This window comes from Choloepus didactylus, chromosome 16 (genome assembly GCF_015220235.1).
Source record: "Choloepus didactylus isolate mChoDid1 chromosome 16, mChoDid1.pri, whole genome shotgun sequence".
Lineage (NCBI taxonomy): Eukaryota > Metazoa > Chordata > Mammalia > Pilosa > Megalonychidae > Choloepus > Choloepus didactylus.
The window spans coordinates 21,208,017-21,352,195 of NC_051322.1; the positions used below are offsets into that span (position 1 = coordinate 21,208,017).

At 40.6% G+C, this 144,179-nt stretch overlaps 1 protein-coding gene, 1 non-coding gene and 2 pseudogenes across 2 annotated transcripts; 1 reads left to right on the top strand and 3 right to left on the bottom strand.

The window, feature by feature from the left end:
- Positions 1–27,037: 27,037 nt before the first annotated feature.
- LOC119511246 lies at positions 27,038–27,692 on the bottom strand (annotated as a pseudogene).
- A 3,661-nt stretch (positions 27,693–31,353) lies between these two features.
- Positions 31,354–38,526, bottom strand: LOC119511700 (annotated as a pseudogene).
- Positions 38,527–39,900: 1,374 nt separating this feature from the next.
- Positions 39,901–101,610, bottom strand: SEC11C (SEC11 homolog C, signal peptidase complex subunit). The gene is made up of 6 exons (XM_037806101.1): positions 101,395–101,610; positions 63,196–63,305; positions 60,015–60,164; positions 57,716–57,835; positions 40,448–40,505; positions 39,901–40,090 (listed from the first exon to the last, which is right to left on the bottom strand). Exons 1-6 carry the CDS (start codon positions 101,479–101,481, stop codon positions 40,037–40,039), a joined length of 579 nt encoding a protein of 192 aa, XP_037662029.1. The 5' UTR covers positions 101,482–101,610; the 3' UTR covers positions 39,901–40,036.
- LOC119511915 lies at positions 68,480–68,586 on the top strand. The gene has a single exon (XR_005212262.1). It is a non-coding gene; the product is annotated as a U6 spliceosomal RNA (small nuclear RNA).
- Positions 101,611–144,179: the final 42,569 nt, after the last annotated feature.

Sequence of the window (144,179 nt, forward strand, 5' to 3'; positions counted from 1 at the left end):
TTAGCATTAGTTGTTTAAATTCCTGTATCTCAGTTGAAGTGTACGTTTGTTCCTTTGACTGGGCCATAACTTTGTTTTTCTTAGTGTAGGTTGTAATTTTCTGTTGTCTAGGCATGGTTTCTTTGGTTATCCAAATCAGGTTTTCCCAGACCAGAACAGGCTCAGGTCCCAGAGGGAAGAAATATTCAGTATCTGGTTTCCCTGCGCGTGTGTCTTAGAAAATTGCTCCACCCTGTGATGCCTCAGGTCACTGTGCTTTTCTGCCCAGCAGGTGACGCCTGTTAGCTTATAATTCTTGACTGGTGTGAGGAGGTATGGCTGTGTTCCCCCGGGCTCTGGGGTCTGGTTGTGAATGGAAAGGGCCCCACCCCTTTCCTCCTAGAGAAGACAGACCCCCCAGGTGGAGGTCATTAGCATTTCAATGGTCTCCCTCTCTGCTTGTGCTGTCTCCACCCTTCTCCGCTTCACAGCCCTGGAAATTGAAAATGACTGGGGCTTTCTCCACCGAGCCAAAAAAGAAACAGATAGTCCCCTTCAGACCCAGTCCAAGGCTACCCTCCGGCTCTCCCAGGTCAGTCGTCACCCAAAGCCTCTGTCTGTTTTTTGGGGATTCATACCTGTAGTGAGCAGTTCACACTCGCTACTTAAAACCCCAGTTGGAGGTCAGCTGAGCTATATTCGTGTGCTGGGAGAAAGCTTCTCTCTGGCACCACAAGGCTTTGCAGCTAGGGCTATGGGGGAGGGGGTCCCGCGACTTGGTTCTGCAGGTTTTACTTACAGATTTTATGCTGTGTTCTCGGGCATTCCTCCCAATTCAGGTTGGTGTATGATGAGTGGATGGTCTCGTTTGTCCCCCTGCAGTTATTCTGGATTATTTACTAGTTGTTTCTGGTTTTTTGTAGTTGTTCCAGGGGGACTACTTAGCTTCCACTCTTCTCTATGACGCCATTTTGCCCCTCCCCCGCTTTGTTCCTGCTGTTCTCCTCCTGGGACGTGCTTTCCCTTCGCTCTGGTTATACAGACCGAACTCTTCGAGGCTCAGCCTGGAGTCCCTCTCCCCTCTGGGGGTCTCTCTGTCCCAGCCCCCAATGCACAGCTAGTGCACTACCTCTTCCCAGTTCCTCTAACAGGCACAGTCTCCCCATCCAGATTGCATATGGCTTGAGGGCAGACACTACCTCTCAACCTGGAATATATTTAATTAGCAATTGACCTGGGAATGAGGTTCTTTTGCCCAAGTCAAACATCCCCAGAAATGACTTGGAGCCGAGACACCTACTTTCAACCTGGCAGCCGGAGAACCTCCCTGTGTGCAAAGTCTCTGAGCTGCTCCCCGGACCAGCAGCAGCTCAGAGCAGCTTCTAGTGAGCTTTGTCTTCATTTGTCAGCCTTCCTTGCCTTTGCACCTTTCCTCTCCTATTCCCCCTTCCTCCTCCTGCATCGTTAAGCCCCTCAGTGTCTTCTGAGTTCTCTCAGCTTGCTGCCTTATATAAATGAAAATCCTGTCGTTCTTTGTTGACAATGAACCCTTCATACTTTAAGTAAGACACATTTGCATGGATGGCTAATAATAGCTACTATTTGTTTGCAGTTTACAAACATGACTGCACAACAAAAAGCCTTGGCTCATTCTGTCCCTACAAGGAAGGTGTACATTTTATTCCCCAATTTACAGATTAAGAAAACGAGGCTCAGAAAATGTAAGTAAATCACCAAAGAAGCAAGTGGCAGAGCTGGGGTGGTTACCAGGTGTCTTGTAAATTCCAAATCTATGCTGTAACCCCATGGGGTATGGTTACCCTCCATCAGGCCTGGTCTCAAATTATGGTGTAAAAGTATTTCCCTTTGCTCTAGGCATCTCAGGCATTGGCTAGAAGAGAAATGATCTTTTTTATGGGGAAGAAAAGAGGGTCCAGAGAGGTCTCTGCAATTGTTATGGCTAAGGTTGGGGATTGCCTCCAAATCCCATCTGTGCCTGACCCTGTTACGGAAAAGCCCCTACCCCACCCGGGGAGGCTGGCTATGAATAGTGAAGCCCTGGTCCTATGGGATTATGGGGCAGTGCTGCAACCTGTGTCCTTTTTCGTGTTTTCTCTGAGCACCTGGGACCCCCAAGCACCCCATAACCCCTGCCCACTGTTGGACCCTTCCATTCTGACCCTTCCAGCAGCTGGTTCAGGAACCGGGCCCTTTTCTCACCTTAAACCCAAACCTCCCTTCCATCTCCTTCAGGATTCCTGAGTATCAAGTTGTGTGTGTGTGTGTGTGTGTGTGTGTGTGTGTGTGTGTGTGTGTGCTACATTTAATGATCGTTCCTGTAGTTCCCAATATACAAACACATATTCATTCTTCCCCTCGTTCCCATTCTGTCTCTGGTCTTATTTCTACCTCAGCCGAGAAGCCTTGGCATTCCCCTTGGGTCCCCCACAGCAACAGGGAGAGAGGAGAGTACAAGCTGGAGCAGGAGCTCAATCGATACTTCTTAACAGTCTGGTTAACTGCTTGCTCAGGGAAAAGGTCTGTCTGCCACCGGCTGCATGGATGTAAAAACTTCCACACACACAGCCCTGGAAGTTCAAAGGGAAGCAGAGAGCGTGTGTGTTTATCTCATTTGCCCGGCTGCAAGGACGACAGGCCCTTGTCCCTCAGACCCAGCTCAGGTCAGCTTGTCCGTCTCTGCCCCAGGCTGTGGGAGCCGCCCCATCCACGAGAGCCCCTCTGACTGGCGCCTTCAGAGGGCAGGTGTCTGGGTATTATTACCAGCCCAGCAGCTGAATCACTTCCATTTCTTTTCTGTTTATAAACACCATCTGGGAGAAAACAGAAACAGGAAAAAGAGAGGGTGCTAAGCAATTAGAGAAGGGCAAGATGTGAATGAGGGGATGGGGGTGGTCCTACTTTAGTTATGAGGAAGCTTCAAAGTGAGGAAGCCAGGATGGGCTTTTTCTAAGCAACTTGCCATCCACTGAGGCAATGAGCAAAGGCAGTTTTGGAAAAGCCATAACATCGAATAACCTTTATTATGGCCTCAAGCAAGGTCTGCAATGATTCAGGAGAGGGATGCTGTGCCGGTTTGAATGTATTATATCCCCCAAAATGCCATTATCTTTGATGTAATCTTGTGTGGGCAGATGTATCAGTGTTGATTAGATTGTAATTCTTTGAGTGTTTCCATGGAGATGTGCCCCACCCAACTGTGGGTGATGACTCTGACTGGATAATTTCCATGGAGGTGTTACCCCACCCATTCAGGGTGGGTCCAAATTAAATCACTAGAGCCATGTAAATGAGCTGACAAACAGAAGGAACTGAGTGCAGCTGAGAGTGACATTTTGAAGAGGAGCCACAGCCAAGAGGGACACTTTGAAGAATGCACAGAAGTGGAGAGAGTAGCTGCAGATGAGAGACAGTTTGAAGACGGCCGTTGAAAGAAGACTTTGCTCTGGAGAAGCTAAGAGAGGACAAACACCCCAAGAGCAACTAAGAGTGACATTTTTGAGGAACTGCAGCCTAGAGAGGAATGTCCTGTGAGAAAGCCATTTTGAACCCAGGACTTTGGAGCAGACACCAGCCACGTGCCTTTCCAGCTAACAGAGGTTTTCCGGACACCAATGGTCATCCTCCAGTGAAGGTACCCTTTGTTGATGGACACTTTATGGCCTTAGGCCTGTACCTATGTAACTAAATAAACCCCCTTTATAAAAGCCAATCCATTTCTGGTGTTTTGCATTCTGGCAGCATTAGCAAACTAGAACAGGTGCTAAGGCAAGAGGATGTGGGGTTCTCTCTCCATGTGCTTGTTCCTTTCAGATCCATCACTTCCACCTGCTATGTGGGGAGCTTCTCGTCCATGGGGGCTGGCGCCCACGCTGCCCCCAGCCCACACCCATGGTTGTTGCAGTCATGGTGCCATGGTGCCATCTCAATGTGACGATATTTCCCTCATCTGCAATTGTGCTTGGAGCCCATGTCTGGGGACTCTGTCCTCAGCAAAGTTTTCAGCAGCTCCATGACAGGAAAGAACACATGCTTGTCAAGGGCACTGGGGCCCAGTTCTAACAGGCTGACACAGTGGCAGTTCAAACTGCCCTCTCAGGCTGGAGCTGGGGGATTGAATACACTGGAACAGAAGAAGATAGAGTTTTACAAGGATCAGTGCAAACTCAATTGCCTAACGCGAGGATGGGATGTCAGCAGTTTACGTAAAAGAGAAAAAGAGACTTCAGAGTTGAGTTGTACACAGAATCCCTAGAAGGTGATAGTGTCATGTGACTGCCGAGAAAGCTAAGGCTGTTTTAGGCTGTGTTCAATGATAGGTGAGGTCCAGATCAGTTAGGGTGGGGATAGATCTTAATGCTGACGGTGCAATGGAAAGGGCTGGTGCTGAGTCTGAAGACTTGTGTTTGCATCCTGATTCTTCCAGTTAGTGCTTGTGTGCTTGCTTTAGGCAGTCCATCTTGCTGAGTTCACTTTCCTCGTCTGTAATATGGTAGTTCTGATGCCTTTCTGGCCTATCTCATAGGGCTGGAGTGAGGATCAAATAAGCTACTATTTTACAAAGGACTGTTATAAGTCATGGTATCACATCCAGTGCTTGGCACGACATTTTAGGAGGTGTGTATTAAAATGCATAGGGAATAGAAGGCAAAGAGGCTTTTGGTGTCTGAGTTTTCTGGAGCTGCTGTAAAAAAGCACCACACACCAGGTGGCCTAAGACAACAGGAATTGATGGTTTCTCAGTTCTGGAGGTGACATGTCTGATGTCAAGGTGTCGGCAGGGCCACACTTCTCCTCTGACATCTGTAGAAAAGAATCTGTTCCTTGCTCCTCTCTGGTCTTTTTGCAGTGCTCTGCAGTCCGTGGCGTTCTCAGGCTCAGTTGTCACGTGGCCCTCTCCCCTGCGTCCAAGTCTCCCCTTCTTATAGGACCAGTCCTATTGGATCAGAGCCTATCCGAACCAGTTTGGCCTCATCTTAACTAATCACATCTTCAAAGCTGTATTTCCAAAGTTCATGTTCCCAGGACCGGGATTAGGACTTGAACTTGTTTTTGGGGGGACACAATTCAACCCATAGCAGTGTCCTCCGAGGACTGCGTGTCCCACAAGCCACAGGGAACAGCAGAAAGCTCGTGGACTCACGGCCAGTCAGACTTGACCAGCTTTGCTGTTTTATTAGCCATGCAATCTTCGGCTAAACTACAAGGTACTCAAATCCCCTGAGCCTCGGTTTCCCACCTGTGATGTGGATGATCACGGGACATGTGACGATTGTGTGAAATCCTGTATGAAAAGTATCTGGCATATATAACAGGCATTCGAGGTTTGCTAGTTTCTTCTCTTTCTGAAGGAACTGGGGATGTGTTACCAGGAGGAAGGGAGTCTGAAGAGGAGCCAGATTGTTGTTTTCAAACATTGGAAGGGCTGTCATGTCAAAGCAAGTAAACTTTGTATGTGTTGATTTAGAAGCAAAAAGCAGTGGGTGAAGTCGGGGAATTGCACTCAGCAGGAATCAGGCCCGTCCTGCACTGCTCCACAGAACACGCCGCTGCACGGAGCGGGGAGCCGGGAGGGCCTGTTGCCGTCAGGTGTTAAAGCAGGGTTTGACTAACCACCTGTCGGGAAAATTATAACTGCGTCCCTGCCGGGGGAGAGGGGGTGGACAGGCATTCCCTTTCCACTTCAAAATGTATGATCCATAGCATCACGTTTCTTTAATTCCCTCGCATATGTTGCCACTCACAAAGATAAAACCGATAAAAGCAATTCCCTTGGAGGATTACTAAGAGCCGCCTCAGCCTACCTGTGGCTATAGACAAAACCTCCATCAGCTCCACTTCTAAAAAGATTACTGACGCAATTTGGGGACATTCTTCTGCCACATCCTCTATAACAAGAATAGCGACCCTGATGTCTCTCACTTGAAAAGCTGAAGCCCTGACAGGTTAAGTAAAGTGTTGGTGACTAATGTCAGACTCAGAACTTTGAGTGAAGTTAACCTTAGGCAAGATTGTGATCCAGGCAATTTTTAAAAAAGAAAAAGTATTTAAAGCCCTCTCTCTCCCAGCGTTTTAATTTAGTTTTTAAACATACAGAAAAGTACGGAATAATATAATATATATTCCATGTATATACTGGGCAGATTTAAGAAATCTTAATTTGTGTTATATTTGTTTTAGATCTTTTTTTTTTAAGAACTATTACTGATACTGCTGAAGCTTACTTTCAATTCCCATACAATCCCATCCCCTTTATCTATCCCTATAAGTAACAACTATCCTGAAATAGAAACAACATCCCTGCATGTTGTTTTCTATTTTTACTACACATGCAGTAGCAATGTCTACTAATAGTTAGCTTTTGCTGTCACTAAAACATAGTGACTTAAAAATAACAATAATCATTAATTATCTCATAATGTCTGTGGGTCAGGAATTCAAGAGCAGCGCAGGAAGATCCTGACCTGTATTCTCCTGTGAGGCTGTGATCAGGTGTTGTCTGAGGCTGCAGTTTTTTGAAGACTTGTCTGGGGTTGCAGGATCCTCTTGCGAGGGGCTCCCTCCCGAGGCCAGCAAGCTGGTGCTAGCTGTTGGCAGGAATTCAGATCCCATCACATGGACCCCTCAACAGAGCTACTTGAGTGTGCTCATGGCAGGTAAGATGGCTTCCCCCAGAGGAACCGACCCAAGAGAGAGATTGAGGGTGAGAAAGAGAAGCTATACTCTTTGAATGACTTAGGTAGATGGTACATATTTTTTTTTTTTTTTATCATTTATCCTTAGAAGTCATATAAAGACTTCCACTGTAGTCCATTGGTCAGAGTAGTTCCAAGCCACCACCCAGATTCAAGAGGAGGAAACACAGACTTCAGCTCTTGGTGGGATGACTGTCAGTCACACTGTAGTTAGGTAGGAATGCTGCAGTACATTTATCATGTGCAACCTGCACCCCACCCCAAAATATACTCCAGAAGTAGGCTCAGAAGTTATTCCCTCAACTAAGGTATTGAGAAATAAGTAAGTGAGAGGAACATCTGCAACCTTGAAAACATTTGTGGTGGTTCTCCTTTGTAGAACAGGTATACCTGTAGTGGATGCCACCACTGAAGTGGGTTCCCTGATTTCAGTGGGGATAATGGGATCCCAGAACAGCAGAAGTCAACTGACAACATTTAACCATCAAAGAATAGGTGGGCACATATACTGAAAATGGCAGCTGAGCTCTCAAAGATCTCTGATAGTGGTTAATTGACCATGGTGTCCCTAGGAACAAAATAGTGATATAGTCTACTAGAGTATTGCTTGATTTATGTAATAAGAAAAACTCTAGGTCTGGCAGCCCCAAACCTGATGTTGTCACCATAGTAGAGAGCCATGGCCACTCAGTCAGTTTCCAGGCATGAGTCAATTCACAGACCCAGAGCCCTTGGATTATAGGGATTCTGGGAATCCTTGAGGAAAGGCTCTGAACCATTGTTGGATGTACATATTACAAATTTTCTTCCTAGCTTTCCCAGTGAAACCTGTGACCATTTACTAGAAAGACTGTGTACTTGGGAAAAGGAAATAACCAGACTTTTGGGGGATTACTAGACACTGGCTCTAAAGTGACTCTAATTCTAAAGGATCCAAAATACCACCATGGTCTACTAATCAAAATGTGGGGCCTTTGGTGGTCAAGAAATAGATGGAGTCTTAGATCAAGTCTTACTCACAGTGGGCCCAGTTGGTCTGCAGATCCACCCTATAGTTATTTCCCAAGTTCCTGGAAGTAAAATTGAAATAAACATACTTGGCAACTGGGAGAATCCTCACATTGGCTTTCTGACTTATGAGGTGAGGGTTTCTGTGGTAGGAAAGGAACCCTTAGTAACTCCCCTCCTTCGAAGGTAGTAGACCAGAAGCAATATCACATACTTGGGGGAATTGCAAAGATTAATGCCACCATCAAAGACTTAAAAGATACCTAGATGGTAATACCCATCACATCCCCATTTAATTCACCTGTTTGGCCCGTGCAGAAGTTGGATGGATCTTGGAGAATGATTGTAGACTATCATAAATTTAATTAGGTGATAACTAATTGCAGTTTCTGTCTCAGAGGTAGTATCTTTACTTGAGCAAATCAGCATAGTCTCTGGCACTTGTTATGCAACTGTTGACCTAGATAAAACATTTTTCTCTCTACCAATTTGCAAGGACCACCAGAAGCCATTTGCTTTTACCTGATACTGCCAACAATACACCCTCATTGTCTTGCCACAGGACTATGTCAATCCCCTGCCCTCTGCTATAATGCAGTCCCTAGACAATTTGATCATCTTGATAGTCCAGAACACATCACATTGTTAGACTACTCTGACAGCATTATGCTGATTGAATCTGATGAGCAGGAAATAGAAAGTTAATTTAAATGCCATAGTAAGGCATATACAAACTATGGTAGAAGGTGAGGAAACAAACCCCACAGAATTTAGGGGTCCACCATCTCATTGATGGTCCAATGGTCTGGAGCATGTCAAGCAATTCCCTCCAAGGGGAATGATAAATTGCTACACCTTGCACCATCAACCATGAGAAAAGAGGCACAATCCTTGATTAGCCTTTTTGAATTCTGGAAGCAACGTACACCACATTTGAGTGTGCTACTTTGGTCTATCTACAGAGTCTCCCACAAGGCTGCCAGTTTTGAGTAGGTAGCAGGGAAAATTAAGGCTTTGCAGCATGTTCAGATGGAACTGCAAGCTGTCCTACCATTTGTCTTATGATTCTGTAGATTTAATGCTGCTATAAGTATCCATGGCAAATAGGAATATTGTATAGAGCATCTAATGAGCACAAATAGGAGAATGACAGGGCAGAATTCCTAGGATTTTGGAGCAAATCTATGCTGCCTTCTGTAGATAAATATTTTCCTCTTGAAAAACAGGTTCTGGCTTGTTACTGGCCTTGATAGAGACTGAATGCCTGACCATGGCATATCTGGTGACCATGTAGGCCGAGCTTTCCATAGTGAAGTAGGCACTCGGACCCACCTTGGCTTAAGGTTGCACAAGTGCAGCATTAACCCATCATCTAGTGGAAATGGTATATAAGAAAGCGAGCTCAGGCAGGTCCAGAAGATACAAGTAAGGTGCATAAGGAGAGAGCTCAGACTCCTTCAACAATGGCTTTTGATGCATTTCCTCCTCTCTCTCAACCCAGGCCTGTTGACTCCTGGGGTGTTTCTCATGATGATCTGAATGAGGTAAAAAAAAAAAAAAGAAACTCAAGCCTGGTTTACAGATGAGTCTGCAAAATATTGCTATCACCCCAAAGTAGACAAATTAAGCACCCTAGGTCCCACTCAGGGGTAGCTGAAGGACAGTGGTGAAGGAAAATCTTCCCAGTGGGGAAAACTTTTTGCAGTAAATTTAGTTGTCCACTAGGTCTGGAAAGAGAGATGGCCAGGCCTATCCTAATTTATAGTTTATTGCTAATAATTTACCTGGATGGGTAGGGACTTTGAAATAGGATTAGAATATTGGTGATAAGAAAGTCTGGGGAACAGGGACGTGGATGGATCTGTCAGAGCAGACATGAAGGGTGAAGCTGTTTGTGTCCCATGTGAATGCTGAGCAAAGGGCACCCCGTTCAGCGTAGACTCTTGATAATCGGATGAACAGAATGATGGGCTCTGAGGGTCACACTCGGCCTCTTTCCCGAGCCTCCCCAATGCTCAGCCAATGGGCCCATGAACAAAGTGGCCACGTTGGCAGGCATGGAGGCCACACCTGGGCTCAACAACGTGGTCTCTCCCTTACCAAGGCTGACTGGGCTGGTGCCACTGGTGAGTGCCTAAATCTTCAACAGCAGAGACTAACACCAAGCCCTCAGTATAGAACCACTGATTCCACTGAACCTCTTCTGTTACTGAAAGGGCAGAGATTTGTCTAGCTTGAATATCCAAGTGTTCTGCTTAAAGATTTGCCTTGTCTGTCTGTAAGGTTTCTGCCAGCACCACCATCTGTGGACTCACAGAATGTCTTGGTCACCAATAGACAACAGCCTTACATCTGAGCAAGGACCTCAGTTCACGGCAAATGAAATGCAGCAAAGGGCTCATGCCCAGGAAACCAGCTAGTCTTGCCACATTTCCATCATTCAGAGACCACTGGCCTGATGGAAAGATCAAATGTCTTATTGAAGACTAAGTTACAGTTACAGTACCAACTGGAAAATAACTCCTGAAAGTCTAGTGCTCTGTCTTACAGATGTGGGACGTGTTTTGAATCAGAGACTGTTACGTGGGTCTGTCTCTCCCATAGCCAGAACACAGGGTCTGGAAACCAAGGGGTGGAAATTGAGGAGGCTTTTCTCCCTGACATGCCTTATAACCCATTCTCTTTTTCTCTTCTCTGGTACCTGCTAGTGACTTTTTAAATCTCTACTGCATCTGTTTTCTTTCCTTATATTGTTTATTTTTTGTTCCATCTGATATTTTATTATTCTTGTTCAGTCTGGTCAGTGATTTCTATTTTACTAGCCTTTGTAAAGAACCGTCTTTGCTCTTGCTGACCATCTCTATTGTTTCTTTGCTTTTTATTTATTGATTTCATCTCTTGATTTTATTAAGTTTCTCCTCTGTTCTTTGGATTTCCTCTTCTCCTGTCCTTTTTCAAGATTCTTAAATTTAACACAATTCTTTTACTTTCTGTCTTCTTTATTTGTTAAATAAACATAAAGCTATAAATTTAGCACCAAGTACCACTTAGGTATTTATCACAAGTTATGGTGCACAATATGTGGCTCTTTTATTGCCTACAGTTCAGCTGTTTTAAAATTTGAGTTTTTATTCTCATCTCTGGTGGGAGGTTTCACTCTGTCTGGTGGTTTTGCTGTTGTCTCCACCCTGACTCCATTTCCCCATCACATGGCAGTCAATCCCTGTGGCTCCCCAGGACCTGCACCCTGAGCCAGCTCCACCTGCAAATGGACAAGAGCCCAGCAGGCCAGCACCAGTTGGTGTTTGGTGCAGAGGTGGTGGAAATGAGGAGGTTTGTCTTCAGAGTATGAGCCACCGGTATCTCCGAGTCGAATCATTCCCTAGATTTGGCTCTGCCGGGACCCTCAGCAGGGCACTGCAACAGCTCCAAGTAGCACCTCCACCAGGTCATCCCTTCGCTCCATTAAGATGTGCTCTTCCCACACATCATTCACCAGGAACCCCGATCTCTCTGCATGGCTTAACCGGAACTCCCTAATTCTACCCACACTGCAGCTGTGAAACATAATACGTAAGGGAAGGAGTAATCCCAAGTATGATTTTGTGTGTGCTGGCTCTGGGGTCCCAAGGAGGAGGAAAGCATTCATAAGGACCAATATTGATGAGACAGAGTCACAGATACATGAGTTTCCATTTTATTTCATTGCAGAGTTTAATGATATATTTGATCTCAGCTACTAAAATATGCTGTGTCTAAACCCATTAGCCTTTGTCTAAAACTGGAAAGTTAAAGGATGCTATCCATTAATTAATGTTTTATTTGGACATTTTGGTAAGGATATTTGTCTTGAGCAAGAGATTTGGAGTATGTTGAAGTCATTGCTCTCCCCTCCACAAGTGAAAATGTACTTAAATTCCCAGTTAGTGGATTTACTTTCACATATTACACACTTCGTTACAGGGACCAAGATGAGGGCCTATTGAGGGCTGCCCCTAAATGAATTCACAAGCTCACAGTAAAACCATCAGCAGGCCCTTTGTATTTGGAGATAAAAAGAGGATATGATGGATAGATTTATTTTTTAGTTAAAAAATGATATTTATTATTATTGTATTCATGGGCTGCCTTTAGCTTTAGCAAACTAACATCATATGTGTGTGTCACAGATTGTCACCCGTCAGTGGGCACAGAAGTTATGGGTCCACCACGCAGAAGCCTCGAGTTGGCTGGCAGTAGACAGTAAGCTCAGCATTCTCTGCCATCCATGTATTTTCTGCAAGAACTGTTAATAAATAAGTTTAAAAGGTTTTGATTTGAGTTTCATCTCCCTTCATTTTTCCTCTTTTGCGTACATCAGTCAGAAGCAGGAGGCAGAAAAATTCAAATATCTGGACCATTTGTAAACTGGGTAATCATCCTAAATACAATACTTACCCGTCTTTACAGGATCTAAAAATGGAGATGGAGTCAGTATTTCTGAAGGACAAAAATGTAAGGAAATAAGAAGTGTAATATGTAGAGCTATCATAGTCAAAGAAATCCAAAACAGCCAGTTGAAACCTAACACATTTTTGCAAATTCCAAGGGACCGAGGCAATTGACTTTCATGCAGACTTTAAATATGTATTTGTAATCTACGATTTGCCGTTATGCTCTGGCCTCGAACTCTTTTTATTAACATTCTGTTTTTCTTCAGGTGCAGGAACGTCACTCCATCACTGTTAATTTTTCTGCTTCACTTTGGGCTGTCAGAGGTAATTTCCTTGAAGTTAGAGATGCAAATTGCCTCAGCCTTTGTCAGAGCGTCACCAAGGCCCTGCCGAATCCCTCTTCCGGGAAAGAGGCTTCATGCAGAGAAGCTGGGAAAGCGACAGGAGACTGGGAACTCAGAAGCTAAGAAAGGTGGTGCTTGGAGAAGAAATGACATCGAAGACACCTCTGAGTGCTGGCTGTCACGGGGACAGCTGCAGCGTAGGGCTCAGCTTTCCCATCAAGTGACACCACAACACCCTTTGGTAACGTTCCTTAGAAACATCGAGTGGAATGTTCAGGTAAATTATTTTATTCACACACTCTGAGCTAGAGACTTTGACGTGCCCTGCCTCCTAGGGTCTCTCCGGGAGCTCTGAGGAAACAAACAGGGTGGGACTGGTTTGGGGAGATGTGGTGGGGAGACTATAGCAGGTGACACCAGTATAATCAGGTTCTCATGAGCAAAGAGGGCAGCCTGAATGGGGACTAGAAGGCACAAACGCGCAGTCACAGAAGAGGAACTACCCTCCCATGTTGCCTGGAGGTGGTGGCTGGTTTTCCAGGGATAAGTGTCATACCTGTTACCTGGCCAGCCGAGAAAGCATCTTCTCACCTGTGCCCTAGTCGGTGCAGAGTCAAGCCTGGCAGCCTTGTCTGAGCCAAATCAATATAATTACACCCTACCCCAAGCAAGGACCCCAAGTTCCATTCATTCCTATTACTCGCAAGGCAATTCTGATGAAGCCACCTAACCCAGTAAGTTCAAATTTAAACCTCAAAACTTGCAGAGGGAGAGGGAGAGGGACAAGCATCCTAGGACCTTGTTACCTGAACTGGAACCACCCACCAGCAGCACCAAGCCTCACCTGGGAGCTTGTTAAAAATGCAGACTTCAGCCCAGGATCTACTGTGATGGTGAAGTTCATGTGTCACCTTGGCTGGGTTATGTCCAGTTGTTTGGTCAAGCAAACCCTGGCCTGATTGTTACTGTGGGTACTTCATGGATTTAAGTGATTACCAGTTGATTGCATCTATGGCTGATTACATTTGCAATCAACAAAGCAGATGGCCTTCAGCAATGAGAGAAATCTCATCCGATCAGGCCTTAAAGGGTAACTGATGATTTCAGCAGACAGAAGGGAGAATGTCTGTGCCTACTTCAGCTAGGCAGCTCCTCCTGGGAAATTCATCAAAATCTTTTTTGGAGTTCTCAGCTTGTGACCTGTCCTATGGAATTTGAACTTGGCAATTACCACAGTTGCATGAGTTAATCCCTATGAAAAACTTGATAATATTTATACACACACATACATATATATCCCGTTGATTCTGTTGGAAGAGAACAGAACCCCTGGAAGAGGAATTCCTGATTTGCTTTATGGAGACCTCTTTCCCCCGCCCCAGAGATAATGAAAGCTTCTCTTTCCTCAGGGATGCACAACACTGGCTGCCCTTTAGAGTCACCTGAGAGCTTTAAAACCCTGCACTGCCTGGCCCCACCTGTAGAGATCTCTTTGAAATCTCAGCATGGGTGCCTGTGGTGGTTCAAAGCTGTATACACTCCAGAAAATCATGTCCTTAAATGTAATCCATTCCTGTGGGTGTGAACCCATTGTAATAGGACGTTTTGAGAGGGTACTTCAGTTGAGGTGTAACCTACCTCGTTCAGGATGGGTCTTAATCCTATTACTGGAGTCGTTTATAAACAGAATGAATACAGAGAGAAAACCATGAAAGTAAGAAGCTGAAAGCAGTGAAACCTGGAAGAGAAGGGAGAGACCAGCAGACGCCCCCATGTGCCTGGCCATGTGGTAGAGGAGCCCAGGATCACCGGCAGCCCGTCTTCAGGAAGAAAGCAGCACCTTGAAAGTGCTTTGATTTGGACATTTTCCTGGCCTCCAACTGTAAGTTAATAAATTCCCACTGTTCAAGCCAACCCATGTCATGGTGTCTGCATTGAGCAGAGCCTAGAAACTAGGTTTTTTTAAAAGTGCCGCAGGGGGCAAGATGGCGGCATAGAGAGGAGTGGAAGCTAAGTAGTCCCCCTGGAACAACTACAAAAAACCAGAAACAACTAGTAAATAATCCAGAATAACTGCGGGGGGACAAACGAGACCATCCTCTCATCATACACCAACCTGAATTGGGAGGAATGCCTGAGAACACAGCATAAAATCTGTAAGTAAAACCTGCAGATCCAAGTCGCGAGACCCCCTCCCCCATAGCCCGAGCTGCAAAGCCTCGTGGTGCCAGAGAGAAGCTCTCTCCCAGCACACGAATATAGCTCAGCTGAGCTCCAACTGGGGTTTTAAGTAGCGAGTGTGAACTGCTCACTACAGGTACACATCCCCAAAAAACAGACAGAGGCTTTGGGTGATGACTGACCTTGGAGAGCCAGAGGGTCACCTTGGACTGGGTCTGAAGGGGACTATCTGTTTCTTTTTTGGATCAGTGGAGAAAGCCCCAGTCATTTTCAGTTTCCAGGGCTGTGACTCTGGGAAGGGTGGAGACACCACAAGCAGAGAGCGAGACCATTGAAATGCTAATGACCTTCACCTGGGGTTTCTGTCTTCTCTAGGAGGAAAGGGGTGGGGCCCTTTCCATTCAGAACCAGACCCCAGAGCCTGGGGGAACACGGCCACACCTCCTCACACCAGTCAAGAACTATAGGCTAACAGGCATCACCTGCTGGGCAGAAAAGCACAGTGACCCGAGGCGTCAAAGGGTGGAGCAATTTTCTAAGACACACCCTCAGGGAAGCCAGATACTGAATATTTCTTCCCTCTGGGACCTGAGCCTGTTCTGGTCTGGGAAAACCTGATTTGGATAACCAAGGAAACCATGCCTAGACAACAGAAAATTACAACCTACACTAAGAAAAACAAAGTTATGGCCCAGTCAAAGGAACAAACGTACACTTCAACTGAGATACAGGAATTTAAACAACTAATGCTAAATCAGTTCAAAAAGTTTAGAGACGATATTGCAAAAGAGATAGAGGCTGTAAAGGAAACACTGGGCATATATACGGCAGAAATCAAAAGTTCAAAAAACCTACTAGTAGAATCTATGGAAATGAAAGGCACAACACAAGAGATGAAAGACACAATGGAAACATACAACAGCAGATCTCAAGAGGCAGAAGAAAACACTCAGGAACTGGAGAACAAAACACCTGAAAGCCTACACGCAAAGCAGCAGATGGAGAAAAGAATGAAAAAATATGAGCAATGTCTCCGGGAACTCAAGGATGAAACAAAGTACAATAATGTACGTATCATTGGTGTCCCAGAAGGAGAAGAGAAGGGAAAGGGGGCAGAAGCAATAATAGAGGAAATAATTAATGAAAATTTCCCATCTCTTATGAAAGACATAAAATTACACATCCAAGAAGCGCAGCGTACTCCAAACAGAAGAGAGATGAATAGGCCTACACCAAGACACTTAATAATCAGATTATCAAACGTCAGAGACAAAGAGAGAATCCTGAAAGCAGCTAGAGAAAAGCGATCCATTACATACAAAGGAAGCCTAATAAGACTATGTGCAGATCTCTCAGCAGAAACCATGGAGGCAAGAAGGAAGTGGTGTGATATATTTAAGATACTGAAAGAGAAAAACCACCAACCAAGAATCCTGTATCCAGCAAAGCTGTCCTTCAAATATGAGGGAGAGCTCAAAATATTTTCTGACAAACAGACAAAGAGAGACTTTGTGAACAAGACACCTGCCCTACAGGAAATACGAAAGGGAGCACTACAGGGTGATAGAAGACAGGAGTGCGTGGTTTGGAACACAATTTGGGGAGATGGGAGCACAACAATGTAAGTACACTGAACAAAGGTAACTATGAATACGGTTGAGAGAGGAAGGTGGGGAGCATGTGAGACACCACAAGAAAGGAGGAAAGATAAAGACTGGGACTGTGTAACTTGGTGAAATCTAGAGTATTCAACAGTTGTGATAAAATGTACAAATATGTTCTTTTACGAGGGAGAACAAGCAAATGTCAACCTTGCAAGGTGTTAAAAATGGGGAGGCATTGGGGGAGGGATGCAATCAGCATAAACTAGAGACTGTAACTAATAGAATCACTGTATTATGCTTCCTTTAATGTAACAAAGGTGATATACCAAGGTGAATGCAGATAAGAGGGGGGGATAGGGGAGGCATGTTAGACACTTGACATTGGTGGTATTGTCTGATTCTTTATTCTACTTTGATTTAAGGTTATTTTTCCTTTTGCTGCTTCCTAGCTGTCATTTTTTTTTTTCCTCTTTCTTTTGCCTCTCTACCTTCTTTGACTCCCTCCTGCCTTGTGGAAGAAATGTAGATGCCCTTATATAGATAGTGGTGAAGGTGGTGAACACATAAATATATGACCATGCAGAGAACCATCGATTATTTACTTGGGATGGAATGTATGGTGAGTGAACAAAACCATATTTAAAAAAAAAAAATGGGTTGATGACAAAACCTCAAGGGCAATATACTGAGTGAAATAAGCCAGACACATAAGGACAATTATTGCAGGGTCTCACTGTTAGGAACTAATTACAATATGTAAACTCATAGACATGAAATATAAGGTACCAAGACACAGGACGAGGCTTAAGAATGGGGAGTGGTTGTTTAGTATGAGCAGAATGTTCAATTAGGATGAACTTAAATGTTTGGAAGTGAACAGGGGTGTTGGTAGCAAGATGTGAGAATAACTAACAGCGCCGAATGGTGTGTGAATGAGGTGGAAAGGGGAAGCTCAGAGTCATATATGTCACCAGAAGGAAAGTTGGAGGTCAAGAGATGGGAATGTATAAAACTGAATCCTGTGGTGGGCAATGTCCATGATCAACTGTACAAATACTAGAAATCACTTCATGAACCAGAACAAATGTATGACAATACAATTAGAAGTTAATAATAGAGGGGCATATAGGGAAGAACTATATACCTATTACAAACTATATACTACAGTTAGTAGCATTTCAACATTTTTTCATAAACAGTAACAAATGTACTATATCAATACTAGGAGTCAACAATTGAGGGGGGTTGGTTAGGGATAGGGGAGGATTAGAGTTTCCTTTTCTTTTTTTCTTTTTTCCTCTTTCACTTTATTTCTTGTCTAGAGTAATGAAAAGTTTCTAAAAATTGAACAAAAATTAAGTGAGATGGATGCACAGCTGTATGAGGGTACCCACGGGCAAGTGATTGTACACTTTGGATCTTTGGATAATTGTATGGTATCTGAACAATCTCAATAAAAATGAAAAAAAAAAAAAAAAAGTGCCCCAGGTGATTCTAATGGGCAGCCAAAGGCTGAAAACTGATTATGGGAAACGGAAAATTAAGCAGCTGTTAGAAAATCCTAGTCCTACTCTAGCTGCTTCCTTCCCACTCTGGCCTTTCCTTCCCCCGTGGCAAAAGCTGGAACTGGAGTGAGATGGAGGGAGGGAGGCCCAGGCCTCCAGCTGCAGGGCTCGGGTGGCCCTCCCCAGGGTGAGAACCACTGCAGATGGGAAAGGCCAGCCTGGCTCCTCTGGACACAGCGTGGTTCCTGCCAGGGCCAGGCCAGGTGCCCGACCCAGAGGCTGTCTGGGACACCACTCCCAGACAGTTTGTCATTTTTCTTGTCGTCTTCAGTTCTTTGTTTCCAAATTTCCTCTTAAACCCTTTAATCTCCATTTTACATCTTACCGTCGTCATAGTTCCTACCAGAATTTCTCATTTTGTAAATTCCCTTCAGTTGCTAGAATGATACAAATTTGTTATTTAGATTTTTTCATGTAACCAATTTGGACATAAATTTTAAACTAACTAATCCATCAAAGACCACTTATGACATGCACGTATGTGGGGTGGGGGGCAGGGGAACGGGGTGGGGTGGGACTGGTGGGTGAGGGGCACTCTGTATAAGTCGATTTCCAGCAGGGGTAGGAAGTGGTGTGTGTTACCGTGCAAGGCACTGTACAAATTCAGCCTTCTAGACACAATCCTGTTTTTCACTCGAGGCAACTGTGTGATTTGATAGACTGAGGGATTTACATCCATCTGTATGACATCCCCATCGAAGGCCTCCCTCAATTTTACAGGTCCACTGCTAGCATGTAAATACCTCTGAGAGGTAGACCTTAAACGGCAGTTAGTTCCTTCCTTTCTGGATGTGAGTTTAGGAGCTAAGCCTTCCGAGCATGAGACCATTGACGGGTGCGGGAAACAAGGTGGCAAACAGTTGTTTGGTTTTGTTTTGCTTGGGCTTTTTTCATGACTGACAATGGATAAAAGATTAGTCTTCCACCTGAGAAATACTCTGTCAAGCTGAGAACTTGCTCCAGGAAACGGTCTTGGATTTCTTTGATTCCCCATGGCCTTAGAAGGTTCGTGAATGGTTGTTAGCAGATGGGCAGTTATACATGGGGCGGACATGGAGTGGGAGTGGTGTGTGTTGCAGCCTTTGAAGGTTCTGGTTACGAACCAAACCCCAGTGCCTCTAGCTGTCCCCCACCCTGGCCTGGGTCCCCACCCTGTAATGCAGAGAACCCCATAGAAAGGCTCCCTGCCACTGACCCATCTCTTTCCACTACAGGCTTATCACTCGAGGCTTGAAGAGGTGAGGATTGAATTGAGGCCTTGTGGCCCTGTGGTTTATTCATTGGGACTGAAACTGCGGCGGCCTGGGTCGCCATGGCGTAACTATTTGTTCCAGGAAATTCTTCTAGCTCTGGGAAGAGTAGGGGCAGAGGCAGCTGAAAATAAGAGGATATTTTTCTTTCAGGTCCCCTGCTACTTACTCAAAATTGACAAAAGGAACTCTTAGGAACTTTCTTTATTTTGATGGGGGGGAGGGCAGTTTTGGTCACACACCATACAGTCCATCCAACATGTACAATCAGTGGCTTTCTGTATAATCACAGAGTTGTGCATTCATCACCACAGTCAATTTTAGAACGTTTTCATTTTGGCTCCAAAAAGAAACACCCCATACCCCTTATAACTCCCTGTTATGGACACTGAGCATTGGTGTGGTACATTTGTTACAATTGATGGAAGAATATTATAATATTGCTATTACCTATAGTCCATAGTTTGCATTAGGTGTATTTTTCCCCATATACCACCCTATTACTAACACCTTGTAATAGTGACATATATTTTTTGTAATTTATCAAAAAAACTTCTTATACTTGAACTAGTAAGCACCTTCATCGTCCACAATAACGTTCAATATGCTGTACAGACCCATGTTTTATCCCCTGACTTTCCTTATAGTGACGTACGCAACCCTGGACATCCCCTTTCAACCATACCACACCCAGCACTGTTAATTACACTTACAGTACTGTGCTACCATCACTTCTATCCATTTCCAAAAATTTACAATGAATCTTATGAAAAATTCTGTATACCTTAAGCATCATCTGCCCATTCTCTACCCTCTTTCTATCTCCTGGTAACCTATACTCTAGATTTGACTCCCCGAGTTTGCTCATTATATTCGTTCATATTAGTGAGACCATACAATATTTGTCCTTTTCTGTCTGGCCTGTTTTGTTCAACCTAATCTCCTCAAAGTTCATTCATGTTGTTGCATGAAAACTCATTCCTTCTTATAGTTGCATAATATTCCATCATATGTAGATACCACACTTTGTTTATCTGCTCATCAGGTGATGGACACTTAGGCTGTTTCCATCTTTCGATAATCATGAATAATGCCACTATGAGCATCGATGTGCAAATGTCTATTGCATTCCTGGTTTCAATTCTTCTGTGTACATACATAGCTAGTAGTGGGACTACCGGATCCTATGGTAGTTCTATACTTAGCTTCCTGAGGAACCACCAAACTGCCTTCCGAAGCAGCTACACCATTCTACATTCCTACCAACAGTGAATAAGTGTGCCTATTTCTCCAAATCCTCTCCAGCACTTGTAGTTTTCTGGTTTTTTGATAATGGCCATTTTAATAGGTGTGAGATGATATCTCACTGGGGTTTTGACTTATATTTCCCTAATAGCTAGTGATGTTGAACATCTTTTCATGTGCCTTTTAGCCATTTGTATTTCCTTTTTGGAAAAGTGTCTATTCAATCTTTTGCCCATTTTTTAAATGTAATTTTATTGAGATATATTCACACACTATACAAACCTTCTGTAGTATACAATCACTGACTCACAGTATCATCACATAGTTGTGCATACAACCCCATGATCAATTTTAGACCATTTTCATTATTCTAGAGAAGAAATGAAAATAAAAAAGAACACTCATATCCTCCCATAGCCTTTATCCCCCTTCTCCCCAATTATTGACTGATAGGATTTGTGTAGTTTAAGTTCAACCTAGTTAAACATTCTGCACATATTAAGCAACTGCTCCCCATTCCTAGCTTCATTCTATATCCTGGTAACATATATTCTATATTTTATGTCTATGAGTGTACAAATAATTAGTTCATATTAGAAATCATACAATATTTGTCCTTTTGTGTCTGACTTATTTCACTTAATGTAATGTCCTCAGGGTTTGTCTATGTTGTCACATGCTTCAGGATTTCATTCCTTCTTACCATCATATGTATATAACACATTTTTTATCCTTCATCTGTTGATGGACATTTGAGTTGTTTCCAACTTTTGGCAATTGTGAATAATGCTGTTATGAACATTGGTAGGCAGATGTCTGTTCACGTTCCTGCTTCCAGATCTTCTGGTTATATCATGGGTAGTGGGATTGCTGGGTTGTAAGGCAACTCTATACTTAGCTTTCTGAACTGCCAAACCATCCTCTACAGCAGCTGTACCATTTTGCATTCCCACCAGCAGGGAATGAGTGTTCCTATTTCCCCATACCCTCTCTAACACTTGTAGTTTGCTGTTTGTTTAATAGCAGCCATTCTAATAGGTGTGAGATGATATTTCATTCTGTTTTTGATTTGCATTTCCATAATAGCTAGTGAAACTGAGCATCTTTTCATGTGCTTTTTAGCCATCTGTATTTCCTCTTCAGAAAAATGTCTATTCATGTCTTTTGCCCATTTTGTAAATTGGGTTATTTGTCTTTTCATTGTTGAGTTGTAGGATTTATTTATATATTCTGGATACCAAGCCATTATCAGATATGTGATTTCCCAATATTTTCTCCCATTGAGTCAGCTGCTGTGCCAGTTGGTATATATTATATCCCCCAGAAAAAGCCATATTCTTTAATACATTCTTGTGGGGGCAGGCATATTAGCGTGGATTGGGTTGGAACCTATTGGTTCACTATCCATGGAGATGTGACCCACCCAACTGTAGGTGATATCTGATTGGATAATTTCTATGGAGGCGTGGCCCTGCCCATTCAGAATGGGCCTTGTTTAGTTTACTGGAGTACTGTATAAGCTCAGACAGAAGCTGCTCATAGCTAGCTGGAGCTGAGACCAACTTTTTGAAGACGGCTGTTGGAAGCTCGTGCAGACATTTTGGAGAACACCATCTTGAAATGCCACCTGGGAGCAGGCAGATGCCAGCCACGTGCCTTCCCAGCTAACAGAGGTTTTCCAGATGCCAATGGCCTTTCTCCAGTGAAGGTACTCCTTATTGAAGGACACTCTATGGCCTTCAGATTGTAACTGTGTAACCAAATAACCCCCCTTTTATAAAAGCCAATCCATCTCTGGTGTTTTGCTTTCCGGCAGCGCTAGCAAACTACAACAGCCGCCTTTTCACTTTCTTGACAAAGTCCTTTGAAGCAAAAACATATTCAATTCTGAGGAGATCGCATTTATCTATTCTTTCATTGCTTGTGCTTTGGGTGTAAGGACTAAGAAACCACCTACTACCATTAGATCTTAAAGATGCTTCCCTATACTTTCTTCTAGGAGTTTTATGGTTCTATCTCTAATGTTTAGCTCTTTGATCAGTTTTAAGTTAATTTTTGCATAAAGTGTGAGATAGGGGTCCTCTTGCATTCTTTTGGATATGGATATTCCAACCTTGCAGCATCATTTGTTGAAGAGACAAACTGTCCCAGTTAAGTGAACTTGGCGACCTTGTCAAAAATCAATTGACCATGGATGTGAGGGTCTACTTCTGAACCTTCAATTTGATTCCATTGGTTGATAATATCCATCCTTATGCCAGTATGGATGTTTTGACGACTGTAGCTTTGTAATATGTTTTAAAATCAGGAAGTGAGTCAGCCAACTTTGTTTAACTTTCTCAAGATGTTTTTGATGATTGGTTTTTGATTTCGTTCTCTCTTGTTTTCTTTATTCTCAATTTCATTTATTTCTTCTCTAATCTTTGTAACTTCTTTCCTTCTACTTGCTTTGGGATTAGTTTTAGCTGTTCTCTTTCTAGTTCCTCCAGGTGTGCAGTTAGGTCTTTAATTTTAGCTCGCTTTCCTCTTTTAACATAGGGATTTAGGGGTAAAAGTTTCCCTCTCAGCACTGCCTTCACTACATCCCATAAGTTTTGATATGTTGTGTTCTTTTTTTCATTCATCTTGAGATATTTACTGATTTCTCTTGCAATTTCTTTTGTGACCCGCTGGTTGTTTAAGAGCATATATTTGTAAATTTTCGAGTTCTCTGGCTGCTATTGATTTCCAAGTTCATTGCATTATGATCAGAGAAAGTGCTTTGTATAATTTCAGTCTTTTAAAATTTATTGAGACCTGTTTTGTGCACTAGCATGTGGTCTATTCTGAAGTTCCATGTGTACTTGAGAAGAATATATATTTTGCTGTTGTGGCATGCAATGTTCTGTACATGTCTGTTAGATCTGGTTTATTTATCACAGTATTCATGTTCTCTGTTTCCTTACTGATCCTCTGTCTAGATGGTCTATCTATTGATAAAAGTGGTGTATTGAAGTCTCCAACTATTCTTGTAGAGCCATCTGTTTCTCTCTTCAGTTCTGCCAGTGGTTGCCTCATGTATTTCGGAGCACCTTGGTTAGGTGTATAAATACTTATGATTGTTATTTCTTCCTGGTGGATTGCCCCTTTCATTAATACATAGACTTTCATTGTCTCTTTTAACATGTTTACATTTAAAGTCTATTTTGTCCCAATATTAGTATAGCTATCCAAGCTCTTTATGGTTACTGTTTGCATGGAATATCTTTTTCCAGCCTTTTACTTTCAATCTCTTTGTATCCTTGTGTCTAAGTCTTTGTAGACAGCATATAGATGGATCATATTTTTTTTTTTTTATCCATTCCACCATTCTATGTCATTTGTTGGGAAGTTTAATTTATTAACATTCAATGTTATTACTGTAAGGCAGTACTTTCTTCAACCTTCTCATCCTTTGCCTTTTATATGTCATATCATATTTTTGTCTCTCTTTTTATCCTTTAATTACACTTACCGATATTCTTCACTTCGACACTCTCCTCCAAACGTCTTTCTCCTGTCTTTCCTTTCAGTCTGTAGCACTCCCTTTAGTTTATCTTGTAGGGCGTGTCTCCTGTTAATGAACTCTCAGTTTCTGTTTATCTATGAATATTTTAAATTCTCCCTCATTTTTGAATGACAGAATTGCCAGATAAAGAATTCTTGGCTGTCAGTTTTTCTCTTTCTGTATATTCTTCTTGCTTCTGTGGTTTCTGATGACAAATCAGAACTTTAGTCTTATCAAGCTTCCTTGTATGTGTTGAATCACTTTTCTCTTAACTGCTTTCAGAATTCTCCCTTTGTCTTTGGCATTTGACATTCTGATTAGTAAGTATCTAGGAGCAGGTCTATTTGGATTTATTCTTTTTAGGGTATGTTGCACTTCTTGGACCTTTATATTGAGGCATTTCGTAAGAGTTGAGACATTTTTAACCCTTATTTACTCAAATATTCTCTCTGCCCCTTTCCTCTCTCCTTCTTCTGGTACATCCATGATGCATGGATTTGTGTACTTCATGCTGCCATTCAATTTTCTAAGACTCTGCTCATATTTTTCCAATTTTTTCCCTATCCTTTTTTATGTAAGATTTGGGGTGTCCTATCCTCTAGTTCAAATCTACTATTTTTCTCCATTGTATTTTTTCTCTCTTCTATTGTGCTTTTCATTCCCATAAGTTCTATTATTTTTTCTGCATGCTTTTGAATTCTTCATGCTCACCCAGTGTCTTCTTCATATCCTTTATCTCTTTTGTTACGTTTTTCTTCGTCTCCTTGAATTGATTTAGAAGATTTATTTGAACACCCTTAATTAGCTGTTTCAACTTCTATATCTTATCTGAAGTTTTAGTTTCCATTAATTGGACCATATCTTTCTGTTTCTTAGAATGGCTTATGATTTTTTGCTGCTGTCTAGGCATCTGATTTTTTTATACTGGAGGTCAATTTCTCTCTTGCGTAGGGTTTTTTTGGTTGATTGGCTTTGCGCTATAGCCTTGTATGACACTTGGTTCAACTTATTCTAGACCTTTAGAATACCTCGTATTTAACTGATTGGAATTTTTTTGGCTGTTATTCATCTGATTCTTGCCCTGAATATATGGCACAATTTTTGAGATTGCACTATTTGTGCAGTTGTTTCACCCCTAAGAAAAAGCTCACTTTTACCTCTTCCTCCTTTAGGAATGTTGATCTGTTCTGTTTATTATTTGACTCTATATTTTTTTTGTTGACTCTATATTTTGAACACTCCTTTTGTTATCTCTAGCTACTTTTACCTGGAGAGCTAATTCTGGGAAGAGGACCCCCCAGAGAGGACCTACCCAAGTCAATTTTTCCCAGTTGAAACAGGTCCAGGGCCCACAAAGGGAGATTAGATCAGTTCCAAAGTGCCCTGGTGAAGAGGTCCAGAAAGATGCCAGTCTTCTCTGTGATGTCTCCCTGATTCTGTGCTTTCCTGTCCTACCCAGCAGATGGCACTCTTCAGCCCACTGTTCCCCACAGTCCTAAGGTGGCACTGGGCCTTTAATTCTCAGCCGACTCCACCCCTGCTAGGTGGGTGGTTGAGACAGAGGTTGCCAGCTAAGTTTGGTTGAAACTGTTACTCAGATCTCAGACCCTGGAATCTGAAGTTTCAAATCAACAGCCACAAACTGCTGGGTCTTGTCATGCCCCCTTCTCTTGGGGGTGAACTGCCCTTCTGCACTCTGTTCCCCAGCCCCAAGAAGTTACAGTGTATTTCAATCAGCCCCACTCCCACCCGACAGGTGCTGGTTGAGAAAGAAGCTGTTAGCCGCTTTTGGCTGGAGCAGCTTGAAACTGTTGCTTGGATCCTAGAGCCTGGAATCTGAATTCTCTTCAACAACAGCCGCAAACTGCGCTTGGCCTTGCCCTCCCCTTTTCTTGGGGGAGAGTTACCCCTCAGCAACCTGTCCCCTGCCACCCTGAGAAGTTATTGTGTCTCTCAGTCAGTCCGGCTTCCTCCCCATCAAGGGAAGTCCTGAAATGGAGGCCACCAGCTACTTCCTGTCCTCGTGTATTCTAGCCATTTGTATTTCCTCATTGGAAAAGCGTGTATTTTAATTGGGTTGTTTGTCTTTTATTGTTGAGTTGTCAGGATTCTGGATATTAAACCCTTATCGGATTATGTGGTTTCCAAATATTTTCTCCCATTGAGTAGGCTGCCTTTTCAGTTTTTTGACAAAGTCCTTTGGAGCACAAAAGTCCTCAGGCTTTTTTTTTTTTTTTTTTTTGACAATTCACTGTATGTCTTATTTACAGTTTGTGCACTGTCTTAATGTGAATGGGACTACTTCTCTACTTGAGCCATTGTTAACCAAAGCAAAATAACCTAAGTAATACAGAGTATTAACATACAGCATAAAGATACAAAAACAGATATTCTGATTCTAGTTAGAAATGTAATTATGATGTTACATTTTTAAAAGTCCACAATTATGTTTAGGAAAACATACAAATATAGATCACTGATTTGAATGAAATGCATAAATTTGTAGCAAAGCTTTGTTGTTTAAAAAAAAAAAACAAAAAATTACCAAAGAATGTACAAATTTAACATTTATTCCACCTTTGTGTCATATTCCTGTATCCTTTACCAATGATACATGAAGGAAGAAACAAAATCAAAGCAAAATGAATAACTGAAATCAGAATCACTAATGTCATCAAGTAGGGAAACAAAATCTAGCAGCCATCAGCAAAAGTACAGCAAAGACAATGCTGTCAAAAGAAACAAAATTGCGAGAAAACTGTATGCATCATATTCTTTCAAACCAGCCAAATATGCTCCTGCACACAATGGAACATAAACAGAATTTTTTGTTTTCGCTTTAAGGGACAGAAATACCAGTTCTTTTTTGAATGTTGTGATGGGTAAATGTATTTGTAATGGTAATTCTACTAAGCTATTACAGAGTGAGCCAGGAATACATTTATGGATTCTGGGGACGACGTGTACTGTAATTCTTTGATTGGGATAGTGGATACACTGGCCAAAATAAAAAATAATAATATATGAACACAGAAGTATAGGACAAAGGCGAATGAGACTTCTTTTATATCACAGTAACATTTAGATGGAAATTAATCACAGTCCACTCTGCTTTTGAAGAGGCTTTGGTTCAGCTCCCAAATCTTGACTGCTTGATGCAGTCTCCTGTGAGAATACTAAGAAGGGGTCTTAAAAAACAAACCTATTTTTAGTGGTGGAGCTGCTCTTAGTAGCTGTGTCTGCATGGGACTGATAACCGGTCGCCATCTATGGAGGAAGTCCTAATATTTCCTTGTATACCCTCCCTATATGTGTAACAGCATCTTTGTTCTCACATGCAGTAGTCCAAATTGCTATCTTATCACCTATGTTAACAATGGCTCCACATACATCATCACTGTAGTCATCAAAAGATTCTCCAATAAGGCACAGCAGGGTCTCTAGCCAAAAGTGATTGAGGTCACTTCATCTCTGCTGTTTGTTTAATGTAAGTAGCCATCCTCCTCCTCATTTGTTTTTTTTGTTTTGTTTTGTTTTTTCTCCTCCTCACGTAGGCTCAATACCATCCTTGAAGAGTGAGTAGTCACAACCAAGCATTAAATTACTAGACAACTGGATACGGTTGTACAGAACCCAAAAATCTTCAACAGTATCAAATTTAGACATCAGTCAAAGGTTTGCTTGCCCAGTTTTTGTCATTTTTAAAAACCCAGAGTGCCCATGTGTTCTGTAGTGGATGTTGAATATAGTGTTCTGGGTTTGCAACTTCCTGATTAGATTCTGTTTTCTCTTCTGTAGGTGGGGGATTAGGAGTAGAAGTGGTTTCTGGTTCCACAGTTGCCATCTTAGACTGATCTGAAAAGTCTTCAATTTTAACGAAGTCCATTTATCGATTTTTTTCTTTCATTGCTTGTGCTTTGGGTATAAAGTCTAAGAAATCCCTGCCTACCACAAGATATTGAAGATGCTTCTCTACATTTTCTTCTAGGAGTTTTATGGTCCTGGCTCTTACATTTAGGTTTCTTTGATCCATTTTGAGTTAATTTTTGTATAAGGTGTGAGATAGGGGTTCCCTTTCTTTCTTTTTAATAGGAATATCCAGTTCTCCCAGAACCATTTGTTAAAGAGACTATTCTGTCCTAGTTGAGTAGACTTGGCAGCCTTGTCAAAAATCAATTCCCCACAGATGTGAGGGCCTATTTTTGAACTTTCAATTCAATTCCATTGATCAATATGTACCTATCTTTATGCCAGTACCATGCTGTTTTGACCATTGGACCTTTGTAGTATGCTTTAATATCAGGAAATGCAAGTCCTCCAACTTTGTTCTTCTTTTTCAGGATGGTTTTCGATGTTTGGGGCCCCTTCCAAAAAAGTCTTAATTTATTAAAATTATATTTTATATATAATTGGCTTTTTCATTTCTTAAAAGAAGTCAGTTGGAATCTTGATTGGGATTGTGTTGATTCTTTAAATCAATTTGGACAGAACTGACATCTTAAAGATATTTAGTCTTCCAATCCATGAACATGGACTGGCCTCCCATTTATTTAAGTCTTCATTGATTTCTTTTAGCAGTGTTTTGTAATTTTCTGAATATAGGTCCTTTATATCCTTGGTTAAGTTTGTTCCTAGAAATTTGATTCTTTTAGTTGCTATTGTATATGAAATTTTTTTCTTGATTTATCCTCAGATGGCTCATTACTAGTGTACAGAAACATTAATGATTTTTTGCGTGTTGATCATGTAATCTGCCACTTTGCTGAACATGTTTATTAGCTGTAGTAGCTTTGTTGTAGATTTTTGGGGGATTTATTAATATAGTGTAAATAATTAAAGTTTTACTTTTTCCTCTCCGATTTGGATGCCTTTTATTTCTTTTTCTTGTCTACTTGCTGTACCTAGAACTTCTAGCACATTGTTCAATAACAATGGTGACAGTGGTTATCCTTTTCTTGTTCCCAATCTTGGAAAACCTTCATCTTTCACCATTGAGTATAATGTTAGCTATGGGCTTTTCATATATGCCCTCTATCATGTTGAGGAAGTTTTCTTATATTCCTAGCTTTTGAAGTGTTTTTATAAAGAAAGGATGCTGGGTTTTGTCATATGCCTTTTCTGCATCAATTGAGATGATCATGTGCTTTTCCCCCTTTGATTTGTTAATATGGTGTATTACATTAATTTATTTTCTTGTGTTGAACCACCCTTGCCTACCTGGAATAAAATCTACTTGATCATGGCGTATAATTCTTTTAATATTCTTTTGGATTCGATTTGCAAGTACTTTGTTGAGGATTTTTGCATCTATATTAATTAGAGATACTGACTTGTAAATTTCTTTTCTGGTAGTATCTTTATCTGGTTTTGGTATTGAGGTGATGCTGGCTTTATAGAGTGAGTTAGGTAGTGTACCCTCTTCAATTTTTTGGAAGAGTTTGAGCAGGATTGGTTTTAATTTTTCTTGCTTGGTAGAATTCACCTTTGAAGCCATCTGGTCCTGGGCTTTTCTTTGTTGGTAGGTATTTGATGACTAATTCAATCTCTACTTGTACTTGGTTTTGTTGAGTTCTTCTATTTCTTCAAAAATCAGGGTAGGCTGTTCATATATGTTCCTATGAAATTGTGCATTTCATCTAAGTTTTCTAATTTGTTGGCACACAGTCGTTCATAGTATCCTCTTGTGATCTCTTTCATTTCTGTGTGGTGAGTAGCAATGTACCCCTTCTCATTTCTCATTTTATATATTTGCATCTTCTCTCTTTTTATCTTTGTCAGCCTAGCTAAGGGTTTGTCAATTTTATTGATCTTCTCAAAGAACCAACTTTTAGTTTTGTTGTTTCTATTTTTTTTAATTATTAATTTCATTTATTTCTGCTCTAATCTTTGTTACTTCTCTCCTTCTTCTCTTTTAATGTAGGCATTTTAGGGCAGTGAATTTCCTTCTCAGAACTGCTTTTGCTGCATCCCAGAAGTTTTGAACATGTTGTGTCTTGTTTTCATTTATCTTGGTATATTTATTATTTCTCTTGCAGTTTCTTCTTTGACCCACTGATTGTTTAAGAGCATTTTGTTTAACCTCCATATATTTGCGAATTTTCCAGTTCTCTGGCAGTTATTGTTTTCCAGCTTCATTCCATTATGATCAGAGAAAGTGCTTTGTATAATTCCAATCTTTTTAAGTTTATTGAGATTTGTTTTCTTATGCAACAGGTGGACTATCATGGAGAATAATCCATGAGCACTTGAGAGGAATGTATGTCCTGCTCTTTGTGGTGCAATGTTTGGTCTAGTTCATTTAGCATATTCATGTTCTCTGTTTCCTTTTTGATCCTTTGTCTAGATGTTCTCTCTATTGATGAGAGTGGTGTATTGAAGTCTCCAACTATTCTTGTAGAGACAACTATTACTCCCTTCTGTGTTGCCAGTGTTTGCTTCATGTATTTTGGGGCACCCAGGTTATGTACATAAATGTTTATGATTGTTATTTCTTCTTGGAGGATTGCCCCTTTTATTAATACATAATGTCCTTCTTTGTCTTTTTTAACATGCTTGCATTTAAAGTCTATTTTGTCTGACATTGGTATAGCTACCCAAGCTCTTTTTTGGTTACTGTTTGCATGGAATATCTTTTTCCGCCATTTCACTTTCAACCTATTTGTATCCTTAGGTCTAAAATGAGTTTTTTGTAGACAGCATATAGGTGGATCATATTTTTTTATCCACTTTGCCAATCCATGTCTTTGATTGGATTGCTATCCATTAACAGTCAGTGTCATTACTGTGAAGGCAGTATTTACTTCAACCATTTTATCCTTTGGCTTTTATATGCCATATATATATATATATATATATATATATATATATATATATATATATATTTTTTTTTTTTTTTTTTTTAATCTCACTTTTTACCCTTTTGGTTACCCTTACTGATAATCTTCATTTCTGCATTCTCCTCCAAGCCACTCTCTCCTGTCTTTTCCTTTGGCCTGCAGGATTTTCTTTTTTATTTCTTGAAGGTAAGGTCTCTTGGTAATGAACTCGCTCAGTTTCTACTTATCTGTGAATATTTTAAACTCTCCTTCATTTTGTTTGCCCCACAGTTCCTGCTTTATTTTCATTTGCTCACACATGCCTTTATAAAAAATCACACAGACTCAGAAAATACCCAAACATCAGGAGTTAGAAGGCTATAAAGCAAGGGACTCAACAGGATGAAAGACTATCCTAGGCTCCAGAACAAAACAATGCCATCAACTATTGAAAATTTCTTTGTTCAAAACCAAAGGTATTTTGTTTTTAATAGGATTTGTTTTTTGTTTTTATTTTTTTAAGTTTTAAAAAAAAGGGAGAAAGGTTTAGGGGCAAGAGCTAAGTGTCTTGTGCTGCCTGAGGCAGGGCCCAGCTTTGCCTCCTGGAAGGGCCTTTTTGCAAGCTGCAGGGGCCAGCATTCCCGAGCCTCCGTGCTCAACTCCTCCCCTCCAACCCACTCTGCCTTGAGACTACAGAGCATGCAGGATGTGGTCAAATTTGGTGACAAACTCCTGTCACTTTCCCAAGATGAGCTTCTCATTCTCAATGTACATATCTTTCTTGAGCTTGCCTGCCACCAGCTGCTTAGCTTCCACCGCTGCCTTCAGCACCAGCTCCTTTTGACCTGGGAATCCAGCTTCTGCGTTTTGCTCACTTTGTTGCAGAGATCCAAGCTCTCTGTCTTTAGCCTGGACTGCAGCAGTACAGTCTCCCTGGTCAAGGCCTTGTGTTCAAACTCCGGGCTCTTCTTCCCATGGTTGAGAGTGGAGATGTTCCGGGACTGCTTGTGCCTATTGACGGGCTCTTCAAAGTGACAGTAGAGAACTATTCTCCTGTTGACCAGGGTCAAGACCTGCTCTGTGATGCAGGCCACCTTCATCCTGGCTTCAGTGGCCAGATCCTTTGTGATGAAAAAGTCCAGCCTGAGGTAGATGATGACATTGAAAAACAGAGTGTAGAAAGCAGCCACCTCTAACGGGCTCCTGTGACATGAGGACCTTGCTGAATGTGTAGTGGACCACGGTGTCCTGGATGTGCTTTTCCACCATGCGTTTCTTGTAGGCAATAATCACTGGCCGGCCAAATGTATCCAGGTAGGTGTAGTGCAGCTTGTCTGGGGCACAGCCAATCTCTTAGGGACTGTCATCTTAGATGTTTCTGGCTCCTTCAGGCAAGATGATCTTCACTGTCAGAGAATCTATTACTTGTTCATCAAACATGTGGTCACAAACCTCATCTTCAGGGTTACTGGTCACCCAAACTATAGAGGTACACATAGATTGGGAGGTTGTTGCCAGTGATGTAATGGGTCTTCCATTTACCAAAGAGAGGGAAGTGAGGCTGGATTTCCATCTCCAAGGAGTCATCCAAAATGAAGAGGTGGCTGGTGAAAACAATGCCAATCTCCCCCTGATAGTAAACATCCTTGGACAGTGGCAGGAAGGATGGTCTTAAAAGACTGAATGGAGGATATTCCACCATCTGGCCCCCGTGTGCTTCAAGTCCACGTTCTCTTCCATGGCAATATTACTCCAGTGAGAGACCTTGATGACTCGACTCATGCTGGTGATGATCAGGAGAGGGCTACTGTTCTCATAAAGCACTTTAAAAATATCCTGACTATAGGCAGGGATGTCTTTGAAAGGCCCATAATCCAGGAGGTCCTCGGAGCACGTGGGGTTCCCCAGCTTGGTGTCGCTCTCCTCATTTCTGGAGGCAACCTTCACACACATGGTTTTTGTCTTCATTGGCTAGGGAGAGTAGAAGTAGTGGTTCCACTCAAACACCACAAACTGTTTCTCTGATTGGGTCATCTGGGTTGGGTACGGCTGTAATACGTGGCTATAGACTGTTTCCACAGTGACTGGGGATCTTGGTCCCAGTTTCCTGAGCAGAGAGGAGCTTGACTGTGAAGAATTTCCCACTTTTACACTTAATTTTGATTTATTGTACTTCCAGATTGTTCCCTTCTTCGTCTTCACCTTTCCACTGAATGCTGAGGTGTGCAAGCCGGGTTTCAAGCTTGGGTGCCACAGCCAGCAGGAAGGAGGTATCACAGGACATGGAGCCACCATTGGGTGCACCAGGACCGCCTTGGCCATCACCTTTGCCAGGTGGCTGCTCAGGTCCGCCATGTGCTTCACATCCTCATTGACCAGCTGCCTCTGAGGAAGTGCTGCCCGGCACTGGGGCTCAGGCCCAGAGCAGCAGGAGCAGGCAGGTGATGGGTCCTCCAAGACCCAGATCCAAGCTGAGTTGCGGGTCGGACCCAGCACCACTGCTGTCCCACCTCCCATCACCTTGCAACCACTCTCCCTTGTTTTTGAAGTACAGTTTTGCCAGATACAGAGTTCTTGGTTGACAGTTTTCCCCTTTTGGTATCTTAAATACATCATACTACTGCCTTCTTGCATACATGGTTTCTGATAAGAAATTGGCATTTAGTCTCGTTGAGTGTGCTTCGTGTGTGATGGATCTCTTTTGTGTTGCTGCTTTCAGAGTTCTCTATCTTTGGCAATTGACAGTCTGATTAGTATGTCTTGAAGTTGGTCTAGTTGAATTCATTTTGTTTTGAGTACATTGCACTTCTTGAATATTTATGTCTTTCATAGGAGTTGGGAAGTTTTTGGCCATCATTTCCTCAGATATTCTTTCTGTCCCTTATCCCTTCTCTCCTTCTGGGACACCTATGACTCATATGTTTGTGCACTTTGTGCTGTCCTGCAGTTCCCTGAATCCCTGCTCAATTTTTTCTTCTTTTTTCTCTCTCTTCTTTTGATTGATTTTGGGTGTCCTGTCTTCTAGCTCATTGATCCTATTTTGCCTGTTCAAATCTGCTGTTTTATGCCTCTAACGTATTTTTAACATCATCTATTTTAACATCGTCTGTTGATGTATTTTACATCATCTATTCATGCCTGTCTAAGTTCTGTTATTTTTCTTTGCATACTTTCAAACTCTTCTTTATGCTTACCCAGTGTGTCTTTCTTCGACTGTATTTTCTTTATCTCCCTGAATTGACTGAAAGATTTGTTTGAACATCTTTAATCAATTGTTCCAGATTCTGTATCTCCTCCAAATTTTTAATTTGTACCTCTGACTGGGCCTTATCTTCCTGTTTCTTAGTGTGCCAGTTTGAATGTATTATGTCCCCCAAAACACTATTATCTTTGATTCACTCCTGTGTGGGCAGGCGTATTGGTGTTGATTAGATTGTAATTCTTTGAGTATTTCCATGGAGATGTGACCCACCCAACTGTAGGTGATAACTCTGATTAGATAATTTCCATGGAGGTGTGGCCCTGCCCATTCAGCATGGCCCTTGATTAGTTTACTAGAGCACTAGATAAGCTCAGACAGGAGCAAGCTTGCCACAGCCAAGAGGGACACTTTGAAGAACACACAGGAGCTAAGAGGGGAGCTGCAGCTTACAGAGACATTTTGGAGATGGTCTTTGAAAGCAGACTTTTGATCTGGAGAAGCTGAGAGAGGACAAAAACCCCAAGAGCAACTAAGAGTGACATTTTTGAGGAGCTGCAGCCTAGAGAGGAACATCCTGGGAGGAAGCCATTTTGAAAACAGAACCATGGAGCAGTTGCCAGCCACGTGCCTTCCCAGCTAACAGAGGTTTTCCAGATGCCATTGGCCATCCTCCAGTGAAGGCACCTGATTGTTGATGCCTTACCTTAGACACTTTATGGCCTTAAGACTGTAACTTTGTGACCAAATAAGCCCCCTTTATAAAAGCCAATCCATTTCTGGTGCTTTGTGAAAAGGCAGCATTGGCAAACTGGGACACTTAGTATGGCTTGTAATTATTTGCCGATATCTGAGCCTCTGATTATCTTGAAGAGATTATTCTGAAGGTTGGTTTCTCTCTCGTCTAGAATTTTGTTGTTGATTCAGTTTGTGTTAAGACTCTTCTTTGACACTTGGTTCATCGTATTTATCAGCTAAAACAGGGCCAAGGACCCATGCTAGGGTCACAGACCAGTCCCAAAGGGCTCTGGGGAGAGGGTCAGGAAAGACACCAAAAAGCTTTTTTATTTCAGCTTCCCAAGGCTATGCTTTCCTGGCCTGCCCAGCAGATAGCACTCTTTGGCAACCTATTCCTTGTATCCCTAAGAAGACAGGGTAATTTTATCCTTTTGGAAGCTCTGTCTCTGATGTGGCTCAAAACAATAGCATGATGGCACCTGTCTGGGTCAGGGTAAAGCAGCAGGACCTAGCAGTCTAAACTTGCTGGCCAATAGCTGGATTCGTACTGGTCTGTGTCCCCGTCTGTTCTAGGGGAGGAGGCCTTCTGTGGTTCTCTTACTCCACAGCAGCTACTAGCAGGGACCAGGTCTACCCGCAGCAGTCATGTGAGTTACTCACCACAGTTTTTCACCACAGTTTCTCAGTCTCTTCATCCTACTCTTCCCTGGATGCTGTGTGTGCAATATTCCCCTGGTCTCCAGAGCTGGAACTGTTGTTTCAGACAGTTTCTGCCTGTCCACTAGCTGTTTTTGGAAGAGAAGTGAGCCCTGCAACTCCCTATTCTGCCATCTTCCTGGAAGTTCCTTTCCTTATTTACTTAAAATCAGGGCGTCATTGGCTAAGGGACCTCTCCCTCTCTGGGCTTCCTTATAACCCCTCTCTCCTGGACTCTTCCTACCTCTTCAGCCACTTCTTGTCACACTCCTTCATGGACCTCTCCTCCACTCACTCTTTCAATGGTGATGTTCCCCAAGGTTCTATCTTCTTTACTTTTGGGAAACCAGGAAGCTATTGGAGATAAATTCTCTAGTCAGATACTTTCAGACATGTTCTAAGTGGTTCTGCTGACTGAACCTAACAGCTTAGCACATCAAAGTGTTATTTGGAAAGGGAGAAGGCATAATATGTTGAACATCAGGCATCCATAACTCCCTAGAAGTTCCACCACTTCCTTGGATCTTATAAGGATCCTGTGATCTAAATTTTCCACCTCTAGGATTTCAGTCTGCGAGGAAATCTAGAAATGACTGAGATACCCTCCTCATGAAAAGAACATAGTAAGAGGTCATCTGTGAAGTAACAGATTTAAGAGTTTCTTTGAATAAAATTCAAAACTACAGAGGAGGATAGTTCCCAGGTGATCCAACTTATTTTACTTTCTTAACAGTGAAGAGCCTTCCTGATGACTTCTAACTCAGCAGCCTACTTCATCCCTGAAGCCAGAGGTCAAATAACAAGTAAGTACTGTGTGTAAACTACAACTTTCTACATATGTGTAAGGGAGATCTTTTCTGGGCCTTTTCTCAATTTAAAAATTGTTTCACAACAATTTATTCATTTAGCTATTATTGGAAAATAAAGCACAACATTTCAAGTATAAAATGCCAAAAAAATTATCTTTTAATGGTGTTTTTCACTTTTGTTTCCCATGTTGATTTGAAAAGGTATCTGGCCTACATCTAATGCATGAAGTGGGACGACAGAGACTAAAATATCACATCTTAAAGATTATTTGTTAAATGTGAGTGTGAATCACAGGCTCCCTTCAGGCCTTTAATCCACTACTGAGCTCCAATCAACTGCTCTTAGCATCACCAGGTAAGAGCTTTAAATAGCAGCCTGATTCTGTTATGAACTGTTTTTTCTTTATTGAGAAGGCAAAGCCAGTCTATCTGGCTTTAAATCCTCTGACCTAATCAAGAGGGCTCATGAGGAGGAAGAACGTATGCACAGCCACAATAGATTAGCTGGATGCTGCCAAGGGTATCAGGCATGTCACAGTGAGATGGAAAAATCACAGAAGTTTCCAGTAACCTTCAGGGGAGGGAGTGACTTGGATGCCTCTGTACCAAGGCCCTGGCCAGGAAAGGTAAACAAAAAATCTACTTGAGATTTTAAAGGGAATGAAAGTTGCAAAGGAATATGACAATGGATGGTTGCATGATTTTTCTAAACACAAATACCTAGTAAAAATTCTGCAGTATGGAAGAAGCTAAAAGCCTGTAGAGAAATCATTAAACTCAAAAAGTGGCACATGGTGGAGAGTGTCTGGGTGATGATGGAAGCCCAGAAGGAACCCTACCACAGAAGGCCCCAGGAGCATGAGGAAGAAACATCCCATTCCCATCCTGGCACAGAACTGGTACAGAGGCAAGATCAAGTGAAAAGGGGCTTCTGTTCTTTTATATTATACAGAGGCTTTGTGTGGCTAAAACCAAGGGCTTCAAGGGGAAGTAAGTGTTCATGTCACAGGATATGTCTGCAGTGGTGTAGGGAGGCAGATAAAAAATTCAGAGAAAATATGAGTAGAGTTCATGGCCAAAGATTATGGGGAGGAACTCAAGGGGACTGGGAGGGTAAAAAATAAATATATGAATTCCAACTATTCAGATTCAATTGATCTTGAGGAAGAAATGGTAAAATTCCATTTGATTAAAACCAAGCATCCGATAAACCTGACACTGTCTTGACCATTAATAGAGATGTTAGCATCAGTTTGGTGGGGGAAATGGCACCGAAGAGTGGCACAGTGTATTTCTGGTTTCTTTCCTCTCCTGCAGTCTGAAAATGACTGCATGATGAGGAGGAACATATAAACAATCAAGCAGCCTAATCACATTTCCTTAACTGACTGGTGCAGATGTCTGGGTCTCAGTGGTCTCTCAACCCTGGCTGCACATCAGTCACCGGGTGAGGTTTTTAAAGGTGCAGATGCCCAGGCCTTCCTTGGCAATTTAAAAACTCACATATTTTGCTTAGGAAGGTCAGACTTCCTCTGCTTCACAATACATGTGCTCAGCTTTGATGAGGACAGTCACAGGTTGTTTCTAGTTTAAAGCCGACAATCTGATTGGTGGAACTTGTGTGTTTGATGCACAGTCTTGAAGCTGTTGATCATTTGCAAGAGATCGACACATTGTCAAAAGAGAAAGGGGAAGTAGAGGGCTAAAGCCTGTGGGTCAGGAAATCAGAGTTTCTACCACTGACCTCTTTAAAACCCTGAAACTTTTCCTCCCATAGTAGAAACAACAGTTTTCATGGAAACCATAGCAAACACCACAGAACTTGCCTCCTCCTGGTAACACAACCAGGCCTCGGTGGACTGAAACATGGGCTGTCTGTCCCTACACCAGGTGGCTACTTGAATCCTTGCATTTTTTTTCTATTTTTTATACTTTCCCTTTTCCATTTCATTGGGAATTACTTATTTGGTCAGTGTCCACCATACACTTTCTACTTTGCTTCTCTGCTGTCGTGAAGTGGAAAAACAGTCATGTAACCACACGAGGAATTTGTCACTGAATGTAGAAAGGCTCCCAGAAAGAGGATCTTCCTGAACCATAAGCAATTTGGATGTTGTGATGCAGACTGTCTACTCAAATATGGTCCTGGATCTTGATGTGTTCCAGACACTGAGGCTGCAACTGAGACCCCCAGATGGAGACCTTAGATCCAGCAATAATTCACATCTTCTCCATTTTATAAGGACCAGTAGCATCCAAGAGGCCAAATGCAGTCAAGCTTTCTAACTAGCCATAATTAAACGGCACTGGCTGGGGCATGGTATGGTTCTCAGGTGTCTTTGTAAAGTTTATTTCCAAATGTTAGACATGTTCAATGAATTACAAGAAAGCTGTCGAACCCCAGGAAGATATCAAAATAATGATAAATGAAGTTTTGACCCAATGTTTTAAAATTCCATTTTTAGATAAGGGAAGAAAGATGTATTTTTCTCAAGAAAACAGTTTATTAAAGGACACAAGAATGGTATTTTTAGAAAGTATTCTTTGAATTTTTTCCTTTTACTTTGCTAATTTCAATAGGATGAGGTTGTTTATTGTTGCAATAGCCTATTTTAGAGAGAAAGGATGAGGCAACAAGCCACCTCCCAGGAATCATCCCTGCTGGTCTTTACCAAATCAGGAGCTCACTCCAGGTAAGTAACTGTACAGATGTGTAAGGTGATACAGGTTCACACTGAAAAGGAAACCTAAGTAACAATGGGTAACATTTATTGTGTGCCTATTGCATAATGTCAAGCACTCTGGGAATTATCTACTTATTACAACCCAATGAAGTTAAGTGCTGTGCTCATCCTCCACTTGAGACTGGCCACACTGGTGGTCAAGTGACTTTTAGGAATTCAAAATTATTAGATCAGAATTGGAGAAACCTGTAATATGAGGTAATTTTGTATGTTTTGGCTGAAAGGATGTCAATATTGGATTGTTCCCTGGAAAAAGAACATTTTTGTAAAACTGAAGAGTATTTTAAAACATGACTAACTGCTTTGCTAAGCAAAGGACATGGTATGGCTGGACACCTGCAGTGCTGGCATCCCTGGGACTGGTTAGACATGCAGAATCTGAGGTTCCACTTCAGCCCTTTGGAATCAGAATTTGCATTTTAATGACATAAGTATAGGTGATCCCTAAGAACCTTAAAGTTTGAGAAGAACTGCTCTAACCTGCCTAGAACATTCCCTTCTCAGGGCCTGTAAAGCTCTTCCCTTAGATTTTGTGCCTCACAGCCTCTCATTTGTTTTTACCTCTGCCTGTGTCATCTCCACAGAGAGGCCTTCCCTAATCTCCACACAAAAAGCAGTATCCTGTTCTCCCTCTGCTTTCCTTATTTTTCTTCATGGCAGTGTTTGCTACCAGAAATCATATATTTGCTTATTATCTATTCTTCCAAGTATACTTTAAGCTCTATCAGGGCTGGAACACTGGCTGGAAATCTAAGTGCTTGACAAATATCTTTAACAAAAGATTATGCTGTATGCATGTAAGGTACAGACAGATCCCTGGGAAACAGAGAAACTGAGGAAAGCAGATGAAACATCTTTCAAAGGCCTGATATCCCCAGAAATGACATTATAATGTAAGCTCAGAATTATATTACTACTACTACACTGTGTGCACTATGCGTTGTCCCCACCATCAATGGCCTGCCTGCTTCCTGAAGTGGTAGCAGATCCTCCTCCTCTGTGCAGTGACTAATGGGGTAAGCAGATTCAAATCACAGTCCACAAAAGAAAACACTCTTTATTGACGAAACATTTATTTGGACAAGACAAACATCTCCATACTCTTTCCTTTAATACAGAAAGTAGAACATTTCAAATATGTTAAATTTTTCTCTTTTTCAATCTGGTCCCAGGAACTGCTTCTCATTTTAAGATTCACGTTTTAGTAACACATATGCACCCATTACAGCCAAAAGAGCATACTGTAAAAAAGACACAATGGAAAATTACTGTGAGGTTTGGAAATAAATTTAGTCTATAAATGAATACAGATGAAGCCTAGGCAATACTCAACTGAGGACAAAACCAAAAGTTGACCTCTTCCCCAGGCTTTGTTATACAAATTAGCTATTCAATGCCACATAATGGGCAAGAACCTAAAAATACATTGATGGGCTAGGATCACTCGATAACACAGCTAACGTATTGCTGTGTAGATTTCCTATTTGTTTGAAAATTATCATAAAAAAACAAAATATATAGATGCTGTTTTAGGACATGGTATGAATGCTCTACTTAAAAAAGGAAATATATACACAGACATACACATAAATTCTTACCTTGAATTTTGGATAGTCATTCATTATTATGGTTACCATACCAACATATGGTAAAAACCTAGGTTAGGGGATAAAAAGCAAAAAATATAAAAATCATTGGTATGCTCACCGCAGCATTTGATAAAACTGGAGCTATTAGCACAGTGCTTACCCCAGTCTCAAAAGGTTTCATTGGTAAAAAGAATCAGAACTAAAAGCCAGGACAAATTTTTAAGCTAATTTGTGCTAACAACACTATTTGTCTTTGCTTCCTGCACTTACTATAACAGAATTAAGATAATTAGCTGAGTCACTTGAACAAACGGAATGGGCAACTTGCCGAAATCTAGTTTTTTTAGTGGAGAAGTACTTTTTATAGAGAAGTAAGATTAAGATAGTTTATATAAAAAATTAGTTAAAACTTAGAAGAATCATCATCCTTGTCATTTCACACTGCTTTTCAGATGTAACAAGCAAGTTGACTAGGCAGTGAATAAAAACATGATTGTGGTCCCAGAGAGAGAAGGTTCAGAGCATAAATCAGCCAATGATTATGATGACAAAATTAATATCAATAGGAAATCAATGTTACCCAAGTCTCAATTGTCTCTACTAATGGGAAACAAGGTCACACACTCCCAGGACCCTCCAGTCTTATTTAAATCAGTAGCTCAACCTCTCTCCTCTTCAAAGCCCATCACCAGCATCTAGAAATAGCAGGATTGACCACCCAGGGGTCTTTTTTCCCTCCCCACAGATATTAAAGTGGAAATGCAACAGAACAGTAAAATGGTTAAAAGATGGCAGCACAGAGAGCAGTGGAAGCTAGTCAGTCCCCCTGGAATGACAAGTAAATAATCTGGAATAACTGCAGAGGGACAAATGTGACCATCCACTCATCATACACCAACCTGAATTGGGAGGAATGCCCGAGATCACAGCATAAAATCTGTAAGTAACAACTGTGAACCCAAGCCAGGAGCCTCGTCCCCCAACGGCCTGAAATGAAAAGCCTCACAGTGCTAGAGAGCAGCACTCTCCAAGCAAGCGACTATAGCACAGCTGAGCTCCAACTGGGGTTTTAATTAACAAGTACTGACTGATCCCTACAAGCTACAAATCCCCAACAAGCAGACAGAGGCTTCTGGTGATGACTGACCTTGGAAAGCCTGAGGACCTCTTCAGGAGGGAAGGGAATCCTAGAGGACCAGTGCTGTCTCTGGCCGTGAACTGGCCCTGAAGGGGGGTTTCTATCCCTTTCTTGGCTCAGTGGAGAAAGCCTTGGCCATTTTCAGTTCCCAGATCTCTGACCCAGACAAGGGTGGAGATAGCAGAATCAGAGACTATTCAAATGCTAATGACCTCTCCTAGGGGGTGTATCTTCCCTAAGAGAAAGAAGGTAGGGCCAAGCTCTACCATTCGCCTTCCATTCAGAACCAGACCCCAGAGCCTAGGGGAAACAGCCACAGGCCATACCTCCATACCAGTCTGGAGCTACAGGGTGTATCAGTCTTTTAAGACACCCTCAGGGAAACGGATACTAGTGCCTCCTTCCAAGACCTGAGCCCATTCTGGTCTGGGAAAACCTGACTGGGGTAACCAAGGAAACAAAATGCCTAGACAACAGAAAACTACAACCTACACTAAGAAAAATGAAGTTTTGGCCCAAAGGAACAAACTTGCAGTCGAACTGAGATACACTTCAGCTGAGATATAGGAATTTAAACAACTAATGCTACATCAATTCAACAGGTTTAGGGAATACATGGCAAAAGAGATGAAGTGTATAATGAAAACACTGGGCAAATATAAGGGAGAAATCAAAAGTCCAAAAAACAAACTGGCAGAATCCATGGAAATGAAAAGTATAACACAAGAGATGAAAGACACGATGGAGAAAGACACAGCAGATCTCAAGAGGCAGAAGAAAACACTCAGGAACTGGAGAACAAGGCACCTGAAAGCCTACACAAAAAAGAATGGAAAAATATGAGCAATGACTCTGGGAATTGAATGATAACACGAACCATAGGCATGTATGTGTCATGAGTGTCCCAGAAGAGAAGGGAAAAGGAGAAGCAATAACAGAGGAAATAATCAATTAAAATTTCCCATCTCTTATGGAAGACATAAAATTATAGATTCAAGAAACACAAACAGAATAGATCTGAATAGGCCTACGCCAAGACATTTAATCAGATTATCAAATGTCAAAGATGAAGAGAGAATCCTGAAAGCAGCAAGAGAAAAGCAATCCATCACATACAAAGGAAGCTTGGTAAGAATATATGCAGACTTCTCAATAGAAACCATGGAGGCAAGAAGTGAGGTGATATATTTAAGATACTGAAAGAGAAAAACCAAGAATCCTATATCTGGCAAAACTATCCTTCAGATATGAGGGAAAGCTTAAAATATTCTCTGACAAACAGACAAGAGTTTGTGAACAAGAAACCTGCTCTACAGGAAACACTAAAAGAAGCACTGCAGAAGGAAAGGAAGACAGGAGTGAGAGGTTTGGAAAACAATTTTGGGAGATAGAAGCACAGCTTCACAGTGAAACCTAGGGTGTGCAATGGTATTGTTAAATGGTACAAATATGTTTTTGCATGACATAGAACAAATGAATGTCAACATTGCAAGATGTTAAAAATGGGGTGGGAAAAGGAAAAATACAATCAATGCAAACTAGAGACTATAATTAACATTGTATTATGCTTCCTTTAATATAACAAAGGCAATATACCAAAGCTAAATGCATTTGGGGGGATGGGGAATAGGGGAAGGGTATGGGACTCCTGGCAGTGGTAATACTGTCTAATTCTTTATTCTACTTTAGGTTAATGCTAGTTTTCCTTCTGGTGTATCCTAGCTGTCATTTTTTTTTTATTTTTTATTTTGTCTATCTTCTTTGACTCTTCCTCCTCCTCTGTGGAAGAAATGGAGATGCCCTTACATAGATAGTGGTGATGGTGGTGAACGCATAAATATGTGATTATACAGGGAACCATCGATTGTATACTTAGGACAAAAAGTATGGTGGGTGAATAAAACCATTGTAAAAAAAATGGGCTGATGAAAAAACCTTGAGTGCACTATATTGAGTGAGGTAAGTCAGACACATAAGGACAAATATTGTATAGTTTCATTGATATGAATTATAATATGTAAACTCATAGACATGAAATATAAGTTACCAGGATACAGAATGAAACTAAAGAATGGGGAGTGGTTGCTTATTATGAGCAGAATGTTCAACTAGGTTGAACCTACATGTTAGGAAATGGACAGAAGCGACGGTAGCATGTTATTGTGAGAATAACTAACAGTGCTGAATGGTGTGTGAATGTGATGGAAGGGGGAAGCTTCAAGTCACGTATATCACCAGAAGGAAAGCTGGAGGTTAAAACATGGGAATGTATAAAACAGTGAATCTTGTGGTGGACAATGTCCATGATTAACTGTACAAATATCAGGAATCTCTTTCATAAACTAGAACAAATGTATGACACTATAACTAGAAGTTAATGATAGGGGTGTATATAGGGAAAAAATACACCTTTTGCAAACTATGTATTATAGTTAGTAGTGTTTTAACATTCTAATACTATACCAATACTATGAATAATGGAGGGGGGTTGGTTACAGGTATGGGAGGATTTGAGTTTTTTTTCTGGAGTAATAAAAATGTTCTAAAAATTGAAAAAATTGTAATGGATGCACAGCTGTATGATGGTACTGTGGGCAACTGATTGTGCACTTTGTTCATACGCCATACAATCATCCAAAGATCCAATCTCAAATTTTAAATGGTGCTGGGGGAACTGGATATCCATATGCAAAACAATGAAAGAGCACCCCTATCTTACATAAATATGAACTCAAAATGGATCAAAGACCTCAGTATAAGAGCCAGGACCATAAACTCCTAGAAGAAAATATCAGGAAGCATCTTCAAGATCTTGTGGTAGGAGGTGGTTTCTTAGACCTTATACCCAAAACACAAGCAACAGAAGAAAAAACAGATAAATGTGACCTCATCAATATTGAATACTTTTTTGCTTCAACAGCCTCTGTCAAGAGGTTGAAAATGCAGCCTACTTAATGGGAGAAAATATTTGGAAACCACAAATCAGGTAAGAGTTTAATATATAAAGGGATCCTAAAACTCAACAATAAAAACAACCCCCAATTTTAAAAATGAGCAGAAGAGAAGGAGACATTTTCCCAAACATATACAAGTAGCTAAAAAGCAAATGAAAAGATGTTCAACACCACTAGCTATTAGGGAAATGCAAATTAAACCTACAATGAGATATTCTACACCTACTGGACTGGCCACTATTTAAAAAACCCAGAAAACTGCAAGAGTTGGAAAGGATGTGGAGAAATAGGAACACTTACTGTTGTTGGGAATGAAGAATGGTACAGCAGCTGTGGAAGACAATTTGGCAATTCCTCAGGAAGCTAAGTATAGATCTGCCATAAAATCTGGCACTCCCACTACTAAGTATATATCCAGAAGAAGAGAAAGTAGGGACACAGACATTTGCACATCGTTCATAATACCATTACTTACAATTGCCAAAAGATGCAAACAACCCAGGTGTCCATCAAACAATAAATGGATAAACAAAGTGGTATATACATACAATGAAAATGCAGTTGTAAGAAAAAATGAAGTCATGACATGTGATGAGTGAAATATGTGAGACAGAAAAGGACAAGGGTCATATTAACAAACTCATGGTGTTAATATATAGAACACAGGTCAAAAGAAGAATGGGGAGCTGATTCTTACTTTGTGAAGAATATGTAAAGGTTGGTTGTAAATGTTTAGAAATGGATGGATGTGATGGGAGCAAATTATGGTGTGTGTAACTAACACTGATGATATGTGGTTGAAAGGGAAAGTTTAGGGTCATGTATGTCACTAGAAGGAAAGCCAGAGGATAAAACATAGGAGCATTTATCATAGTAAACCCTCTTCAGGGTGAAAATATTTTAGAATTGATTGTGGTGCTGAATGCACAACTCTGTGAATATACTAGAAGATACTGATTGCACAGTTTAAATGGTATGGTAAGTGAATTTATCTCAATAAAACTGCATTAAAAGGAAAAAAAAAAGCTAAATCTTAGAAAATGGTAACCAGTGTTCTCCAGCCTTCCTTAGCAGGTGAGATTTAGGTAAGACAAAAAGAAGACATTTTAAATGGGGGTTAAACATAGAAAGGCTCACCAAAGTAACAGAATCTCCTTCTTTGGCATTTTAATAAGTCAATCAGAAAGAGAATTTGCTGCTGGGACAATTATGCAAAGATGAATACTAAAAGATTTATCACATTCCTGTTTTTAAAAGTGAAAAGCAGGAAATAATTTAAATGTCCATCAAAAGAGGATTGGTTTAAAAAGTTTCAGAATTGCATTTAGCCATTTAAAAAGCTAGAGATATAGATTTGACCCAGAAAGCTGTTTCCAACTTCTTGTTGGATGAAAAAAAAAAATCAAATGCATCCCTATAAAATTATATATATTTTATAAGCACTCATTTGTGTAGAACACTCACCAAAGTGTTATATAGTATTTTTCTCTGGGAGGATTGCTAGTTATTACTTAAAAGCCACATATAATCTCTAGCTGAGGATTTATTTCTAAAATAGAATTAAATCCAAGATATAGATAATATACTTAGATTCAGTTTAAGATTTTAGATTTCAGGTCCTCAGGAGGGTTGTTTAGGCTGGCCCTGTTAATAAGAATTAGAACTTCCTGACATAAACATTTGTAATGAATCTATTATCATGTAAATTTATTTTATAAATTTAGTATTTTTTTTCTTAACATCTCTCTGGTTCCAGAATCTTCCATATAACTTGAAAGTTAATCCTCAGGGGGTCCAAGAAGGTGGTTTAGAAGAGACAGAGCAAAATTCTCGTCTGTGAAAATCACTAGATAAAAGACAAAAGTGTCTCCAGGTTCCACCTGCTGGGCAGGGACTTCTACACCCTTAGTGACTGTACTTGGAGAAACCAAGAGACTGTTCGGAGATGGGTAAGTGTTCAACCCGGAAAACCGCAGGGGATCGGGCAGCAGGAGCCCCAGTCCAGTGAAGTGGGCAGTACCTTCCACACCCTGGGCACCTGCCTCAGTTCTTGGCCTGGGTTGGTAACCCTAGGCAGAGCCACAGCCAAGATCCCCTGTGCCAGAGACTGGCTGTTGCAGGAGGCAGTCAATCACGGAAGGGAGTAGCTTTCCACGCCTGAGCAGCCATCTTTGCAGCAGGCTGGGAGACACCCCTTTGCAGCACCATGGCCGAGAGCTTCCTTGAGGGAATTTGGGATTCGGCTGGCTTGTGACAATATCCACTCTACCGCCATGGAAGTCCATGGTGTGCAAAGTCTAGAGGTAGGGGTGCCACATGGGATTGGGGGAGGGCTCCTAGACTTTCCAAGGACTTGTGGGCCCATGGCAGAGAGGGACTGTGGAGAATCTGAGCTGAAGGGATAGACATGTTCTGCAGCCCTAGGAATGGCTAGGACTACTATATCCTGGAGTGGACTCCCTGCCAAACTGCACAGGGCATGCCCCCCCCACCCACAGGGTTGGCAGTCCCAACTGCACACAGAAAAGTCGTGGACTGCTTGGACCTCTAAACCATTTGGGCTCTCAGTACATAGACGAAGTTAGGGAGAACTGGCTTAAGGGTAAGAGGTGGCTCAAGAGTGCCATCTGCTGGTAGGTTGGAAAGTGCACTCCACCAAGCTGTTGCTCTGTCAAATTATAGATAGTTGTTTAAATAAGCCTGCATATCCTAAAAGAACCCTATCACAATAAGCAAATGCCAAGAGGCCTAAAACAAGAGATTATAAAGCATATGAAGAAACCAGACGATATGGATAACCCAAATGGCAAAATTAAAACCCAGAGGAGACACAGAAATTTGAGCAATTAAAGAAGTACTCACAAATACCAGTATCATGGCTCAGGATATAAAGGACATGAAAGAGCATAAAGAAGAATTTGCCAGAGTAAGTAAAAAAAAAAAAAAAGATCTTATGGAAATAAAGGATCTTTTTAATTTGATCAACAGTATAACACCAGATTTGAAGAAGCAGAGGAATGAACAAAGATAGTGTGTTGGAAAGTGAAAGCACAAAAGAATGAATGATGAAAAAAATAAAAAAATTTGAAATGGGTCTCAGGGAAATGATGGACAACATGAAGCCCACAAATATAAGAATCACTGGTGTTCCCAAAGGGGAAGGGAAGGGTAGAGGACTCGGAAGAGTATTCAAAGACATTGTTGGGGACAACTTCCCAACCCTGCTAGATGACACAGATATGCAAATCAAAGATGCTCAACTAACTCCATCTGATCAGATTGTCAAATGCTTTAGAAAAGGAGAAAGTTCTGAAAGCAGCAAGAGAGAAGTGATTCAGTATATACAAGGGAAACAACATAGACTGAGTAGTGAACTACTCAGTGGCCACCATGGAGGTAAGAAGGAGGTGGTATGACACATTTAAAATGCTGAAAGAGAAAAAATGCCAAACAAGAATTCTTTATCCAGCAAAGTTCCCCTACAAAAAAATTTCACAGACAAAAAAAGCGCTGACAGAATTTGCTAACAAGAGACCTGTGCTACAAGAAATACTAAAGGGAGCTCTACCAGCTGAGAAAAAAAGCAAGGAGAGGGGTCTGGAGAAGGGCACAGAACTGAAGAGCTTTAGTAAGGGTACCTTAAAGGAAATAGAGATGGGGGAAAAATACATCTGACAAATAAAAACCAAAGGATAAGATGGCTGATTCAAGAACTGCCCTCACAGTAATAACATTGAATGGGAATGGATTAAACTCCCCAATTAAAAGATACAGATTAGCAGAATGGATTTAAAAATATGAACCATCAATATGTTGCCCACAAGAGACTCATCTTAGGCACAGAGACACTGAAAGGATGGAAAAAAAATTCATGCAAGCTACAGCCAAAAGACAGCAGGGGTAGCAATATTAATCTCAGATAAAATGGACTTTAAATGCAAGAATGTCATAAGAGACAAGGAAGGGCATTATCTAATAATAAAAGGTACAATTCAACAAGAAGAAATAGCAATCATAAATGCTTATGAACCCAATCAAGGTGCTCTGAAGTACAGGACACAATCATTGAAGGAAGCAATAGATGTTTCCACAATAATGGTGGGAGACTTCAGTACATCACTCTCTCTCATAGATAGATCAACCAGACAGAGGACCAACAAGGAAACAGAACCCAAACCATGTGATAAATGAATTAGACTTAACAGACATACATAGAACATTACATCCCAAATCACCAGGATACACATTCTTCTCTAGTACTCATAGAACTTTCTTCAGCATAGAGCATATGCTAGGCCACAAAACAAGCCTCAATAAATTTAAAAAGACTGAAATTATTCAAAGCACATTCTCTGATCACAGTGGACTACAACTGGAAGTCAATAACTACCAAAGATCTACAACATTCACAAATATCTGGAGGTTAAACAACAAACTTCTAAACAATCAGTGGGTCAAAGAAGAAATTGGAGAGAAATTGCTAAATATCTAGAGACGAATGAAAACGAGAACACAACATATCAAAACTTAGAGGATGCAGTGAAGGTGGTATTGAGAGGGAACTTTATAGTTCTAAATGTATACATTAAAAAGGAAGAAAGAGCTAAAATCAGAGAACTAATGGGACAACTGAAGAAGACTGACAACGAACAGCAAACTAATCCTAAAGCAAGTAGAAGAAAAGAAATAACAAGGATAAAAGCAGAAATAAATGACAGAACAAAAAAAGTTGGTTCTTTGAGAAGAGCAACAAGATTGATAAGCCCTTAGCCAGAATGACAAAATCAAAAAGAGAGAAGACCTAAATAAACAAAATAATAAATGAGGGGACATTACTGTGGACCCTGAAGAAATTTAAAAAATCATAAGAGGATACTATGAACACTGTTATGCCAAAAAAACTAGATAATTTAGAGGAAACTGATAGTTTTCTGGAAACTAATGAACAACCTAGACTGTCCATAGAAGAAACAGAAGACATCAACAAACCAATCACAAACAAAAAGAGCCAGTCAGTCATCAAAAAGCTTCCCACAAATAAAAGCCCAGGAGCCAGATGGCTCCACAGGGGAATTCTACCCAACTTTCCAAAAAGTGATACCAATCCTACTTAAATGCTTTCAAACAATTGAAGAAAATGGAACACCACCTAACTCATTTTAAGAAGCCAACATCACTCTAATACCAAAACCAGATAAAGATGCTACAAGAAAGGAAAACTACAGGCCAATCACCCTAATGAATATACATGCAAAAATTCTCAACAAAATACTTGCAAATCAAATCCAAAGACACTTTAAAAAAAATCATACACCATGACCATGTGGGGTTCATTCCAAGCATGCAAGAATGGTTCAACATAAGAAAATCAATGTAATACAAACATGTTAACAAATCAAAAGGGAAAAATCAAATGATCACCTCAATAGAAGCTGAAATTCAGCATTCTTTTTTGACAAAAACACTTCAAAAGGTAGGAATTTTCCTCAATATGTTGCAGGACATATATGAAAACCCACAGCCAGCATAGTTCTCAATGGCAAAGGACTGAAAGCCTTCCCTCTAAGATCAGGAATAAGACAAGGATGCCCACTGTCACCACAATTATTCAACATTACGCTAGAGGTTTTAGCCAGAGCATTCTGGCAAGACAAAGAAATAAAAGGCATCCTGATTGGAAAGGAAGAAGGAAAAGGAAAATTGTCATTATTTGCAGATATGATCTTATATTTGGAAAACCCTGAGAAATCAATGACACAGCTACTTAAGCTAATAAATTCAGCAAAGTGGCGGGATATAAGATTAATGCACAAAAGTCAATAATGTTCCTATACACCAGAAATGACCTAACTGAAGAGTCACTCAAGAAAAAGATTCCATTCTCAATAGCAACTTATAAAATCAAGTACCTAGGAATAAACTTAACCAAGGATGTAAAAGACCTCTACACAGAAAATTACGTAACTTTACTAAAAGAAATAGAAGGGGACCTAAAGAGATGGAAAAATATTCTGTGTTTTTGGATAGGAAGGCTAAGCGTCATTAAGATGTCAATCCCACCCAAACTGATCTACAGATTCAATGCAATTCCAATTAAAATTCTAACAACCTACTTTGTTGACTAAGAAAAGCTAGTTACCAAATGTATTTGGAAGGGAAAGATGCCTCAAATTGCTAAAAACATTCTAAAAAATAAAAAAGAAGTGGGGGACTTACAATTCCTGACTTTGACGCTTACTATAAAGCCACAGTAGTCAAAACAGCATGGTTTTGGCACAAAGATAGACATATTGATCACTGGAATCATATTGAGATTTTGGAAATAGACCCCCAGATCTTACGGTCAACTGATTTTTGATAAGGCCCCCAAATCCACTGAACTGGGACATAACAGTCTCTTCAACAAATGCGGCTGGGAGAACTGGATATGCATCTCCAAAAGAACGAAAGAGGACCCCTACCTAACACCCTACACAAAAATGAACTCAAATTGGATTAAAGGCCTCAATATAAGAGACAGTAGAGGGCAAGATTTCGGAGTGGTGAGGCATGGAATTTAATCTCTCCTCTAGGGTAGCTTGGTAATTACCCAGGAACTGTTAGAAACAGTGCTTTCAGGGTCTTCAGTGACAAGTCACACATCGTACACAAGTTTCAAATAGGTGGAAAAACTGAGATCACAGCAAAATCTGTAAGCTCCCTGAACCAGAGGTCAGGCATCCCTCCCTGCCCAGACCCCACGGACTGTCTTGCAGCTGGCTTCCTGAAAGGAAAAAAAAAAAAATCTGTTGGGAGCAAGAAGTGGGGCTCAACCCAGCCTCAACCACAAAATTAATTAACTTTTGGAGCTGGGGGTGCCAAAGAAGTGCTGGGCACCAGGAAGGGGGGGGAGGCACATAAAAGCAGACACCCTTTCCTTGGCTCCAAAAAGCCATTTTTGTTTTTGTTTTTTTTTCTACATTTTGTCTCTTCTCCTTTCTCACTGACTCCTTATCTTTTTACACTACAATAGCCCCCAGCAAAGGAGGAATTGAAGCTGTTAGAGAGTAATTAACAAGATAATAGCCCAAAGCACATCTTTAAATACTCTATTCTGACACTAACAAAACTTCCAGGCTGGGGAAAGGCTTTAAAAAGGGACTTTTTTCTTTCTTCTCTTTTTTTTTTTATTTAAAGGTAACATATGTGGCTCAAAAATTTAAAGTTAACACATGTGGTTATTTTCTATCAGACAGTCCAAGCTGAGGGTCTAGGCTAGTCTTGGGGGGAGACGGAGTACCCAGAACTTCTTTGAATTTCAGATTCACTTCTGAAGAAAGTCTCCACACCAGTCTTTAATTGGCAACTCAGGCTACCACAGAATTAAGCTGGAGTTGCCCCAAAGAGGAGAGGGGAGAAGGGAATAGTGTCCCTGGGAGACAGCTGGAGTTCTTAGGATTGAGAGAGTAGAGGGAGGTCCAGCTCAATTGGCAGCCGCCTTCTGGGAACTCAGACCCCAGATAATGGAAATCAGAAACCAGTTTCAGTCAGCCATGCCTCTGACAGGATCAGAGTCACCAGAACTAAAGGCACTGCACCTCCTTACATGGATATGGGAGCTACAGGCTGGCAAGTGCCACCTGCTAGACAGGATAGGAAAAGCACCAAGCCTAGAGACCTCACAAGAGAGTCTCATTCTAAGGGAAACTCCATATCCTCCTCCTGAGATCTGGGCCTCTCTAGACCAGGAAAACATGACTGGGATCAACCATATCTGAGGAGACCCTCTCACAAAAAGGCTACAAACAGGCAGGGCAAGAAACAGAAAAACAAGAGGTGAAAAATTCTGATGAACTAAACAGAACTTAAGTTCCAGGTCTAGAATAAGTTGAACTGAATACCAAAGGTTAGAGAACAAAGCCAACCAACAAGAAAACCCCTAGGTAAAAGAGTGAAAACAAGCTCCAGAATAAACTAATCAAGGAAACCAGATGCCTAGACAACTTAAGATAACGAGCCATACTAGGGAACACAAAAATATGGACCAGCCAAAAGAACAAACCAAAAGTTCAACCAAGATCCAGGAGTTGAGGCAAATAATGCTAAATCAATTCAATATGCTGAGCGAAGATATGGCAAAATAGATGAAGGATATAAAGATGACACTGGATGACCACGAAGAAGAATTCACAAAGTTGAAAAAACAAATGGCAGAATTTATGGGAATGAAGGCTACAATGGAGGAGGTGAAAAACACAATGGAGGGATACGACAGTAGATTTGAATAGGCAGAAGAGAAAGGATCAGTGAACTGGAAGACAAAGACATTTGAATTCATCCACACAAAGAACAGATGGTAAAAAGAATGAAAAAATACAAGCAGAGTCTTAGGGAGCTAAGTGACAACATGAAGCACACAAATATACATGTTATCAGTATCCCAGAAGGAAGAGAGGGGAAAAGGGGCAGAAAGAGTAATAAAAGAAATATTCACTGACAATTTCCCAACTCTTATGAAAGACAGAAAATTTCAGATTCAAGAAGTACAGCACATCCCAAACAGAAAAGATCCCAATAGACTTACTCCAAGATACTGATCAGATTGTCCAATGTCGAAGACAAAGAGAGAATTCTGAAAGCAGCAAGAGAAAAGCTATCCATCACGTACAAGGGAAGCTTGATAAGACTGTACAGATTTCTCTGCAGAAACCATGGAGGTGAGAAGATTAAGATATGAAAGAGAAAAACTGCCAACCAAGAATTATATATCTGGCAAAATTGTCCTTCACAAATGAGGGAGAGATTAAAATATTTTCAGACATACAGACACAGAGTTTGTGGATAAGAGAACAGCACTAAAAGAAATACTAAAGGGAGTGCTACAGGCTGATAGGAAAAGACAGGAGAGAGAGGTTTGGAGAGAGTGTAGAAATGAAGACTATGAGGAAGAGTAAAAGGGGAGAGAGGAAAAAATAAGATATGAATGATTGTATAGATCAAGGGATGGATAGCATAATATTGTGTGATGGTAACACAATATTGTAAGTACACTGAACAAAGATGTCTGTGAGTAAAGCTGGAAGAGGTGGGACAGGGGAATGCATGACACCAGAAGGAAAGAAAGATGATAAAGACTGGGACTGTATAACTTAGCAAAACTGGAGTGGCCAATGACTTACTAAATGTACAAATATAAAAATGTTCTCACGTGGGAGAACAAATGAATGTCAACCATGCAGTGTGTTGAAAATGGGATGGTATTGGGGAAAAAACAAAGTAAACTGGAGTCTATGGTCAACAGTAACACTGTAATATGCTTCCATTAAATGTAACAAAGGCAATATACCAAAGCTAAATGTGTATGAGGGGAATATAAGGGAGGAATATGAGATTCTTGGTAGTGGTGGTGTTTTCTGTCCTTACTATTACATTGTATTTTACGACATTTTATTTTTCTTTTTATTATCTTGTTTTATTCACTAAAAAAAACAAAAACAAAAACTTTTCATAGTAATCAATATGTTCAAGTGCTGACTGTGATGATAAATGTACAACTATATGATGATACCATGAACAACTGATTGTATGCTGTGGATAATTGTATAGTATGTGAATATATCTCTCTAAAATTGTAGGAAAAAATGTAAATAGGGATAAAAGTGTTGGAGAAAACATGTTAATGAGGAGGCAGAACAGTGTAGCCTTTCTGGATGTCAGTGTGGTGGTTCCACAAGGAGCTAAGTATGTGGGTGCCATGAGGTCCCTCAACCTCATTATGGGGTATGTACTTGGAAGATCTGAGAGCAGAGACATGAATGAACATTTGCACACTGGTGTTTATGGAGGCAGTATTCATAATCTGCAATGGGTGGAGGTGGCCTAAGGGCACAGTGACTGAGGAACAGAATGGTGAACTGTGGTGTATGCATACAATGGAACACTGAGCAACCACGAGAAAGAATGAAGCTGTGAGACTCACAACTAGGTAAATGGATCCTGTAGACAGCATTTTGAGTGAAGTACACCAGAGACAAAGGCAAACAATATAATGCCTCACCAGTGTGGACTAATTATAATGTGTAAATTCAGAACTGAATCTAAAAGCACAGACTTTCAGGGGAAACGATTAGTGTAATCGTCTCTAGATTGTAAGCTCTTACAGCAGTGAAATCTACCCCTGAAATGTAGTGGCTAACTCTGAGATGCTGATCCCTTTGCATATAACCTGACTGGTCTCTGGAACACTGAGTATCTGTGTTACACCTGAAACTCGGAGCCAGAGCTCAGCAGATATGAATGTCAGTATTAGCGCATACAGCAACTGTAAAAAAAAAAAAAGAAAAAAGAAAAAAAAAAGCTGAAAGAGTCCAGACTTCAACTTGAGATATGAATGAAGTAGATCTGGTTAAGACTAAGGCAAATCAGGCCAAAGGGTAAAGGTCAAAACTGTGTTTTAAAACTTCAACTTTCATAGGAGACCAAGGGAAAAGATATTTGGTACAGGATCTATATTTTCTAAACAATATAACTTCTACAATCAGTTGGTTCAAACACCATAATTACATAGAACTTTGAATAGGAAGTTGGATAGGTTAGGTTTGTATGGGTTAGAGTGAAATAGCAACACATCCCAAAGTAATTTGGGCAGAGAATAAAAATATATATGCAGGGCCCCCCTGAGGAGCTGGGGGAAAATACAGAGGTGTTGGACTTCCTCACCTGGATTGTTGCTGATGTTCTGCAAACACTGAGGACTGGTGGTTTGGTATAATAAGCCTTCTATCTTGGGACTTGCCCTTATGAAGCTCATTACTGCAAAGGAGAGGCTAAACCTGCTTATAATTGTGCCTAAGTGTGTCCCCCTGAGTACCTCTTTGGTGCTCAGATGTGGCCCTCTCTCTCTAGCTAAGCCACCTCAGCAGGTGAACTCATTGCCCTCCTCCCCCTACATAGGACCTGACTCTCAGGGATGAACCTGGCCCTGGCATCCTGGGACTGAGAACATGTTCTTGACCAAAAGGGGAATGTGAAATGAAACAAAAGTTTCACTGGCTTAGAGATTTCAAACGGAGTTGAGAGGTCACTCTGGTGGACATTCTTACACACTATATAGATAACCCTTTTTAGGTTTTAATGTATTAGAATAGCTAGAAGTAAACACCTGAAACTATTAAACTTCAACTCCGTAGCCTGGAATCTTGAGGATGATTGTATAACAATGTAGTTTACAATGGGTGACTATGATTGTGAAAACCTTGTGGATCGCACTCCCTTTATCCAGTTTATGGTGGAGGAGTAGAAAGATGGGGACAAAAACTAAACGAAAAATAGGGTGGGAGGGGGGGATGACTTGGGTGTTCTTTTTTACTTTTAGTTTTTTATTCTTATTTTGATTCTGGTGTAAGGAAAATGTTCAAATATAGATTGGGGTGAAGGCATAACTATATGATGGTACTATGAACAGCTGATTGTACACCATGGAAGACTGTATGGTATATGAATATATCTCAATAAAACTGAATTTAATTTAAAAAAAAAAAACAAATGAACCAGAAAGAAAAAAAAGAGTACCATAAAATTCCTAGAAGATAATGTAGGGAAACATCTTCAAGACCTTGTATTAGGAGGTTGCTTCTTAGACTTCACACCCGAAGCACAAACGAGAGAAAAAGAGATAAATGGTAACTCCTCAAACTTAATTGTCAAAAAGGTAAAGAGGCAATCAACTCAATGGGAAAAACTATTTGGAAACCATGTATCTCACAAAAGACTGATATCTTGCATATATAAAGAAATCCTACAACTCAAACAGCCCAATTATAAGATGGGCAAAGAGATGAAAAGACATTTCTCTGGAGAGGAAATACAAATGGCTAAAAAACACGGGAAAAAATGTTCATCTTCAGTCACTGTAAGGGAGATGCAAATCAAGGACACAATGAGAAATCATCTCACACCAATCAGAATGGCTGCTGTTAAACAAATAGGAAATTACAAATGCTAGAAAGCATGTGGAGAAATTGGAACTCTTATTCATTGCTGCTGGGACTGTATAATGGTACAGCTACTCTGGAGAGCAGTTTGGAGGTTCCTCAGAAAACTAGATATCAAGTAACCCTATGATCCAGTAATTTCACTTCTCATTATATACCCAGAAGATCTGAAAGCAGTGACATGAACAGATATTTGCACAACAATGTTCATAGTGGTGGTGTTCACAATTGCCAAGAGATGGAAACAATCCAAATGTCCTTCAACAGAAGAGAGGATAAACAAAATGTGGTATATACACCCAGTGGAATACTATGCAGCAGTAAGAAGGAATGAGGTCGTGAAACATGACAGTATGGATGAACCCTGAAGACATAATGCTGAATAAAATAAGCCAGACACAAAAGGAGAGATACTGTATGTTACCACTAATGTGTACTCTGTGAAAAATGTAAAATAAGTGTCTTAGAAAGTAGAATATAGGGGACCTAGAGTCAGAACCTAGTAAAGGGGGAACAATCAACAAATAATGTACAGATGTGATAATGAGGGTGATCTTAATAGTATGGGAATGGTCAGGAGTGACTATGGTACATTAATGGGATTACAAGTATCAGTGACACATTGAAGGTTAACATGTTCGTAAATGGTTGTTGAAAAGCAAGTAACCCACAGAGTAGCACCACAAACCTAATTGTTAGCATGATAGAAGGTATGACACTGCTGCAGAGGGTTAAAACAGAGTGGTTTGGAAAAACTACCCATTACATATTAATGACTATATTTAATAGGAATATCTTTCCAACTCTACACTAATACTAGGGATGAATAATTAGCAGCTGATAAGAGCTCTGGGATGTATTATGTTACAGTGGAACTGTAGCCTACAGCAGCCTTGGGATTTACTCTGCTTGTTGAATTGTGCCTTGAAGGTCTTCACCTTTCTATATATACCTTGTAGTGCATAATAAGGAAAGAACTGAAAATGTGGAACCCATAACAATATTTGAAATTACCTATATGTCTGCTCGTTGAGCGGTACATCGAGAGATGACACTTTTCTGTATGTATGTTATATTTTACAATAATGGAAATGGCTAAAATTGTGGAACTGTGTTTTTGAGATTTGCTCTCTACTTGTGAAATCATACTTTGAAAATTATTACTGTTATGTATATATAGTAAAGTTCACAATAAAAAAAAGTCAATCCTCACCCTCTTGCTCTTCCCACCACATCCTTCTTTTCAAGCCAGTTCTGGCCTTCTTTGTACAAGCCTCTGTCATCAACTTCATTATTATCTCCTTTAGTCAGAAATTTGATGTCTCCATTGTCTCTGGAAAGCAAAATAATGCCCTTTCAAAAATTATCATCAGTATGGTATTATTAAAAGATATTCATTCACCCAAAACATTAGTCATCCATGAGCATTTAGAAAAGCAGTCAAAGATAACCTGATCTTCCTTCAGTCTAAGGTACAGATAACCATTCAACTGAATCACAAGTCTAACGACAATTTTATATACTTAAATTCTAAAATATTCAACCAAAGCACATGACAAAGCAGAAGAGCATCGGTAAGGCAGTGATTAACTTCCAGCACAGCACATGACAAAGAAGTACTTCTCACCTCATGTCCTCTTGGAATGAAAAAGAAGCTGGTACCTAACTTATTTAACCGAAGACAAGAGCATTAACGTCATTCATCAACGGACAAAATCATGTGAATCAACCACTGTGCAATTCTTTCAAGTCCAGATTCATAATACAATGAAATGTTCCTGATGGTTAGCTTGTTCCAGGCTCATTTTAGTCGTTTCCCCTCAAATCAGAATAGTCAGAAGTCAGGATGAGAGGATGGTTCAACATTACTTGTTGTATTTGAACTGTTTTCATGCTCCCTTAGTCCTGAAGGACCAACCTTTTAATATGGATTATGTTCCTCTTCACTCTAGACATGAACTTGGTCCTGGGTCACACAAATGTGAGTACAAGGTAATTCAAACACCAGTGTGCTCCTGGCTCTCCTCGAACTTACTTTTCCTTGCCTAAAGTAGAATGTGTTGATGCATTACTTCCTTCACCACTGAGCAGAGTGGTATAAAATCCAGTTTGTGAGGAAACAGGAATCACAAATGGCATTAAAATCAGTGTGTTAAGGAGACATGTGGGATTAATTTTAAACATTCTCTACTGGTGCTCAGTCAGCCTTGACACTAGAAATACTAAAATGAGGAACTTTTTTTCAATAAGACAAATGAAAAAATGCACTATCATAATTAGATAAAATATTAAAAGCCCACCAAGATTTGAAACCAGATAAAATAGAAGCAAGCTGATTTGCAGTCATGGTTATAAAGGAACTCAAGAGAAAAATCCCTGGAGTATCTCACAATTCATGCAAATTACAGCAAACAATCATTTCCTCAACTATGAGCAATATTTCATCTTTAGTAATTATTTTTAAATCTGTTGCAAGTACTGCCACATTATGACTGGGCATGTTTCTTCATCAGTAGGTTAACTAGTAGACTTCAAGTAACCATTAATATAATACCAGTGTATTAACACAAACTGAAACCAGATTGTTCTACTATTCAGCATGAAATGAAACGAGTATTGTAAGGATCAACCTCTCAGAGGAACACCTGGAAGCAGTAAATGGAATGAGAATCTAATACTGGGAATGTACAAACAGTTACCACACACACACACACACACACACACACACACACACACACACACACACACACACACACACACACACAGTGTGACAAATGCTGTTATTCTGAAAACACACAGATATGTACCTAAATTTAATTCTATGACTTATGCAGGTAAAAATGCTGTACTATGCTGCATAAAGGTGACTGAATAACCAAGTACACAAAATGTAATGTTTTCAACAAATCATGTAAACACTCTTTCACGAGAAATTAATATATCTGAGCTAGAATTAAATGTTTCTGGTTCCAAGAAGGATCTTAACTAATCAGTGGCACGTCAGGGAAAAGCACCTCTGTTGGGGTGGGGGGATTATTACAGGATATGCAATGGTTAAATCATAGGATAAGTTAGGAAAAGGAATTTTTATTCCCCCAGGGCTAACATTACTGCCAAGAATGCCACTATGTCTAAAGTGACACGGGGAGATTGCATTTCAGAAAATAATTGCACATCAAAATAATCCTCAGTTACAATGGGGTATGATTTTTCCTTAAGACTCCTTCAAATAACTACATTCCACCTTACATTTGTGCAGCAATTTGAGTTTTTAAAGAGCTTTAATAAACATCAGTTCAATTAATTCTCATAATAACCCTATGAGTTGTTGTGGGGAAAGTATTGTCACTCCTGTCTTACAGATTGAGTTTAGTGGCTGGCCCACAGTTCACTCAATTAGTAAATGGCAAAACTGGAACATAATCCCGTGGTTTTTCTACTTTCTAATTAACCAAAATTTTGTCTATCAAAAATTTACAACACAAAACTAAAAAGAAGTAAAGCCTGTTTACTTTTCATGAACTTTGATTACTCTGTGAACTATGGGAATGTCTCGTCCTTCAACTTTAAAAACAACTATTTCACCAGCTCTAATGGGATCTTCCAGGAAATTCGTTAGGAACAGAAGGTCTCCCCGATGGAAGGCTGGCTCCATGCTGCCACTGGAAAGAGACACAAAACAAACATCAGGACCACCTGCATTGAAAAGATGAACATTTCAAGTCATAAAAAAATACAATAAGAGTATACCAGCCAGAGTTAAACTTTAATCAAGTAAACCATATAAGCAATAAAACAGGCCAGAGTGGCTCCCTTCTGCCTACTTAAGGTGACAAGTAAGGACAGAAATTATTTAAGTATGAAAAGAGCACTAGCCAACCCCTCTACAGTTTCTTAGAAAAAGTACCAAGAACAATGTGGACTCTTTATAGTAAAAGCTGCCAATTTTTATTAAAAAAAAAAAAAGCAACTCCATCTATGAATACATTACCATTTTCATGCAGAACTGCAGGTTGGTTTGTTGTTTTTTTTAATTTTTTAAAAAACATTTTTTAAAGTCTTCCTCCAGCCCTCCTCTCAAACCACCCAATTTTCCTCTCCAGAGACAACCATTGTTATCAGTTTCTTATATATCTTTATGGTATTTTAACAGATGTGTATAAATCTTCCCTCTTTTGAAACATAAATGGCAGCATACTGTACACTCCTCTGCATCTTGCTTTTCTCAAATAAGTGCCGTGTTTTAGACAAAACCATAGTTTAAAAATTGTGCTGTACAAAATGGATGCATTGGTGGGAGATGGGGAAGTATTACTAGCTTCACAGCCTGTTCCTTACTTACAGAAGGACTCAGGCAGGATTCCCTTTAACAGAGACCTAGTCGTGAACCCATTTTCGGGTGGGGTGGGTGGGTGGGTGGGTGTGTGTGTGTGTGTGTGTGTGTGTGTGTTAGAGAGAGAGAGAGAGCTCTCCCTCTGTTCCTCTATGTCTTTGTTTCCTCAGTTTGTAATAAAATGAGCACTGGACTGGGAGGCCATCTCTGCTCACCACCACTCAGTTGGGTTGGGGTCACTGAGACCTAGAGTGACTGTGTTAATTTATTATCCAAATCAGGGCACTTCTGAGAGTGAAAAAGAGTGCTGCAAACAATATGCCAGATAGCAGGCATAAACCAGAACTGCCTCAGGCAAACCAGATGTCTGATTTCCCAGAACTGCAGATTCTTAAAGCTAGAGCAATTCTTTCATTTTATAATGTCTCCCCATCACCTAGGAGACTGACGTACATCTTCAGCCAACAAATGAGTCAACTTAGAGAGGATGAACTACCCTAAACCCAAGCTGAGGGTTGGGATAAAATTCGAACCCAAGTCTTTTGACTCCTGTAGCAGTATTCTTTTGATCATATTATAGACCAATTAAAGTCCAATTAAAAGAAATATTGAGTTTCTGATGTGAAGGTCAATAAATAATTCCACCTGATACTAACCCTAAGCCAAAAATCTTAACTGGATTCAAAGTAAATTATCATCACATAGAAGCTGAAATTATCTAAATAAAATTCATTTTATATATATCGGCTTATACTTGCTTTCTTCAGGGACCAGATATTCCCCCAATGTCTGTGTTCCTCAGAGTCCCCCATTCCTTGTGGATGTCAATGGTTTATGCTGACAAATCAAACTGCTTTAGAATTGTAAAGGATACTTTTTAAAGCAGACTTAAGTACTGAATTTCCCAATGAATGTGTGCTGTGTGATTTAAAGAGAGCCAGGATTATCTCTGATCTAGTTCTGTTTCTGCCAAAAAAAAAATGGTGACTGCCAAGTGACTTGGCCTCAAGTGCAAGAGCCCATTAAAATGTGAAAGTTTTAATTTGTTCTCTTTTTAAGCCTCAAAACTCTCGTTTCAAATGAAATCTTATCAGGAAGTATGACCACATAAAATGCATAAAAGTGACGCTGTCCCATCTGAAGCAGGACTATGGTGTCCGTAATCCATGACCGTGGTCCCTTTCTTCCTTCTAACCCATCCAATCTGTCCCCAGGGGACTCCCAGGGCATAGTGTGAACTCCAGTGACTTAGAGGTCCCCCTTCAGCTGTGTGTGTGAGCTATGCTATCCCAAGGCTTTTAAATTTTTGAAAACTATCTCCAGAAGGGTGCCCTTTGGACAGGCACACAAGGGCAGCCTGCTGAATCCTGGGCTGTGGCAGCAGGGGGGTAGACGGAAAGGTGCTAGCTTAGGAGCCAAGACCCCTGCCTGCTGGCCTTGGCTCCTGCACTGGTCCACTTTGACTCTGAGCAAGTCTTGGCTCCAGCCCACCACTCTACCTGTAAGGCTCCTATCTTTGTCAACAGCAAGATTCAATGATTTGTAATGGAGGCTGCTGATGGTAGCACATCGAAAATGTTAACTAATGCCACAGAGTCATATACCTGAAAGTGGTAAAAATGGGAAATGTTATGTTGTATATATGTTACCACAATAAAAATTAAAAAAAAAAGAAAGATTCAATGATGTGAAGCCCATTGGACAGAGAGCATCTTGAAGCACCTAATAGCTCCCAAATATGGAAATGTAACTTCGAATTGACTGTTTAATTTTTTCTCCTTGGATGACTTTATAATTGCATGAAATCTACTACAGTATTACTTTTTCTAAACAAACATGCTATATTTTTACAAGCTAACAGTTCTGAGAAGAAAGTAGCTATCTACAACAATATTGCTAAAGAAGCTTGAAAAAACACTAGCCATCATGCTAGGCATGGGGCATATACACTCCCTGCACATTTGGTACAAGGAAAACCAAGTAATATTTTCAAATTAGTTATGTTTAAATAGCAATTCATGCACAGTGATTTAATAGGATATTATTACATAAGTAAACTGTTTTAAGTGGATTAAAATGTGGTTTAAAATATGGGAGCAAACATATTTCCAATTCCTGGAGCACCACTATCAACATGGCTAAAATTCCAAAATGTCTACTGAGAAAGATATGATTTTTTTTATGGTAAGAAAGAAATGAAAAATTCTCAAAACAGGTGTATCAATAAAGAATACTCGAATCCTTTATCCAGTTAAAATACTGATTCTTGGTTGTCATGTAGGCATTTCACTCGAGGCAACACTGCCCCTTGGTCTTGGGGCAGTAGCCAAGGCGGTCGGAGTCCTGCCCTGAAGACTCACCTCAGCACCACCACGATTGGGCTCTCGCTGCCAGTCAGGACGATCAAACCTTTCCATATCATGAGGGCGGAAGACACAATCATAGCGAAGTTTAAAACCTGGTAATAGAGCTGGAAGAGGAAAGGCCAATCCCAAAGTGAAAAACAGTGGCAGAATATTCACTAATCCTAAACTGGACACGTTTTTTTTTTTTTTTAAATGGTGTTTTTAGGACATGAAATTAATTCACACAAAGTACAAAATGAAGAAGTATTTAATTTTTTTCCATGGAATGAACCTTCCAAATATTGTCTCTCCATAAGTGAGAGAAAAAAGGGGGCTGTGGGGGGAAGTCCTAGATCAGTAGGACTTGCTTTGTTTAAGCTCAACAAGGCTCTACTCACCTCTCACAGACTTCGCACCACCTTAAACCCTAAAGGGTTCCATAACTCATGTTCTATCACTAGGGACTCCTGCAGCAGACTAGAATCACCGACTACATTTCCATAGCACACACAGGTCTAACCCTGAGAGCCAAGCACACATAGTGGGATTTGCCTAAACTACCCATTAGCCCCATGGCCAAAGCTGGCCTCAAACAGATGCAGCAGGGTATTAGAGTACTTAGCAATGAGGCAACTCTGCATCTTAAAATTACATTTTAAAAATGAACAAGAAATTTAAATACCTGGATGTTTAAATGTTCCATAAATATTGCAAAAAGGTAAACAAATATTTGATTAGGAACACAAGCAGGAGGGTCACTCAAATCAATATATAATCATGACTGCTATGTTACCTATGCCAAAGAAGTTGAGAGCCAACCTCGCCCCACCTCAAGCCCTGAGTTAAGGCCCACATGGCTTGTCCTCACTACCTCCCTGTACCTCCCATGCTGAAGTACCAGGTCTTTCCTTGATGAAAGCTACTTGCTACACCTTCCAACCCCTGGGGACTAACGAGCAGAGCGAAACCTGCCTCCTCAGGCTGGAGCTGAATTCTTAGGCCCAGATGCCCACCACCCTACAAGAGGCTATAAGGACTGAAACCACTATGCCCAATACTACTCAAAATGCAGCCCCCAGGGGGACTTCTGGGAAAATGGTGAAATAGGGAAGGAGCTGCAGGGCTCTCTCTTCTCCCAAAAGCAGTGAGTGGACAGGCAGAATCTGTCCAAATAACTGTTCTGGGGCTTCAGAGACCAGGTGAGTCCTGTGTAGCATCCTGGAAAGTGCAGGACGAAGACAGTGAGAACTGCAGTGAGAGACTATGAGTAATTCTGGCTGCAGCCCCTAGTGCCCTTCTCCCACCCTCGAGACAAGCATCTTTGGGCAATCCAATCCCTGCCTGGCAGGCTGTAGCAGACTGGGATGACCACAGGAGTCCTCAGCCCCAAGTACAGAGAGGGACATGGCCCACACTAATCCACCTACTTTCCAGTGAATTTAAACCACTGGATCCTGCTGTTCTAGCCCTTCCTGTTTAAGTGACATTGTACCATTGTTTCAACTGTGTCAGAGGCAGAACTGGAAAAAGGCTAAACAATAACCTGCCTTCATAGGGCTGGTGGGAAGTTTGCCAAAGAGTGCCAGCTACTGGGCAGATCAAGAAAGCACAGCTTTGGGAAACTAAAGAAGATTTAAAAAAGGCTTTTGGAGTCTTTCCTGACCCTCACCCCAGGGCCCTAGGTACCTTACACAGGTATCTTGCCATGTTTTGGCTGAGAAATACTGACAAACCAAGTGTCAAAGAATAGCCTTAATACAAACTCAATCTACAACAACATTCAAGACAAAAGAAACTGACCTTCAGAATAAACTCATCAAAATAATCAGATGCCTAAATATCAGCAAAAAAATACAAGCCATACTAAGAAACAAGATATGGCCCAGTCAAAGGAACAACTTAAGAAGTCAGAGGAAATACAAAATTTGGAAAAACTAATCAAAGAAGTTCAAAAAATCTAAGTCAATTCAAGGAGATGATGGAAAAAATGGCTAAAGAGACGAAGGATATAAAGAAGACACTAGGTGAGCATAAAGAATTAGGAAGTATGCAAAGAAAAACAACAACTGTGGGAATGAAAGACACAACAGATGAGATTAAAAATTTGCTAAAGGCATGAAACAGCAGATTTGAACAGGGAGAAGAAAGGATCAGCAAGCTAGAAAACAGGACATCTGATATCAGACAGAGGAACAGATAGAGAGAATGGAAAAAACTGAGCAGTCTCAGGAAACTGAATGACAGCACAAAGCACACAAACATATGTGTCACGGGTGTCCCAGAGGAAAAAACAAGGAGAAACAGGCAGAAAGAATACTTGAGAAAGTAATAGCTGAAAATTATCTATCTCTAATAAAAGATATACATATGCATATCCAAGGAGCACAAAGTACTCCAAAAAGAATCCAAATAGACATACTCCAAGACACACAATAATCAGACTGTCAAATGCCAAAGATAATTCTAAGAGCAGCAAGAGAAAAGTGATTCACCAATACAAGGGACACCCAATAAGATTAAGTGCTGAATTCTCATAAGAAACCATGGAGGTGAGAAGACAGTGGTATGATATATTTACTGAGAGACAAAATTTGCCAGCCAAGAAATTTTTATCTGTCAAAACTGCCCACAAAAATGAGTTTAAAATAGTCACAGATAAACAGACGCTGAAATAGTTCATTAACAAGAGACCTGCCCAACAAGAAATACTAAAGGGACTCCTGCAGGCTGAAAAGAAAAGACAGTAGAGACAGGATTGGAGGACAGTGTAGAAATGAAGAATATCAGTAAGGGGAATTAAAAGGGTAAAAAGTGAGAAAAGAATAAGGTACAACAAATAAAACCAGAGGATAAAATGATTGAACTGAATATTGCCTTTACAGTAATAACACTGAATCTTAACAGATTAAACTCCCCAATCAAAAGACAGAGATTGGCAGAATGGATTTAAAAAAAAAAAAAATGATCCATCTATATGCTGTCTACAAGACACTCATTTTAAATCCAAAGATACAAACAGATTGAAAGTAAAAGGCTAGAAAAAGTTATTCCATGCTAACAGTAACCAAAAAAAGAACAGGGGTAGCCATACTAATATCTAACAAAATAGGCTGTAAATGCTAAGCTGTTAAAAGAGACAAAGAAGGACATCATATATAATTAGAGTGGGAATCCAGCAAGAAGAAATAACAATCATAAATGCACCTAAGCAAGCTACCTCAAAATACATTAGGCAAACACTGGCATAACTGAAGGGAGTAATAGATGTCTCTAACATAACAGTTACAAACCTCAATACACCACTTACATCAATAGATAGAACATCTAAACAGAGAATCACTATGGAAACAAAATAAGAAGCTAAATGATATGATAAATTAACAAGACCCAAAAACATATAGAGAACACTGCACCTAAGACAGCATGCTATACATTCTTCTGAAGTGTTCATGGATCATTCTCCAGGATAAACCATATGTTGGGTCACAAAACAGGTTTCAATAAATTTAAAAAGATTGAAATTATACAAAGCACTTTCTCTGATCATTACAGAATGAAGCTGAAAACCGATAATCACTTGAGAACTGGAAAAGTCACAAATATATGGATGTTAAACAACAAGCTCTTAAACAATCAGTTGGTCAAAGAAGAAACCACAAGAGAAATCAGTAAATATCATCTCAAGACAAATGAAAACAAGTATACGTTTCAAAACTTATGGGATGCAGCAAAGGCAGTGCTGAAAGGGAAATTGATAGCCCTAAATGCCTACATTAAAAGAGAAGAAAGAGCTAAAATCAAAGACCTAACTGAACACTTGGAGAGAAAGAAGAGTAAACTAATTCAAAGCAAGCAGAAGGAAAGACATAACAAAGATTAGAGCAGAAATAAATGAAATTGCAGACAAAAACACAACAGAGAAGCAATAAAATCAAAAGTTGGCTCTTAGACAAGATAAATAAAATAAACAAACCATTAATTAGACTGACAAAGAAAAAGGAGAGAAGAGGCAAATAAAATCAGAAATCAGAGGGGGATCATTACCTCAGAACCCATAGAAATAAAAAACAAAATGATGAGGATACTATAAACAACTGTATGCCAACCAACTAGACAACTTAGATGCAATGGACAATTTCCTAGAAACACACAAACAACATACACTGACTCAAGAAGAAATAGAAGAGCTGAACAAACTAACCACAAATAGAGATTGAATCAGTCATCAAAAACCTCCCAAAAAAGAAAAGACCAGGACCAGGGGACTTCATAGGTGAATTTTAACCAATCATTCCAAAAGAATCAATACCAATCCTACTCAAACACTTCAAAAAAATGAAGTGGAGGGAACACTACCTAACTCATTCTATGAAACCAAATTTACCATAATACCAAAGCCAGATAAAGATACTACAAGAAACAAAACTACACACCAGTTTCTTTAATAAAAATGGATGCAAAAAATCCTCAACAAATACTTGCAAATTGAATCCAACAATACATTGAAATAATTATACACCATAACCAAGTGGGTTTTATTCCAGGTAGTCAAGGGTGGTTCAACACAAGAAAATCAATTAACATAATATACCACATTAACAAATCAAAAGAGAAAAACCACATGATCATCTTGATTGATGGACAAAAGTCATTTGACAAAATCCGCATCATTTCTTGATAAAAACACTTCAAAAGTTAGAGAATAGAAGGAAATTTCCTCAACATGATAAAGGGCATATATGAAAAACCCAGCTAGCACTGTACTCAACAGTGAGAGACTGAAAGATATCCCTCCAAGACTGGGAATAAGACAAGCATGCCAACTATCACCACTGTGCTAGTGTTTTAGCCAGAGCATTCAGGCAAGAAAAAAGAAATAAAAGGCATCCAAATTAGAAAAGAAGAAATAAAACTTTCACTATGTGCAGACGATATGATCCCATATTTAGAGAGTCCCCAAAACACTAGAGCTATAAAATGAGTTCTGCAAAGTGGTGGGATACAAGATCAAAAGAGAAAAAATCAGTCTGTTTCTATACACTACTATAGCAACTAAATGAATCAAATACCTACGAATAAACTTAACCAAGGATGTAAAGGACCTATATTCAGAACATTACAAAACACTGCTAAAAGAAATCAAAGATGACCTAAATAAATGGAAAGACATTCCATCTTCACAGACTGGAAGGCTAAATGTTTATAAGATGTCAATTCTGCCCAATTTGCTTTACAGATTCAATGCAATCCCAATCAAAATTCCAACAGCCTACTTGCAGAAATGGAAAAGCCAATTATCGTGCTTGCTTTGGAAGCACATATACTAAAACTGAAATGATACAGAGAAGATTAGCATGGCCCCTGTGCAAGTATGACACGCAAATTCATGAAGCATTCCATATTTTTTTATGTACATTATACTTTACAATAAAGGAAATGGCTGAAGTTGTGGAACTGTGACCCATGACATTCTTTGAAGTTTGCTCTCTAGTTGTGAAATCATATATGCAAAGTTATCACTGTTGAGCAAGGGTGAAGACAGCAGATTAGGACAGACAGAGCAAAATCCTCCTCCATGAAAAACACTAGACAAAAGACAGAACGTGCTCCAGAATAGCGGTTCCAAGGTTCCATTGGCTGGGCAGGGACTTCTACATCCATAGTGACTATGTACTTGGAGAAACTGAGACTGTGTTCGGAGTTGTGTGAGTGTTCTGTCCGGAGAGCTGCTGGAGAAACGCAGCCAGAGTCATGGTTGAGTGGTGGGGAGAAACAGACTGTGTTCGGAGGCAGGTTGGTGTCTGACCAGAGGAGCCAGCAGTGGGAGCTGCAGCCAAGCATGGTGGGGAGCGCCTTCTACATCCCGGGCACCCGCCTCATTATCTGTAGTGGGTGATAGCCCTTTGCACACCCTCAGCTAAGAGCCCCAGAGCCAGGTAAGGGCCCCTGCAGCAGGCAGATGATTGCAGAAGTGGGTAGTTTCCACGCTCTGTGCAGCCATCTTTGCAGTGGGCTGGGAGATGCCCTTTTCAAGCTCCATGGCCAAGAGCTTCCTGAAGGGAATTTGGGATTCAGCTGGTTTGTGACGGCACACACTCCTCCTATGCAGAAGCCTACGGTGGGAACAGCCTGGAGGCAGGGGTGCCACAGAGAAGGGCCAGGAGACCTACACCCATTCCAGGGACTCTGGGGGCCCATGGAAGAGAGGGACTGTGGGAAATTTGAGTAGAAGGGTTAAATGCATTCTGCAGCCCCAGGGCATTCCAACCACATCCCCAAAAACGGCTGCAAGTAATGGGTCTTAGAGCCGTCCTCCTTGCCAAACAGCACAGGGCATGCCCTCCACCCACAGGGCTGGCGGTCCCCACTGTACACGGAAAACTGGTGCACCGATTGGACCTCAGCATGGTTTGGGCCCCCACTCGCTGCACAGACGAAGTTGGGGAGAACTGGTTTGAGGGTAAGAGGGGGCATGGGAGCACCATCTGCTGGTAGGTCAAGGAAAGTGCACTCCACCAAGCTCTTGCTCTATCAAATTATAGATAATTGTTTAAATAAGCCTGCATATCCTAAAATAACCCTATCAAGATAAGAAAATGCCAAGAGGTCAAAGACACCAGAAAATTATAAAGCATATGAAGAAACCAGAAGTTATGGATAACCCAAATAACCAAATTAAAAAACCAGAGGAGATATAGAACTTGGAGCAATTAATCAAAGAAGTAATCACAAACACCAGTATCATGGCTCAGGATATAAAGGACATCGAGAAGACCCTAGAAGAGCATAAAGAAGAAATTGCAAGAGTAAATAAAAAAATAGTGGATCTTATGGAAGTAAAAGATACTGTTGATCAAATTAAAAAGATTCCTGAGTAACATAACACCAGATTTGAAGACACAGAGAAAAGAATAAGAGAACTTGAAGATAATGCATCAGAAAGTGAAAGCATAAAAGAACAAATGTTGGAAAATATAAAAAATTTGAAATGGACCTCAGGGAATGATGGACAACATGAAGCACACAAATGTAAGAATCATTGGTGTTCCTGAAGGGAAAGAGAAGGGTAAAGGACTAGGAAGAGTATTCAAAGACATCGTTGGGAAAACTTCCCAATATTCTAAATGACACAAATGCATAAATCATAGATGCCCAATGAACTCCAAATAGAATAAATCCAAATAAAACCACTCCGAGACATTTCTAATCAGATTGTGAAATGCTGAAGAGAAGGAGAGAGTTGTAAAAGCAGCAAGAGAGAAGGGTTTCACCACTTACAAGGGAAACAACATAAGACTAAGTAGTAGTGACTACTCAGTGGCCACCATGGGGCGAGAAGGCAGCAGTATTACATATTTAAAATTCTGGAGGAGAAAAATTGCCAACCAAGATTTCTTTATCCAGCAAAGCTCTCCTTCAAATTTGAGGGAGAGCTTAAAATTTTCACAAATGCTGACAGAATTTTTTAACAAGATACCTGCGCTACAAGAAATACTAAAGGAAGCCCTACCAGCTGAGAAAAAAAAAAGGAAGGAGAGAGAGGTCTGGAGAAGGGCACAAAACTAAAGAGTTTTAGTAAGGGAATAAAGAGAAAGAGGAAAAAATACATCTGACAAATAAAAACCAAAGGATATAATGGCTGATTCAAGAACTGCCTTCACATCTTATTACTGTGAATGCGAATGGATTAAACTCCCCAATTAAAAGATACAGATCTGTAGAATGTTTTTAAAAATATTAACCATCAATATGTTGCTTACAAGAGACTCATCTTAGGCCCAGAGCCACAAAGAAACTGAAAGTGAAAGGATGGAAAAAGATATCCATGAAAGCTATAGTTAAAAGAAAGCAAGTGTCGCAACATTAATCTCATATAAAACAGACTTGAAATGCAAGGGTGTCATAGGGACAAAGAAGGACACTATATACTAATAAAAGGGACAATTCAACAAAAAGAAATAACAATCATAAATGTCTATGCACACAATCAAGGTGACCCAAAGTACATGAGACAAACATTGGCAAAACTGAAGGAAGCAATAGATTTTTTCATAATAACTATGGGTGACTTCAATACATCACTCTCTCCTATAGATAGATCATCCAGACAGAGACCAATAAAACAGTTGAAAACCTAAACAATGTGATAAATGAATTTGACTTAACAGACATATAGAGAGCATTACATCCCAAATCACCAGGATACACATTCTTCTCTAGTGCTCATGGAACTTTCTTCAGCACAGATCATATGCTGGGCCATAAAACAAGCCTCGATATATTTAAAAAGATTGAAATTATTCAAAGCACATTCTCTCATCACAGTAGAATACAACTAGAGGTCAACAGCCATCAAAGATCAGGAATATTCACAAATATCTGGAGGTTAAAGAGCACACTCCTAAACAATCAGTGGGTTAAAGAAGAAATTGCAAGAGAAATTGCTAAATATCTAGAGATGAACGAAAACGAGCGCACCACATATCAAAACTTATGGGATGCAGTGAAGGCCGTTTTACTGAGGAGGAAATTTATAGCTCTAAATGCATATATTAAAAAGGAAAAAAGATGTAAAATCAAAGAACTAATAGAACAGCTGAAGAAACTAGGAAATGAACAGCAAACTAATCGTAAACCAAGGAGAAGAAAATAACAAGGATTAAAGCAGAAATAAATCATATGGAGAACAACATCAAAAACAATAGAGAGAATAAATAAAACCAGAAATTGGTTCTTTGGGAAGATTAACAAGCCCTTAGCTAGACTGACAAAATCAAAATAAGAGATGACCCAAATAAACAAAATAACAAATGAGAGAGGGGACATTATGACAGATCCCAAAGAAATTTTAAAAACTGTAAGAGGATACTATGAACAACTGTATGCCAACAAACTACTTTAGAGCATATACGAAAAACCCACCGCTAGCATAGTACTCAATGGCAGGAGACTGAAAGCCTTCCCTCTAAGATTGGAAATGAGACGAGGATGCCCGCTGTGACCACTGTTATTCAACATTGTGCAAGAAGTGCTAGCCAGAGCAATCTGACAAGACAAAGAAATAAAAGATATCCAAATTGGAAAGGAAGAAGTAAAACTGTCATTATCTGCAGATGATATGATCTTCTATCTGGAAAACCCTAAGAAATTGACAACACAGCTACTTGAGCTAAGCGGGATACAAGATTAAGGCACGTAAGTCAGTAATGTTCCTATACACCACAAATGACCTAACTGAAGAGACACCAAGAAAAACACTCCATTGTCAATAGCAAGTAAAATCAAGAACCTAGGAATAAACTTAACCAAGGATATTAAAGACCTATACATAGAATATTACATAACTTTGGTAAAAGAAATAGAAGGGAACCTAAAAAGATGGAAAAATATTCCAAGTTCATGGATAGGAACACTAAATGTCATTAAGATGTCAATTCTACCCAAAGTCATCTACAGATTCAATGCAATTCCAATCAAAATTCCAACAACCTACTTTGCAGATTTAGAAAAGCTAGTTATCAACTTTATTTGGAAGGGAAAGATGACTTGAATTGCTAAAAACCTTCTAAAAATGAAAAATGAGTGGGAAGCCTTACACTTTCTGACTCTGAAGCTTACTATAAAGCCACAGTAGTCAAAAGAACATGGTATTAGGCACAGCAGACTGTCTCGTGGCTGGCTTCCTAAGGGAGAAGGAAGCAGTCTGTGCTGGGAACCAGGAGGGAGGCTCAACCGGGCCCCAGGTGCAGAATTGATTAACAAACTCAGGCTGCTGAACAGAAGTTCCAACCACAGATAAACTGAGACCACATACTAGAGAATCTGGGAGCAATCAGTCCCACAGAGAGGAGACAGGGTTAGCAAAAACAGCAAACCAATAATCAAAGAACTGAGACTTTTGGAGTTGGAGGCATTCAGAATAAAAAGGGCTGGGTTCCAACAGAAAGGGACACATATGCAAATCCATGCAAATCCGAGAAGCTGGGGCCCTTCTCTGAAAATCCAGTTTTTCTTGTTTCTTCTGCTCTCTGACTCCTTATCTTTTTGCATTTCAGTGGTCCATCAGAGCTCCTGTGCCAACCTAGCCCCCCTGCATGGGTGGAATTAAAGTTGTCTCAGAATACTATTCACTAGGAAGAGATAATAGCCTAAAGGTCTTATATTTAAATAGTCTACACTTGACTGACAAAACTTGGGGGCTGGGGAAAGGACTTTCCTTTTTTCTTTTTTTCTGAAATAATTATTCTAAGTAGCCTATTACAGAAAGCCTCAAAGATTTGGAATTGGCCACTGCACCCAGGCAAGAGTGGAGCTAAGACAGCTCTGAAAGACAAAGCAATGAGTCTAGTGGCTGAGACAATTCTCTAAAGGGAGTAACTTCCCCAAGAAAAGGGGAGGACAGGGCCCAGTTCAGGTGGCCAGCTCTTCCTCAGAAAACTCAATGCCCAGGAGCTGGAAAACAGAAACCAGCTTGACTCAGCCATGCCCCTAACAGTGACAAGGTCTGCAGAGCATTAAAGGCAACTGTGACACCTCTTTACACTGGTGGGGAGCTTCAGGTTGAGAAGCACCACTCACTGAACAGGACAGCAAAAGCACAGAGTCCAGAAGCTTCACAGGAGGGTCTGACAACCTGCAGACTCTTATTCTCAGGGAAACTCCATACCATCCTCTTGAGACTTGGGCCTGTCTAGACTGGGAAAATCTGATTGGGGTTGATCGTATCTGAGGAGACTCTCTCACAAAAAGGTTACACAGAGGTAGAGCAAGAACCAAAAAATCAAGAGGTGAAAACCTCTGATAAACTAAACAGAAGTTACAGTAGAGGTCTAGAATAAGTTGAACTGAATGCCAAAGAACAGAGAACAAAGCCAGCCAACAAGAAAACCCTATGTAAAAGAGTGAAAACAAGTTCCAGAATAAACTAATCAAGAAAATCAGATGCCTAGACAGCTTAAGATAATAAGCCACACCAGGAAACACGAAAATATGGATCAGCCATAGGAACACACTAACATTCTAACTGCGATACAGGAATTGAAACTAATTAGTAACCAAACAGATCTCCTAAATCAATTCAAAAATCAAGTAAAAAATCAATTCAATGAGCTGAGGGAAGATACGGCAAAAGAGATGAAAGATATGAAGACGACATTGGGCGAACATAAGGAGGAACTCGAAAGTATGAAAAAGCAAACGGCAGAACTTAGGGGAATGAAAGGCTCAATAGAAGAGATGAAAAACACAATGGCAACTTACAAGAACAGATTTGAAGAGGCAGATGAAAGGATAGGTGAACTAGAAGACAAAACTGAAAGCCTACACAAAGGAACAGATAGGGAAAAGAATGAAAAATATGAACAGGGTCTTAGGGAACTGAACGACAACATGAAGCGCACCAATACACGTGTTATGGGTTTCCCAAAAGGAGAGGGAAAAGGGACAGAAAGAATAGAAGAAATAATCACTGAAAATTTCCCAACTCTTATGAAAAACAAAATTACAGATTCAAGATGTGCAGCGTACCCCAAACAGAATAGATCCCAATAGACCTACTCCAAGATACTTACTGATCAGACTGTCCAATGTCAAGGACAAGGAGAGAATTCTGAAAGCAGCAAGGGAAAAGCGATCCATCACATACAAGGCAAGCTTGGTAAGACCATGTACAGATTTCGCTGCAGGAATCATGGAGGTGAGAAGGTAGTTGTATTAGTTAGGGTTCTCTAGGGAAACAGAATCAATGAGAGATGTCTCGGATTATCAAATTGTAAAAGTGACTCATGCAACTGTGGGTATGCATGAGTTCAAATTCTGTAGAGCCGTCAACGAACTGTCAACTCCAAGGAAGATGTCCGATGAACTCCTCAGGAAACGAACCGGCAACTTCGACAAACTTCTCAGGAAATGCTTCACTGGGCAGCCGAAGAAGAAATGAAGGTCCTCTATCTGTCTTGCTTATAAGTCTTCAACTGATTAATTGGATTAAATCCAGCCAATTGCCTTCTCTCGTTGTGGAAGGCACGCCCTTTGGTGAGTCATCAGTCACAGCTGCAGTCAATTGACTGATGATTTAATAAACCAGCCTGCTGGTTTATCAACCAGCCTCAAACGTCCTCACAGCAATTGTTAGGCCAGTGTTTGCTTGACCAGACAGCTGGGTCACCTGGCCAAGGTGACACATGAACCTAACCATCACAGTAGTGGTATGTATATGTAAGATACTGAAGGAGAAAAACTGCCAACCAAGAATTCCATACCCGGCAAAACAGTCTTTCAAAAATAAGGGAGAGATCAAAATATTTTCAGACAAACAGACGCTGAGAGAGTTTGTGAATAAAAGACCTGCACTTCAAGAAATAATAAAGGGAGTGCTAAAGGCTGACAGAAAAAGACAGGAGAGAGAGGTTTGGGGAAGAGAGTGGAAATTAAGACTATCAGGAAGGGTAAAAGGAGAAAAAGAGAAAAATATGACATATAAAATCCAGAAGACAACATGGCAGAAAAAAAATACTGCCCTTCCGTAATAACACTAAATGTCAATGGTTTAAATTCCCCCAATAAAAAGACAGACTGGCAGAATGGATTAAAAAGCAAGACCCATCTATATGCTGTCTACAAGAAACTCACTTCAGACACAAGGACAAAAATAGGCTGAAAGTGAAAGGCTGGAAAAAGATACATCACACAAACAACCAGAAAAAAGCAGGAGTAGCTCTATTAATATCAGACAAATTAGACTGCAAATGTAAAACAATCAAGAGAGACAAAGAAGGACATTATATATTAATAAAAGGGACAATTCATCAAGAAAACATAACAATCATAAATATCTATGCACCAAGTCAGACTGCCCCAAAATACATGCGGCAAACACCGTCAACACTGAAGGGAAAAGCAGATACTTCTACAATTATAGTTCAAGACTTCAATACACTGCTCTTACCAATGGACAGAACATCTAGACAGAGGATCAATAAGGAAACAGAGATGTTGAATTGTACGATAAATGATCTAGACTTGACATATATAGAACACTACAGCCCACAACAGCTGGATACACATTTTTCTCAAGTGCTCATGGATCATTCTCTAGGATAGACCACATGTTGGGTCATAAAGCAAGTCTCAACAAATTTAAAAGGACTGATATTATACAAAACACCTTCTTAGACCATAATGGAATGAAGCTGGAAATCAGTAACAGGCAGAAGGTCAGAAAATTCACAAATATATGGAGGCTAAATAACATGCTCTTAGACAACCAGTGGGTAAAGGAAGAAATTACAAGATAAATCACTAAATATCTTGAGGCAAATGAAAATGAAACCACAACATATCAAAACTTATGGGATGCAGCAAAGGCAGTGCTGAGAGGAAAATTTATTGCCCTAAATACCTATATTGAAAGAGAAGAAAAAATTCAGGAATTAACTGCTCACCTAGAGGAACTAGAGAAAGAACAGCAAAATAACCTCAAAGCAAACAGAAGCAAATAAATAATAAAGGTTAGAACAAAAAATTAATGAAATTGAGAAAAGGAAAACAATAAAGAGAATCAGCAAACCCAGAAGCTGGTTATTTGAGAAAAGCAATGAAATCGATGGACCCTTAGCTAGGCTACCAAAAAACAGAGGCGGGGGGGGAGGGGAGGATGCAAATAAACACAATCAGAAATGGAAAGTGGGACATAACTACTGACTCCACAGAAATAAAGGAGATAATGAGAGGATACTATGAGCAACTACACGCTAATAAATTAGACAACCTCAACAAAACAATCACAAGTAAAGAGACTGAATCAGTTATCAAAAAGCTCCCAAAGGAGGAGGCGGGGCAAGATGGCAGACTGGTGAGCTGTAAGTTTTAGTTACTCCTCCAGGAAAGTAGGTAAAAAGCCAGGAACTGCGTGGACTGGACACCACAGAGGAATCTGACTTTGGGCATACTTCATACAACACTCATGAAAATGTCGAACTGCTGAGATCAGCGAAATCTGTAAGTTTTTGCGGCCAGGGGACCCGCGCCCCTCCCTGCCAGGCTCAGTCCCGTGGGAGGAGGGGCTGCCAGCTCCGGGAAGGAGAAGGGAGAACTGCAGTGGTAGCCCTTCTCGGAAACTCATTCTACTGATTCATACTCCAACCATAGATAGACTGAGACCAGACACCAGAGAATCTGAGAGCTGCCAGCCCAGCAGAGAGGAGACAGGCATAGAAAAAAAAAAAATAACGCGAAAAACTCCAAAATAAAAGCAGAGGATTTTTGGAGTTCTGGTGAACACAGAAAGGGGAAGGGCGGAGCTCAGGCCTTGAGGCGCATATGCAAATCCCGAAGAAAAGCTGATCTCTCTGCCCTGTGGACCTTTACTTAATGGCCCTGGTTGCTTTGTCTATTAGCATTTCAATAACCCATTAGATCTCTGAGGAAGGAACTTTTTTTTTTTTTTTTAATCCTTTTTTCTTTTTCTAAAACAATTACTCTAAGAAGCCCAATACAGAAAGCTTCAAAGAATTGCAATTTGGGCACGTCAAGTCAAGAGCAGAACTAAGAGAGCTCTGAGACAAAAGGCAATAATCCAGTGGCTGAGAAAATTCACTAAACACCACAACTTCCCAAGAAAAGGGGGGTGTCTGCTCACAGCCACCATCCTGGTGGACAGGAAACACTCCTGCCCATCGCCAGCCCCATAGCCCAGAGCTGCCCCAGACAACCCAGTGTGACGGAAGTGCTTCAAATAACAGGCACACACCACAAAACTGGGCATGGACATTAGCCTTCCCTGCAACCTCAGCTGATTGTCCCAGAGCTGGGAAGGTGGAGCAGTGTGAATGAACAAAGCCCCATTCAGCCATCATTTGAGCAGACTGGGAGCCTCCCTACACAGCCCAGCAGCCCAGAACTGCCCTGGGGGGACGGCACTCACCTGTGACATAGCACAGTCATCCCTCAACAGAGGACCCGGGGTGCACAGCCTGGAAGAGGGGCCCACTTGCAAGTCTCAGGAGCCATACGCCAATACCAAAGACTTGTGGGTCAGTGGCAGAGACAAACTGTGGCAGGACTGAACTGAAGGATTAGACTATTGCACCAGCTTTAAAACTCTAGGATCATCAGGGAAATTTGATTGTTAGGGCCACCCCCCCTCCCCGACTGCCCAGAAACACGCCCCACATACAGGGCAGGCAACACCAACTACACACGCAAGCTTGGTACACCAATTGGGCCCCACAAGACTCACTCCCCCACTCACCAAAAAGGCTAAGCAGGGGAGAACTGGCTTGTGGAGAACAGGTGGCTCGTGGACGCCACCTGCTGGTTAGTTAGAGAAAGTGTACTCCACGAAGCTGTAGATCTGATAAATTAGAGATAAGGACTTCAACAGGTCTACAAACCCTAAAAGAACCCTATGAAGTTCACCAAATGCCACGAGGCCAAAAACAACAGAAAATTATAAAGCATATGAAAAAACCAGACGATATGGATAACCCAAGCCCAAGCACCCAAATCAAAAGACCAGAAGAGACACAGCACCTAGAGCAGCTACTTAAAGAACTAAAGATGAACAATGAGACCATAGTACGGGATATGAAGGAAATCAAGAAGACTCTAGAAGAGCATAAAGAAGACATTGCAAAACTAAATAAAAAAATGGATGATCTTATGGAAATTAAAGAAACTGTTGACCAAATTAAAAAGATTCTGGACACTCATAGTACAAGACTAGAGGAAGCTGAACAACGAATCAGTGACCTCGAAGATGACAGAATGGAAAATGAAAGCATAAAAGAAAGAATGGGGAAAAAATTGAAAAAATCGAAATGGACCTCAGGGATATGATAGATAATATGAAACGTCCAAATATAAGACTCATTGGTGTCCCAGAAGGGGAAGAAAAGGGTAAAGGTCTAGGAAGAGTATTCAAAGAAATTGTTGGGGAAAACTTCCCAATCTTCTAAACAACATAAATACACAAATCATAAATGCTCAGCGAACTCCAAATAGAATAAATCCAAATAAACCCACTCCGAGACATATACTGATCACACTGTCAAACACAGAAGAGAAGGAGCAAGTTCTGAAAGCAGCAAGAGAAAAGCAATTCACCACATACAAAGGAAACAGCATAAGACTAAGTAGTGACTCCTCAGCAGCCACCATGGAGGCGAGAAGGCAGTGGCACGATATATTTAAAATTCTGAGTGAGAGGAATTTCCAGCCAAGAATACTTTATCCAGCAAAGCTCTCCTTCAAATTTGAGGGAGAGCTTAAATTTTTCACAGACAAACAAATGCTGAGAGAATTTGCTAACAAGAGACCTGCCCTACTGGAGATACTAAAGGGAGCCCTACAGACAGAGAAAGAAAGAGAGGACAGAGAGACTTGGAGAAAGGTTCAGTACTAAAGAGATTCAGTATGGGTACAATAAAGGATATTAATAGAGAGAGGGGAAAAATATGGCAAACATAAACCAAAGGATAAGATGGCCGATTCAAGAAATGCCTTAACGGTTTTAACATTGAATGTAAATGGATTAAACTCCCCAATTAAAAGATATAGATTCGCAGAATGGATCAAAAAAAATGAACCATCAATATGTTGCATACAAGAGACTCATCTTAGACACAGGGACACAAAGAAACTGAAAGTGAAAGGCTGGAAAAAAATATTTCATGCAAGCTACAGCCAAAAGAAAACAGGTGTAGCAATATTAATCTCAGATAAAACAGACTTCAAATGCAGGGATGTTTTGAGAGACAAAGAAGGCCACTACATACTAATAAAAGGGGCAATTCAGCAAGAAGAAATAACAATCGTAAATGTCTATGCACCCAATCAAGGTGCCACAAAATACATGAGAGAAACACTGGCAAAACTAAAGGAAGCAATTGATGTTTCCACAATAATTGTGGGAGACTTCAACACATCACTCTCTCCTATAGATAGATCAACCAGACAGAAGACCAATAAGGAAATTGAAAACCTAAACAATCTGATAAATGAATTAGATTTAACAGACATCTACAGGACATTACATCCCAAATCACCAGGATACACATACTTTTCTAGTGCTCATGGAACTTTCTCCAGAATAGATCATATGCTGGGACATAAAACAAGCCTCAATAAATTTAAAAAGATTGAAATTATTCAAAGCACATTCTCTGACCACAATGGAATACAATTAGAAGTCAATAACCATCAGAGACTTAGAAAATTCACAAATACCTGGAGGTTAAACAACACACTCCTAAACAATCAGTGGGTTAAAGAAGAAATAGCAAGAGAAATTGCTAAATATATAGAGACGAATGAAAATGAGAACACAACATACCAAAACCTATGGGATGCAGCAAAAGCAGTGCTAAGGGGGAAATTTATAGCACTAAACGCATATATTAAAAAGGAAGAAAGAGCTAAAATCAAAGAACTAATGGATCAACTGAAGAAGCTAGAAAATGAACAGCAAACCAATCCTAAACCAAGTACAAGAAAAGAAATAACAAGGATTAAAGCAGAAATAAATGACATAGAGAACAAAAAAAGCAATAGAGAGGATAAATATCACCAAAAGTTGGTTCTTTGAGAAGATCAACAAGATTGACAAGCCCCTAGCTAGACTGACAAAATCAAAAAGAGAGAAGACCCATATAAACAAAATAATGAATGAAAAAGGTGACATAACTGCAGATCCTGAAGAAATTAAAAAAATTATAAGAGGATACTATGAACAACTGTATGGCAACAAACTGGAGAATGTAGAGGAAATGGACAATTTCCTGGAAACATATGAACAACCTAGACTGACCAGAGAAGAAATAGAAGACCTCAACCAACCCATCACAAGCAAAGAGATCCAATCAGTCATCAAAAATCTTCCCACAAATAAATGCCCAGGGCCAGATGGCTTCACAGGGGAATTCTACCAAACTTTCCAGAAAGAACTGACACCAATCTTACTCAAACTCTTTCAAAACATTGAAGAAAATGGAACACTACCTAACTCATTTTATGAAGCTAACATCAATCTAATACCAAAACCAGGCAATGATGCTACAAAAAAGGAAAACTACCGGCCAATCTCCCTAATGAATATAGATGCAAAAATCCTCAACAAAATACTTGCAAATCGAATCCAAAGACACATTAAAAAAATCATACACCAGGACCAAGTGGGGTTCATTCCAGGCATGCAAGGATGGTTCAACATAAGAAAAACAATCAATGTATTACAACACATTAAAAACTCGAAAGGGAAAAATCAATTGATCATCTCAATAGATGCTGAAAAAGCATTTGAGAAAATCCAACATCCCTTTTTGATAAAAACACTTCAAAAGGCAGGAATTGAAGGAAACTTCCTCAACATGATAAAGAGCATATATGAAAAACCCACAGCCACCATAGTACTCAATGGTGAGAGACTGAAAGCCTTCCCTCTAAGATCAGGAACAAGACAAGGATGCCCGCTGTCACCACTGTTATTCAACATTGTGCTGGAAGTGCTAGCCAGGGCAATCCGGCAAGACAAAGAAATAAAAGGCATCCAAATTGGAAAAGAAGAAGTAAAACTGTCATTGTTTGCAGATGATATGATCTTATATCTAGAAAACCCTGAGAAATCAACGATACACCTACTAGAGCTAATAAACAAATTTAGCAAAGTAGCGGGATACAAGATTAATGCACATAAGTCAGTAATGTATCTATATGCTAGAAATGAACAAACTGAAGAGACACTCAAGAAAAAGATACCATTTTCAATAGCAACTAAAAAAATCAAGTACCTAGGAATAAACTTAACCAAAGATGTAAAAGACCTATACAAAGAAAACTACAGAACTCTACTAAAAGAAATAGAAGGGGACCTTAAAAGATGGAAAAATATTCCATGTTCATGGATAGGAAGGCTAAATGTCATTAAGATGTCAATTCTACCCAAACTCATCTACAGATTCAATGCAATCCCAATCAAAATTCCAACAACCTACTTTGCAGACTTGGAAAAGCTAGTTATCAAATTTATTTGGAGAGGGAAGATGCCTCGAATTGCTAAAGACACTCTAAAAAAGAAAAACGAAGTGGGAGGACTTACACTCCCTGACTTTGAAGCTTATTATAAAGCCACAGTTGCCAAAACAGCATGGTACTGGCACAAAGATAGACATATAGATCAATGGAATCGAATTGAGAATTCAGAGATAGACCCTCAGATCTATGGCCGATTGATCTTTGATAAGGCCCCCAAAGTCACTGAACTGAGCCATAATGGTCTTTTCAACAAATGGGGCTGGGAGAGTTGGATATCCATATCCAAAAGAATGAAAGAGGACCCCTACCTCACCCCCTACACAAAAATTAACTCAAAATGGACCAAAGATCTCAATATAAAAGAAAGTACCATAAAACTCCTAGAAGATAATGTAGGAAAACATCTTCAAGACCTTGTATTAGGAGGCCACTTCCTAGACTTTACACCCAAAGCACAAGCAACAAAAGAGAAAATAGATAAATGGGAACTCCTCAAGCTTAGAAGTTTCTGCACCTCAAAGGAATTTCTCAAAAAGGTAAAGAGGCAGCCAACTCAATGGGAAAAAATTTTTGGAAACCATGTATCTGACAAAAGACTGATATCTTGCATATACAAAGAAATCCTACAACTCAATGACAATAGTACAGACAGCCCAATGATAAAATGGGCAAAAGATATGAAAAGACAGTTCTCTGAAGAGGAAATACAAATGGCCAAGAAACACATGAAAAAATGTTCAGCTTCACTAGCTATTAGAGAGATGCAAATTAAGACCACAATGAGATACCATCTAACACCGGTTAGAATGGCTGCCATTAAACAAACAGGAAACTACAAATGCTGGAGGGGATGTGGAGAAATTGGAACTCTTATTCACTGTTGGTGGGACTGTATAATGGTTCAGCCACTCTGGAAGTCAGTCTGGCAGTTCCTTAGAAAACTAGATATAGAGTTACCATACGACCCAGCGATTGCACTTCTCGGTATATACCCGGAAGATCGGAAAGCAGTGACACGAACAGATATCTGCACGCCAATGTTCATAGCAGCATTATTCACAATTGCCAAGAGATGGAAACAACCCAAATGTCCTTCAACAGATGAGTGGATAAATAAAATGTGGTATATACACACGATGGAATACTACGCGGCAGTAAGAAGGAATGATCTCGTGAAACATATGACAACATGGATGAACCTTGAAGACATAATGCTGAGCGAAATAAGCCAGGCACAAAAAGAGAAATATTATATGCTACCACTAATGTGAACTTTGAAAAATGTAAAACAAATGGTTTATAATGTAGAATGTAGGGGAACTAGCAGTAGAGAGCAATTAAGGAAGGGGGAACAATAATCCAAGAAGAACAGATAAGCTATTTAACGTTCTGGGGATGCCCAGAAATGACTATGGTCTGTTAATTTCTGATGGATATAGTAGGAACAAGTTCACAGAAATGTTGCTATATTATGTAACTTTCTTGGGGTAAAGTAGGAACATGTTGGAAGTTAAGCAGTTATCTTAGGTTAGTTGTCTTTTTCTTACCCCCTTGTTATGGTCTCTTTGAAATGTTCTTTTATTGTATGTTTGTTTTCTTTTTAACTTTTTTTTTTCATACAGTTGATTTAAAAAGGAAGGGAAAGTTAAAAAAAAATAAAAAGAAAAACAAGGAAAAAAAAAAAAAGATGTAGTGCCCCCTTGAGGAGCCTGTGGAGAATGCAGGGGTATTCGCCTACCCCACCTCCATGGTTGCTAACATCACCACAGACATAGGGGACTGGTGGTTTGATGGGTTGAGCCCTCTACCATATGTTTTACCCTTGGGAAGACGGTTGCTGCAAAGGAGAGGCTAGGCCTCCCTATATTTGTGCCTAAGAGTCTCCTCCTGAATGCCTCTTTGTTGCTCAGATGTGGCCCTCTCTCTCTCTGGCTAAGCCAACTTGAAAGGTGAAATCACTGCCCTCCCCCCTACGTGGGATCAGACACCCAGGGGAGTGAATCTCCCTGGCAACGTGGAATATGACTCCCGGGGAGGAATGTAGACCCGGCATCGTGGGACGGAGAACATCTTCTTGACCAAAAGGGGGATGTGAAAGGAAATGAAATAAGCTTCAGTGGCAGAGAGATTCCAAAACGAGCCGAGAGATCACTCTGGTGGGCACTCTTACGCACACTTTAGACAACCCTTTTTAGGTTCTAAAGAATTGGGGTAGCTGGTGGTGGATACCTGGAACTATCAAACTACAACCCAGAACCCATGAATCTCGAAGACAGTTGTATAAAAATGTAGCTTATGAGGGGTGACAATGGGATTGGGAAAGCCATAAGGACCAAACTCCACTTTGTTTAGTTTATGGATGGATGTGTAGAAAAGTAGGGGAAGGAAACAAACAGACAAAGGAACCCAGTGTTCTTTTTTACTTCAATTGCTCTTTTTCACTCTAATTATTATTCTTGTTATTTTTGTGTGTGTGCTAATGAAGGTGTCAGGGATTGATTTAGGTGATGAATGTACAACTATGTAATGGTACTGTAAACAATCGAAAGTACGATTTGCTTTGTATGACTGCGTGGTATGTGAATATATCTCAATAAAATGATGATTAAAAAAAAAAAGCTCCCAAAGAAGAAAAGCCCAGATGGCTGCACATATGAATTCTACCAAACATTCAAGAAAGACTTTGTACCAATCCTGCTCAAACTCTACAAAAAACCTGAAGAGGGAAAGCTAACTAACTCATTCTGTGAAGCCAACATCCCCCTAATACCAAAGTCAGACAAAGATACCACAAAATAAGAAAATTATAGACCAATTTCTTTAATGAATATAGATGGAAAAATCCTCAACAAAATACTCGCAAATCAAACCCAGTAGCACATTCAAAGAATTATACACCATGATCAAGTGGGATTTATTCCAGGTATGCAAGGCTGGTTCAACATAAGAAAATCAATTAATATTATACACCACATCAATAAAATCAAAACGGAAGAAGCACATGATCATCTCAATCAATGCAGGAAAGGCATTTGACAAAATTCAACATCTTTCTTGATGAAAACACTTCAAAGGATACGACTAGAAGAAAACTTTCTCAATATGATAAAGGCAAAATATGAAAAACCCACAGTGAACAGCATACTCAATGGGGCAAGATTGAAAGCTTTCCCTCTAAGATTAGGAACAAGACAGGGATGGCCAATGTCACCATTGTTATTCAACATTGTGCTGGAAGTTCTAGCTAGAGCAATTAGGCAAGAAAAAGAAATAAAAAGCATCCAAATTGGAGAAGTAAAATTTTCATTGTTTGCAGATGACATGATCCTCTAGGTAGAAAATCCAGAAAAATACACAAAAAAGCTACTAGAGCTAATCAACGAATATAGCAAAGTGGCAAGCTACAAGATCAACATGCAAAAATCAGTAGTTTTCCTGTACACAACTAATGAGCAATAGGGGGAGGAAATCAAGAAAAAAATTCCATTTACAACAGCAACCAAAAGAATCAAGTATTTAGGAATAAGCTTAACCAAGGCCACAAAAGACCTATACAGAGAAAACTATAAGAAACTGCTAAAAGAAATCGAACAGGACCTAAAAAAATGGAAGAACATACCATGTTCATGGATTGGAAGACTAAACATAGTTAAGATGTCAATTCTACCTAAACTGATTTATAGATTCAATGTAATACCAACTAAAATCCCATCAACTTACTTTGCAGAAACAGGAAAACCAATAACCAAATTTAGAAGGGCAAGGTGCCCTGAATAGCCAAAAATATCTTGAGAAAGAGGAAGGAAGAGGAAGGTCTCTCACCACCTGACTTCGAAGCATACTACAGAGCAACAGTGGTCAAAACAGCATGGTACTGGCATAAAGATACATATATTGATCAATGGAATCAAATTGAGTGTTCAGAAATAGACCCTCTCATCTATGGACATTTGATCTTTGATAAGGCAGTCAAGCCAAAACAACTAGGACAGAGCAGCCTCTTCAATAAATGTTGTTGGGAGAACTGGATATCCATATCCAAAAGAATGAAAGAGGACTCCTCTCTGACACCTTATTCAAAAATTAACTCAAAATGGATTAAGGATCTAAACATCAGCACTAAGATCGTAAGACTTTTAGAAGAATATGTAGGGAGGGAGAACCTAAGATGGCGGCCAGATGAGACAGGGCAAAAAAAACACCTCCGTGAAAAATACTAGATAAAAGTGACCCAGAACACCAGTTCCAGCAATGCACCAGCCGGACAAGGTCTGCTAAATCTACAGGGACCGTGCATTTGGTAAAATCAGGAGCCTGCATTCTGAAACGAGTGAGTGAGCTGGCTGAAAGTCCAGTGGCCGTGCTGCAGTGTGGGGAAACCGTGGGTTGGCGTTTCGAGATGACTGGTTCCTTTAAAAATAAATAAATAAATAAATAAATAAATAAATAAATAAATAAATAAATAAAACAAAAAAAACCCAGGAGCGGCTGTGGTTACGACAGTGAGAACCACGCAGTGAAGCACAGCAGGAGCGGACTGTGCCAACGTCTCGGTGTCTGGCATGGAGGACAGCCCACTGCTGCCTGTTTCGGGGGCAGAGGGGAGCCAAAAGGAGAAAGAAACTGCGCCCCTTGCAGCTATCTTCCCGGCAGGCGGGGGACGCTCCTACCCGGGGCCTGACCCACAGCCCAGAGCCGCGCCAAGAAACCCAGTGTGACAGGGAGTGTTTCCCGCAGCACTGCGGAAATGCCACAATATCGGCCATGACAGTGGCCTTTAGTGCACCCACAACTAATTGTCCCAGGGCTGGGAAGGCGGAGCTGTGCGAAAAGGGGGAAATTAACACGCCCCATTCAACCATCTTTACAGCAGACTGGGATTGATCCTGCATGGCCCAGCAGCCCAGGGCTTCCCTGGAGGGCCGGCGTGCACTTGTGACGTGGCACAACCTTCCCTCAGCAGAGGTCCTGAAAGAGCACAGCTGAGAAGGGGGACCTGCTCGGAAATCCCAGGGTCCCTACGCCAATACCAAGGACTTGTGGGTCAGCAGCAGACACAATCTGTGGCAAGACTGAAATGAAGGCTTAGACTCTTGCAACAGCCTTAAATCTTCGGGAACACCTGGGAGGTTTGATTATTAAAGCTGCCCTGCTTCCCTAACCACCCAGACACACACCCCACATTCAGGACGGACAGCACCAACAACACACCCAAACTTAGTGCACCAATTGAACCCCACAAGAATCAGATCCCCACACACCACAAAGACAAAGTTGCGGAGAACTGACTTGAGGGGAATAGGTGACTCGCGGACACCATCTGCTGATTAGTTAGAGAAAGTGTACACCACCAAGCTGCAGATCTGACAAATTAGAGATTGGTATTTTTTATATCCGGAAAGAACCCTATCAAGTAAAGCAAATGCCAAGAGGCCAAAAACAACAGACAATCTTAAAGTATACGATAAAACCAGACGATATGGAGAACCCAAACCCAAACACCCAAATCAAAACATCAGAGGAGACACAGTATTTGGTGCAATTAATCAAAGAACTAAAGTCAAACAATGAGAGAATGGCACAAGATATAAAGCATATGAAGGAGAGCATGGCACAGGATATAAAGGACATAAAGAAGACCCTAGAAGAGCATAAAGAAGACATTGCAAGAGTAAATAAAAAAAATAGAAGATCTTATGGAAATAAAAGAAACTGTTGGCCAAATTAAAAAGACTCTGGATTCTCATAATACAAGATTAGAGGAAGCTGAACAACAACTCAGCATCCTCGAGGACCACAGAACAGAAAATGAAAGAAGAAAGAATGGGGAAAAAATTGAAAAAATCGAAATGGATCGCAGGGATATGATAGATAAAATAAAACATCCAAATTTAAGACTCATTGGTGTCCCAGAAGGGGAAGAGAAGGGTAAAGGCCTAGAAAGAGTATTCAAAGAAATTGTTGGGGAAAACTTCCCAAACCTTCTACACAATATAAACATGCAAAGCATAAATGCCCAGCGAACTCCAAATAGCATAATCCAAATAAACCCACTCCAAGACATATTCTGATCAGACTGTCAAATACTGAAAAGAAGGGGCAAGTTCTGCAAGCAGCAAGAGAAAAGTAATGCACCACATACAAAGGAAACAACATAAGACTAAGTAGTGACTACTCAGCAGCCACCATGGAGGCGAGAAGGCAGTGGCATGACATATTTGAAATTCTGAGAGAGAAAAATTTCCAACCAAGAATACTTTATCCAGCAAAACTCTCCTTCAAATTTGAGGGAGAGCTTAATTTTTTCACAGACAAACAAATGCTGAGAGAGTTTGTCAACAAAAGACCTGCCCTACTTCAGATACTAAAGGGAGCCCTACCAACAGAGAAACAAAGAAAGGCAAGAGAGATATAGAGAAATTTAACAGGCATATATAGAACATTACATCCCAAATCACCAGGACACATTCTTCTCTAGTGATCACGGATCTTTCTCCAGAATAGACCATATGCTGGGACATAAAACAAGCCTCGATAAATTTTTTCTAAAAATTGAATTTATTCAAAGCACATTCTCTGACCACAGTGGAATACAAATAGAAGTCAATAACCATCAGAGACTTAGAAAATTCACAAACACCTGGAGGGTAAAAATGAGGGGGAGATGAAAACATTCCTGGATAATCAAAAGCTGAGGGACTTCATCACCAGTAGATCAGTCCTATAAGAAATGCTAAAGGAATGCAGGCTGAAAGGAAGGGACACTAAACAATTGACTGAAACCACATGAAGAAATAAAGATTTCCAGTAAAGATCACATGGCAAATATAAATACCGATACTACTGTATTTTTGACTTGTAATTCCACTATTTACTTCCTACAGGATCTAAAATACATAAAATGTAATGATAAATCAGTGGTTTTGGACTCAATGTAAAATATGTAATTTTTGACAAGAACTACATAAAGGTGGGGGAATGGAGGAGTATAGGAACACAGTTTACGTGTCCTATTGAAGTTAAGTTGGTATCAAAGAAAAACAAGATTGTTATAAATTTAAGAGGTTAAATTTAAGCCCCACGGTAAACACAAAGAAAGTATCAGAGAATATGACCACAGAGATGAAAAGTAGAGAGTATGGGTTACAAGAAGTGGGGGAAGGGGCAATGGGGAGTTAAGAAATGAGTGTAGGGTTTCTGTTTGGGGTGAAGGGAAATTTCTAGTAATGGATGGTGGGAAGGTGATAGCATTGCAACCTTCTAAATGTGATTAATCCCACTAACGGAATGCTAGGAAGGGGTTGGAATGGGAAGATTTAGGCTGTATATATGTTTCCACAATTGAAAAAAAAAAAAAAAAGACAGTATAAATAGATAATGACAATTAAATGCCAAGGATGATCCTGGATGGGATCTGAGGATGGAGGAGAGGAGGCTCAAAGGGACACAGCTGGGACAAAAGAAAGAAAAGAAAGGAAATATAGAATGTAAGCTTTGTATCAATGTTGAATTTTTTTAACTTCTTAGCTGTGCTTAATGGGATTGCATAAAAGAATGTTCTGATTCATGGGAATTGTATATGTGAATTATATTGTTTGTTCAAGGATGTGTGCAGCTTGCTCTCATATGTTCAGAAGACAGAGCAATAGATGATGGATGATACGGAGGGAGGGAAAGAAAGAAATGGTGGTGTGACAGGATGTTAAAGTTGGTGGATCAGGGTATGATGGAGTTCTGTGTATGGTGTTTGTATTGTTTTTGCAACTTTTCCTGTAAATTTGAATTTATTTCAAAATAAATAAATAAATAAATAAACAGCATTGGAAACCTGAGAAAAGCTGATTGTTTATGCAGTTTATTTTTTGTTGTTGTTCTCTTTTTTGGTGCGCAGGGGACTAAAAAGAAAAGAAGAGGAAGAAGAAGAAAATGTAGGGAAATATATCTTAAGGGTGTGGTGATAGGAGGTGGCTTCCTAGACCTTACACCCAAAGCACAAGCAATCAAAGAAGAAATATATAAATGGGATCCTCTCAAAATTAAACACTTCTGTAAATCAAAGGACTTTGTCAGAAAAGTAAAGACAGCCTATGCAATGGGAGACAATATTCGGAAACCACATATCAGGTAAGGGTTTAATATCCAGAATATATAAAGAAATCCTACAATTCAACAAGAGAAAGACAAACAACCCAATTAAAAAATGGACAAAAGACATGGACAGACACTTTTCTGAAGAGGAAGTACAAATGGCTCAAAAACATACGAAAAGATGTTCAATTTCACTGGCTATCAGGGCAATGCAAATCAAAACCACAATGAGAAATCATCTCACACCTACCAGAATAGCCATTATCCAAAAAACAGAAAATTAAAAGTGCTGGAGACGATGTAGAGAAAAAGGCACACTTATTCACTGTTGGTGGGAATGTAGAATGGGGTAGCCACTCTGGAAGGCAGTATGGTGGTTCCTCAGGAAGCTAAGTATAGAATTGCCAAAAGATTCAGCAATTCCATTACTAGGTATATAAGCAGAGTATATAAGACATGAACAGACATTTGTAAACCGATGTTTATAGTGGCATTATTCATGATTGCCGAGAGATGAAAACAGCCCAAATGTCCATCAACAGACAAGTGGATAAACAAACTGTGGTATATACACACAATGGAATATTACACAGCTGTAAGACAGAACAAAGTCATAGAACATGCAATAACGTGGATGAAACTTGAGGATATTGTGTTGAGCGAGGTTGGCCAGAGATAAAAGGACAGGTACTATGTGATCTCACTGATGTAAACTAACATTGATGAACAAACTCTGGAAGTTAGAACTGAGAGCACAGGTTGTCAGGAAATGAGCGAGTTGTTAGAAATTGGGCACTCCATGCTGGGGGATTACAGAACATTCAACAGGACTGACTGTGCGGATCCAGAGATGGAGGGTGCAGTGCCATGTGATGGTAGCATGGTATCGTAGGACACTGACCAGGGATGTCTGTTGGGGAGGAGAGCTGGGGGCATATGTGATACCAGAGGGAAGGATGGAAGATGGAGACTGGGACTCTATAGCTTGGTGAAACCTAGAGTGGTCAGTGATGGTGACTAAATACACAAATGTAAAAATGTTTTTACATGGGGAGAAGAGATGAATGGTAACCTTGTAGAATGTTGAAAAGGGGAGGTGTTGTTCTAGTTTGCTAATTCTGCCAGAATGCAAAACACCAGAAATGGATTGGCTTTTATAAAAGGGGGTTTATTTGGTTTCACAGTTGCAGCCTTAAGGCCATAAGGTGTCCAAGGTAATGCATCAACAGTCAGGTACCTTCACTGGAGGATGGCCAATGGTGTCTGGAAAACCTCTATTGGCTGGAAAGGCACATGGCTGGTGTCTGCTCCAAAGTTCTGGCTTCAAAATGGCTTTCTCCCAGGATGTTCCTCTCTAGGCTGTAGTTCCTCAAAAATATCTCAGTTGCTCTTGGGGCATTTGTCCTCTCTTAGCTTCTCTGGAACAAGAGTCTTCTTTCAACGGCCGTCTTCAAACTGTCTCTCATCTGCAGTTCCTCTCTCAGCTCCTGGGCTTAGTTCTTTAAAGTGTCCCTCTTAGCTGTAGCTCCTCTTCAAAATGTCACTCTCAGCTGCACTGAGTTCCTTCTGTTTGTCAGCTCATTTATATGGCTCCACTGATCAAGGCCCACCCTGAGTAGGTGGGGCCACGCCTCCATGGAAATTATCTCATCAGAGTTATCACCTACAGTTGGGTGGGGTGCATTTCCATGCAAACAACCTAATCCAAACATTCCAACTTAATCCCCACTAATATGTCTATCCCACAAGATTGCATCAAAGAATATGGCTTTTTCTGGGGGACATAATACATTCAAACTGGCACAGGAGGGTACTGGGGGAAAGAATATAACCAATGCAACTTGAGTCTGTGGTTGATGGTGAAATTGTAGTATGCTCACACTGGATGTGACAGGGACAATGTACCAAAGCTGAATATCTCGGAGGGAGGGGTGTAGGGGAGGGGTACAGGATTCTTGGTAGTGGTGTTGCTGACTGACCTTACTGCTGTATTTTATTTTGTTTTTACTTTTCTCTTTATTCTTTTTATTATTCTTTTGTTTCAATTTTTTTTTTTTTTGAGTAATGAACATGTGTAAGTGCTAACTGTGGTGATGAATGCACAACCATATGATACTGATACTGTAAACAACTGATTTTACACTGTGGATGATTGTATGGTGTTTGAATATATCCCTATAAAATTGCAGGGAAAAAAAAGAATAAGCAGAGGGACACAGGTGCTGGAGAGAACTTGGAGAGAGAGATGTATGTATTCACTGTTGGTGGGGAGGTGGAATGGTGTAGTCTATCTGAAGCTAGGTATGTGGGGGTTTCAAGGTCCTGCGATCTCAGCATGGGGTGTATGCTTGGAGGATCGGAGAGCAGGGACATGAATGAACATTTGCGCAACGGTGTATATGGAGGCAGTATTCACTATTTGCAATAGACGGAGGTGGCCTAGGAGTGCACTCACTGGTGAATGAAGTGGTGAACTATAGGATGTGCATACAGTGGAGTGTTGAGTGGTTACAAGAAGAAATGAGGCTGTGAGACATGCAGCTGGGTGGGTTGATCTTGAGTACAGCATTTTAAGCAAAGCATGCCAGAGGCGAGAGGACATAGTAATGCCTCACTAATGTGGACTGACTGTGGTGTGTAAACTCTGAGAAATGAATCTTAGAGCATGGCTTATCAGGGAAATGCTCGTTGTGATGGTCCCTGGATTGTAGGATCTTACAGCAATCACAACTCCTGAGTTTTGGTGGTTGTCTCTGGATCCTGAGATGCTGAGCTCCTTGTATGTGGCCTGGTCAGTCTCTGGAACTTTGGGTGTGTGTGTGACACATGAGACTTGGAGCTAGAACTTGGCATCTATGAATGTCAATATTGCCCCATATGGCAGCTGTTGTAAGAGCTGAGAGGGAATTCGGGCTTTAATTGGAGATATGAAGAAAGAGAATCTGGTTGGGACTAGCACAAATTAGGCAAATTGGGCCCAGGGGTGAGGGACGTTTTAGAGCTATGGCTTACATGTGAGATCAGGGGAGCAGACATTTGTCTGGTGCAGGGTCTATATTTTCTGTAGCAATTAGATAATTTAACTTGTATGATCAAGTTTGTTTGAACACCATGGGTGCAGGGAGCAGTGAATGGGAAGTGGGATTTGGTTAGCTTGTACAGGCTGGGGTGAAATCCTGACACATCCCAGAGTGATATGGGCAGAGAGTGTAAGTGGAAGAAAATGCGGAGATGTTGGACTTTCCCACCTGGGCTACTGCTGATTTTTCCACAAACGCTGTGGACTCCCAGTTTGGTGGGCTGAGCCCTCTATCTGGGGGCTTTCCAGTCTCTTCAACAAATGGGGCTGGGAGAACTGGATATCCATATCCAAAAAAAAAATGAAAGGACCCTACCTCACACCCTACACAAAGACTTCAATATAAGAGACAGAACCATAAAAATCCTAGAAGATAATGCAGGGAAACATCTTCAAGACCTTGTATTAAGAGGTTGCTTCTTAGACCTTACACCCAAAGCACAAGCAACGAAAGAAAAAATAGACAAATGGGAACTCCTCAAAATCAAAAGCTCCTGTACCTCAAAGGAATTTGTCAAAAAGGTGAAGAGGCAGCCAACTCAATGGGAAAAAATATTTGGACCACGTATCTGATAAGAGACTGATATCGTGTATGTGTAAAGAAATCCTACAACTCAATGACAATAGTACAAACAACCCAATTATAAAATGGACAAAAGATATGAAGAGACATTTCTCTGAAGAGGAAATACAAATGGCTAAAAAAACACATGAAAAAATGTTCATTTTCACTGGCTATTAGGGAGATGCAAATTAAGACTATAATGAGATATCATCTCACACCAATTAGAATGGCTGCCAACAAACAAACAGGAAATTACAAATGCTGGAGAGGATGTGGAGAAATTGGGACTCTTTTTCATTGCTGGTGGGATTGTATAATGGTACAGCCATCTGGAGAACAGTCTGGCGGTTCCTTAGCAAACTAAATATCGAGTTACCCTTCAATCCAACAATTTCACTTCTCGGTATATACCCAGAAGATCTGAAAGCAGTGAAACAAACAGATATTTGCACATCGATGTTCACAGCAGCATTGTTCACAATTGCCAAGAGATGCAAACAATCCCAATGTCCTTCAAAAGATGAGAGAATAAACAAAATGTAGTATATACACGACAGAATACTACGTGGCAGTAAGAATGAACTAGGTCGTGAAACATATGATAACATGGATGAACCGTTAAGACATAATGCTGAGAGAAATAAGCCAGATACAAAAAGAGAGATATTGTCTGTTACCACTAATGTGAACTCAGTGAAAAATGTACAATAAATGTTTTATACTGTAGAATGTAGGGAACCTATAGACAGCAACTAGTGAAGATGGAGTGATAATCTAATAAGAACAGATAAACTATTAAGGATAATCTTAATGTTAAGGGAATGCTCAGGAATGATTATGGTTTGTAAATTTTCTTGGATATGGTAGGAACATGTTGGAAGAAATGTAGTTATTTTAGGTTATTTGTTTTTCTTATTCCTTTGTTTTGTTATGGTTTGTTAATTTACTTGAGGTATGGTAGGAACATGTTGGAAGAAATGTAGTTATTTTAGATTATTTGTTTTTGTTATTCCTTTATTTTGTCTTGTTTGAAATTTTTTAATTTTTTGATAAAGTTTTAAAAAAAGTTATTTACATATATATGTTAAAGTTCACAATAAAAGAAAAAAGCCAATTATCAAATTTATTTGGAGGGTAAGAGGCCTTGAATAGCCAAAAATATCTTGAAAAAAAAAAAGACCAAAGTTAGAGGACTCACATTTCATTTTAATGCATATTACAAAGCTACACTGGTCAAAACAGCATGGCACTGACATAAACACAGACATACTGATCAATGGAATAGAATTGAGAGCTCAGAAGTAGACCCTCACATCTATGGTCAAAGATTTCTGACAAGGCCACCAAGTCCACTCAACTGGGAAAGAACAGTCTCTTCAACAAATGTTGCTGGGAGAACTGGATATCCATATGGAAAAGAATGAAAGAGGACCCTTACCCACACCTTATATAAAAAGATGTAAATAAAAGAGCCAGGACCATAAAACTAGAAGAAAATGTCAGGAAGCATCTTCAAGATCTTGTGGGAGGCAGTGTTTTCTTAGACCATACACCCAAAGTATAAACAAAAGAAAAAAAAAATAGATAAATGGGAACTCTTCAAAAGTGAAGACTTTTTGTGCTTCAAAGGATTTTGTCAAGGTGCAAAGGCATCCTACTCAATTGGACAAAATATGTGGAAACCACATATCTGAAAAGGATCCATAATATATAAAGAAATCCTACAACTTAATGATAAAAAGACAAACAACCCAATTAAAAAATGGGCAAAAGACACAAATAGACACTTTTCCAAAGAGGAAATATAAATGGCTACAAAGCACATGAAAAGATGCTCAACTTCACTAGGTATTAGGGAAATGCAAACCAAAGCCACAATGAGATGATCATTTCACATCTACTAGAATGGCCACTGTTAAACAGGAAACTACAATTGTTGGAGAGGATGTGGAGAAATAGGAACGCTAATTTGATGTTGGTAGGAATATAAGACGGTATAGCTGTTATGGAAGACAGTTTGGCAATTCCCCAGGAAACAAGTATAGAACTGCCATATGATCCAGCAATCCTGTTACTAGGTATATACTCAGAAGAATTGAAAGGAGGGATGCGAACAGACATTTGCACACCGATGTTCATAGTGGCATTATTCAGTTTCAGAAGATGGAAGAAACCCAAGTGTCTGTCAACTGATGAATGGATAAACAAATTGTGGTACACACATATGATGGAATATTAATCAGCTGATAGGACTGAAGTCCTGATGTATGCAACAACTTGGATGAACCAAAAGGACATTATTTCAAGTGAAATAAGCCAGACACAAAAGGACATATGGTATGATCTCACTAACAGGCACTAAACATAATGAGCAAACTCATACAGTTAATATCTAGAACACAGGTTACCAGAAGATAGAATGAGGATGAAGAATGGGGAACTAATGCTTAATTTATTCAGAATTTTTAAATAAGGTTGATTGTAAATGTTTGGAAATAGATAGAGCTGATGGTAGCATTACCTGAGTGTAAATAACAGCTGAATCGTGAATGTGACTGTGGTTGAAAGGATTTAGGGTTGTGTATATCACTAGAAGGAAAGCTAGAGGATGAAACAAGGGACTGTATAACACTATGAACCCTGTTGTGGATGATGAAGGTGATTAATAGACAAATACAGGGATGTTCCTCCATGAATTAGAACATATGTACATCACAACTGCAAGGTATTAATATTAGGGTGGTACATGGGAAAAAATACACCTAATGCAACCTATGGACTATACTTAACAGTAATATCTTATTATTCTTTCATCAACAGTAACAAAGGTACCACACCAATGCTGTGTGTCAATAATGGAATATTAGGGGTATGGGGTTTTCTTTCTGGAACTACAAAAATATCCTAAAATTAATTGTAATGATGAAAGCACAGCCCTGTGATTATTCTGAGCGCCACTGATTGTACACATTGGATGGACTGTATGGTGAGTGAATAAAACTGTTTTGAAAAATAAAAGACAAACAACAACAAAAAATGTAGCCCCCAGAGCATCGCCCTGCTCTCCTCCAGGAGGCCTCCTTACTTTGGTCCCTGACTCAGTCCTCCTTTTCAGAATGCCCCCAGCTGCCCCGGGTGACGTGAAGAGCCACATGGGCAGTACATCAACCCTCTGGCTTCTCATTCCTTGACTGCCTTATCTCCAACAACCACCTCCTCTCCTCCTGAGCCAGCCCCTTTCCACAAAGCTACCATGGAGCTTTCTGTCACCTGAAACTGCTTAGCCCTGACCTGGCTGCACGGGCCCTCTCTTTTGGCTTCCACACTCACCTAGATATCAGGACTGTAGCTCTTTTGGGGACCTCCAGCCTTTCACTTTCTCTCTTTTCATTATCTGCAAGAAGTATGCAAAGTCACAGTAAAGGGTCCACATCCTCAACCAGGCCTTGCAGCCCTTAATCCAGAGACCTTCTGTTGCCCGCTCCAGGCAAACCGCCTGCACCTCCCATGCTGAACCACAAGGCTTCCAGACCTCTACCTGGGAGGGGAAGATCCTGGTGTAGAGTGCGAGAGGGCAGCTGGCGGTCTAACTGCTCCTCAAACAGCTTTTTCACCCAATCTAATTTATTTTCGCCTCACCTCCCCTACACCTCCAAGTCCATGAGGATTCTGCAGCACAGTGAAGAGTTCTTCCTCAGCTGCTGCTACTACTGGCTGAAGATTTTACCTTTCTCAGGCTATGTCGGTTACCATACTTCCATCTATTTTCTAGCTACTAGTATTTGGTTTCTAGTATTATCTTGTCTCCTTTCCTGGGCTTCCTATCTTGGAGTCACTGATGACTTATTAAAGGCTCTTTACTATAATTTTAGTTATACATTTTGATACTATAGTTTCAGAGGAAATGAAATTAGATACATCCCATCTTACCCTACCAGTTTTCCAGAACATCCTTTGGAAGTAAGTCTGGAGCTAGGACCCTGAACACATGGCTCTAGACAACACAGGTTCCCTCCAATATCCAAATTTAAATTTAACTGAGACAGAATGTGGGGCTGTAGACTCATTTTGAGGACTGAATAGAGTACAAAACTGCACTAGACCTGGAGAAATGGCGGTTGAAGACATTCAGGTAGTCCTAATAGGGTTATGCCAGGTGGTTTTACAGGGTTCTGACTTCTAAGCATAGAGCTTCCTTTACCTGCAATGGATCTCACACTTTAGCATGAACTGGAATCACCTAGTGGGGTCTGAGAAGTTGCCTTTCAAAGAAGTTCCCAGGTGATGCTGCTGCAGTTGCTGGTCTGCTGATCACAGTTTGCAAACCACTGTTTTAGACCATTGATTCTCAAATATCGGTTGCAGATTAAAATCATCGGAGGAGCTTTATCCCAGACCAAGTGAATCAACTGGAGGGGCAAACTGGCAACTGTTTTATAAACAGCTCATCAGGTGATTCTGATGCACAGTAGACACTAACAACCATGGTTCTCTCAGGTCTTCTTCCCCTCAGCTTCAGTCTCTTCCCAACTCAAACCCTTCCCCCACCTTACATCCTCCCTCCAGGTTTTACCCTCTCTTCTCTCCTTCACAGCCAAACTTCTCAAAAGAGCTTCTACCCTAGGTTTCCCTACTTCTTCACCATCTATAATCAATGAGAAAGTAAATGTTAATTCAAAAATTAAAATTACACATCATTTTTTAAATTACTTGGTTACCGCATTTATAGCAAATGATGAAAATATTATACTCCCAGGAGAGGGAAAAAGGAAACTGGTGTTGAGCAGACAATGTTAAAAATTTGAGCTATAATACGTGAATTGTTGCTACTAAAATAAAACCAGCTTTGTGAGTCACATCAATTTAAAGCAGAAGTTGCTCACCGGAACTCACTTTCAAAAACTTCCCCACCGGCTCCACATGACTTAAAGGATTTGATAAATAACCGTTGTTCCATTATGAAAGCCCCAACCCACAGTTTCAAACATTGCCATTTTTAGACAGGTTTTCAAACCATCTGGCTCCTCCCTGATAAAAGCAAATTATAAATTCTTGCCACTTATCTAATAAAGACCTCATACAACGAGTATCTTTTCCGGAAGATATTCTATGCTTGAAAAATTCAGAGGGAAAGTAAAATCAATTCCTCAAAACAACTTCCCTTGGGCAAGATGTGTACCTGCTAAAGAAATGGCCAGTAATATAAAAACCTAACAATCAAGCTAATTGGAAAATCACATACAGGCTTCTAATTCCCTACCTTTAAGGGATCTACTCATCTGAGCCTAGGCTTGAAATCCTGGGATCCAGAAACATAATTTCGATTGAACTACTGACAGCCTGAAAGGGATCTTAAAAATACACCATCTCTGATGAATGCACAACTATGTGATAATACTGCGGGCCCCTGATTGTACACTTTGGAAGGACTGTATGATATGTGAATATATCTCAATAATATTGCATTAAAAAAATACACCACCTCATTTCACTGTTGTCTTTAGTTCTTGCTCATCTTTACCTACCAACTTTGTATGCTCAGAGCTAATTACACCGAGTTGATAAGCAAGCCAGGAGTAATTTCCACCAAAGATAAAACAGCCAATTCCCAAGAGTTTTAAACAAGCATTTCAAATCAGATATTCTGACTGACAGAGCAGCAGAAATGCCAGTAGCTGTATTTCTTCCTTTTCCTCATTGCAGAAACAAAGAGTCCTTGTTTTGCACGCAGCTCTTGCCTTAATTAATAGTAAGCAGGACAGCAGAGAAAGGAAGTCCAGCTTCCAAGATTACTGGAGTAAGAATGCCTCACAAGGTGTCATAAGGATGCTTCTTGGAGGAGGAGAAAGGGAGAAGAAAAGAAACAAACAAAAGGACAAAGCTTAAAGAAAAAAAAAAAAAAGTACCAGGAAGCAGTGGACTTGAGCATCTGAATTTTAATGAGACCACTAGCAAAACATAAGCAATGCTACTGATAGGCCTTATCACTGAGAGAGGGAACACACAGATCTTTCAAAAGTCAAACACAGATCTTTCAAAAGTTTAGAGATTGATGCAGGCATCACAAGGCTTTCTCCGATAGCCGGCAAATAGATGCATCACCTAATCAGTACCAATTTTAGAGACATTTTAAAAACCTAGCCAGTGAGTCTAGATTTTTAAATAAAATGCTATTCCTGGAGGATCTTCTTATGAACAGCATCAATGCTCAAGGCATTAGCTGTTGGTTTTTCAAGCCAGAAATAAGCTATTACAGCTGATCTTAATCACATAAATTCAAAGGAGCTCACCAGCTGTGCACACCTAGAAACGAGATCCTAAGACATGGTTCATGAAAGGCAAGTCAGGAAGCTCTCCCACACTTCTGCACTCATCTGAAATTCTACTGGCAGGGGAGGGAGGTTGGAACATGTGCCCAAAAAAGTTGCATCTTGCCATGACCCCATCATCCCACTCCTCAGTATAGAGGAATAAATGAAACAGGATGCAGTCAAAATCATCACAATTAACACCATTTTCAAAGATAACCAAAACTTCCCAGTGGGAAGGTCGTATTTTCTTAACATAATTCATTATTCGTTTTTATAGTAGTACTATCCATCATGATAATTCGGTCCCACAAGTACCCTACATTCTTTAACTAGAGGCTTAAACAATAACATTTTTCCTTGCTGAGAAAGCTTCCTGTCCAGTCCCTAATCACTCCTGCCTTTGAAGTTTTGAAGAAGAATCCAAAACACGGAAATGCTGACGAGTAACTAGCAAGGACAGAAGACGAGGAAAGTTTCCCTCTGAGGTCCTCTCACGGGGGCGTGAGAAATCAATCCCAGCTGCCCAAAGATCCCATCCTAACTGCCTCCCATACTCAAGGTGGAGCCAGAACGATAGAATCTGAGAAGGAAATTAGAGAAGACTTCTGGAATCCCTTTTGGAACACTGATTCGGTCCACAATTACTGAGAGCACCACCTGTGTGCTCTCTAGGAGCTTTAGCCCTGACAGATGGTCAGGAAAACACTTCTTAGGATGGAAAGAAACTCCTTTCCGCTGGGTGTTAGGTCTCTGGCGCCCCACGGAGAAATCGGCTTCCTCTTCCACGGGGCGGCCTTTCAAATATGTGCCGACAGCTGTCACTCACGCTCAGCTCATCTGTTCTTGCTATCTCAACCACATCTGATATCCATACAACGGGGTTTCTAGTGTCTTCCCCTTCCTGGGACTCCTCCCCCACAACTGCTCTCCTATTAGTACAAGAGAACACACATATATCCACACGTGGGTCTACGCGGATTCGAACCCAGGGCCTCTGAGGGCCTAGCGCGGGAGCTTCGGGTCCCAGCCCAGCCCTAGCCGCGGCGAGTTGCCCTTTCCTGCCCGCCACCCCCGCCCCTCCCCCGACTCTCAGCAGCGGGACCCCGAACCCCAGGCCCGACTCCCACCCCGGCCTCCGCTACCTGGCGCTTGTTCATCTTTCTCAGGTCCCCGAATATGTCCAAGCCGGCCGTGGGGAGATGCGTCCCCACGGGGCCCGCGCGAACCATGGCAGGATCACTGGGGGCCGAGGCGGCCCGCGGATTCCCGGCGTCAACCCCGTGCAACAGCAAAACACCTGCCGAGCCCCCGCCCACCAGCTCTGCGTCCTCACCCACCAGAGCGAGCCCTTCCTTTAGCGCGGACCGCGCAACCACCGCCTCGCTCAGCCTTCTGGGAATCGTAGTCCTGAAAGTCTTAGCCATCAGCCTACCTGGGAGAGTTCAGAAGGAAGAAAACTACCACTCCCAGAATGCCGCTGGGCGAGAGCCTCGTCCAGTGAAGCCCCATGGCTTCTAGGGAGGGCAGCGACGGCGTTCTTGGAGCCTTGTCTGACCCTTCCGAGGGAACTTGGGTGGGTAGCTGATTCTGCATATCTCAAGGTCAGCTCGGGGAAATGTCTGTTCAGAGGAAATGCGTTCCCCAACACTCTGTCAGGCGCCAAGAAGACACCTAAGGCTCCCTCTCATTCGCCTAGCCGTGTATTTTGGCCATTGGATGACGGCGACAGGGGAAGGCGGGACTTACGCTGGAGGAGGGCCCTGCCGTGTCGGGGCGGAGCTTAAAATGGACATGGAGTGGGCGGGGCTTGGGAGAAGAGGGGACTCTTGTAGCCGCGTAGATACTGCGCTCTGAGAGAAATAGAATTTGAATGCTGGAAAGCATCACTGTATCGTCTTGACCATAGTTGTATCTCAATGGGTATTAACTGAGTGAATAAATAACCTCCTACTTTTATATACGAGGAAGTATATATTTAACCCAGGAAGGTTAAATGACTTGGCCATGACTATAAATGGCAGTCTGAGATAGAACTCACATTAAAAAATTTCCAAACCCTGGATTACCACAGTTCTGATCCTGGATTACCTTTAGTTCATTCACTCACTCATTTATGCATTATTTATTTCAGACTTTGTTCACAAATCTTTAGGGCACACCTGCGATGTTCTAGGCATTTGAGAAACATGAGAGAATGAAACAAAGACTCCTGCCTCATGAACCTTACATTTTCGCAGGAGGAAACATAATAAGTAAGTACATTACACAGTACCTAAAAGGTGCGGGTGCTTTGGAAATAAGAAAAGTAAAAGGGAGCTGTGGAGGAAGGGAGCAGATTGCGATTTAAAATATCCTGAGGGAATAGCATTTGAGCAAAGTTTTATAAGAGGTGAAGGGTGAGCCGTGTAGTATACCTACAAGGAGGAAGACTCCTGGCAGAGGGAACAGCCAGGATAAAGCCCCTAGAGGCAGATTCACTGTGATGCTAACGAATGATAAGCTTTGGGACACTTCACTTGCATAGGCCCCTTCCAAGACCTGGGAAATACATGGTTTTGTAAACTTTTCAATTGTAAAATCTTTTAATTGCTATTAGTTACAGGTTCTGCTGCTTTGCATTCCAACTTCTCCATCTCACTTCCCCTCATTCTGGATGGTGTTGGAGGGACAAGGAGCATTTGGAGACCCACCTAAGGAGAACACAAGTTGGAGATACATTTAGTGGATATGTTTATGTGGCTCACCATCATTTTCTGCCATCCTGGTGTAGGAATGGTTTCCAGGAGTCCTGCTCCCCACCGTGCCAACTAACCTGACATCATGGTGGTAAGTTAGTTGTACTAGAGGAGGTATCCTGATACCAAGGGTGCCCTATAGTCCCTGGCCTTGGAGTATGTGGCTAGTGCAGGAGAATCAAGGTTTGAATTGTATGGAGCCAAAAGCTAGTCTATGTAAAACTTTTTCCAAACACCAAATAAAATTGTAAGACGAAGATACGGTTCCCAACAACTTCTAGATAAAACTATCTGTAATAGTTATTGGAACTAAGGTGTTTAGAAGTGAGGTGTTTAGAAGTGTTCAGATTCTGGATATATTTTGAACATAGAATCATCAGCTAAAAGGAGGGAGAAAAATCCCATAAAATTTCATAGGCCTGCCATCTTAGTGGAGCTCTTAGGGGTTCAATGACCTGCATCACATTGAGATATCCCCTACAAAGTTAAAGGCCAGTTGCTCTACTCATCTCTGATGTGAGTAAAGAAACACAGCACTTGGTAGGCCTTTTTGAAACGTAGAAGCAACATATATCACATTTGAGCGCTACGTTGACCCATCCATAAAGTCACCCTTTTAAAGGGGGAACAGAACAATAGAAGGTTCTTCAGAAAAGCAGCCTCCAGTGCAAGGTGCTCTACAACCTGAATCTTATGATTCAACCCAAACAATTATAACTCAAAGTTTCCATGGCAAATAAGAATGCTATATGAAGATGCTAGCAAGCATCAAGGAAGTATCACAGTGCAAACTTTTAGGATTTTGGATGAAACCTATGCCCTCTTCTCTAGACAACTATTTTCTTTTGGAAAACAGCATCTGTCTTGCTATCAGGCCTTAGCAAAGACTGCCTAACCATGGGACATTGGGTGCTATGCAGCCTGAGCTTCCCACTTAGCCATAAGTATTAGATGTGTGCAACAGCAATTTATCACCAAGTAGAAATGGCTTATCAGAGATCCAGCTCAGGCAGGTCCAGAATGCAGGAATAAATTGAGTAAGCAGGTGGCTCGGACTCCTTCAACACTGGTGCTTTGCAGCCTCTGCTTCAATCCATGCCTATGACTTTCTGGATTGTTCCTCCTTATGAGTAGTTAACTGAGAAAGAAAAACTCCAGCCCAGTTTATAATTGGGTCTGCATGATCTGGCTGGTACCACACAAAAGAAGATAGTTGCAATGTAAAAGCCTCATATAGGACTGATCGTGGAGGACACTCTGAAGGAAAATCTTCCCAGTAAGTAGAACTTCAAGTTGTACACTGGGCTGAGGAAGGCCAGAAGTAATTTGTGGGCATTTGCTAATGATTTGGCTGTATGGTTAGGGATGTGGAAGGTACAAGACTGGAAGTTTGGTGACAAGGATGTCTTGGGAAGGAGTATATGAATATACCTCTCATAATGGATACAAACTATGAAGATATTTGTGTCTCAAGTGAATGTCCACAGAAAAACATCTCCTTCAGAGGAGGCTTTTAACATCTAGGTAGACCAAATGACGTTCTCCATGGATATCAGTCAGCCTCTTTCCCTAGCTATTCCAATGCTTGCTCAAAGGGTTCACGAATAAAGTGGACATGGTGGCATGGATGGAGCAGGTAGATTACACTGGATCACTTCCATCATGGAAAGGGAAGAGATTTGGACTCACTGAAATAGACCAATATTCTACATATAAAACTACCTTCCCTGCCTGTAATTTTTTTTGCTAGCAAAGTCCAGAAAATGGCTCATGCTCATGGAATAAACTGGTCTTCTACATATCTCATCCCCAGAAACACTTGGCCTGAATGTATAATGGAATGGCTTCCTGAAGATTCAATTACAGAGGCAGGTGGGAGTCAACACCCTCAAAGGATTCAATTTTGTCTTAGAAGATGCAGTGTATGCTTTGAATAAAGGTCATTATATGGTGCTGTCTCTTCCCCATGGGCAGAATACATGAGTCCAGATGTGAAGAAGTGGATAGAGGAATCATTCCTCTCAATATTATACCCAATAACCCACTCTCAAAATTTTTGCTTCCCATTTTGGCAACTTTAAGCTTTCCTAGTGTGGAGGTCTTACTCCCCAAAGAGAAAATGATTCCATGCACTCTAACATAGTAATGGTTCCATCAGATTTCCAGATGAAGCTGTTACCCAGCCATTTGGGGCTCCTTTTTGCCACTTAACCAGCAGAGAAATGATTGGAGTGACTGATACTTATTTTCAAGGGAAAACTGGATTGCTGCTGAACAATAGGGCTAAAGAAGACTATGACTGGAAGCCAGTGGATCCTTTGGGATGCCTTTTAGTTCTCACATGCCCAATTGAAAAGGTTAATGGAAAACTAAAGCAAAAGCAGAACTATTGAGGACTCAGAGCCTTCAGGAATAAAGCTTTGGATCACTCCACCAAATAAATACCCTGATCAGTCAAGGTTCATGCTGAAAGTAAGGGAAATACAGACAGCTCAGCAGAAGAAGGAAATCATAGATCTCAACTATGGATGGCCTTGTGATCAAGTACAGAAATGAGTACTATAATAGAATTACATATTTTCTGTAAACTTATATGTAAATCTTAATTTGTATATGCTAATAATTTTCCTCTTCTCCTTCCTCCTTCCTATTATTTTATTTTCAAGTTGTTGGAGATTAAATTTACAGTTTAATCTTCAGGTAAGAGAATAGTCAGTGGGACTATAACTGAATTTGAGACATAATTTATACAGCCAGTGAAGATATAATAACTGTTGGGACTTTACATGTCCTCATTTTGGAGAAAGTGAGAACTTCTTCACCTGTACAAATGTTAGCTTGGAAATATAGTTGTTTGTTGTTGCCCAGTTCAAGAAATAAAAGCAACAAAATGTTTTGGTTTAAAATGAATAGTAAGTCAAAGAAAATTCTATAATGATCAGGACCTAGACAGAAGAATAGTTGATTTCTAGCACTAGTTAAACTAGATCTCCAGACAAAGCAGTAGGGCCAATAGCACTTAAATCCTGCTCCTTTTCACAGGTCTTTGGAGGAAATAGTCCAATAAGAGGTTCTGTATGTGATATTACAGCACTGCTGGAGATGGAGAGGTGAAGAGGTAGGAACAGAGAGTACAGAGAGGGAAAGAGGCTCAACTCCAGTTGGAGGTTGGGGGTGCTTGATGGTACTTTGAGAACCCCTTGACCTTAATGACTTCTTCCTATGTAAGAACAAGTCATACAACAAAACTGGGGCCCAGCAGCATCAATAATTTGTCCAAAATGGGTCTGTAAGTTCTCATCTGTCCCAGCTGCATCCCTGATGGGGATGTGTGACTGATGGGAGTGTAAGAATAGATGGATGGTTGGCTGTCACTGCTGTCTCTTTTTCTCCATCCTCAAATGGGCTTCTCTTCTTTTTCTTAAAGGCTCAGTGTTAAGAAAGTGCAACTTGAACAATGTTGACAAGATTTTTGAAAAGTGGTCGTCCCCTGCTCTATTTTCTCTAGAGAATTTAGGAGCTGTTCAATAACATTTCAGTAGAGGCTTTACAATTGTAAAGAGTCTTTTAGCCAGATGTGGGTAGAAATTTGACCCAGGTAGATGCTGAATCCCTTTCAAGTCTTAGATGTTATGATCCTAAATGGAGCAATGGACCAACTGGTGGATGATTCAGCCTCCAAAATCAACCAAGGCTAAAATGCACAGATTATTTTGTTTGAGTAGGACTCTTGAAGAGTGTTTACACAAAGAACTGCTCCAATTCTCCACTTTACTTTGGATTGATAAGATTTAAATATCTGACCATTATTATAAATATAATTCCTTGAAACCTAGTCAAATAACAAGTTTTTTTTTTTCTTTCTGGTTTAGGTAATTGTGTCACTGAAAAGCCATTCCTCTCTCTAGCCTCAGATTCACCATCAATAAAGTGAAAAAGTTTTAACCATATGGTTTTATGGTCCTTTCCAACTTTGAAATCCCATGAGTGTCTGAAAGCTCTATTGTATGGGATTGGAAATTAGTTTAGCCTTTCTGGGGGGAAATGTAAACTTTAAATGTTCACACTTTTTGGCTCAGCAATTCAATTTCTAGACATTTTATCTTACAGAAATCCCAAGACACACACACAAATTTATTGTAGCATTGTTTGAAAAGCAAAATTGGAAACAAATTAACAGAAAGGGAGAAAGCAGCTAGAGCTGAAAGGACACACATAAAACTCCTAGCACTGGGAGGAGACTGGGATTGCACAGAGGTGGAATGGAGTGAAGGGAGATTTTATTTGTCTGTAACTTGGGTTTTCAACAAGATTATTCATGTGTTACTTGTGTGTTTTAATTTAAAAAAAAAAAAAACAAACATCTTTTTGAGTCAGATATTGCGTTCAGTGGTTGGAGGCGCTTCATAGTGATTAGTTGTATCAGTCGGGCTCTCATCAGGAGCCAGGGTCCGTACCAGTAATATGAACAGGAAAGTTTTAGCATAAAGAATTATTAAGTCAGAGGCTGGGCAAGATGGCGGAGTGGTGAGGTGTGGGTTTTAGTTACTCCTCCAGGGCAGTAGGTAGAAAGCCAGGAACTGCATGGACCGGACACAACAGAGCAATTTAACTTTGGGCATACTTCATACAACACTCACAAACGCGTGGAACAACTGAGGTCAGCAAAATCTGTAAGTTCTCACAGCCAGGGGACCCGTGCCCCTCGCAGCCAGGCTCAGTCCCATGGGAGGAGGGGCCTTCGGTGCTGGGAATCAGGAGGGAGAACTGCAGTTGTGGCTCTGATTGAAAACTCAGACTGCTGATCAAAACTCCAAACATAGATAGACTGAGACCAGACACTGGAGAATCCGGGAGCAGTCAGCCCGGCAGAGAGGAGATAGGGCTAGCAGAAACAGCAAAAAAAAGACCCAAAAATAAAAACAGAGACTTTCTGGAGTTTCGATGAACATAAAACAGAGAAGGGCAGGGCTCAAACAGGATCGGGCGCACATGCAAATTCAGAGGGCGAGGACCCTTCTCTGAAGACCCAGTTTCTCTACTTTCTTGATTATTCCTTAACAGCCCTAATCTCCTTGTCTCTTAGCATTTCAATAGCCCATTAGATCTGCAAGGAGGGCCCTTCTTATTCTTTTTTTTTTTTTTTAAATCTTTTTCTCTTTTTCTAAAACAATTACTTTTAGAAGCCCATTACAGAAAGCCTCAAAGATTTGCAATTTTGGCCCAGGCAAGAGCAGAGCTAAGATAGCTCTGAGAGAAAAAGCAACAAGTCTAGTGGCTGATAAAATTTGCTTAACACCATAACTTGCCAAGAAAGGGAGGGCGTCCCCTTACAACCATCCTCCTGGCAGGCTGGGAACGCTCCTGCCCGGCGTCGGTGCCACAGCCCAGAGCTGCCCCAAACAACCCAGTGTGATGGGAGGTTTCCAGCAACACGTGCACATGCCACAATATCTGGCATGGACAATAGCCTTTCACGCGCCCACAGCTAATTGTCCCGGAGCTGGGAAGACAGAGCTGTGTGAGAAGGGGGAAAGTAACATGCCCCATTCAGCCATCCTTTCAGCAGGCTGGGAACACAGCCCTGCAGCCCAGAACTTCCCTTGGGGGAAGGCGCTCACCTGTGATGTAACACAGTCTTCCTTCAGCAGAGGCCCTAGGAGGGCACAGCTTGGAAGCAGGACCCATTCGCAAGTTCCAGGAACCTTACACAAATACCAAGGACTTGTGGGTCAGTGGCAGAGACAAACTGTGGAGAGACTGCACTGAAGGATTAGACTATTGCCACAGCTTTAAATCTCCAGGAACACCTGGAAGATTTGACTATTAAAGCCACCCTCCCTCCCTAACCTCTCAGACACACGCCCCACATTCAGGGCAGGCAGCACCAACTACATACGCAAACTTGGTGCACTGATTGGACCCCCACAAGACTGACACCCCCACTCACCACAAAGACAAAGTTGGGGAGAACTGGCTTGAGGGGAATAGGTAGCTCATGGATGCCACCTGCTGGTTAGTTAGAGAAAGTGTACTCCACCAAGCTGTAGATATGACAAATTAGAGATAAATGTTTGAATCAGTCTACATATCCTAAAAGAATCCTATCAAGTTAAGCAAATGCCAAGAGGCCAAAAACAACAGAAAATTTTAAAGCATATGAAAAAACCAGATGATAGGGATAACTCAAACCCAAACACCCAAATCAAAAGATCAGAGGAGACACAGTACGTGGAGCAATTAATCAAAGAACTAAAGAAAAACAACGAGAGCATGGCACAGGATATAAAGGACATGAAGAAGATCCTAGAAGAGCATAAAGAAGAAATTGCAAGATTAAATAAAAAAATAGACAATCTTATGGAAATAAAAGAAAATGTTGACCAAATTAAAAAGATTCTGGATACTCATAGTACAAGACTAGAGGAAGCTGAAAAGCGAATCAGTGACCCTGAGGACGACAGAAAGGAAAATGAAAGAACAAAAGAAAGAATGGGGAAAAAATCCAAAAAATCAAAATGGACCTCAGGAATATGATAGATGATATAAAACGTCCATATATAAGAGTCATTGGTGTTCCAGATGGAGAAGAGAAGGGTAAAGGTCTAGGACGGGTATTCAAAGAAATTGTTGGGGAAAACTTCCCAAATCTTCTCAACACCATAAATACACAAATCGTAAATGCCCAGCGAACTCCAAATAGAATAAATCCAAATAAATCCACTCTGAGACATATTCTGATGTGATTGTCAAATACTGAAGAGAAGGGGCAAGTTCTGAAAGCAGCAAGAGAAAAGCAATTCACTACTTTAAAAGGAAACAGCATAAGACTAAGTAGTGACTACTCAGTGGCCACGATGGAGGTAAGAAGGCAGTGGCATGAAATATTTAAAATTCTGAGAGAGAAAAATTGCCAACCAAGAATTCTTTCTCCAGAGAAGTTCTCCTTCAAATTTAAGGGAGAGCTTAAATTTTTCACAGACAAACAAATGCTGAGAGAATTTGCTAACAAGAGACCTGCCCTACTTGAGGTACTAAAGGGAGCCCTACCAACAGAGAAACGAAGAAAGGAGAGAGTGATATGGAGAAAGATCCAGTACTAAAGAGATTCAGTATGGGTACATTAAAGGACATTAAGAGAGAGAGGGAAAAAATATATCTGACAAACATAAACCAAAGGATAGAATGGCTGATTCAAGAAATGCCTTCACAGTAATAATGTTGAATGTAAATGGATTAAACTCCCCAATTAAAAGATATAGATTGGTAGAATGGATCAAAAAATATGAACCATCAATATGTCACATACAAGAGACTCATCTTAGACACAGGGATACAAAGAAATTGCAAGTGAAAGGATGGAAAAAATATTTCATGCAAGCTACAGCCAAAAGAAAGCAGGAGTAGCCATATTAATCTCAGATAAAATAGACTTTAAATGCAGGGATGTTCTGAGAGACAAAGAAGGCCACTACATTCTAATAAAAGGGGCAATTCAACAAGAAGAAATAACAATCATAAATGTCTATGCATCCAATTAAGGTGCCACAAAATACATGAGACAAACACTGGCAAATCTAAAGGAAGCAATTGATGTTTCCACAATAATTGTGGGCAACTTCAACACATCACTCTCTCCTATAGATAGATCATCCAGACAGAAGACTCAAAAGGAAATTGAAAACCTAAACAATCTGATAAATGAATTGGATTTAACAGATATATATAGAACATTACATCCCAAATCACCAGGATACACATCCTTCTCTAGTGCTCACAGAACTTTCTCCAGAATAGATCATATGCTGGAACATAAAACAAGCCTCAATAAATTTAAAAAAATTGAAATTATTCAAAGCACATTCTCTGACCACAATGGAGTACAATTAGAAGTCAATAACCCCAGGAATGACTATGGTCTGTTAATTTCTGATGGATATAGTAGGAGCAAGTTCACAGAAATATTGCTATATTAGGTAACTTTCTTGGGGTAAAGTAGGAACATGTTGGAAGTTAAGCAGTTATCTAAGGTTAGTTGTCTTTTTTTTCATACAGTTGATTTAAAAAAGAAGGGAAAGTTAAAAAAAAAAAAAAGAAAAACAAGGAAAAAAAAAAGATGTAGTGCCCCCTTGAGGAGCCTGTGGAGAATGCAGGGGTATTCGCCTACCCCACCTCCATGGTTGCTAACATGACCACAGACATAGGGGACTGGTGGTTTGATGGGTTGAGCCCTCTACCACAGGTTTTACCCTTGGGAAGACGGTTGCTGCAAAGGAGAGGCTAGGCCTCCCTATGGTTGTGCCTAAGAGCCTCCTCCCGAATGCCTCTTTGTTGCTCAGATGTGGCCCTGTCTCTCTAGCTAAGCCAACTTGAAAGGTGAAATCACTGCCCTCCCCCCTACGTGGGATCAGACACCCAGGGGAGTGAATCTCCCTGGCAACGTGGAATATGACTCCCAGGGAGGAATGTAGACCTGGCATCGTGGGACGGAGAACATCTTCTTGACCAAAAGGGGGATGTGAAAGGAAATGAAATAAGCTTCAGTGGCAGAGAGATTCCAAAAGGAGCCAAGAGGTCACTCTGGTGGGCACTCTTATGCACACTTTAGACAACCCTTTTTAGGTTCTAAAGAATTGGGGTAGCTGGTGGTGGATACCTGAAACTATCAAACTACAACCCAGAACCCATGAATCTCGAAGACAGTTGTATAAAAATGTAGCTTATGAGGGGTGACAATGGGATTGGGAAAGCCATAAGGACCACACTCCCCTTTGTCTAGTTTATGGATGGATGAGTAGAAAAATAGGGGAAGGAAACAAACAGACAAAGGTACCCAGTGTTCTTTTTTACTTCAATTGCTCTTTTTCACTCTAATTATTATTCTTGTTATTTTTGTGTGTGTGCTAATGAAGGTGTCAGGGATTGATTTGGGTGATGAATGTACCACTATGTAATGGTACTGTAAACAATCAAAAGTACGATTTGTTTTGTATGACTGCGTGGTATGTGAATATATCTCAATAAAATGAAGATTTAAAAAAAAAAAAAAACACAGACTGGAGTGAGGTCAGGGGAAGAGGCCAAGTATACTCAGCTCGTAGTTACCAGTCATGCAGTTAACATCACTGAATTAAAAAAAAAAAAAAAAAAAAACTAAAGGACAAATGGGGTGGGATGGGGGGATAATTTGGGTGTTCTTTTTTCACTTTCATTTTTTATTCTTGTTCTGGTTCTTTCTGATGTAAGGAAAATGTTCAGAGATAATTTGTGGTGATGAACGCATAACTATCTTATCATACTGTGGACAGTGTATTGTATACCATGGATGATTGTATGGTGTGTGAATGTATTTCAATAAAACTGAATTTAATTAAAAAAAAAAAAGTCAATAAGCATCAGAGACTTAGAAAACTCACAAATACCTGGAAGTTAAACAACATGCTCCTAAACAATCTATGGGTTAAAGAAGAAATAGCAAGAAAAATTGTTAAATATTTAGAGATGAATGAAAATGAGAACACAACATATCAAAACCTATGGGATGCAGCAAAAGCAGTACTGAGGGGGAAATTTATGACACTAAATGCATACATCAAAAAGGAAGAAAGAACTAAAATCAAAGAACTAATGGAGCAACTGAAGAAGCTAGAAAATGAACAGCAAACTAATCTTAAACCAATAGAAGAAAAGAAATAACAAGTATTAAAGCAGAAATAAATGACATAGAGAACAAAAAAACAAGAGAGAATAAATAACACCAAAAGTTGGTTCTTTGAGAAGATCAACAAGATTGACAAGCTCCTAGCTAGACTGACAAAATAAAAAAAGAGAGAAGACCCATATAAATAAAATAATGAATGAGAAAGGTGACATTACAGCAAATCCTGAAGAAATTTAAAAAATTATAAGAGAATACTATGAACAACTGTATCCCAACAAACTGGATAATTTAGAGGAAATGGACAATTTCCTGGAAACATGAACAACCTAGACTGACCAAAGACACAGAAGACCTCAACCAACCAATCACAAGCAAAGAGATCCAATCAGTCATCAAAAAGCTTCCCACAAATAAATGCCTAGGGCCAGATGGCTTCACAGGGGTATTCTACCAAACTTTCCAAAAAGAACTGACACCAATCTTATTTGAATTCTTTCAAAACATCGAAGAAAATGGAATACTACCTAATAAATTTTATGACGCTAACATCAATCTGATATCAAAACCAGGCAAAGATGCTACAAAAAAAGGAGAACTACAGGCCAATCTCCCTAATGAATATAGATGCAAAAATTCTAAACAAAATACTTACAAATCGAATCCAAAGGCTCATTAAAAAAATCATACACCATGACCAAGTGGGGTTCATTCCAGGCATGCAAGGATGGTTCAACAAAAGAAAATCAATGTATTACAACACATTAACAAATCAAAAGAGAAAAATCAAATAATCATCTCAAAGATGCTGAAAAAAGCATTCGACAAAATCCAACATCCCTTTTTGATAAAAACACTTCAAAAGGTAGGAATTGAAGAAAACTTCCTCAATATGATAAAGAGCATATATGAAAAACCCACAGCCAGCACAGTACTCAATGGTGAGAAACTGAAAGCCTTCCCTCTAAGATCAGGAATGAGACAAGGATGCCCACTGTCACCACTGTTATTCAACATTGTGCTAGAAATGCTAGCCAGGGCAGTCTGGCAAGAAAAAGAAATAAAAGACATCCAAATTGGAAAGGAAGAAGTAAAACTGTCATTATTTGCAGATGATATGATCTTATAACTGGAAAACACTAAGAAAGCAATGATACAGCTACTGGAGCAAATTTAGCAAAGTAGTGGGATACGACATTAATGCACATAAGTCAGTAAGTTTCTATATGCTCGAAATGAACAAACTGAAGAGACACTCAAAAGAAAGATACCATTTTCAATAGCAACTAAAAAAATCAAGAACTTAGGGATAAACTTAACCAAAGATGTACAAGACCTGTAGAAAGAAAACTATATAACTCTACTAAAAGAAATAGAAGGGGACCTAAAAAGATGGAAAAATATTCCATGATCATGGATAGGAAGGCTAAATGTCATTAAGATGTCAATTCTACCCAAACTCATCTACAGATTCAATGCAATCCCAGTCAAAATTCCAACAACCTACTTTGCAGACTTGGAAAAGCTAGTTATCAAATTTATTTGGAAAGGGAAGATGCCTTGAATTGCTAAAAACACTCTAAAAAAGAAAATTGAAGTGGGAGGACTTACACTCCCTGTCTTTGAAGCTTATTATAAAGCCACATTAGTCAAAACAGTATGGTACTGGCACAAAGACATATTGATCAATGGAATCGAATTGAGAATTCGGAGATAGACCCCCAGATCTACAGCTGACTGATCTTTGATAAGGCCCCCAAAGCCAATGAATTAGGACATAGCAGTCTTTTCAACAAATGAGGCTGGGAGAGTTGGCTATCCATATCCAAAAGAATGAAAGAGGACCCCTACCTCACACCCTACACAAAAATTAACTCAAAGTGGATCAAAGGTCTCAATATAAAAGACAGTCTCATAAAACTCCTAGAAGATAATACAGGTAAACATCTTCAAGACCTTGTATTAGGCGGCCACTTCCTAGACTTTACACCCAAAGCACAAGCAATAAAAGAAAAAAATAGATAAATGGGAACTCCTCAAGCTTAGAAGTTTCTGTACCTCAAAGGAATTTGTCAAAAAGGTGAAGAAGCAGCCAACTCAATGGGAAAAAAATTTTTGGAAACCATGTATCTGAAAAAAGACTGATATCTTGCATATATAAAGAAATCCTACAACTCAATGACAATAGTACACACAGCCCAATAATAAAATGGGCAAAAGGTATGAAAAGACAGTTCTCTGAAGAGGAAAAACAAATAGCCAAAAAACACATGAAAAAATGTTCAGCTTCACTAGCTATTAGAGAGACGCAAATTAAGACCACAACGAGATACCATCTCACACCATTAAAAAAGCAGAAAACTACAAATGCTGGAGAGGATGTGGAGAAATTGGAACTCTTCTTCATTGTTGGTGGGACTGTATAATGGTTCAGCCACTCTGGAAGTCAGTCTGGCAGTTTCTTAGAAAACTAGATATAGAGTTACCCTTCGATCCAGTGATTGCACTTCTCAGTATATACCTGCAAGATCTGAAAGCAGTGACACGATCAGGTATCTGCGCGCCAATGTTCATAGCAGCATTATTCACAATTGCCAAGAGATGGAAACAACCCAAATGTCCTTCAAAAGATGAGTGGATAAATAAAATGTGGTATATACACATGATGGAATACTACACGGCAATAAGAAGGAATGATGTCGTGAAACATATGACAACATGGACGAACCTTGAAGACATAATGCTGAGCGCAATGAGCTGGGCACAAAAAGAGAAATATTATATGCTACCACTAATATGAACATTGAAAAATGTAAAATAAATGGTTTATAATGTAGAATGTAGGGGAACTAGCGATAGAGAGCAATTAATGAAGGGGGAACGATAACCCAATAAGAACAGATAAGCTATCGCATGTACATTTAACGTTCTGGGAATGCCCAGGAATGACTATGGTTTGTTAATATCTGATGGGTATGGTAGGAACAAGTTCACAGAAATGTTGCTATATTAGGTTATTTTCTTGGGGTAGAGTAGGAACATGTTAGAAGTAAAGTAGTTATTTTAGGTTAGTTGTCTTTTTCTTACTCCATTGTTACAGTTTGTTTGAAATTTTTTTAATTGTATTTTTAAAATTTTTTTTATATAGTTAATTTTTTAAAAAAATGAAAAAAATATGCAGAGCCCGCCTGAGGAGCTGGTGGAGAATGCAGGGGTGTTGGGCTTCCCCACCTCGATGGTTGCTAATGTGCTCACAGACGTGGGGGACTGGTGGTTTGATGGGCTGAGCCCTCCACCACAGGACTTGCCTTTGGCAAGACAGATGCTCTAAAGAAAGACTGGGCCTGCCTATGATGGTGCCTAAGAGCCTCCCCCTGAGTGCCTCTTTGTTGCTCAGATGTGGCCCTCTCTCTCTAGGTAAGCCAACTTGGCAAGTGAAATCACTGCTCTCCCCCCACGTGGGATCTGACACCCAGGGGAGTAAATCTGCCTGGCAGTGTGGAATATGACTCCCGGGGAGGAATCTAGACCCGGCATCATGGGATGGAGAACATCTTCACCAAAAGGGGGCTGTGAAAGGAAATGAAATAAGCTTCAGTGGCAGAGATTCCAACAGGAGCCGAGAGGTCACTCTGATGGGCACTCTTACGCGCAATATAGATAACCCTTTTTAGGTTCTAATGATTTGGAAAAGCCCACAGTAAATACCTGAAACTATCAATATACAACCCAGAACCCTTGAATCTTGAAGACGACTGTATAAAAATATAGCTTATGAGGGGTGACAATGTGATTGGGAAAGCCATATGGACCACACTCCCCTTTGTCTAGTGTATGGATGGATAAGTAGAAAAGTGGGGGCAAAACAAAAAAAAAGGCACCCAGTGTTCTTTTTTATTTTAATTGTTCTTTTTCACTTTAATTTTTATACTTATTATTTTTGTGTGTGTGATAATGAATGTTCAAAAATTAATTTTCGTGATGAACGCACAACTATATAATGTTACTGTGAACAACTGAATGTATGCTTTGTATGACTGCATGGTATGTAAATTTATCTCAATAAAATTGAATTAAGAAAAAAAACCAAAACACTGAGACAAAAAAAAAAGAATTATTAACTCGTAACAGGATTAACTACTAAGGGATAAAGAGAACGCTAAAGAACACAAGAATCGCAGATGGAGGAGTGGCCACTACCTCCAGGGCTGACGCAGGGTCCTCAAGGAAAGAACCAATCCCCTAAACAAAGGCTGACACCATACACCCTCTCTTTATAATTCCCAGACACCCCCACTCCACTGGGGTGAGATAATCAATAGAACTTTTAGAAATCTCCCACGTAACGGTTGATTCTTTCCCTTATCTATTAACTTATTTATTCCATCAAATACTAAGAACCCAGAGTTGAAGAAGATGCAGTTCTCGAACCTAGTTGAAACTTTAAGTATGCAGACATTATGACCCTATAATGTAACAGGTGAATGAGGTAGACCATGAGAAAAGATGTGTACTCTAGATCAGAAACCCCTTAGCACATCAAGGTGGTCCTTACAGATGGGGTGAAAAATTGCTACAGAAGCAATACCAGCTAACGTTTTTTGCCTGCTTATTTTGTACCAGCTAAGTGCTTCTTTAAAATTTTAAAAAAAGAATTTTTCATGATTCTTTATATTTATTACCCATTTCATTCTTACAATGAATTTTCCAGAAAATGGAAAATAAATCTCAGAGATGATAAACAACTTGCCCAAGAGGTGACAGAACCTGAACTTGAATCCAGGTCTGCTAAATCCGAACTCCCTCTCTTACTTGCTATACCATACAGCTTCTCGTTAGTTCTCTTCACCCTCTGAAACCTAGGGGACTGCCTGAGCAGATTCAATCTCAGCTGGGAGTGTGAACTTTCAGTCGGTAAGTCACCGCCTGTAGACGGATGGTGGTGGAAATCAACAGCAGCTATTGCTGACAGGGTGACGCAGAAATGAGACACGGACACAAAGCTAAGAATTAAGGGAGCAGGGGGCCCACTTGCATCTCGTGCTAAGTGGATGACAATGCAGCCTTGCTTTGTTTCAGAAGATCAGGTTTATATGCTAAAGGTGCTCAGGTGGGGGAGAGCCCACCAGATACTTATGTTTACATCAGGTATATTTACATCAGGTGCATACAATCTAGGTTTAAGACAATGGTAGTCACAAGACACACATCTTTACAGGGTGGGCCTGCATGGCATTCTATGCAGGCCTGCGGCTCAGCATTCTAAGCCACCACCCCAGATATGCCTCAGAAAACATGGAAGACTCAGTTCTCCACATATCCCCCTTTTTATTTTAGCCGCTGGTCAGATCTCTGTCTGCCACTGGGGCTCCGATCTGAGCCAGGTGTGGGAAACAAAGTAGCAATGGGGGCAGGAGACCTCCCCTAAAAGGGGGTGAGGGTTCAGACCCTCAAAAGCTGGGGGGGTGAGGTTCTGTGCCCCACCTCTGTTGGCCCCCAAGTTTTCTCCTGATGGCCCCTCTGCGACTGTGCCTGTCTTAGGTTGTTCCTTCCCTGAGGAATCTTACCCGTCTCTGGCTAACCAGCCATCCTCCGGGGCCATACAGGGAGATGTAAGGGAGGGGCAATGCCCCCCAAGAGGGTTAGTTTTGTCTCCTTGACAGCCTATGCCCCGTGGCCTCCATGCCCAACAATGGCTCGGACCTAGGCAGCCAAAATAAGGAGGAGGGAAAACTGAACGAACTGTTGCCTTGTTGCAGCAATGGGGGGTTAGGAATATAAGCCCAATAGGTATAATTTTCAGAATGAGCACATGCCGGAGATATAATTTCTTTATCTGCCCCCAAGTTGGATGTCGGGCTTCCCTAGTTCAGGGTGTTGGCCCGATCACTGTTGTCTTCAGTGTCAGACCCTGGAACTGCATCACTGGTTGCTCGATGTCCCATAGGAATTTTCTTTTCTTTGCTGGGTTCATGGTACGGCTTCAGTCGTCGAGCCGGTATCCAAAGTGGTGCTCGTCTGTTACCTGGGGAAACAAGCATAACCTCTTCCCCATGTTAATAAAGTACCTATTGTCCATTCATTATACGGAATACCGGTGGTGTGACAAATCTGCCAAGCAGCTGTGAAAACTGCAAATTTAGTGGATGTAAATTTTTGTTTTATCTTGATTTGCTAAAGGGATGGAAAAGAAACAGTTGACACTCCATATATTAGTTAACATTTTCCATCTCCCTTTAGCCTCGATTCTATTCCAAGCTTTTAAACAACACCAAACTTGTTCAATGTCTAGATTATTATCAATGGTAGAATAAATGTCAGTTTTCAGTAATTGACCAATTGATATGTTTACATCACTTTGTCGATTATTAACAGCCTGTATTTCAACATATTCAATTTACCAAGTCTTAAATTGATTAGCATCCTGGCCAGGAGGCACTTCCTCAGTAACCGTGACTGGGAAAGCAACAGGATAACTCATAGCCTCTAAATTTCCAAGCCGTTTCACCTCCGCAAGACCCTGCTGAATGCCCGACAAACCGGCTGGCCTGTTCAGCGGAGCGCCGCCAGGCACAGGAAGAGGAGGAGGGGAAAGGGGGAGGCCATTCCCCACAGCAAGGTGCAGAAAGAGGTCTGGGGCAAGAACAAAAAACCTGAGATTTCACTGGATCTTTTTTACCCTTATCATCATCAGAAAGAGGATTGGGACCAGTATCGTTATCAGACTCATATTCTTCCTCATCATCCTCAGCCCCCAAAGCTTCAAGAACAGACTCAACCAAAGACCATGTCCAAAATCTATGATTTCCCCACCTTAACGCCACTGGCCCACAGCCGCTGCCATGAGAGGGAAATACAGGAAACCTATTTATTGTGTCCTTCAGCATTACCCATTACCCTGCTTAATGCTCGGGGTTGTTCCACATAAGAACGCAAATGTGCGACCGCTACCTCCACCAGAGTTCCTGCGCCATTGTACCTCCTTCGTTCAAGCGATTCTTCTGTCAGGAACCAGATCCGGTTCTTGAGTCCCTGTTCGGGCGCCACTTATTGCTGACAGGGCGACGCAGGAATGAGACACAGACACAAAGCTAAGAATTAAGGGAGCAGGGGGCCCACTTGCATCTCCTGCTAAGTGGACGACAATGCAGCCTTGCTCCAGCTAGTTATTTCAGAAGATCAGGTGTATATGTTAAAGGTGCTCAGGTGGGGGAGAGCCCACCAGATACTTATGTTTACATCAGGTGTATTTACATCAGGTGCATACAATCTAGGTTTAAGACAATGGTAGTCACAAGACACACATCTTTACCGGGTGGGCCTGCATGGCATTCTATGCAGGCCTGCGGCTCAGCATTCTAAGCCACCACCCCAGATATGCCTCAGGCAACATGGAAGACTCAGTTCCCCACAAGCAGCTCCAAGCCACCAACATGGCAGATCTTGGGCATCCTGGTCTGCTTGTGCTTTATGGAGAGAGATAGGACTCACTCTTAAATGGAGCACAAACAAGAAAACATCTGATGAATGACTTGTAATTAGGTCAGCCCTAGCAGGAACAGTGGAGCCTGTCTTGCCAGGTGGGAATGAGTCGTGTTGTCTTAGCTCTGAATCAGAGGCCCCTGCTTAATGGTGCCAGACACTGGCATTCTGAGTCACTCTGCCTTCTCCATCTTTTGCATCTGTGGAAGGACATGACTCAAAAGTACTGCACCATTATCCACCGATGTCATAAACAGAGGGTGAAATTTGGGGCTGCCTCTCCCCTCCTCCGTAGTCTATCTCCCATACTGCTGCCCAAGTGCTCTTGTCAAAATAAGCCATTCTCAAACAACCACCCACTCTTCTACCCAAGCTGGCTCCTACGGTTATCCCCTTTTGCCTTCCAGTTGCTACAACCAGCCATGAGGAATTTTATGCTAAGGAAAATATTAGAAATAAAAGAACAAAGAGAACAAAAGGGGTTGAAAGGAAGATACCACACATTAACCAAAAGAATGCTTATTTTTATGTTCCATGGAACTCGACTGTCATGTTGAGAGCTTTGAAAATTTGGCTCCTAAAACTGAACTTGATGCTATGTTAAAAAAAATACATGTTTTCTTATGTTTGACATAGGTAAGGCTCAATAATTTCTGCACAAGTTTAGTAGATTGAGGAAGGCAACACCCTGTGATGCTGAGCATCCTGGAACAAGACTTAGGAGATCCGGACTGTCCTCCCAGCTATGACCACAGAGCAGAGTCCCCTTGAACCAAAAGCGGGGTCTGGCAAGTCTGAACTCCACAGGGCAAGCCACAAGCAGAAAACTCTAATAAAGGTGATGCTGATATTATAAGTTCAAATTCCCTAGGGGAAGTTGTTTGGCTGGAAATTGCAGTAAGAACCAATGTTGAAGTTGAGGCAGAAATTTTTCATCTAACCTCTGGAATCCTTGTTCTGGCTTTTAAGATCTGCAACTGGTTGGATGAAGAGACTACCCACATTGCTGAGGTCAATTTCTTTTGTTGATTGCACGTGCAATCAATTAATTATAGATGCAAATCCCATGTATGAAATATCCTCACAATAAGCAGGCCAGTGCTTGACCAAACAACTGAACATTTAGCCAAGTTGACACATGAAATTAATCATCACAACATCTAATAACAGGGTGTCCAGGAGATCTAGGGAAGAGCTGGGAGCTGGTGACTAGATGGAAACCTTATGTTTGTTAATGATGTGCAGGAAGTGTCTCAGCAGGGAAGCAACTCATGCACCTACTAGGGCTAGAGGATATTAATATCCCACAGGGGACTAGAATCTTAAGCTGGTTCCCACAAAAAGGATCAAGTTGCTAGTGAGTTGGGGACTAGGTCCCAGAAACAAGACCTTAGATACAGTTCTCAGTACCAGAGCATCTGGTCAACCAACTCTAGGCCAATGGTTAAGTGGCTTCTCTTGCCTTTGGTCAGAATTAGTTCTGGATTCTACAGCAAAGCTCAACAAGAAAACTGTGAAGGAAGGAAGTGGGGCAGAAGGTTGGTCCTGTCTGCTGAACCCTAGATTAATTGGTATAAGCTAAGGAAGTTTTCATGGACTGAAAACTGGGTGTAATCACGAGTGTGATGTAAATGCCAAGGTGAGTAATGAGAGGAAATGGTATGTTCTAGTTTGCTAATGCTGCAGAATGCAAAACACCAGAGATGGATAGGCTTTTATAAAATGGGGGTTTATTTCACTACACAGTTACAGTAGTTACAGTAGTTTGGCCACAAAACGTCCAAGGTAACACATCAGTAATCGGGTACCTTCACTGGAGATGGCCAATGGCGTCTGGAAAACCTCTGTTAGCTGGGAAGGCACATGGCTGGCGTCTGCTCCAAAGTTCTGGTTTCAAAATGGCTTTCTCCCGGGATGTTCCTCTCTAGCAAGCTTGCTCCTCTTAAAAACGTCACTCATAGCTGCACTCCGTTCCATCTCTGAGTCAGCACATTTATAAGGCTCCACTGATCAAGGGCCACCCTCAATGGGTGGGGCCACGCCTCCATGGAAATATCCCATCAGTTATCATCTACAGTTGGGTGGGGTGCATCTCCATGCAAACAACCTAATTCAAACGTTCCAACTTAATCTCCACTATTATGTCTGCCCCACAAGATTGCATCAAAGAATATGACTTTTTCTGGGGGACATAATACATTCAAACCGGCACATGGTCGCTTCAGAATGTCAGCAACAATAGGTCTATTCTTCTCTCGACTGAGGAGGCCCCCTTGGAGCATGCCTTTCAGTACTGGACAAAACTCTTTAAGAAGATCCTTGACAAATTACAACACATCAAGAGAAGAGCTTTGGAAAGGGAGAGGGAAGACTGGAAAATAATAGTACATTTGAAATATTGTTTAAAAAATAAAGAAAAGAAAGCTATTTAGGTTGAAAACAAGAAAACTTGCAGAAGGGGGATTGTGAGGATGGAATTATAACTACTCTAACCTAGTTGAAGGGTACGTTAGACATTAGACCCCAGAAAGAAGAACCAGGACCAGTGAGTGAAAGATATCACTTTAGAAGGAAGGCAGGTCTAACAGTCAGAGCTGTTATAAAATGAACCAGATTTTCTTGTAGGGGCAGTGAGGTCCTGCTCACTGAAGGTATGTAAGCAGAAGGTTGGGAAATTAGAGAAGAATTTATACATTGGATAAAGAGTAGGTCTGGGTGAAAGCTAAAGGCCCTTACAATTGAGAGATTCTAAGTCTCAGAGATCTAATAGGCAAAGCAGTGGGAGCCAGAGAACATTTTAAGCAGAAGAGTCACATGTGGAGGGTATGTCTCAGGAAGAGCAATTCATCAGCAAATGAAATGGAGAGGAGAAGCCAGGGATGAGGCACAGGTGACCAGCTGGATGGTGTAGTGTAGGATCAGGTTCCCACTACCCCTCCTTTCTAGGAACTTGCCTTTCCCCTCACCATCACATGGTGAAGCAGTGGCCATTTACAGTAGGATCCTGCCCCCGGCCATGGGTCCTGGCATAGATGCTTGATCACAGCTGGGCCAAGCACAGTGCTTATCCCCAAGGTCTTCACTGTCCAGTCCACGGATGGACACCAGACTCAGCTTGCATTTAGGACCCAGAATCAGGGCAGTCTTTTCCTTAGAGGCTGAGGCTACCTGCAATTATGTTTCTTCCAGTGTGAGCCAAACCAGAAGAGACTGTGTTTGAAGAAAAAGAGGGTGGAAGGGAGCCTGAAGGGATGCACAGAGAAGGAACAACAATGAGAGGTGGAGAGAGAGCTCTGAGAATGTTCAAATTCCACGTTTCCAGTGGTAGCAGGCATAGCCTCATTCCTGTCCTGGATTCAATGAAACAAAGTATCCTTACGATACAGTCCTCTTTTGGATTAAGCTGGATAGAACTATGTTTCTGTCACTTGCTACCAATAAAGTCTTAACTAATACAGAAAGTTCCTACAATCGTATAGGATATAATGAATGGATATAGTGAGAATGGAAATAGTAGGAATGGAAACAAGATGCTCTCTTCAATATTGGAAGGGAATGATGGGCTATAGATATTCTTCCTTTCTTCCTTCCCTGACCCCTTCTCCCCACAGAGCCTGCCTGGAGTCTGGGATAAGAAGCATCCTAGGCTTCTGGTTTAATCAAGTGCCAGTTTACTCAGAGGGCGGCAAACTGGGCATGGAACAGACACTAAGTAAAATGTTACTTAATTTCATTAGCAATTTTGCAGTTGCCAAAATACGTTTTTGCTAGAAGTGCCAGCACATGAGGGTTGTGTGTTTATTAAAATTGAACAAGATCCCAGAGGGACCTGGAGAAGGTCACAAGCCACTGGACAGATTGTCTCCTAATTTCCCACAGCAGGGAGAAAACTCAGTGTCTCCACAAAGCTGAGGCTCCAGGGGCAGGGCCTGAGCCAAGCTGGCACCTGCCGCAAGGATGGCTTTTCACTGATGGATGACTCAGCCCAGTGGGCTCATTGAGAGTCTTCCCAACACCCACACCCGCCGGGATCTCAGGCCCTCACCCCCCCTCCCATGCCCAATGGGGAAGGCCACTGAAGCACTTTCATCTGCAGCGGGTTCTCAATTCTCAACAGTGATACTGGCTTTCCTTCTCTTCTTAGCAACACTTCCAATGATATTTTAACAACTGTACCCTCCCCTCATGCATGTCGCAGAAAACAATACTCTTTCCATGGGATTTAGTTCACTGCTCTATTTAATAGTAATCCTTCGTTTCTTTGAAGCAGCTTCTCTTCTGTATTAGACTTTGTCAACAGATAATAATGGGTCCAAATACCCCAAGAGGGACTTCTCAGTGGCACACATCTCACATTCGGAGCAGCAACCCAGCCTCCATCAACAGCTTCGCACACCACGAGGAACGTCGTCCTGATGAATTCAAGTGTCTTCATGAGACATCTCAGGCCACACCCTCATTAGCAAACATGTTCACCGACACACTGCTTTGGCTGCTTTTGTCCACTTCTGGATTTATGTGTTTATGAGTATGTTTTCATAACTAGAACTATATATTCTGGGTCAGACATCTCTGTACCTGCCTTGTCCCTAAGAGCATGAACCATTTAACAACAATAATTTGTCATGTATTTGCATAGTACTTTTAGCTTACAAACTTGCATACTCTTGCTGGGTCTAGAAATAATCCTTGTGGTCAGGAGTTGTTAGAATTCTTTGGGTAGCAAGTGACAGAAACCCAACTTAAAGTTATTTAGGCAAAAAGGGCAATAGTAAGTAGAAAATAGTAAAATAGAAAATAGTAAAAACAACACTAAAGTTCCTTTCAAGTAATTTGCTGTCTAACTACTTGTTAAATCATACTTTGAAAGTTATCACTGTTATGCATATACAGTAAAATTAACAATAAACAAATGTAGTAAAGTTCCTTTCAAGTGAAGTTGCATTCCCCTACCTAGAGAGTCAAATGACCATTAGGAAGGCTGGTTAGAAAGGATCCTAAAATGACACCATAGGTCACATGGTTATCTTTTTGCTTTACTTCCAAATTTCAGATAATTTTTCTTAATAATCCTCCTTGAGGTTCTATGTAATCTACAAAGATTATTTACATCACACACACACACACACACACACACACACACATACACACACACACACAGCTAGTATCTTTGTGTTTTTGGTATTAGGCCTGATCTTTTATATAGGGGCAGCAGGACATGTAAAGACATATAAGGGGGTGGGGGGGATGCAAGGAGGAGTTGGGGGCATGGGGATCCCGACATCCAGGCCCCATGCAGACAGCTGAAGAGGTGCTGGAGACACGTGCTTGTGAAGCAAAAGTGTCTACTAAACTATAAATGCTATAGGAACTTTACTCGAAATTAAAGAGTACCCCAATAATAAGGTACAGAAAAACCAAGTACTAACCCTGGAAGAATGGCAAGAAAAGTGGGTGAGCTGCACTATTGCATTTCATCAAGAACAAGGACATCAGCTATTAAAGGAGCATTTGGATAGTTTTCTTAATGGCAAGAGTGGACTCAGGACTTTTTTTCTTCTTTGTGGGAAAGCAGTTGAGATGAGATGGTTGCAGACCTGGGACACAGTGAGGTTGCTGTGGAGATCAGTGAACTTGGGGTTTGAGAACTTTTTACAGAAGAGAATCTTTCCTACTCAGAAGAAACAAATGCTGAAATTCCTGGAACCAAAATATTTAAGAGTTCTTCAGAAAACATTTCATTGTACTGTTGCAGCATTTTTTATCTTTCTAGAGTAAATAGTGGCAAATTTGACAGGATTTGGGGTAGACACGCCTTAGCCGCTATTAATCCAGGTGATCGGGAACGCTATGTTGATATAATGTTGTCCCTAACAAGAAAAGGGTTCTACTACCTAGCATCTATTGTTTCTTATGATCCAACTAAACATGCAGGCCCACCATTTTATATTCCAGACCCTGAAATCAACAGGTTGTTTGGCACAAAATGCAATATTGTCTTAAGATAGTTGATGCTTTTGAAGAATGACTGGGGAATTGACTATATATTTGAAAAGTTATATGTATTTACAGACAAATAAAACTGGGGAATTGACTACATATTTGAAAAACTATATGTATTTACAGACAAATAAAATCTAGCATATAAACATGTTTTTGAGCAATTGAAAATTATGCTCAGGCATGAAAATATAATGAATGACTAACAAAATCATTTACCAATCACATCACGGATCTTTGTTCAAAAATGCATATAATTTTTTAGAGAAAAGCACATTCTAAAACGTTAAAAGTTACTACCTTTGGAGAGGAGAGTGTAATTAGGGTTTAATGCAGACTATCTGCCTGTTTTACTTACAGATTGTAAAAAATTTTTCCAATCAGCATGTATTACTTGTATAATTAATATTTAAAAGAGAAATGCAATGCATAACAAAGACACATAAAAGATGTAGAAAAAATGACATTGAGTGAAATACTTTAATAAGTTGCAAAGTAAAAAGAAAGCAATCTAAGAAGTTATATAAAATAATACATTTTACTATAAATACCCCTTATGCACTGCCTTTCACATTTTGTCTCCTTATATAAAAATTGTATATGTAAGAGAATCAAGAAATGTAAAAGTTTAGTTAAATGAACTAAATTATATGGAACCAAGTGTTTTTCCTAAGCTGTAAAAATATTACAAGTTTTTAAATTAAGTTTTTTCCTAGGTTTGGGAGTTTTTTTGTTTCCTCTAGATTGATCTTGTTTAAATGATAGTCTCATGAAGTACAGTGAATCCAGAGTCATGGATTTTTCACTATGAAAGTTTAGATTAAAATCTGTTATTCATTGACACTCACATTTTATTGAATCAAACATTTCCCTCTACCTGCACTACCTACCTAATATCTAAAAGGCTTAGATTGTTTAGTTCATGTTAACAGAATGATGTATTTTATTAAAGATAAGTTATTTGTGTGCAAAAAAAAAGACATATAGGCCTCCTCCTTGTGTGGTCAGTAAACTAAGGCCACAAAAACCTGAGCATCTACTACTAATACCAGATTAATTAGTGTCTTTCTGGCAAGCACCTAAAGAATCTAAGTTTGTATTCTCAATAGCTCTGTCATTCCAGAGTCTTTAAAAAACTGCTCTTATTTCCTAATTTACTCCTAGGCTATAAAAGCAAAATTCATCTCCACCAATTTTCATCTGTAGTAACCATGAAGAAATTTCTTCCTCCTTGATGTCCCAATAATTTGCTAAGTTTCCCAACCTGCCAAGAAGTGACTTCCCTGTTACCAGATCAATTACTTGGGAGGGTTTTGTAGACATCAGTTATACATATGAAGAATGGCTGTTTTCCTGGTGGACTTATTGTACCACATAAAATGAGACTGATTGTCAAAAACAACACTCCAGGCTTGACCTTGGTTGCACAATCAATTTGTCCAACTATATTCTGGTTAAAGAACAAAGATGAGGATGGCTTTTATTGAACTTATGCAGATAAATACATTGTCATGAAATGTAAAAGGACTCAGTAAAATAGCTGTTTCCGAATTGTGAGATGTCAGGGAGAACCAGATACTGTTTTTGTTTTTTGTTTTTTTTCATTTTTATTGAGATTGTTCACATACCATACAATTATCCAAAGATCCAAAGTGTACAATCAGTTGCCCCCGGTACCCTCATACAGCTGTGCCTCCATCACCACACTTAAATTTTTGCTCAATTTTTAGAACCTTTTCATTGCCCCAGACAAGAAATAAAGCGAAAGACAAAAATAAAAAAGATAAAAAAGAAAGAAAAGGAAACTCGAATCCTCCCACATCCCTAACCAACTCCTCTCCATTGTTGACTTGTAGTACTGATACAGTACATTTGTTACTGTTTATGAAAGAACTCTGAAATACTACTAACTGTAGTATATAGTTTGCAATAGGTATATATATTTTCCCTATATGCCTCTCTATTACTAACTTCTAGTTGTATTGTCATACATTTGTTCTGGTTCATGGAAGAGATTTCTAATATTTGTACAGTTAATCACGGACATTGCCCACCATAGGAATCAGTTTTATACATTCCCATCTTTTGACCTCCAACTTTCCTTCTGGTGACATATATGACTCTGAGCTTCCCCTTTCCACCTCATTCACGCACCATTCAGCACTGTTAGTTATTCTCACATCTTGCTATCAACACCCCTGTTCATTTCCAAACATTTAAGTTCATCCTAATTGAACATTCTGCTCATACTAAGCAACTGCTCCCCATTCTTTAGCCTCGTCCTATATCTTGTTACCTTATATTTCATGTCTTTGAGTTTACATATTATAATTATTTCCTATCAGTGAGACCCTGCAATATTTGTTCTTATGGCTTAATTCACTCAGTATATTGCCCGCAAGGTTTCATCATCAACCCATTTCTTTTTTTTTTAAGATGGTTTTGTTTACATGCCATACATTCCATCCTAAGTAAACAATCGATGGTTCCCTATATAGTCACATATTTATGTGTTCACCACCTTCACCACTATCTATATAAGGGATCTACATTTCTTCCACAAGGGAGGAGGGAGAATCAAAGAAGGTAGAGAGGCAAAAGAAAAAAGACAGAGGAAAAAAAAATGACAGCTAGGAAGCAGCAAAAGGAAAGATAACCTTAAATCAAAGCAGAACAAAGACTCAGACAACACCACCAATGTCAAGTGTCTCACATGCCTCCCTTACCCCCCCTCTTATCTGCATTTATCTTGGTATATCGTCTTCGTTACATTAAAGGAAGCTTAATACGATGATTCTGTTAGTTACAGTCTCTAGTTTACGCTGATTGCATCCCTCCCCCAATGCCTCCCCATTTTTAACACCTTGCAAGGTTGACATTTGCTTGTTCTCTCTCGTGAAAGAAAGTATTTGTACATTTTATCACAATTGCTGAGCACTCTAGATTTCATGGAGTTACACAGTCCCAGTCTTCATCTTTCCTCCTTTCTTCTGGTGTCTCACATACTCCCAACCTTCCTCTCTCAACCATATTCATAGCTATCTTTGTTCAGTGTACTTACATTGCTGTGCTACCATCTCCCAAAACTGTGTTCCAAACCACGCACTCCTGTCTTCTCCTATTACTCTGTAATGCTCCCTTTAGTATTTCCTGTAGAGAAGGTATCTTGTTCACGAAATCTCTCACTGTCTGTTTGTCGGGAAATATTTTGGGCTTTCCCTCATATTTGAAGGACAGTTTTGCTGGATATAGGATTTTTGGTTGGCAGTTTTTCTCTTTCAGTATCTTAAATATATCCCACCACTTCCTTCTTGCCTCCATGGTTTCTGCTGAGAGATCCGCACATAGTCTTATTAAGCTTCCTTTGTATGTGATGGATTGCTTTTCTCTTGCAGCTTTCAGGATTCTCTCTTTGTCTTTGAGGTTCGATAATCTGATTATTAAGTGTCTTGGCATAGGCCTATTCAGATCTATTCTGTTTGGAGTACACTGTGCTTCTTGGATCTGTAATTTTATGTCTTTCATAAGAGATGGGAAATTTTCACTGATTATTTCCTCTATTATTGCTTCTGCCCCTTTTCCCTTCTCTTCTTCTGGGACACCAATGATACATACATTCTTGTATTTCATTTCGTCCTTAAGTTCCCGGAGACATTGCTCATATTTTTTCATTCTTTTCTCCATCTGCTGCTTTGCGTGTAGGCTTTCAGGTGTTTTGTTCTCCAGTTCCTGAGTGTTTTCTTCTGCCTCTTGAGATCTGCTGTTGTATGTTTCCATTGTGTCTTTTGTCTTTTGTGTTGTGCCTTTCATTTCTATAGATTCTGTTGGTTGTTTTTTTGAACTTTCGATTTCTGCCTTATGTATGCCCAGTGCACTTTTTTATAAACACCGCCTTTATCTCTTTTGCCTTATCTTCTCTAAATTTTTTTAATTGATTTAGCATTAGTTGTTTAAATTCCTATATCTCAGTTGAAGTGTAAGTTTGTTCCTTTGACTGGGCCATAACTTCATTTATCTTAGTGTAGGTTGTAGTTTTCTGTTGTCTAGGCATCTAACCTCCCAGGCCACCCAATCAGGTTTTCCCAGATGAGAACAGGCTCAGGTCACAGAAGGAGGAAAATATTTAAAGGAGGAAAATATTTAGTATCCGGTTTCCCTGATGGTGAGTCTCAGAGGATTGACACACTCTGTGCTTTTCTGCCCAGCAGGTGGTGCCTGTCAGCCCCTCACGTGCTGGTGTAAGGGAGTGTGGCCCGCAGCTCTCCTCCCCTAGGCTCTGGGGTCTGGTTCCGAATGTAAGGCAGGTAGTAGAAGAGCTGGGCCCCTCCCTTTCCTCTTGGGAAGCTATGCCCCTCCAGAGAGGTCATTTGCAAATAAATAGATTCTTTGTTTCTCTGACCCTGCTGGTCAGAGTGCTGAGATTTTAAAATAGCTTTCTCTACTGCAAAGCACTGCGGGCTGAGAACAGCTGAGGCTTTCTCCACTGAGCCACCCAGGATGACTGAGGGAGAAAGGTACAGAAAGCTCCCAGCTTCACCCGTTGGCCAGAGATAGCACCTGATCCTCTGGGCTCCTCGTCCTGAGACAGATATGTCCCCTGACTGTCCCACGGTCAGTCGTCACCAAAAGCCTCTGTCTGCTTGTTGGGGATTTGTTGTCTGTATTGAGCAGTTAACATTAAAACCCCAGTTGGAGCTGGGCTGAGGTACACGCGCTTGTTCAGAGAGTTCTGTTCTCTAACACCGCGAGGCTTCCGTGAGGGAGGGGCTCTCAGCTCTCAGCTCTCAGCGCCGGTCCGCAGTTCTTACTTACAGATTTTATGGTGCGATCTCAGGCATTCCTCCCAATTCAGGTTGGTATGTGATGAGTGGACAGTCATGTTTGTCTCCCTGCAGTTATTCCAGGTTATTTACTAGTTTTTTTGGTCATTTATGAATTGTTCCAGGCACACTAACAGTCTTCCACTCCTCTCTATGCTACCATCTTAGCTCCTCTTGATACCATTTTTAAAGTGTTTCAATTTGCAAGAGCAAAGCCTCATAAATTAATGATTAGGGACAGATCCAGAAACAAAAAACATTATTTATATGCCCATCAGAAGATAAAATATGTACGCAATACCAACAATATTCTAAATAAACAATCAAATTTTCTTTCCCTCATCAGGTAATTCATACATATAAAGTCTTGGTTTGCTGGATCTTGGATCAGCAGTCTGCTTTTATGAAGCCATATGCTTCTGAACTAAAAAGATTCCTGAAAAAGTCTAACTCAATCCCCTGGCACAGTCTTAACAGTTGTCTATTTGTGGTGGTACCCTGGGAATGTATTCTTTATAGTATCAATAATTAAGATTATCTGGCACAGTCTTTCACTGAAACTCTGAGACTAGATCACTGATGAAGATCCAATTTCAGAACCATAGTTTAAAGCCGAGTCTAAAGGTCAGTTCTGCAGAAATGTTTGTAGAGAAAAAGTTTGGGGTAAAAGGAGGGCTGATAGGCTTCCACATAAAGACAGGACTCATTTTTTTTTCTCCTGAGCTCCAATGGGTAACTAAGAAGAAAATCTTCCCCACTCAGGGGTCCTAGCATTGAATCGAACAGGAAAAAGAAAGAAAGAAGGAAAATAAAAAACTCTTCCCTGTGAAACCCTGATCATGATCACACATTCACAAAGTTTTAGGGCCAGAATTTATATTGGAAATTTACATTTTGACTTGGAAAACCTCAGGTCAAAACCATGACTAATCTGGGTTTGATAAGGACTCCAGGGCCTGGTAGGAGTAAACAAAAATGCTTTCTGGAACAACACACTTAAGCCCAGACCCCAAATAATTCCTACAAATAATGTTTCAAGGACAATGAGCTCACAGTAAAAATAAGTCAATAAATAAACAAGCACATAGGAAAACAAGGCACCATGAGTGAAATTTAAAAGAAGGAACAAACTTTAGAATCAGATCTTCAGAGATTGGAGATGTTGGAATTATCACATGGAGGATGTAAAATTAGAACTTTTAACATATTTAAAGAAACAAAACATATTTAAAGAAATAGCTAAAGAAATAAAAGAAGGTTTTGAAAGATCTCAAGAGAAAAAGAGGCTATCAAATGCAGCTAGGCATGTTTTCAAAAGAACCCAAACAGAATGTCCACAAACAAAATATATAAGAATTATAATTAGAAACTCACTGGATAGGCCAAATACCAGATTAGAAACAGATGAAAAGAAAACCATATATTAGAAGATAGAGCTGAAAAAAATTATCCCTAGAATATCCTTACAGAGAGTCGAAATGTTGGCAAATATAAAAAAGGATTTAAGGTGTCCATTAGAGTTCTAAATGGAAATAATAAATACGGGAGAAGGAATATTGGAAGAGATAATCGCTGAAATTTTTTTAGAACTAATGACACCAATCCTCTGTTTCAGGAATTCCAATGACTCCTAAGCAGAATAAGTAAAATTAAATCCTCATATAGATACATAGTAATGAAGCTGCAGAGCACTTTCAAAGAGAACATTTTAAAAGCAATCAGGAAAAAAGTAGATTATATACTGATGAATGACAGCTGATTCTCAGCTGCAGCAGTGGAAGCGAGAAGGTAGTGAAATGATCACTTCAAAGTGATGACAGAAAATAACTATCAACCTAGAATTAAGTAAGCTGCAACACTATGTTTTAAGAATTAAAGAAAAATAAAGACATTTTAGATGAATAAAAAAACTGAGAGTATTCAGTATATTCCCAGGTGATATGAAAGCAAGGACACGAACAGACACTTGCACAAAGATGTTCATAGTGACATTATTCACAATTGTCAAAAGATGGAAACAACCCAAGTGTCCATCAACACATGAATGGATAAATAAAAAGGGGTATATACGTAGGTATATACATACGATGGAATGTTATTCAGCAGTAAGAAGGAATGAAGTTCTGAAGCACATGACAACATGGATAAACCTTGAAGACATTATGTTGAGTGAAATAAGTCAGGCACACACAAAAGGACAAATACTGTGTGATCTTACTGATATGAGCTAATTATAATATGTAAACTCATAGACATAAAATCTAGAATACAGGTTACCAGGGGACAGAATGAGGCTAGAGAATGGGGAGCAGTTGCTTAAAATGTGCAGAATGTTTACTAGGGTGAACGTAAATGTTTGGAAATGGATAGAGGTGATGGAAGCACATTATTGTGAGTATAATTAATAGTGCTGAACTGTGAGTGAATGTGGTTGAAAGGGGTAGTTTAGAGTCTTGTATGTCACCAAAAGGAAAGCTAGAGGTGGAAACATGGGAATGTAGAACAGTGAATCTTTTGGTGAACAATGACTGTGATTAATAGTACAGATATAAAATAGACCTCTTATGAATTAGAACAAATGTACAACACTATCACAAAGAGTTAATAATAGAGGGATATTTGGGAGAAAATATACGTATTGCAAATTATGGACTATAATTAACAGCAATATCAATATTCTCTCATCAACAGTAACGAATGTACCACATAAATACTAGGGGTCAACAATAGGAAGGGTTAGGGGTATGGGATATTTTGGGTTTTCTTTTATATTTTTATTTCTTATTATTATTAGTATTTTTGGAGTAATGAAAATGTTCTAAAATTGATTGTGGTAATTATTGCACAATTATGTGATAATACTAGGCGCCACTGATGGTATAATTTGGATGGATTATATAATGTGTGAATATATCTCAATAAAATTGCATTTTAAAAAAACTGAGAGTATTACCAACAGGTTTTCATCTTAAAAATGTCCTTGAGAGGAAGGAAGATATCCCAAAAAAGAAGAAATTGGATTGAAGAATGGATGGTGAGCAAAGAAAATAGTAACATGAAAAATGGTAAAATCTCAACAGACATTAACTAAATAAAATAATAAAAATAATTTTAATATATGGGGTTTATAACATCAAAATAGATGTAAAAATAGTAAAATAAAAGCTTATCAATCGGGAGGAAGTGATCAGAGTTAAATTGTTCTAAGATCCTTGTATTATTCAGAATGAGGGTAAAATTGATTAACTTTAGATGTCACAGAATGCTGATAAAAGGCTTAACTTTCAAATAATAGAAAGAAACTGAATATTTCAGGAGAAAAAAATCAGTCCAAAAGAAGATAAGAAAGGAGAAAGAAAGAAACCAAGAAAATAGAGCCAAAAGGAAGTATAAAATAATATGGCAAAAGTGGATTCAGATATGTAATTAAAATAAATGTAAATGGAATGAAGTCTCCAATTAGAAGATAACTATTGCAATAAGCAAAGAGGGGCAGGGAAAGACAGCAGCAGAACTTCCTCAATGCCCCTTACATTATTTGGGAAACACTTCCTGCAAACCTGTTGTGTCAGTTTGAAGCTGTCATGGACCCCAGAAGAGCCATGATCTTTTAATCCACTCTTGATTGAATATTTCCATGGCAATGTGACTGTGCCTGTTTAGGGTGGGTCTTAATTAGATCACTGGAGTCCTTTAAGGGAGCTCACAGAGAGACATTTTGGAGAGAAGCTAAGGTATGTAATCCAGAGTTTGCCCCCGGGAGAAGCTAAGAGCTGACACAGACCCAGATGCTTGGAGACGCTGGGAGATGCAGACAGAAGGACATATGGAGATACCAAGCTAAGAGATGAAGCCCAGAGTTTGCCCCAGAGAATCTAAGAGAGGACTCCCGGATGCTTAGAGAGAAACGCCCCAGGAGAACCAAGCAGAGAGCTGAGAGAAGCTAAGAGAGACGGAAGGCCAGAGACTTTTTAGAGAAAGAATTTTGAAATGCAACCTATTTGGAGCAAAGGACCAGCAGATGCCAGCCATGTGCCTTCCCAGCTGACAGGTGTTCTGGACACCATTGGCCTTTCTTTAGTGAAGGTATCCTCCTGTTTATGCCTTAGTGTGGACACATTTATGGCCTTAGAAGTGTAAATTTGTAACCTAATAAATCCCCTTCAAAAAAGTCAATCCATTTCTGGCATTTTGCATAACGGCAGCATTAGCAAACCGGAATACCCGTTATGTGCTAGAAATTGGGCAGCCAGGCATTGAACGGACCTCGTCCTGGCTGCTTCTTCCCTCCATGCCCTCTCGCGGATGGGAGAAGAGCACTCATTCTCTGGGTCCATGTAGGCTCTTGTCTGTACTATGTAAGCTGGAGGCTTTTGCCACACAGTCTTGCTTTGTCCTTTGAATGTTTTTGCCATGATTCTTTTCTCTCCCTAACTAGGCTGTAGTATCTTCTGAGGGCTGGGTCTATGTTTTATACAGATCCTTTATTTCTTCAGTGCCTAGAATGCATAAGTAGATGCATAAATATTTAACTTGGCACGTACCTCCCCAATTTCTCCCCTGACCCTAGATAGGAATGAAATCTAAGAAAGAATGGATTAAGGAACCTAGTTTTTGGATTATTAATTATTTTTAGTTGCTGTTGTTGGTAATAATAGAAGTCCCATGGTTGAGCATTCTACTGGGCACAGGGAACTGCTGGGCCACGCAAGGGAACTCTGATAGGGGAGCATGTTGGCTACAAGCTCTTAGCTCTGGGCAGGCCGTAGGCATTACCTACCTACCCTCTGCCTGGGCTGAACCCACCACCACCACCACTATTAGAATCACTCCCCTGGTTTGCTTTTCCTTTATTACAAAACCTACATAGTTTTTCAGTATCTGCCTCCCCCAGGCATGAGGAAAAGTCTGCTGGAGGCTCCTTGAAATGCCCCTTGTTCTTAGAGAAGAGCCTGGAGTAGAGTATCTCTCTTCTTGCTCTAGATATTGTCATGCCAGAAGGTGATACCTGGAAGTGCTGTAGCCACCTTTTGACTAGTCTGAGAATGAAGATAATACCAGCATGGAATTTAAAGCTTCTTCTTGGAAGTGGCTTACATAACTTATATTCAACATTTCACTGGCCAAAGAAAGTCTCATGGCCAAGCCTGATGTCTACAGAGTGGGGGGGTACAATCTTAACACATGAGGGACAGTAAATATCTGGAAATAATAATACAATATACCTAGGATGGCAAGAACCTAAGAACCTGGATCTTTGTTGACATCACTAAGTTGTACCCTATAGCCTTATGGTTTGCCCTGCCTGTTAAATGAGATTATTTTTTTTTTAATCACCTTCCTCACTTCTTCATTGCTGAAGCCATATTTGGTTTAGGCTGCAGTATTTGGCGTGCCCCCTCCAATGGTTTTATGTAAACTTCTGTCTTTTAGCCTAGGAAGCTCAAATTCTCAGGTTCTTTAACTCAATAAGCATCACTTACTGACACTTAGGTTTTATAAATCACCTCAAAGAGGTCAGAATTTCTGTGGTGCAAGGCCAGGAAGCAGAATTTCCAGATTCATAACTTGGCCAATTTGTTGCATCTTTACCTAGAAAATTTTAGAAGTATGTGCAGGGTTTTATTAAGCTACCAAACAGTCTTTTTCTTTCTTTCTTTCTTTCTTTCTTTCTTTCTTTCTTTCTTTTGAAGTAGTCCCACACCACTCTTTTCTCTGCAGAGCTCCTATTTTCTTTAATTTGAGCTTTAGTCTGACTGTTATTTACAGCCAAACTTTAATTGTCATCTCTATAGGAAAACCTTCCTAGACTCTCCAAAGTGTTCAGTTGCAAATGACAGAAAAACAACCCAACTCCAACACACTTAAGTAAGAGAGAACTTTGTTAGAAGTCCACAGAGATGGTACACATAATTGAAGGACTGGTTTCCTCCACCAAACTCTGGGTAGGAGAGAGATGTCTGAGCCTCAGCAACAGCTGAAGCCAGGGAAATCGCAAGCCACCCTTTTCCTCTCTTTCACTCTCTTCTCTACTGCTACACTCAGGAGAAGCTTCATCTTTTCCTTCCCTTTCACTGCAGACAAGCTTCTACTATATGGCACAAAATGTCTGCTAAGAGTTCTCAAGTTTCATGTTTTATGATAAACCACCTGAAAGACTGACTGACTTTTTTCTCATTTCAAGTTGTACCATCCCAGGAAAAATTCTGATTCTCCTGGCTTGGGTCAGATGCCTACCCCTAGTCAGTCAGCAATGGCCAGGGTTTTATGACAAGCCCAACCTGGCCCAGATATCCAAGCCTGGTCCAAGGTTACAGCTGTAAGGACGTAGCAGCTCCTGTTGGAAACATGAGGTTTAAGGTAAGAAAATTGGAGTGAAGCTATTCTTAGAGGAGAGCCTGAGAGCAGAGGCTGTTGGTCAGACAAAATGACAGGTGTCAAGGGTGGTTCAACATAAGAAAATCAATCACTGTAATACACATTAATAGAATGAAGGCAGGGGGGGGAAGCACACAATCCTCTCAACTGATGCAGAAAAGAATTTGATAAAATTCAGCACCCACAGCTAACATCATACTCAATGGTGAAAGGCTGAAAACTTTCTCTTTGAGATCAAGAACAAGACAAGGATGCCCACTTTCACCATTGTATTCAACATTGTACTTAACGTTCTTCTAGCCAGAGCAACAGGCAAGAAAAAAAACCACAGGCATCCAAATTGGAAAGGAAGAAGGACTATCCCTATTCACAGACGTCATGATCCTACTGTACAGGTTAAGTTCATGTATCAGCCTGGCTAGGCTATGGTGTCTAGTTGTTTGGTCAAGCAGGGACTGGCCTGAGTGTTACCATGAGGATTTTTCATGGATTTAAATCATTAGTCAGTTGAGTGCATCTATGGCTGATTACACCTACAATCAACAAAGGAGAGAGTGCCTTCAGCAATGAGAGAAGTCTCATCCAATCAGTTAAAGGCCTTAAAGGGATAACTGATGATTTCAGCAGTCAGAAAGAACTTCTATACCCCCTACGTCAGCCAGTCAGCTTCTCCTGGACAATTCATCAAATCTTCATTGACGTTCCCAGCTTATGGTTTGCCCTACAGGATTTGGACTTGCCAATCTCCACAGTCATATATCCAATTCCTATAATAAATTTATAAATATTCTGTTTCTTAGTCTGGAAATTTAGTCTGTTTCCCAGGAGCACCCTAACTAATATACCTATAAACAGAAAATTTCTAAGAATCTACAAGAAAGCTACTAGACCTAATAAAATGAATTCAGCAAAAATGGCACATACAAGAACAATACACAAAAGTCAGGGTTTCCATATACTAGCAATGAACAATCCAAAAAGGAAATCAAGAAAACAATTCCTTTTACAATAGCAACAAAAATAATAAAATATCTAGGAATAAATTTAACCACAGATATAAAGGACTCATGTATGGAAAACTACAAATCATTGCTGAAGAATATTAAAGACCTAAATAAATGGAAAGATATTAATCCTATGGATTGGAAGACTTAATATCATTAAAATGTCAATTCTCCCCAAAGTGATATACAAATTCAACGCAATCCCTATCAAAATTTCAACAGTCTTCTTTGCAGAAATGGAAAATCATCAATTTCATATGGAAGGGCAAGGGACCCCCAATAACCAAAACCATCTTGGAAAAGAACAAAGTTGAGAGGTAGAGTTGTATTATGATTATGTATTTACTCATCTGCCTCCCCTCATTGAGCTGGAGGTGAGGGGAGGGATTAGGTTTTCCCCCAGTGAAGACAGACCACAAGCCACGTGGTACAGTGGAAGGTGCTCTCACACCCAGGTTCATGCCTGGCCCTGTCATTTGTGTGACCGTGGAGAACATTTTCTTTGTCTCTGACAGTCTGAGATCACTGATCTGTAAGATGACAATATTATCTTCCTCAAAGTACGTTGTAAGACTTAAATGAGATAAAGTATGTAAAGCACCTAAATGTTAAGTGAAGAGTAATTATTAAAACTCAGAAAACTCTTTCCTTCTGTACAACTAATTTTGGCAGTTAGTCACTGCAAAATTAGGGAACAGTCCACAAGAATACCCTCACTTCTAACACCAACTGCAGAGTTCAGGGGTCCCCCAAACCACCCTCAGGTTTGAAAATTTGCTAGAAAGACTAACAGAACTCACTGAAAACTATTATACTCACAGTTATGGTTTATTACAGTGAAAGGGGACATACAGATTAAAATCAGCTAAGGGAAGAGGCATGTAGGGCAGAGTACAGAAAGTTCCATGCTCAGAGCTTCTAGTTGTCCTCTCCCAGTGGAGTCACAGGCTGTGCTAACCTTCCCTGTAACAACGCGTGACGATATACATGGAGTGTTGCCATCCAGGGAGGCTGACCTGGGCCTTGGTATCCAGATTTTTTCTTGGGGCTCAGTCTCATAGACATGATTGGCTGCCCACATGGCTGACCTCATCTTCCAGCCTTCCTGGAGGTCAAGTTGGCATTGCATGATTCAAAGTTCCCACCTTAAATCCCATTGTTAGACTATCCATGTGGCCCAACCCTCCTTGTAAACAAAGATACTCTTATAAGGCATGACATCCCAAGGACTTAGAAATGACGTCCTAGGGGCCAAGGGGAAAGGCTAGCCCTCTCTTTGGGTAAGATTCATTCTTTACTTCATAAATTCCTTGTACTCTTAGATCCAAATCTTACCTCAGTCAACTGTGGTGTGTCTTATCTCACCGATCAACTATACCATCTAACTTATGGAGCCCAAGGCAGTTGTTCAACACATAATTAAGACCAGATAAACTGAAGTCTGATAGAAGGCAGCACAGCCTGGAAAGTAAACTCTCATTGTGCACATGGCTGGTGAAGACAAGACAGAAGGTGGGGTCTGAGGCGCCTTGCAGAGCGAGTGCTTAGGAAGGCAGCCGGTGGTGCATTTTAAACAAGTAGGCAACTTTTAATTTTTTAAAAAATTTGGTGCATTCAGTTTTTGAAAAGACCATATTCATGTATTCAAGTTCAAAAAGTACAAAAGTGCATGCAGGGAAAAGGTGCCTCCCAGGTAGGCAATTTTAAATGGAATTTAAAAATGGGAAAGTGTGCTCATTTATTCTCCCCATTCTTCTCTCCACAAAAAAAAAAAAATCTGCTTTTGAGAATCACTTGAGGGAGTATTGTTATTGTTTTGGCTTTGGTTTGGCTTGTCTTGTTTTCACCATACATGCTATATATGAAAACAACTATCACATTTTAAATTACTATGTCCTGCCCTCTGCCATTGACAAGGATTGAGTAGAATTCACTGGAAAATACTTTCCTTCTATTCTAGCAGTCACCTTCTCTCAGATTTTTCCCTGTGTATTTGGAATGTCTTGGGGCACCTTCTGAATCATTAAAGATTATCTGTACTTGGAGCAACGCTCTAAATCTACACACACTCTCAGTATTTGATGAGTAGATCTCGTTCAGTACCTCCAATAAGATGAACTTTATTTTAATTTGTAAAATAATGTATTTTCTATGATTTTATTTGCCTTGTTGTTTAGAGGCCTTTCTCTGTGCCAATAAAGCCTTCCAGCTATTACTTACCTGGCAAATAAGACAACAATACTCTAGGTCTGTTTGTCTCCATGAAGCCTGCTGAAGTGCTATTAGGCAGAAGCGTGTCCCTGAATTGAAGCATGTAGGTTAATGGGGACCTGCCTTTGCAAACACCAAACAAAAAGCCCAGTTAGTGAAAAGCAGGGATGAAACCACGTTTGTAATTATCTGCTTGTCCAGACACCGTGTGGAGTGTATCTGGGGAGTGCTTCGTTTAGGAGGCACTCCCGTGTGCCCACTGCACTCCTTGGCATTTATCATCATCAACAACTTGGCGGCAACTGGTTTATCTTTTCCTGGCCTCTTCTCCCTGCCTGTGCCAGGAAAACCGAAGGTATGGAAAACAAAGCCTTGAGGGTCCATTAACCCAAAATTGCCTCCCCTCCTCTCCAGAGCTGTTTGGGGCTCTGATTCCCCTGCTCAGTGCACCGATGGCACCTGTGGCCTCAGTCTGAAGCAGAGAAGCTGGAGCCTGGCCCAGATTTGCCTCCTGGCTCCACTCCATGACAGCTGAGTAACTGGTCGAGTTTTTCAACCTCTCAGATCCTCAGCTTTTTTAGAGTTGGGAGAATAATGCCTACCCTGTAGGTACCCGTGAGGATTGAATTAGATAGTTCAGCATAGTACTCGGCACACAAAAGGCACTTGATGTTTCTTTACTCACAGGACTCCAAGCTTCTTACCTATTGTAGCTAGATCAGTTTGGCCTTTAATGATTTTATTTACTGGGGTTCCACTTCTGTTTAGAGAAAAGGTTCTGCTGCTTAAAAAAAAAAAAAATGAAAACCATTGATCTAGGAAAAGTAGCACATTGTACTACAGGGAGTCCTATGTGAAGATCTGAAGATTGGGGTCCACTTCTCCACCTGGTCAGGTACTCACTGGCAGGGGCACCCCGAGCTTCACTTCCCTCATATGTGAAATGGGGATAACTCTACCAGCAATCTCTGCTTTTTGGAAGATTAAGCAAAATAATTTATGCAGAAATCCTCTATGAAAGGTGTAGTGAGGAAAGGAATAGAACATGCCATCTTGCTAAGCTCTGTGATCGGAAATATGAGAGAAACTCACTCCCCAACCACTCCAATTCTCTCCTATTTGTCAACTCCAGGTTTTATTGATCTCAGTGATCACTGGCCTGTCCCCATTGTTTCACGTTGACTTACAGGGTAGGTGTAGACACATAATGCCTATATAATTCAGTATACCTCATGCTCCCACAAACTCAATACAAATGTCTCAAGAAAGACAAAAACATCCTCAGACTTTGTACCATACCCATAAACCAGGCTGAGTTCCAGAGTTTGTCATCGATTCAGCAATAAGTATTGGGAAAAGTGAGAACAGGAGATAAAGCAGTCAGGGTTTTGAAAACAGTCAGGGATCCAGGATCAGCAGGAGGCTAGCCAGAAACTGCCCAAGGCTTCAGGAGAAGTAGGTCAAGAAACTGGGGAGATGACTGGTCACAGCCCCTGTGAGTTGCTGAACACACAAATGACTCTGAGAGATAAAAACAAGACTGTGCGACAAATGTTTAGCCCACCTGAGAAGGTCTCTACAACTCTTTCTCAGGGAAGGCCAAGGCAACGGAGAGAGGAGGTGGGAGCTGCTCCTGCCTGGGCGTGAATTCAGGGCAGAGGGAGAGAGGAAGGCGGGTGGCCATCTCCCTGTGTGCTCAGCACCCACAGGCCCCAGGCCCTTCCACAGCGTCTCTCCCCAGGCCTCTCCCGCCCTTTGGTTGGACCTTAGAAAGGGGCTTTGATAGGAGGTATCAGCAACGAGAATGGTGGAAATGAAGATCTACAGGCAGGGCCCACTAAGGGACAGGTCGCACATGGGCCCTTCAGATTAAAAACACAAAAGGAGCAACGGCTTGCCCTTCGCATATGGTCGTCTGGCTCACTCTGTGGCGCGTCCAAGTTGCATCCCCTTTGGCCTTCATTATCTGGCTGCCAATAAAGGCCGCCCCTTCTTGCCCTCGTTATGCCCTGCCATGGGCCTGCCCAGCACGCCTCGGCTACCATTACTCTCCATTAGAGGACCGTCCGCACAATAGATGGTGTCGGAAATCTCACACGACACAAGTAGGGCTATTCTGTATTTTAACATCTTGAAAGGCAGCCGTCTTTTGGAAAACAGCAGTTTCCGTGGGAACATGTCAGCTGGACAAACCCCAGGGGTCTGATCACCTACTGATCATGGGCACTGAGCCCTCGCCCAGGGTTTAGGCCAAGACAGCTCCTAGACCCAGTGAGCTCAGTGACGGGGCAGTCGAGGGAGGGTCATATTCCTGGAGCCAGGGGGCAGGTGTCAGAGGAGGACAAAGTCAAGGGGGGTGGAACTGCCCAATGGGGCACAGCCTTTGCTGGGTCTTTCCGAAGCCTCCTTGAGCATCTTTGTTCTTGGTCCAGATTCTACCGCCCGGAAGACTGCCTTCCATTCTTTGCTGGGATACTGATTAAGAGCAAGGGTCCCAGAATCAGCTTCCCTTGGTTCAAACCCTTCTCTGTCAGGTAGGAGCTGTGTGACCTTAGGCCAGTTACTTCACCTCTCTGAGTCTCACTTTCCACGATTATATTTGGAAATAACAGTAGTGGTACTTTGAGGTTGTTTCCAGGATTAAGTAAAATAATCCATCTAAAGGGATTAGCACACACTCAGGTATGCGGTAGGTCCCCAATCCATGTTCACTATTATTAATAAGCTTGTTTCACATCTGACAAAAACATCACCCTCCACCCTGCATCTGGAAAGCATCCACCCTGCTTAACCAAACCCACTTTCCACGATCACAGCAGCAGGTAAAAGTTCTCCTTTTGCTGAGGCAAGAACAGACCATATCAGGCATTGATTAGAATCCTTTCCACTGGTGTGAGGAAGGAGATCACATTCCCCTCTGCCCACTCTAAGCCCCATGACAGGACCCTGACAGTCTGTGGGTTAGAGGACAGGGTAGCTTGTTCCTCTGCTTGTGTCAAGAGGGTATGTTGTGCTTAAACAAGAGAGGCACAGAAATAATGCAAGTACGCTGTACAACCAGAAAGGGAAATACTGGGAAACTGCATTTTTTCAGAGCTAGCTCACATCTTTGGGAAGAGTAGCATGTTACGGAATTCATAAATGACCAGCACGGCTCAGCTCACACAGAAACCGCCAGGCGGACTCCACCAGGGTTACATGAGCAAGCCCCTTTGTCTCTAATTGTTGAGTCAGGGAATACTAAGTACTTGTACTGGTGCATATATTAAATAAATGGATATGTATTTCTAGTAAACCATATTAAAGAACATTTTTTAGATACCAACTCTAATTTTCTTATATGCATGCCATTATTGAGGGATTTTTTTTCTATGTGAACTTATAGGCATGTTTTTTAAATGACAAAGAAAAGCTCTCCTATCATATATGATAACTTTCAAAGTTATCATTTGTTTTGTAATACTGAAATCAGCAATTGAGACAAGGATATGTTGACACATGAAGTGATAAAGTGACTCTGAAAGCCAATTTCAACAGACATTTAAATTTTTTTAGGTGGAGGAAAGTGAGTGTGTACATAGAAAGAAATCCTGGAAGTACTCACACCAAAATGTCAACAATTGCCTTTTTGTTCCCTCT

Coding starts and splice junctions, on each gene's coding strand:
- SEC11C (XM_037806101.1), bottom strand. CDS start 101,481: ATGGTTCGCGCGGGCCCCGTGGGGACGCATCTCCCCACGGCCGGCTTG. Junction 63,306..101,394: donor GAAAGATGAACAAGCGCCAG/GTAGCGGAGGCC, acceptor TTCCTCTTCCAG/CTCTATTACCAGGTTTTAAA. Junction 60,165..63,195: donor CCAATCGTGGTGGTGCTGAG/GTGAGTCTTCAG, acceptor GTCTCTTTCCAG/TGGCAGCATGGAGCCAGCCT.